At 38.3% G+C, this 130091-nt stretch overlaps 2 protein-coding genes and 1 pseudogene across 8 annotated transcripts; 2 read left to right on the top strand and 1 right to left on the bottom strand.

Moving 5' to 3' along the window:
- Positions 1 to 18363: 18363 nt before the first annotated feature.
- Positions 18364 to 18447, top strand: LOC129780995 (U4 spliceosomal RNA; annotated as a pseudogene).
- A 20834-nt stretch (positions 18448 to 39281) lies between these two features.
- LOC129778619 (protein Wnt-1-like) lies at positions 39282 to 129005 on the top strand. Of its 7 annotated transcripts, none has more exons than XM_055785640.1 (8): positions 39282 to 39552; positions 40764 to 41123; positions 114047 to 114425; positions 126668 to 126788; positions 126852 to 127114; positions 127210 to 127356; positions 127427 to 127548; positions 127874 to 129005. In XM_055785640.1, the coding sequence occupies exons 3-8, from the start codon at positions 114108 to 114110 to the stop codon at positions 128073 to 128075; spliced, it is 1173 nt and encodes a 390-aa protein (XP_055641615.1). In that variant the 5' UTR covers positions 39282 to 39552; positions 40764 to 41123; positions 114047 to 114107; the 3' UTR covers positions 128076 to 129005. The 7 variants fall into 7 exon arrangements, with proteins under 7 accessions (XP_055641615.1, XP_055641610.1, XP_055641613.1 ...); XM_055785635.1 differs by having other exon boundaries at positions 39282 to 39557; XM_055785638.1 differs by having other exon boundaries at positions 39282 to 39557; positions 40720 to 41123.
- LOC129773712 (uncharacterized) lies at positions 64897 to 70343 on the bottom strand. Its single transcript, XM_055777356.1, has 2 exons — positions 68499 to 70343; positions 64897 to 68367 (listed from the first exon to the last, which is right to left on the bottom strand). The coding sequence occupies exons 1-2, from the start codon at positions 70341 to 70343 to the stop codon at positions 64897 to 64899; spliced, it is 5316 nt and encodes a 1771-aa protein (XP_055633331.1).
- Positions 129006 to 130091: the final 1086 nt, after the last annotated feature.

The raw sequence follows: 130091 nt of genomic DNA, 5'->3' as shown, positions 1-130091 counted from the left end.
ATTTATGGACGCGGAAAGAAAAACACACGATACGAATAACACGAAAAACGAACTGAAAAAACCACACGACGATATCCAAGTTGGATTACCACTGGTGGGGTCCTATCTTAGATCGAAGCGCAGCGAAAGCAAAGTGATCTGGATTGCTCAACAGTCCGATGCCGAATGAAAGTTTGCCTCAGCGATATCCACTGTTTATACTCTAGGCAAGTATTCCCTTCATGCTTCTTCTTTTCCTTTGTTCACAGAGATTTTGAATCCTACGATTTCCCCTTCGTTGCTCGTTATTGACAGCTCTGTTCGGGAAAGCACACAAATGGACAGAACAAATGTATGGGAAAATGGAAACGCTTAAAGTTTTCATGAATTTTAACCATTTACGAACCAGGGGATTCGAATGTATAGCACATTAAACAAATCTTAGGGAGTTTCCGGTTCGTTTAGTATGTAAATCGCCAAAATCCGTTCACGGCAAAAATAGTTATTAACGTTAACTTTATTTCATAAAAACGTGACCTGTTTTCTGATTTGGCACCCTTAATGAAAGACGTAGTTCTACGTCAAAAACATACAGAGAAACGGGTTTATATCAACAAAATTCATAATTTGCTTGTTCTGAACACAACACTGCAGGCTATTTTATACGTGTGAGTAATTTCCGTGTACGATACTAAAAAATCTAGCTCACCTGTAGTATATGTCTAACCACGATGAACTCAAACATCGATACATGCATACATGAAAGAAATAAACGAACTCAGTCTTGAAGGAGTAACTTCAAAATGCAATGAAGTCCATTTGATGGGGAGGAATGAAATGAGTTAGTCGAGTCGTAGAGGGAGATAGCGACTAAACGGCCGACAGACTATTGAGTCATGTTGACGGAGAAACTGCTGGAAGAAGCCAAAACTCAATTCCAATTGAACACGTCCAATTTCATAGTCCCCTGACTATCCTCAGTCGAATATGACTATGCCGACTATGTTGAACATGACTATAAAATCGACTGTCGACTGGAAATATCGTAAAAAAGTAAAATAGGAAACTTTTCCGTCCACACACTTTTTATCGAATTGGTATAGGTTAGTGTGAGTAGATTTGAGCAGAAAGAAAATTCCTACATTTCAAGACAGCGTGGTTATGTCTGACGTGTTAATTAAAGCAGCACAAGTCCCAGTATTTTTGACATGGGATCATTGCGTCCTGCTCTCACGTTAAGGATAAACTCAATCAACCAATAAGGCTGAATGAGGTCGTTTTGTTTGCCTATCCTTCCTACGGAATTTAAATAAAGGTCGTATTGAATTGCCATTGTCCCTTCCATCGCTTCACGTTGCCCCCCTTCAACTCGGCACACCGTAATTGAGTGGTGAAACAATACTCATAAAATTTATTATGCGAAAAATCTTCTCTCGTTATGTGTAGCATATCGTCTTTCCTCATTATGGCTTTCGACGATGTTTTAAGAGGTCTGCCATGCTTTGGTTGGGTGGATCCAAAAGGGCGGAACCCAGGGCTATTAGAGGTTGGCCAGAAGAAGGGGTTATTGCGAGGACTGAAACCTTTTTTATTTCCTCTGTATAGTGGTTCTGCATTCAAATAGCTGACTTCAATACAATCCCGTTTTGTGTGAGCCGCATTGAGCATATGATGAGGATGTTGAATGTTGGATTTTCGCAACATGACTTCGGGGGAGTTGCACAAACTAAAATGTGTGGGAATGAGCAATTATTATGCTTATGAAGAGGTTTTTTGTCTCATTCGCTCAAATCTCTTCCTTCTGAACCACATCCGTTGCCATTCAGAGAGCCTGAGGAAGCGAATGGTAGCGATGCTTGAAATGTATGCTTCTGCTCCCACTTTATTCATTTCCTGTTCTGCAAACGACTGGCGCTGCACTCTCCTGCATGCTTTTGGCTTATATTCCATCCTTCAGGTTCCATAGCGGCAAACGTTGCTTCTGTGTTTCAACAAGCCATTGTTAACAAGATAGAGAAGAGAGCAGAGTGAAAAAAAACAGGATGGCTATATTAGCTAGATTAAAACAGACTTTTTCTTACCATTTCCCCGCATTACAAACCGAGGAGAATGCACACCAGAATATTTCGACGAATGAACTAATTAGACGGAACGAACATGACAGTAATTACCTTAACAGGAGGGAAACTTTTTTTTAATGATTAGTAACATTTAAAACCAGCTTCAGTATCTGTGGTATTGTGTGTGGAATGTGTTTCAACTTTCCAGAGAGATTAGAAGACACAATGACTTGTTGAATGAAGTTCAGGTATGGGGGTTCCACCGAATTTCGACCATAAATATATTTGTGCGAGATTTGAAAGTTAGATAAAAGAATCCCACAACCTTATCGATTCATTCAGACTACTGATTCGATTAATCTGCAGAATTTGAAGAAAAGTCAAACGTGTGTATATCAATCGTTATCGCAACTCTTGCTAATCATCACATTGCGGATGATTTATTTGGATTTGGATTTATTTGGAAATGGATACGCTTGCGCTTGCAAGATAAATGGTATACGGAGTTTGACTAATAAGTAGTGTGTTGAAAAAAAAACGTTCGTATATGCATCCTCTATCCAAATCTCTAACAACAATGTGTGAGTAGATGGATGAAAAAGATTTTCAACATCCCCGAGCGTAAATTTTCCCTGAAACTGTTGAATAATTACACATCGCTTGTTCGAACTTATTGATATGAGACGCTTTTTGAATGATGATAATAGTATGATCACGGTAACAACCACTATTTAGATGCCATAAAGTGATACTCAAAGAGGGCATGAATGTTCATTTAGGAATTTATTGTTTTTTTTTTAATTATATCCGTTCCTATTGATGGCGGTGATGATGAACACATAGGTGATGGAGATTCCACCTATTCGACTTGATGCATGCTACAAGCCAATACTTCTTGCTCATTGGAGTGTATCATTTTACGACATAATTTGTCTTGTTGAGCGATGTTGGCCTTATCCAATGGATTGCGAATCGGTGCGGCGTGTGTAGCACAACATGTTCTACAAAATTGGGGCAACTACATCATTTATTGACGATTATCATAATCCACCAGAATAATGGAATAACAAAATTATTGATTATAAAAACAATAACATCAAGACATATGTTGCAACAGTGCGCGATCGCACACTACTGTGCAGTGGCTGAGGTGGGAACAAAAATTAAAAAAAAGGAAAAAAACTTTTTAAGTTAAACGGTTTCATTGTGATAACACATAATAATAATACTAATAGTGTACTAAAAACTAAAAAATAATGAGGCAAGTAGCAGTTATCACACCCCATCCTTTATTCTAGAGCATTGATGAGACAAAAATAAAATCGTGGGGCATATGATGGAACTAATAACTATGAATAACGGAAATCCAACGTGCCCCACGATTTTATTTTTGTCTTATCAATGCTCTAGATTAAAGGATGGGGTGTGATAACTACTAACTGCTACTTGCCTAATTATTTTTTAGCTTTTAGTACATTTTTTTTTTTATCCAAAATATATATTTATTATGGCGTCAGCCTAACGGGGCCGGGAGTTCAATATTTCGACAATGTTTGCTTACAACTATGTTAGTAATATGTAACCGATTACTCGCGGTTGGCTCGAGGTTAGTATTACAAGTGTTCTCATAATTGGTATGTTGCAGTCTTCGATGCTCTGTACGTGTGCCCGACACGGGATACTTCCTATTGGGATGCAGCTGACCATTAATCAGCAACGCCCCCCTAGTATGTACCCCATATCTAGCGTGGTGCGTCTTTCTCGACTCGAGGAATCCAGGATAGAATGGTCACTAGCCGGCGCAATCATCAGCTCGTGTAGAGTTGTCATAAGCGGTACAACCTTTGGCTCTTGTTGAATGATCAGTGGACTGCACAACCTTTGGCCCGTGTATCTGTAAAGAGTGTGTGTATGTATTGCCGCGACTAAGTAAAAGTTTATCGAACGGATAGGAGGGATATGAAACGGGGACACAACGAAGGAAACATCATTAAACGTTGACGTCGGCGTTTCTGAGGAACAGGTATAGATGAAGCAGAAGATCAGGATCACGGCTAGCTAAGATATCCCGGATTGTCTGCCTTGTGCTCTCAGTGCTCTAGAGAGCTAGCCATCGCCACAATCACAAAGATTGTTTGCTGCGAGCCCAATGCGATAGAGATGCGCGTTTAGGTTGTAGTGATTGGACATAAGCCGAGATATCACGCGAATGAAATCACGACCTACATTCAATCCCTTGAACCATGCACTCGTCGAGACCTTAGGGATAATCGTGTGTAACCAACGACCGAACTCATCTTCACTCCACATGCGCTGCCAACTTACGAGCGTATACTGACGAGGAATGTGGAAAAATTCATTATAAGCAATTTGCCTTTCAAAAAGTGTGCCTTCTAAAGCGCCCACCTTAGCTAGCGAGTCCGCTTTCTCATTCCCCGGAATCGAGCAATGAGAGGGAACCCATGCTAAGGTAATCTTGAATAATTTTTCGACCAAAACACTCAATAGTTGTCTTATTCTTGTTAGGAAATAAGATGAGCATTTATCAACTACCGTTTTAGTACATTATCAGTATTATTATTATTATGTTTTATCACAATGAAACCGTTTAACTTAAAAAGTTTTGACGTAGGACTACGTCTTTCATTTCTATACCGGGGGCTAAAATCAAAGTTTCGAAAACGAAAGCGTTACGCCGGAGACCGAGATTTTGAGCGTTAATAGCTCCTAAACAACTGAACGAAATGGTATGATAAACACTTCATTCGAAAGATAAAATGTCTACGCGTTATATACTTGTTACTTTTTCATCCAAAAACTTGTTTCAATAGCCTTAAAATTGCTTTCAAAACAGGCTATTGAAATCATCAATCGGTATATAAGCGAGCGCTGCTCGTAAACCCACTCAGTTATAATTAAACAGCGACTGGAGCATGTTGTCGCTGTTGTGATGAAGCTAACTTCGTTTATCATGAAAGCGCTGATGAACGGTGTTACCAAGAGCCTGTTTGTACACCTTAGGCCAGAAGGGAATCCATCAGGAGGAGAGTGATGCCACGGTTCCGCTTGAAACATCGGAGCAGCCGCCACACACACATACACGCGCGGAACCCTCGTTGCTATCATCGTTGCTGAAAAATAATCTACCAGTTCCCCTGGGAATTGAAAAATACATTCATGCGAAAGAGTTTATTTTAATGTTTTCTATCCATACAACACTGCAATCAAATACATTTGGTTTTGTGATTTTTCAATCAATCGCAATTGACAGGAAAGCTTCTATCATTTTTCCCCATCAGTAGATAATTTTCGTATCCAATATTGGATGCATAACATGAAAAACGGAAAAATTTTCACATCGCCAAAATCATGTAATTTTCGAGTAATTATTGCTTCCTACTCATATAATGCTGCGACCAAATACATTTCGTTTTGGATTTTCCAATCAAGTGCAATCAAAGTAAGACCACGTCTTTCGGCAATTTATTAGAGGTGCAATTTCTCAAATGAGAAATGTGTGTTGTGAGAAAGGATTAGCGAACGCAAAAACGACAAACGGGAGAAAGAAATGTTTGGAGGTTGAAGAAAATTAGCAGAAAACATCTTCATTTTATCTTTCGAATAATGTGATTCATACCACTTCGTTTTGCCAGAAAGAGATTATCATTGCTCAAAGGAGGAATCGAGTCCTCCGAGGAAATTACCCAGCGCAAATTAGAGTCGACTATCGATTACGGCATTCGTACACAAATAATTTTATAATGCAGTTTCATCAAAGTGATTTCTTCGATATGGGGAAATATTCACTATATAATGTCATGTATTTCATAGGGCCTGATTCTCGAATACACTTCACGGTGGAAACGAAATAAACGGCACGCCATTGAACTACGTTTTACGAGTTAGTGAAGTGTCGAAGATAATGATGAGTTTTCAGGCAGAATGAGCACTTCAAATAAAAAATCATTAATGAAAATTATCTTCTTCGTATCAAACTGGTATTCAATGTGAGTGGAAAACTTTGTTTTCTTCATGTGATATAATAATCTCATACAAAAATTTAATCTGAAGATAATTTGATATTATAATGATAAATTTAGTGGGAAACTAATCTCGCATCCAGATGTCGACACCGTACCGTTGTAATCGCGAATGCGTTTCATACCGTTTCCACCGTGAAGTGTATTCGTTATGTATTCGAGAATCAGGCCCATATTCTTTATCCATATCCATGGATATTTATCAAATCCATATCCATGGCTCCTATCGGTATCGAATTATCATTGACACCACGATTTTCGCTAAATGCTCATTTCAGTTCGGCATGCAAAAAACTTTTCTGAACTCTTATCCATCAAATTTGGAGCCCTGAAAAGGGCCGTTGATTTTATGCTAATAGCACGCTCTCCTCGGATACGATGGGCCAGCTGGATTTCCTTGGGCATGATGTGACGCGTTTTGCATGGATAGCACACAAATTGGTATCTTCGAATAAGCCTCCTGCAGCATCATAACCGCGGAACTTTGGAAGCGCAAGTCGGTTTTGAAGTCCTGAGCAATTCCACGAACCAAATGCTGCAAAGGTATATTGCGGATCAGCAATTCGGTCGACTTCTGATAGCGACGAATTTCACGCAAAGTTCCCGGTCGATAGCGATGTGGTCACACTCCCCGCGGCTGGTGCACTTATGCGAGCTGCTTTCGTGGTGCCTTACCACCGAAAGACTAACGAGCTGTGTGCTTGGTCCCACACAAACGAGTCCTCACGGTGCGAGAGTAGAGTAAGAAATGAACGAAAGCAAAGGAGGCATCTTATTATAAGCCATAAAAGTCCAGAATGTAATAGTTGCTGAAAAATAATCTGCCAGTTCCCCTGGGAATCGAAAAATACATTCATGTGAAAGAGTTTATTTTAATGTTTTCTATCCATGTAACACTGCGACCAAATATTTTTCAATCAATCGCTACTAACAGGTGGTTATCGAGTTAGTATTAACCACTGGTGGGCTTCGAGTATCGAGGAAAATCTGAAAAGAATTAATCGTTGTTGAAAAATACTCTGCCAGTTCCCCTGGGAATTGAAAAATACATTGATGCGAAATAGTTTATTCTAATGTTTTCTATCCATATAACACTGCAATCAAATACATTTGGTTTTGTGATTTTTCAATCAATCGCAATTAACAGGAAAGCTTCTGAAAATTATTCTTCCCCATCAGTAGGATATTTCCGTATCCAATATTGGATGCATAAAACCTTGTGCCTCCAACGTAACGCTCTCGTTTTCGAAGTCCCCCAAATATTCATTCATTCAGAATGAATTCAGATTCAACTTAAAACAAATGATCTCTAAATCAACGATAGTCCTACGTCACCCTTGCGGTTATACCATAGATATAACCCACTTCCTGTTTTTTTTACTTTTTTTTAATTTTCCAGTTTTCAGTACATTATCTGTATCATTAGTATATTTCTCTACAATAAAAACATTCAAAATTAGCCAAATCATTTCATTTGATACCGATAATGATGAGAAAATATGTGATCCGCCATTTTGTGGTGGTGTCCATTATGGTTTTGCATTTTTCATGAATAACTGTGTTATACTGGTCAAGCCCTTTCATTTGATATTCACATTGATGAGGATTTCGAAAAAAAATGTATATACAGCACGGACTTGATTGTATACAGTCTCGGATTTCTTTTCACTGTATATAATCCAATCCTGTGTATAATCGAGTCAAAAAACAAAATTTTTTTATTCGTTTTTTATGCATATATTTTTTGTTATTTGAATATGAAGGAAGAATTTAATTTTTGATTCATCCTCTTAAAGTTTGAAAACATCTTTCTCGCATAAAAAATAAATTTATCTAGAATCTCTCAGGAGGTGATCGGCGATCATAATTGATGAAAAAAAATCCTTCTACGTTTAAGTGACCAGACGTCCCGCGTTACGCGGGACAGTCCCGCATTTCAACAAAATGTCCCGCGTAAGATTACGTCCCGCGTTTGGCAAAAGAAACGAAAATGTCCTGCGATATCAGTATATTTCAATATCACAATCTAATCATGTTGATTTTCTTAAATGGATGAACCTCAAAAAAAAACTTTTATTTGGCAGACTGTTCAAGAGCGCTTCTAATACATCCTAAGACTAATACGTTGAGCTGGTTTCATCGCACCGACAGTGGGCTTTTTGTTTAGAGAGTGTCAACTGGAAGCGACAGCAACAAAAATGGAAAATGATTTTTATAAAAGTCCCCTATTGATCCGTAGGGACCAACGCGAGTCAAACGAAAAGATCATCTTTGGTCCTCTAGCTCGGTCAGGGCTTAACGTTTTAAATAAGCCGGAAAAACTAGTGTATACTCGACAGGAAGAGGGAGGGTTGTTTGATAAGTATCGTGAATGAAGCGCTGGGCGGTCTTACGGAAGTTGGTCGGAACCTCAACCATGGTCGATAAAAAGATGTATGTCGGCGTATTTTTTTACATTTTCGTGGCTTTGGTGGTCGACTGTCTCTCCATTTTGGCAATTCACCCAAAAGTTTTTAACGGTCACAGCTGGGGAGTGTTGAGAAGGTTGGCGGTCTTCGCGACAATGATTATCTCCAGCCGATCCATCCTCCAGTGATCTTTTGGCATAATGGGCTGATCCCAGGTTCGGCATAAAGACCACATCACCTTCGCAACTTTCGGCAATCACTTCGTACTATATATCTCTCCGTTCACAATATGATTAGAAAGAAGAGCGGCTTGGACATTCGCTTCACATCTGTCAGAGAAGGACCTTCTTCGAGAACTTGGTGTGGATGATATATTCGAAGTCATCGCTTACCTGGGGAACGTAAAGTACCCGATCCCCTGCCATTCGTTAAATTCTAGCATCAAGTACGTCTCGTCTTTCATTATAAGCACGGAAAGAAGTTTTTCACCAGTGAAAAAGAAGTTTTTCAGTTCTTTGGCCGGAAAGAGGATTTTCACCAGCACCTCAAGCTACTCCTTCTGGGTGATTGCTTGCTGCTCAGATACGGCCGGTCTCATCTGACGCTTCCACATAAAAATGTCCAGTTTGACCAGATTCTCCTTCACGGTTTGGCCGGTTGCTTCGATGTCCCGGCTTAAGGAGCAGCAGGGATATGATGTTGTAAATACCAGATCGGCTATATCTGGCGGACACAAAGTGCCTCAGGATGTCCAACTCCTTCGCTGTGGGGTGGAGCTTGCAGTATGAAAAAATCATCAAGATGCTTGACAGTGCTGCTGCTGCGAATCAACAGCCTTGAATAATTTTTGTTTTAGGCTTAATAAACGAAAGATTTAAGAAAAAATTCGAGCATTCCATTCGGTAATATTCGTAATTTCTTTTTCAAAGAAAATTGTAGAATTCGAATCGTGCTTGCCAAGCGTAAATGCTCTGATTGAGCGAGTGATTTTCAGGCGCAAACAAAATCTAAACCACCGAAAAATCACAACTGAGTGCCGATACTTAGAAAAAAATAATACATATCAGTTCAGACTCGCTAAACTATGGTATATGTTCCCATAACGTATATACATAACGTTTTGTTATTTGTGTCCCGCGTTAGACCTCTGACCATCTGGTCACTTTATTCTACGTATATGTTCGAATTTCAACAATGACAGAGTTATAGAACTTTTTTTTGTTTCGAACTCTGTTGCCTCAAACTGGCTCTACTTTTAAAACAACGCTGCGGAAGATGATTCTGTTGCTTCCATTTGAAAGATGAAAAAAATAGTACAGGATATAATAGTGGAACATCTAAATTAGTGCATTTAAATAACATTTTGGAAGTGAATACTTGAAAGTTAGGAATTTTTAATGTATTATTATTGATTTTATCCTTAAAATTCACGTGAAACTTGATTGTTTCTATCAATCAAATGAAAGTTTTCTATTCGCTCTACAATTTCTTATTTGACACCCAGCTTCTATCTCTCTCAATTTCGCTACAATATAGACATAAACAATTGCTGTTGAAAATTCAAGCAAAATCTTCAAAAATCACGATTTTTACCCGATTGTACTTATAATAGCAACTTAAATTCACTTCAACGCTGAAAGGTTGCACCTTTTCTTAAAATAAATCATATTTGAAATGTAAAAAAAAAATTTCAAACTGTATATAATCGAGTCCAAAATTGTATATAATCGAATCACATATAATCGAGTCCGATCTGTATCGCCATTTTGTTATGGCGGCCATTTTAGATTTGTATTTTTCATAAATAGCGGTGTTCTACTGGTCAATCTCTTTCATTTGATTCCCCGTATTGATGGGGTTTTGAGAAAATATGTAATCCGCCATTTTTTAGTGGCGGCCATTTTGGTTTTGCATTTTTCATGAACAACTGTGTTCTACTAGTCAAGCCCTTTCATTTGATACCCATATTGATAACGGGTTGAGAAAATATGTGATCCGCCATTTTGTAGCGGCCGCCATCTTGGATTTTTTAGATCATGAAATACGCAGATTTATAATGACTGCAGAGATAAAGGTTTGTTCCAAATTTCAGATCAATCGGTCAACAGGAAGGGGGTCAAATTTCCTACAAACATACAAACATGTTACAGTTATGCTTCCTTTACAATGCAGGCTTTTAATCGCATTCGATAGACTCACGCGCGTTATTTTTCAGAGCAGCTCTTCACAATGGTGCGCGATATTACGCGATAATCTGTCATAATCTGTCTGTCAAACCTGCATCCCTCTTATCATACTGCCATTATTTGTTATGGACAAGGTCGTACTAGATTGGTGGAACAAAATTATATCGTTAGATGTGTGAATGCAAGTATTCCAGATAATTAATAATTGAAAAACTAGCTAATTCAATAGGATATTAACAAAAATGTGTAAAAATAATTATGATTATGCAGCAATATGTTTGCAATAGGTGATCGACTTAGCTCTCACTTATTGAAGCGGTTCATATGAATAAAGCTGAATTTTTTTTTCGATATATCATTCCTCCCATCTAGCATATCTTGTTCCACCTGTCTGATGTATGTAGCGTCTCCTGTCAAAGCAACGCGATTTTCGCAACAAAAGCTTGGAGAGTTCTATCTTTTTTCGCACTGTCACGGGTAATTTCGCGCTTTGCTCTGATTGGTTGACGAATAAAAATCGTTATTGAAGAAAAAAAATCGCGCTCAATGTGAACGATTGTAAATCCGGCATTACCGTTTAATCGCGCAAGTATCATTTTTTTTATCCCATCCGTTTATTAGGCTCATTTAGCAATTCAGCTGTCACAGAGCCGAATTTATTCGTATACATTTTTATGTTAAGATAACTATTGTTGTATATTATTTAGGCTTAAGATTCCTATCCATCGATAAACATTTGTTTTTTTTATGTATAACACAGTATCTGTTTAGGCCTAAGAATATTCCAATTCTATCGATACACAACACATGCCGAGTATTCCATTTCTATCGATACACAACACATGCCGCCTTTTTCGGCGTTAGAATATTCCTATTGTTCGAATGTTCACAGTTGGACTGTTCACAACGGGACTGCTGATATGAGGCTTCCATTGCTGTGTTAGAATTAGCACCAATTACCGATGCAGCAGATCGTAATGTGAGCGGTAAGGGACTGGGATTACCGACACATGATGATTGTTGCGTGGACGTAGTAGCTAGAATAACACACAAAGATGGTCAGTTGAGGGGCCCTGAGTTATTAGCTCATGATCGTTCGCTTAGTAGCGGACACGCAACCAATTAGGCTACGAAGACCCCACGCAAGTATCATATCGATTGTTGTATACATTTAACTTGTAGCATGAAGGGGAGCCGCGGGTAAGACGGACAGTGGAGGTATGATGGGCAGGTGGTTGATTTGTATAGTTGCATTATGAATTTCAAATTTCTGTTGATGGGAAACCCTTCTACATGCTGTTCTATAATATTTAAACCATCCTATGACAATGAATACTGATCTAAAGTGGAAGAGAGAAACAAAAACCGAAAATCGAACATGATTCCGCGTGTGGATGTAACTTTTGCGGCTTCGATATTAAGCATTTTGAGTGGTTTAATTCCAAAATTGAATTCGCTGATGGTTATATTTCGGTTTGTGAGTTGACAGAGAAGTGATATTGAGTGTCTACGGAAAAGTAAATTCATTCGTAAGTAATTGTAAAGTAATTGCACTGGGGAGTGAAATGGACAGTCATATCCATAATCACATCCAATGCATGATGGAAAGTGAAGGGAAGAAGGGATTAAACTCTTTTTTATATTGTTTTCTCTTTTTGTATTTCAGTTACTGGACGCACAAACACTGGGAGAGAGTGAAAATATTCCTCTCGCGAGCAATAAACCTCTACGCTTCGTATATTATGAACCTGTCCATATCCCCCCCCCACTACATGTCCATTACACCCGCACCGATAAAAATGTTGTACTTTTCGGCTTGTTTTAATTTCAGTAAAAAACATGGAAAAACACATTTTTATAAAACTTTTGGCCAGTTATTTCGAAAACCAGTATATTGAACTGTAAGAAACTGCTGAAAACATGAGTTTCCAAAGATACAATTGAAGTTTTCTTTAACATGTCCGTCTTACCCCCATCTCACCTATCGTGTTGAATAGGTCGAATTCCGCCTTTAGATTCTAGGAATTAGCTAGAAGTCTTTCAGCAGGGCACCATGTATGGATGGGATTTTTCGGAGATATTGGGCAAGGTAACTTAGGATACTGCGGAGATTAAGGGATGTTGAAAAAAAACCCGGTAAAATGGTCAAGTTGATATTGTTTCTTGATGTCCTGATCAGTGTCACAAATTATCAAAATTTATTCAAAAATAAAGGAATTAACTTTTTCCCAATGTCAGATGAATTCTCTTCTGTTGGAACTCAACACCACATCTGTCATAATGAGTATAACAGAGCCGAGACGCGTGAACTTTGTTTAGTATATTGAACGAAAACAGCACGAATGAATTTCGGAAAGCCTGCATTCAGGCTAGGATTGGGCAATCTTGGATCGATTTTCAGAAGATCGAACTTTTCCATGTCGATTTCCGATTTTTTGGATCGATTCATTGTACCCGAAAAAATCGTGAAGATCGATCTTTTTCCTTTAATTTTTCCGATCTCATAGTTTTTTTTTCTAGTGTACATCAATTTTAACCTCACAACCTGACAAATTTTATAAACATAATGTCAACATTTGGATAGCTTTCGAGGTTGTCAAATTAGTGATAGTGAATAGGATTGGGCGATCTGGGGTCGATATTTAGAAGATCGACCTTTTCCTTTCCGATTTCCGATTTTTCGGATCGATTCTTCATCATCATCGCGAAAATCGATCTTTCCAAACTTTTTGTTTTGTCATTCGCGAGGTGATTAACAATAAAGCAACTAGATGTTGTAGCATAAAATAATATAATAATTAACTTTATTCAGTTTATTAAAACGTGTATCTATTGTACGATCGAATGACAATGATGAAGTGACACACATAGCGTGCTTCATCTACCCGGAAACGACAACTCTCCGCTCTATTATTTCACTCGTGACGTCGATACCAGTGACAAACGAATCTGTCACTGGCGAGCCCAAGTGGTAGATCCTCTCTGGTATTACCAGTTGTCTCCAACAAAACTGAAATACCTTTGATGTTTGAATAGAAATGTGAAATGTTTATTTCATGTTTAAATAAAAGACAATACTTATATAGAACAAGTAAATAAAAAAAAGGCATTCGATTTTTCAAAGATCGATTCAGCAAAGATCGATTCTTCGGTACCGATTTAATCAGTGAATCGATCCCTGCACCGTTTAGAAAATCAATCCATCAAGATCGATCTTTTTCTAAAGATCAGGCACCTTTCTTACTCAATAATTTCAGGAGAGTCAAGTTGATTATTATCGCTTGCAGTGAATTTTTATTGAAATCGTGTTTTGTTTCCATATTTAGAATAAAAAGAAAGGACCAGGGATCCGGAAAAGGCAACCTTATGGTTTTCGTTGAGTGATGAACAGAGCTGATCGTTCCGTTGCCGTTTTCGATTCCGTTTCCGTTTCCGCTTTCTATGCTCTTTTACGGCCATTTCGCTGTAACGCTGTCTTTGTTTCTAATACTTTCGTTGTCTAAATCCACTCCACAAGCTACCATCTTCTTTTTCGAAATGGCATCGGAATACGATATTTGACTTCTGCTGTTAAAGCTCTTTCACCCAATACCCATTTCGTAGTGGTTTTCTATCATTGCTGGTCATTTTGAGCCAGTATCATTAAATCGGAAGTCAGAATAAGATTATGTTCGTTTTCCGCTCGTCTATTAATTTCACCCATTGGGAGTGTTTGTCATTTCCGGCCAATCGGCATATTTTATATTATCGCCAAAAACAAGAATTGTATGTGATGAATAGCCTTCCCTTATCATTGATCGATTTCACTCTCAATTGGTTGACGTTGAATTTTTATGCTTTGATTTTCACTAACACGCAATGATCTTCAATTTTGACGTTTCGAACACCATGACGAAAATGAAGATGCAATTAAAAATGACCTTCATGACATGTTGATGCTGATGTTCATTTCACCGGGTTCATCGATAGTGTTGTTTTATATTTATAGACTTGTTAGCCTATCATATTGGACCTGCGCACTCACCTCGTAGCTTCAATAGTATTGTAATCAACAACAACGTGTCTTTGTTGTCAGCCATGCACTGTGGAGTGACCGCTTCAGCGTATTGTCATATTGCGTGAGTAAAACCCAAATGTGCAATGCAAAACTGAACAAAAAGAAAACAAAAGTCCAAAGTCAAATAGCAAAGAGTTTTTGTCGTAGGACTACGTCTTACAGAAACATAATTTCAGAAAACAGGTCACGTTTTCATGAAATAAAGTTAACGTTAATAACAAATTTTGCTGCGAACGGATTTTAACGATTTACCAATAGAATCGGAAATATTCCAAGATTTGTTTGATATGCTATACATTACAATCCCAAAGTATGTATATGGTTGACATTGAAAAAAAAAATGAGTGGGTTATATCTATGATATAACCGCAAGGTTGACGTGGAACTATCTTAGCTTAGCAATCATTCGTTTGTATTGATTAAATTCTTGATTGAATGAAACAGTTTCCAAATTCAATTGAGTTCAATATATTTGCTCTGTGAGTGAAAAAAATGAACAAATGCCGTGTAAAGTCAATTCATTTATTGTGATTGATTGTTCTTCGTTACAAGTAAATTTAATGACGGACCTTTTACGTTTGGTATGATGACTAGAACAAAATATATGTACGGAAGAATTATCAAACGTTTGATGAACCAGCCTAAGGCTGAAAATCTTTCCAATAAAGACAAAAAAAATATCAAACGATTATTTTATTTTACATTTCCCTCTGAAGTTTACATCCCAAAAGTGTACATACTTCTCGAATCTCGAATTTGCTTGAAACTGGGAAGTTCATTCGCTTCTAGTGGCTGCACGATTTTCCCAGGTTCCTAAGTTTAGAAGATCATGTTAGGACAGACATATTCCACTCTGCACAAAGGCAAGCGAGGACAAAAGTACTCGCAGTTTGCATTTATTTGCAGAGCCGATTTCCCCAGAAACCTCGGTTTTGAAGTCTGCGTTAGGGAAACACATTTCAATCGGAACAAAAATACCCCCGATTTGTATGAATTCGCAATGCCGATTTCCCCACGCTTCATGGATTTGAAGTCTGTGTTAGGGAAACACATTCCAGTCGGAACAAAAATACCCCCGACTTGCATGAATTTGAAATACCGATTTCTCCAGGCACCTTGGTTTAGAAATCTCTATTAGGGAACACATTTCGGTGGGAACAAAAGCTCCCCTTACTTTCGTGTGTTCTTCTTCTTCTTTTTGGCTTTAAGAGGGTTTAAACTTTTCAGTTCACTCGCCTCTAGGCTCTTTCGTGTGTTTGCAATGCCGATTTCGCTGCTTGGTTTTAAAGTCTGCGTTAGGGAACATTTTTCGATGAGAACAAAAGTCCCCCTACTTTCATGTATTTGCAATGCCGATTTCCCCAAGGCGCTGCTTGGTTTTGATGGCTGTGTTAGGGAAACCGTAAATCGGACCAATCAAAGCGATGCAGTTAGGGCGTTTAGATAACGTCTAATATTTTACAGTTATTCAATTGTTTATCTAATGAAAAACAACATTTTGTTAGTTGCGATAGATGCGTAGAAATATTCCCTATCAAGTGATGCAAACTTCTCTCCTATCCAGTACGAAATGTTCGAGCTATAAGCATTCGAAATCTTTCATTTTTTTCCTGCATGTTCTGTGTTTAGGTTTTCATTTTACCCTCCATATATTCCGGTTAGACGTAGTCCCACGTCAAAAATTGCAAGCATTCCGGTTTCCCCACAGATTTGTTCTGTTCATTTGTATGCTTTCCTGAACAGAGCTGTCAATGACGGGCAAGTTATGCAGCCGCTAGAAAAGAAACAACGAAGGGGAATAGCGAAAAGAGAATATTTGCGAAGTAAACTCCACACTTACATAGTAAGTAAGCTGTCGCTTGCGTATAAGTTTTGCATCTCCTCTGAGCTAAATTCTCAAAATCATTCTGTGCCCAAAACAACAAAGGTCGCTTATTCTGCTCGTTTCGTGTTTTATGTTTCCCCTCGAGCTGTGAACGCTAGCGAATATTTCACTTGAAGTGCATCTGGCATTACAATTAACATAACCATCCGAGCCATGGCAAAGCAGGCTAAAAAAGAGAAGAGTGCAAATGATTTGAGTAGTGCGGGCAAAGGTGCGCTAGGGGCAAAAGTGCGCATTGGTTTTTTTGAAGCAATAAAAATTCTAAACATAAAAATTCGACAACAGAGTATTCGTTTGGTACATTATTACACCAGCAGCTCACACATATAAACAAGATACATTTCATGAATGTGGCAAAAGTTATGAGGTTAAAATAGTTTTACGATGTTTTGATCTAATTTTTTTAAATTTTGGGGAAAATCCTAAAATAACTGGAAAGTTTGAAACTACATTGTCAAGGAAACCTTCATTCTATAGTAGATGATAGTGCGTATTCGTTTTTGTGAAAAGGTTCAAGAGCTTTTTTTTAAAATTCGATTAGTTCAAAAATTGATTTTGGGGCAAAAGTTCGCACCAGCGTTTTGCTCTCAAAAAAAGTTATAAAATGTTTTCAACCAAATTTTTAACGGGACCCACAAGAAGAAAACTGATTTGAAGAAATGCACTCCAGAAATGTTCAAATAGCCCGACAGAGGCTTCGGGAGGGATTTCTGAATCAGCTCTGAGGAAGAAGCTCATGTCAGTAAGTGATATATGATTTGAATCTTCTTTTATTGACATTTCTACTTCTGCTGAGATGTGCCAAAGCTTCTGGCGTCTGGCGTTTGATTTTGTGGAAGCCAACAACCTCCAGCACGAATTCAACCAAGTTTGAAAACTGGCAGAAAGAGATTGGGCTTCTAGCTTCATGAGGAACTATCGTCTGTCTCTTCGATCCCCACAACAATTCAACGAAGCAAAAGCGCTCCAAGGCAAAGCGTCGGAATCCTCAAAACCGAAATCCAAGATGAGGAAGAAAAATAAACAGTTGCTTAAAAATTATTCAAAATGAATTTCAAATGAAAAATGTTTTTATCTTCACCATGCATTCAATTGAATAACGGTTATGTTTCGTTTATGTTTATGTTTTCACAATGAACTTCATATAAGTATTGTTTTATTTTTCAACAATGAGTTTCAAATAAATCAAGTGAAGGTAACTATGTATTTATAAACTTGATCTATATGAACAAAATTGATTTGGTGTCCGTTCCTTATGATTTAACTCAAGAACGGAGCAACGTATCTAAGCAGCCAGAAAGATGAGAAAGATGAAAACTACGGGTACTTTTGTACTCGTTTGCATTTTTGCAAACCGGAATGTGTTTTCCCAATACAGATTCCGAAACCAAGAAGTTGGGAGAATCGGCATTGCAGATACATTCAAGTCGGCAATACTTTTATACCCCCAAACATTTTTACACTCCAGAATTCGTTTTGCTATCACGGTCTACAGAAGCGGGTACAAATGCAACGCTTTGGCCCGATTATTCAAGACTGCATTGGAAGATATCCCTTCATGTCGCCAGCTCACTGAACTTCTACGTATACCGTTTGATGATTAGGCAAAATGTTGATAACTATTTGCTGTGATAACTACTACCATAATGCATGAATTGACTTAAATTGAGGTTTGTTTGCAATTGAATTCGTAAATAGTTTCATTCATTCACTATTTTAATCAATAATTTAATCAATACACAAAATATAGCACTGCGCAGAGGTGATATCGTACCCAATGAGGATCATCCGAGGTGGGATTATTGCTAATTGAAGAAATACAATTGATTACTAAGCCAACGGCAGTCCTACGTCAACTTGCGGTTATATCAGAGGTATAACCCATCCATAGTTTTTTTTTGTTACAAGTTACCTCAGAAGCACAATTTAATAAGTGCGCACTTCTGCCCCGTATGGTGCACACTTTGGCCCCCACTATAGGGTGAAACATAGAACTTGTTCGATTCTTGTATGTACTTCGATACTTTTAGTTACCATTCATATTTGTTCTCGTGCGCATTTGCTCTTTTCTGATGTAACAAGCTCCTAGCTTTGTTGGCGGTTTTGACCGAGAGTCAAGAAACGATTTTTCATAAACGGTCATTCTCGCGATGTTTCATATTTATCGCCGCAACTGTGTGCATCTGTTAAACGCGTGTTCGATGCTTGTTGAATGGCAATGCGCTGAAGATGCCTCTCGTTAAATACTCAGTGCAATACGTGCATTGATATAAAGAAACAAATTGCGACATATGACCAATTAGTGTATTGTTCTCGCAAAGGCAAGAAAGAATCGTTGCTTCTCGAAATGATTCCACAAAAACACGCAAGCCATTAAATTTTTTCAGGGTTCCCAGGGTCCCCGTACACGCTCATCGCGCGGATGTCGTCTATAGACGACGCTCGTGGCGAAATGTTTAATGTTTTTCCTAAATTTTATTTAGCGGTAAATTATACTTAATCTAATGTCCTATGAATAACTGATCCGAAAATTACTTACAACTACAGAATTCACGTATGATTAGTTCTGCTCTCTAGTGCACCTGTGGCCGAGTGGTTAGCGTCATGCCGGGGATTCCCGTTCTGGCCGAGGGATTTTTCGTCAAAGAAATTTCCTTCGACTTGCACTGTGGTCACGTATATTCAAGAGCTTGCCCCGTCGGAATACATTCAAGGCGTGTTAGTTAGCTTAAGAAATCTCAACTATGTATTAATTAATGACGCTAGTTAATGCATACGTTGAGACGGCAAAAGATCCACAGGGAACGCCAATCCACAGTGAACGCCATTCAAGAAGTAGTTTTGCTATCTCCGAGTACAATACTATTGGTGGCCGGTGAGCAATACAATATGGCTTACAAAGAAGCTTATGTATACTTAACATAAACTTATTACTAGATCTTATTTCAATCTCTTATCACTAGAACACTGATATCCTCGAATTGAAATTTGGAATTATTAAAGGGAAAAAACGTGAGTAATCTAATTGTAAACCAGACGATTATGAAATTATGGAAAATTATAAATTCCCAATAAGTCCAATAGTTCAAAAAATTTATATTCTCAAATAAATTTAATGAACTATTGGTAGATTGAAATTATACCTGTGTAAACGTAATCCTGGAATGGAAGTTACTATGAACTAGTGTATTTATATTTGGCTACAATTATATCTTTCGACAGGAAAATTAAATTCTCTCTTTTATTAATACAATTATTAAAATAATAAATTCAAAATGTCGTGAACGCCGTATTTGAATGTCTGGAATTTGCCGTATTTGAATGTCGTGAACGGGATTATTTTCGGAACTGATCCTGACGAGTTGAAGGATTTCGAGGATTTCGACACGAAACGAAAGGAATATATTCTTTTGAGCTCAGAGAATCAATCAGTAGAAAAGAAGAAGAGAACACAAATTACAATTTGTGGTATTTTCACTGATGCTTTTGTAAAAAAAATGTGTCTTTATAAAGATTGACGTCTCAGGAACTGGATAAAAGTTCAAATAACCTAACAGGGTGTCGACTCAAAACCCGAAAAATAATTCCCTGACATTCCCTGATTTTCCAGTATTTTTCAGATGTAGACTAGTAATCAAATTTTCTACAAGTACTTTAGCTGTAGCTCCTAAGACATTTAGTTAGCTTAAACAACGAAATTTAAGGACGTCTGTCAATATTTTGCAATAAATGAATTGTTTGTAATTGTTTAACTCAGTTACGACCGACTGAGAAGTTTCGTAAAAAATAAAAAAATGGATTTATTAATACAGTTCAAAATTATCTTGAAAGAGGCCTTAAATAATAGTAGAAAATAAATCATTTTCATTTCCATTCGGATCAATTTCATGAACTGTTACGATTTTAACGAAATACTTTTTCTTGCAATCTTTTGACTCCCTTCTGTGCTTTTTATAAAATTTTCTTTGTTTCAACTCCAGAGATTTGGCTTCTGCCGTTTCATTAACTGAATCATTTGTCGTAAAAGCTTCTTTCTCCCGGCTTTCTTCATCTTCTAGATATACAGCTCAACATTTGAGGCTATTCTTGTCGAATCGTTTCCTCATTCATGTTTTCATAAAAACATTCGGTATTAATGGAAAAGCTTTCTCAACGTTGGGATTTCCACGCGAGATACAAAAGGCCATTGCTGGTAAAAAGTACTGTAAACCTATCCTTTCCAAAAATGTTCCAGTCGTTCATTTCTTGGATCATAGTGAACAAACCTGTTGCTTTTTTTATCCCATTTGTTTATTTTAGGCTCATTAGCATTTTAGCTGTAACAGAGCCGAATTTTAATCGTGTACATGTCACACTCCATCGCTGATGATTGTTGCGTGGACGTAGTTATTCTGTAACAACACAAAGATGGTCAATGAGGGCCCTGAGTTTTCAACTCACGATCGATTGCTTACTAAGCGAATACGCAACCAATGTGGCTACGGAGACCCCCCTAAACCTGTTGCTTTTGTTGCTAGTAATATTGTTTCAGTGCTAAGTCGGCTGGAGCCCTATACGTCACGAAATCCTTCAAATATCAAAATAATCAGTAGTCAGGCTTCTCGAATCGTTTTCCAGCCATTTTTTTATCGACTTCAATGACGGAAAGATAAGGATACATCAACGCTTCATAAGCTTTAAAACCAGTACTTTGCTTGACAACTTAACCAGCTTAACTACTAGTACTGATTGCATAAATAAATGATCGATAGCAATACAACCTGGATGTGACTGACTCTCGATGTGAATGCGGAACAGTGCCCGCATCCTAGCTATTGTAGATCAACTATAACGAAATATCCGGATTTTGCAGCCAAATTGGCCTTGGAGGGTAGTTTTCCCTGGAATTTCGTATTTAGTATTGTTATGCTTCCTATGTTGCAGTAAAAATAGTATAATAGTAATATTTTATGTAACATAGAAATCATTTTTAAAAATAGTTTTGAATTGCCAAAAGTCCATACTCTTGCTTCAGCTGACAGTCGGGGAAGAAAGTCAGACAACTTTATGATTTTATCGTACATCTCTTTCTGCTTACGCGAAAATATCTGCCAAAAAACAGCGCAAATATAAAAGCCGTCTACTTTTGCGCTGTTTACTCTTTGGAAGTATTAAGTTCACCTTCAGGAAAAAGCAAATAACATATATTGAAAAACCTACAGGGATTCAAGCTAGTCAAATACAATTTTTTGGTATCATTAGTTTTTATAATTATTGCAATAAACAAATTCTAATTGGTGGAATTTCATTTTTTCCAGATTTGTGACAAAATTCCTTGATATTCCCTGATTTTCCCTGACATTGTTTGAATTCCCTGATATTCCCTGATTTTCAAGGGTTTTCATGTTTATAAGAGAAACACGCTATCACCTCAAAGACTACGCAAACAAACGGAATAATTAATCAGGATTTGCTAAATATGTTTGAATTCGCTCGTAAAGGATAAATTATGTGAAAAAAACCCCTTTGCTATACTCATGTATTGATGAATCGCATAGAGCATCGACCTTGCATCTCAATCTCTCGAGATGTCACAAATCCTTATTACATATTTTATTATGTTGACACGACCGTAGCAAATGGTTAAATGTAATCCCCAGCCACAAACTATACGCATCCTTTGGATACAAATCGACTGAATCGGGTGAGGCAACCACTGGCAGTGGTTTATGACACACGAAAAGCATAGAGGATTGGCATTCCCAAGAAAATGCTTCCATCTGGTCTCATGCTCATTTTATGAGATGTTAGCTTTACGGTTTTCCTGTTTCCTATTTTATCAAGCTAAATGTCAAACAGTACGATTGTCCTTGGCCGATTACACAGTTGTATTTGCTGATTGTCCCTCTTTTCGTCAGGAAGAGGAATGAAAACTGTTTACTTAGCATAGCGCTTGGTACCATGTGGCCGCCTCCCCTTTCTGCTATGGCCCATAATCATAACTGGAAATCATCTCTCCGTCGCGACTCACCCTCGCTCGTTGTGAGTGTGTACCTTCGCAAACGTCCGGCTGCTAAATTATTCATGAAGTGGTGGTATGACTTTGAAAAAGTGCTCTAAATATGGTAAATTTGTTTGTTTATACGCTTTGAGGATTAGCCGTGTTTTCAGTCCGTGCATCACCCCATCATCTCCAAATGAGTTTATTCACGCCTGTAAGCAAAGATTCAGTCCTTGATTCCTGCCAAATAATGCGTTCCGAGGCATTTTTTTAAAATTAATTCCATGTCTGTTATTCAGTTTGTTATTAATTTTATAAATACGGACTATAGCAGCCGTGATCGGATACTTGATATGTATTATGTATTACAGGGTCATTTCGATATAACGTACACATTTGTAAAAATTCACTGCAGAATCGATACCTAAAGTTTCATGAACAATTAATTTAATAATCCTGTCAATCTTAAGTTTCACAGAGGTTATTGAGTGGCCTTAGGGCATTGGAATTTTCATAAAAATAATTTCGTTTTTTGCATGTTTCAAAATATGTGTACACTTGTGTTAATGAAAAAAAGTACAAATCGTTATTTCAAAATTCAACGTCAATATTATGTTTCATTGTTAGATGTTGGTAGCACTGCATTGTTTATGATATATTGATTTAAGTTTAATATTAATATTAAATGTATTTAATGAAAATGGCTTCGAAAGTTCGAAAAGTCTTTTCTGGGGATTAAAGCGATCTGTTGTTCTTTGGACCGCTTTCTAAGAAATTTTGAGAATGCGGTTCAAGAAGTGTTAATTAAGTCAATTATGCGGAAGTACTACATCAGATAGTGTTCAAAAGTCAGCAACATTAATCGCGCCAGGAAAGACAAGTTTTTATTCGTCAACTGTTTTGCAACGAAGAGAAAGCGTTTCAAAGAGACCTATCTTTTGAACGTGGAAGAGTTCTCTGTGGAAATGTGGAGCCAGAATTTCTAACCATGTCAAATATTCAACGCATACGAGAGTGGCTTATGCTATAAAATCATTCCATCGACAGAGACTCGTTAAATGCTCCTTAGACAAAAGTGAATAAGAATAGAGGCGAATGAACTGGAAAGTTTAAAATCTCTTTAAAACAAAAAAAAAGAAGTGAATAAGAAGCGCTTTACGTTTCCGTTTGCAAACATGGATGGAAGTCATAACCTTCCACACTTGTTAATTGGAAAGTTGAACAATCATTGAATTTTTAATAACCTTAACGATCTGCATGTTTACAACAAAGCATCGATAACTTCACGGATTATGCGAGATTTGTTCAGAGGCTGGTTTCTCGAACAACTTGTCTCTCGGACGATACATTTTTTGAAGCCTGATTAAGCCATCCTTAAAGCCGTTCATGTTCTCGATAATCTCTCGGATCTTTACAGTGCAGAGAAACTACAAACGAGTGATGGAGCGAACGAGTGATTCATTAGTTTTGCCTCCGAACATCACCAACCGATCCGTATACACCAATTGGATGTAAATGGCAAAGAAGACGCCGAGTTTGAGATCCTAAAAGACAAAGAAATCGTTAAGAAAGTGCTCAACCCATCAGCTGATATTCCATCTTGCACATGGAACAAGACGATAAGGAAATCCTTCGAATTTCGGCATCAGTTGGTCCGGAAGACGAAAATCACAATGAAAATGTTGTGGTTGAGGACGATGAAGAGCAGATTGATCTATAAATGCGCAGGGTGCTTTGCCAATCATCAACCAGGATAACATTACATGTAGAAGAACTCGAGAAGTGGCCTGATAACATCATCACGGAAGGTTATGTTTCCTTTTATCATTTCTATGAATTGGTTTGCTTAAAGTCAAAAATTCTCAAAAAAAAGTGTTTTACTTTTTTTCTGCATTTGATAAATGTAACAGATTTTGGTTTCAATGTGCTTTTTAATTTTTTGGTTATTTAACTATTTACGCTTAAAGAAGAAAAATATGAAGGAAAAAATGGCGAGAAATGTTGACTTTACCTACTAGTTAAATTTATCATCTTTATTTACTAACCATACTCAAACGACAACAAAATAAAGTAATCTGAAAGGAGGCGATCTGGCGTAGTGGTAACATCCATACCTCTCACGCATGAGATCACGAGCTCCATTCTCACACCCGACATTCTTCCAAAAATGGAAGTAAAAGTGACGAACCAGCCGAAATGTGTTGAAAATCACTATAATAGAAAAAAAATCTGAGCTCTATTTCTGATTCTTTTTATGCTTCGGTATAACGTACAATAATCAAAGTGAAATGTACGTTATATCGAAGTTTCCCTGTATACGTTTTATATAGAACGAATTTACGCACTCTTCTCTGTCGAAAATTTGGAATGAAGGTTGGAATTCTAAGCGTAATCTTATTTATCCTAATCTGATGTGGTATCATATTAACAGTAAAACTTGAGCTTTAGAGAAGAGATTTCCTTGATATTTTAGACATGAGACATGAGATCTTCTAATCGACCCTTTAAAATTACCTTTTACTATAAAATTCCTAGTTCTTCTACCAAAACTCGTCATTATAATATCAGTTTTTTTTTCAGACACAATTCTCGTTCGAGATTTTTCAACCACTTGCAAATAACATGTTTCTCCGTTACATGGAATAAATGTTTGATACAGAAAATAGAATAAACACAGCCCTAAATCGGACAATTCCTTCCTCGAGTTTTGGTCTTATCAACATATTCGGCGATCCATTTTTATTCAATAGATAGAAGAAGATTAGGAGTGTGTTTTATATCATTAAAATCCATTTCCACTTTCTAACAAAGATCAACACACTTGCCACTATGTAATTGTAGAACATATGGGAATTGAATTTTTCAAAATTTCACATGTCATGTTTGGTTGAAATATGTGTGATATTTTTATGGGACACCCTCCAATCTAGAGGAGGGTCAAATTCCGGTTCCGTTTGCTTGATTAGTTCTTGAGCTATTTAATTTTTTTTCTCATTTGTACGGCAGCCCCCCTTAGAAAGGAGGGGAGGGATGTCTAACCACCATAGAAACATTTGTTGCGCTCTAAGACCTCAACATGCCAAATTTGGCTCAATTTGTTTGATTAGTTCTCGAGTTAGGCAGAAATTTGTGTTTCATTTGTATGTCAAACTTTAAGTTAAACAGTTTCATTGTGATTAAACGTAATAATAAAACAGATAATCGTATTATGTCGGTGAAAATTGGAGACACTATATCTTCTTCTTTCCGTGTAACGTCTGGTGTTCCGCAAGGGAGCCACCTCGGCTCATATTAATTCTGCTATACCTTAATGACGTCAATTTTCGTCTGAAGTGCCTGAAGCTCTCCTACGCCGATGACTTCAAGTTGTTTTTCCGCGTGAATTCCACTGGAGATGCGGAGTTTCTGCAAGAACAGCTGAATATTTTTGCTGAATGGTGCGCAACGAATAGAATGATCTTAAATCCATCCAAATGTTCGGTTATTTCGTTTTCTCGAAATCGCACATTGATAAGCTTTGAATATAGACTGCACGGTGAAATTTTGAGACGTGTGGACATTGTGACGTGTGCGTATTGAGTCGATTCAGCGAAAATTTGTTCGATTTTCCTTGCGTAATCTGCCATGGAATAACCCATTGAATCTGCCCAGCTACGAGGATCGCTGTAGTCTCATAGGATTGGATTCATTGGGCTCTCGTAGGAATGTTGCCAAAGCGCTTTTTGTATCTGATATTATTTTATCAAATACCGATTGCCCCGAATTGCTATACTTAATTCATTTTAACATTAGTCATCGCAATTTGCGTACCCGTAACTACTTGTACTTTCCACCATCTCGTACAAATTACGGCTACAATGAACCCATAACCAGTATGTGTCGTGTGGTCAATCTTTGTAGTTCTTGTTTTGATTATCACATTTCCCGTTCGTCCCTCAAAGCACTCTATTCTGCTGTTCTTAAGTAGTTATAATTGTTAAAGGTTTAATATTTAGTTATATAGTTTTATTATTTAATAATTAATTCTCTGTCATTAGGGCAAACATGATAAGCCTGTTGATGTTTGTAAAATAAATAAATAAAAAAAAAAGGTACTAAAAGCTTAAAAATAGTTAGGCAAGTAACAGTTAGAAGTTACCACATCCATTCCTTCATCAATCTAGGGCTCATGAGACTAAAATAAAATCGTGGGGAATATGATGAAACCACTAACGATTTCATTTCAGTCTCATTAGTATCCTAGATTGATGAAGGAATGGGTGTAATAACTGCTAACTGCTACTTGCCTTATTATTTTTAACCTTTTAGTACATTATCTGTATTATTATTTCGTTTAATCACAATGGAACCGTTTAACTTAATTTTTTTTTACTTTTTCATTTTCTAGTTTTAGTACACTTTTATCATTGATATGTTTCTGAGCAATAAAACCATCAAAAAATATGTTTTGTAATTTTAATTCATTCGTTTTTTTGGAAAGATTTCATAATGTACTATATTCTATTAGTCAAATAATTTCATTCGATACTGATATTGATGGCATATTGAGAAAATATATAATCTGCCATTTTGTAGCGGCTGCCATTTGGATTTTCAAAAACAGGAAATACGCAGTTTTATAATGACTGCAGAGATAAAAGTGTGTTCCAAATTTAAGATCAATCGGTCAACAGGAAGAGGACCAAATTTCTATTGATGTAGGACAGACAAACATGTTACAAAAAAAAATTTGTTGTGGCAAGCTAAATAAAAATGTTTAAAAACATAATAATTGGTGGAACTTCCGTTGCGTGGTTCATGGAACCGCACATATTTATAGTGTGTTCTGCTCCCTGATAAGCAAATGCATCCAGATTTGCTGCAAATCTTCTTCGCACAGCCTAACTCCTCGCCCCTTTAGACGCGAGCGGGAGTGGCTCGCAGTATCCGGAAAGTATTGTTTATTTATGCACGCTCTTAACACGTTCGTCGCCTAACGCGACCTTTTTGAGTTTCTTGCGAGGCCAAACTTGCGAATAAATTATTGAATGAAGATCAAACTTTGTTTGTAGACAACTTTTAAATGGTCTAGCAATATTTTGTTCAATTTGAAGGCGAATTGCCAACAATAACTCTTGCCGAAGTCAGTATATTGGTTTCGCTAAAACTGCAGTACACTATAAATTAATATAAAGTATAGAATAAACATAATAATCATATGGTTATGATTTTATTATTTTGCTGCATATCCTATAGTTACATTTAAGTACCTATTCTATAAAATTCCTGCTAAAAAATTATTCAATTTGAACGAGGAAAGTGTCACCCATATCTGGGTGACAGCGAGACGAACGTGTTAAAGCAGCGCGTCGCAAATCGCAATACACTAGTAATGAACCAGTAATAATTGTGTACAAAAGATGCCCGAACACTGTGTGCAGTGGTAAGCAAAACGAAAAATGAAACTCGCAATGCAAATCATATGTATAACCCCTATTATCTTCTTCACGTGGGAAGTCGATTATCATTACAGTGTTGATGTTGATTATCGTGCTGCTGATCAGCAGTGGTGATGTAATATTGGCCAGACATCATAAGCATAATCGTTTAAAGTGAGTGAATTGGTAAGGGCGAAAATGCACCTAACATAAAACATATAACATGCACCAATCTTTATCATAGAATTTTATATGGGAAGTTTTAATGAGAGGGGGTTGATAATCCTTACCTAATCCAGGATGAATTATTTGAAAATGTAATGTTTTCATTTAGACTGTTCATGTACAAACATGGAAGAGAAAATGTACACGATGTTGGTGAAAATTTGACAACGCATATGCATTCTTTAACTTTCAAGGATAAATGGTCCCAATGATTAGTAGATGTGGGATGTATTTTTGTTTCTTTCAATTACCACTAACAGAGTATAGAATTTCGAAACGTATATTGCAATCCCCATTCACCAAACCCATAAAATTTGATTACCTTCGGGATGAGGAACAGGCGTTTTGTACACACTTCTAGCTCTGATTCAAACTGCCTTCACTTTGTACCAATTGACTTTACGCGGGTATCGTCCAGGAATAGCAACGTAGACGTGAACTATATGGAGAAAAATACAGTGTAAGAAAACGCAATTTTTTAATGGCAGCGAAGTTGAGTCGATTTGTTTATAAAATGGAGAAAAAGATACCCACGTACTTTCGAGCAAAACATAAACCTCCTGACTGAGGAATTATTGCATTACGAACAACAGCAAGATTGGCACGCAACGAACCATCTGTCGAAGGTCAACCTTTCACCACACGTTGGAGTTTTGAGTTGCAGTTAAGTTTCAGTCATTCATAAATGATTACAATTTATGTGTTTATAGTAATATTTGCTATCGGTTCATTAATCTATTACGCAACGTAATTGTAGCAACAGCAACATAAAATTATAAGACTGAACGTCACGTAACATTTTTCCTTTTTATGAACTCTTTATTTTTGGTATGAGCTAAAAAGTTCCTGGAATTTTAGACAATTGGGCGTTATAAATTTTACTCATTGTTCTTAGCTTAACTTTTTATAAATTTAGAATTCCTGATCAAAAAATCTACTCACGTTTAGTGTTTTATCTAGCTGATTGAATTTTAACTGGAACTATCTGAAATTCATAGATTCAATATCGAGTTTATAGAACAAAGTATTTCCGCTCATTTATCATTACCTGTATCAATCATTGTAACGTTCTTGAACTTTTCGTATAAATTGTTCAAATAAATCTTTAAAAAAATCAAAGGAGGTTGTGTTCAAGACACGACCGCATTGTTGACATAGAACTACGCTGTAGTTGAATTCAAGTCGCAAATAATTTTTCGGGGCACAACCTTAACACCTGCTTCACCATAACGTCAGTTCAATGTATTGATGCAATGTCAAAGGCACCAACGAAGCCATTATGATGACAGAAAACAAACAGTCTCGTTCTCGTTCAGGTATTCGTAGAATGCAGTCGTTGTTTTTATTCGCTAAGATAATTTTTTTTTCTCAGGGCATTGGTGTTTTATTAGGAAAAATTATATTTCTTAACCAGTCCGAACAATTTTTTCCCAGTTAGTACTAATATTTGGATGTGTTTTTGTGATAGGAAAATTAAATATAATTGTTCAAAAGTGTTATTCTTAAATAAGCGAAAAATGCATACCGCTGAGACGTAAGCTTCCAAGTTCATGTTGTTCCTTGTTACGGGCGCGTGTAAAGTTGTGTAGTGTATTTGTGTAGTGCAATTCTCTGAACGAGCGTCGAAGTGCATCGAAGAAGTGTGCGTTTACACGGACACAGCCAGGATGAAGAGCTAAGTTGTCTTTCTTTCTCTCTTTCTTTTGATATTTTCTCAGAGCAATGTGCCGTTCTGAATCGTATTTCGGACGGCTTTATGTTTCGGACACTCTGTAGTAGTGCCTTGAAAAGCTCGATGCCCTGATTAATTATTATCACAATTGATTATTTAGAGTAACCCTTTAGTTATATCATCGGGGCATTGGGCATCTCTGGTTGTTGTTGCGAAGGGTCCGAGGCGTGGGGCTGTCCGGGGTGTGATTCAGAACGGTATTTCGTGTTATGGTGTTATGGTGCTGTTATGATTTCATTTCTGCTCGCAGATTGATATGTCTGAAAACTGGAGGAGAGCAAGTTCGTGTTTTCACCGAGTTCGTGAAGTCGGATATCTCAACAGCACGAGCAAACATGATGACGATGGACATTTTGATGTTCTGCCATTTTAGTTGTTTGCAATTGATTGGTTCCTGACTTTAGATTCCTGATTTTTATGAACCAGAACCAGGTTCGGTCTTCAAATTCACGCTCTTTCTAGATATCAGGTTCGGCTCATACTGCGGAGGTTTGCTACAGTTAGAGATGTCTATAATTTTTGTTTAATCGATTATGGATTAATAGTTGGGTTATTTTACAATAGTCCTCTCATTCGTAAAATGGTCTTTCGATTTTGGAATGAACAAACGGATATTTGTTGGGCGAGCATAAACAAAATGCCATAATTTTTAAAAGTTACAATAAATTATTTTCAACATTAACATCGAAGTGTATAATAATATTTTTTTGAGTAAATTGTATTGTATTTGTTGTTAAATTTACCATTTTATTATTTTTGCGGACGCTTTGAGCACGTTTTAAAGATGATGCAGATTGTGTTTATTGTAAAGACGTACGATTTTTTTCCCGTTCAAAATTATCTGTTCATCGAAAGTTTTTTGGATAACATATTTGTTTGGCGTTGTCTGCCGCTTGTGTCGCGGATCGGTTGTTTAGACTAAAATTTTCGTAGCGACAGTGTGCAGAATATGCTCGATGGTTCACGGAGCATATCACAGGTCCGACTGATTTCTGATTTCTCTCGGTGACCTTCTCAGGTTTCCTAAGGATGACTCTTTTCCGTCACGAATTCTACAAAGCGTACGAGCGATGAATAACGGAAGAAATTGCCGGATCGATTGGTTATAGAGGAGTTCTCTTGGCTACCTTCTCAGGTTCCCCAAAGAAAATTTTACTCCGTCACGATTGGAGTTCTTTAAACCGTTTGCGTGATAAATGAAAGAATATATCACCGGGCCGATCAATTTTAGAGGAGTTCTCTCGGTTACCTTCTCAGGTTTCTTAACTTTAACCCTCTATCGCTACGAATGGGATTGAATGAAGAAACGCGTGTGGAATAACGGAATATTTCGCCAAACCAATAGTTTTTAGAGGTTTCTTATGACCATCTCAGGCCAGGAAAATATCTATGTACTACGTACGATGAATAACGAAATGCATAACTGGTTCGATAAGAATGTATATTTTCTTCAAATCTATTTTCGCCGAATAGTTGAGAGTTCACGTTTTTAGAATCACATCACTTACCCCAGTGAATCTTGATTTTTCTTAACCATTCCCACTAACAACTATCCCTTCCATGATAAACGCTACGGAACCACGCTATGGAGGCGACCCTTCTGGCCTTCGGACGGCGAATATCATACTAACATTCCTTCCCTTCCTCTGGTGACAGTAAGGACGTGGCCGGCGTCGTTATTGACCATTTAAAGCTCGAATCATCGAAAATTGCACAGTCCCAATTGTCATTATGTGTGTTCTTTGTGCAATTTGGTTGGTTCAGGTCAGTCACGTAGAGCAACTACGAAACAGTCTAGATTAGCTTCGCTGTCATCATTTGTGGAGAGAGTCTCCTACCGTCATGCGAAACCAAATCACTGACAGAATTCTAGAACATTTATATTCTTGGTGAGCTGACGATAGCCTAGCTTGATGATTCCCCACACAATTGTGTAGCTCAAAACATAAATGCAATGGCGTCAGTTTGATGCAATGATGCAATGGCATTGCACAGAGACATCAGCGAGTGAGTAATTTGGTCGCGTCCACAGCTCAGTCCGAAACGAAGACATGTGATGGCGCAAAACAAGGAAGAACAAGCGATGTTCATTATTTCGTATCTAACACGATACTGAAAGTTTGCTTTTCCTTCCTTTCCTTGTTGAATTAAAGAGACTTGAAACTTCTTCAGTTCATTCGTTTTAGCCTTCAAAAAGGCCCTTGGAAAACTCTACTCTTTCCTCATATTACTCCTCCACCCCCATTGCCTTGAGAAAACCATTCGATCCCTCGCCGTCCAGCTCGCCCAGCAACGGTATTGTCCAGTTGGTGTCCTCACGAAGAATGAAGTTTGCCTCAGCAAGATCCACTGTTTATACTCTAGGCAAATATTCCCCTTCGTTATTTTTATTTTCTTTTGTTCACGGAGATTTTACATCTTGCGATTTCCCCTCCGTTGCTCCTCGATAAGTTGCTCGTTATTGACAGCTCTGTTCGGAAAAGCACACAAATGGACAGAACAAATGTATGAGAAAATGGGAATGCTTCCAATTTTCATCAATTTAAACCAAATACATACTATGGGATTGTAATGTATAGCATATCAAACAAATCTTAGGGAATTTCCGATTCGTTTGGTATGTAAATCGCCAGAATCCGTTTATTAACGTTAACTTCATTGCATAAAAACGTGACACGTTAGTTTTCTGATTTGGCACTCTTATAAAGACGTAGTTCTACGTCAAAAAAAACTTCTCAATTAACTTTTTATAACTATTTATCTTTCCTTCTTCAAATTCTCTACACAATTCTATACCTTCTTTCCTTTAGTCCATTTCCATCTATTTATTCGCCATCTTCAATTGTATTCAACTGTCAGCAATTCGCTGTTTGATTCGAGAGGGATGCGTTCCCTTTCGTGATACACTGAGCATTTTAGTGGAGGTTTGTCGCAACTATTGCGACAGTACTCTTTCATGATTACCCATCGCTCTATATTATTTATGGATAAGCCAGTTCACGTTAATGGATATTGAGTACAAGCGATGGAAGCCCTTCTATCTCTAACAAAATGGTTTGATTTTTTTACAATACTTTCAAACATATAGTAACTTGATTTAATTATTTATTACTGAATTTCGATCGTGCGTCAATGTTTGACTCGAGATCATGTCTGCATCCAAAATTTTGCACCATGTGAGTTTTCTCTTATCCTAAATATCGAGACAACATTTTTATGACATTTTGGTATTGTCCTTTCGAACGACTCCAACCGAAACGCCAAACACCATTTCTCAAAATGAGCTAAAGTACGAATTTGAATCGGTATTAAATCGATGTGAAAAGTATATTGAAGCTAGAGGAAACTACTTTGAGGAATAAAATCAATAATTATTAAAATAATTTGTTCAAAAGTCATTTTACTACCAGTCCCGAAACATAACATATTTCGTATATATCGACATCAGTGATTCATGTATGTGCAATCCATTGAATTATTCACACATAAATAAATATCAAAACTAAGCTCAAATACGCTTAAAAACTAAGAAACTAAGCTTACACAGACACTATTTATCGGATAGATAGATAAATAGTGTGCTGTATTCGTGTGTTCGTTCGCAATCTTCGATTACATTATACAGGTTGTTTCCTCAAAAATTAAATTATTATAAACTACATCCAAACTAGCGTTGCCTCGTAGCGTCGTGCCTTGAAACGTCAAATAGGTAAATAATGTCATATGTCCCCCAACCAGCGTTGCCAATGTTCCAGTTTAAACTGGATTCTTCCAGTTTTTTTTTCTCTCGATCCAGTCAAACAGTTAAATCCTGAAATCTTAGAGTTTTTTGAAATATCACCCAGTTTTATCCAGTTTTTTATATGTGTGCTTCAGTTTTACCCATTTTATGTAAGATAAATTCACAATGTATAGATAATATCCCTCACTCACTCTTCCTATCCCTTGACCAATTTGTTTTTTGACATTCATCGTTCGACCGATCTAATGTGTATTTAGCTTGGATCGACCTTTTCTTCAACTCAGTGCTTTTTTTCTCTCACTTTTACTTTCGAATTCAATACGGTTAGCGCACAGTGCGTGCTACACTATCCTTGAATTTATATAAATATCAGATGTTCTATGTTCTCCAAAATATTCTGAAGTTCAGACTTGTTTCTAAGACTTATTTCAATCACGACTGGCAATGTTCATAGCAAAATATCTCACCCAAATAAGTTCATAGAACCCGTTTGCTATGCTGCCTTTGAGTTTATATAATCATCAAATTTTATTGGCATTCCAAATCATTCTAAATTTTAGAAGAGCATAGGGTCAATGTGTACCATTGACTTTGATTGATATGAACATAAAACCCAAGTAATCTTGTTTCCGTTTACATCAATGGGATATTAGTTTCTCGTGGTCTCCCAAAGGATCTTGTAAACTCTCCTATTTGATGCATGAAACCAACCACGCAAAAGCGACAAACCGAAGATCGATTTTTCTTGCTCTGCATTATTTCTTGAGATAGCAACGAATATGGTCAAAAGGAAATCGAAATTCGCGTTAGAAGAAAAAGAACAGAAGGTTGAAGTTAGATTCCGTGACCCCATGCACCTCAATGATGGACTCGAAGCAATAACAACAATATTTTTGGAGTTTTACAAAAAAAAAACGTATTTACTAGATGTTCTAGAAGAAAAGATCAAATTTTGTTTCACAGTAATGTTCGAGTAGCGGGAACGGCATTTTGATCTACTCGAATGATATGATTAATTAATTGTTCATTTCGCCGTTTAATGAACTACATATAAAGACTACACGACGCTTCGAAGGAAATTCTATTTCTAAATCATTGGAATGGGTAAAAAATCATTTTAAACCCGATCTTTTTAAAATAAAACGGTTCTACATGATCCAGTTTTCTTCCAATTTTTCAAAGAGCAATCTTCCAGTTTTTTGAAAAAATATTATTAGCAACCCTGCCCCCAACGCTTTAAAATGTTTGTATGTATGGAAACAAACAGTAGACATCTCTTTCTTTTTTCTTTTATCATCTTTTTTGGGATTGCACCCAAAAAAAAGCCCAACGACGTCAACGGGAATCGAACCAAGGCCGACTGGAATGCAAGACCGTTTTACACGATCACGCTATCCACATAGCTAATTATGCTGTTGGGGAGGAGCGTGATAATATTGCATTGAAGTTGGAAAGTGTTTTCCAATTTTACTCATAGAAAACACTCTCCAGCATAAAAGAGATCTATATCCATCTCGGTCTGGGCCGTGGCCAAGTAATGCGTGCTTATTTGAAACGTGTCTCTTATTTCGCTCACTCGTATTAATCTTATATTGCCGTACCATATATATTATACAGATGCTTACCAGTATTTGTGAGTTATGGCATTTTGTATTATTTTTACACTCATTTAATGTAATAAATCGGAATGACAAAACATGAGCTAAAAATCAATTTTGGGTGTACTTAGTCTACATTGAACGCATTTTTTCTGGAAAGTAATAGAGACGAATGCGTGCCCCGTGGCCGAGTGGTTAGCGTCACACCTAACATGCCGGGGTTCGGGTTCGATTCCCGTTCTGGTCCAGGGAATTTTTCGTCGAAGACATTTCCTCCGATTTGCACTGTGATAACGCGTATTCTAGAGCTTCCCACTCAGAATGCATCCAAGACGTGTTATTTGGCATCTCAACTAAGTACTTATAAAAATGACGCAAGTAATACTACGTGAGACGGCGAAGTTACAAGAAAGCGTTACATAGCCGTTTATTATCACAGTTTTCGATTTTTATGTATTGGGTTGGGGAAAAAGAAATGTCGTAATATATGGCAACACTTAAACATATCTTGTGTTGTACTTATCGCATCGGGTCATACTATACGGCTATTTAAAGACGACAATCTGTGCTACAAGTGTCGTTTTGACAGTGTTGTGATTGTCCTTTTCAGTCTCAAGTTATAGCGCGTCAAAGATGGAGTCCACCAAGCAAGAAATTCGCCATATTTTACATTTTTACTACCTGCGAGGTAAAACTGCAACGAAGGCGGCCGAATAAATTCGTGTAGTTTATGGACCCGATACTGTAACGATTCGCACAGTACAGCGTTGGTTTGATCGATTTCGTTCTGGTGTAGTGGCTGTCGAAGATACACCCCTTACTGGTAGGCCAATCGTCGTGGAAACCGATAAAATCGTTGAAATCATCCAAGTAGACCGGCATGTGAGCACTCACTCGATTGGCCAGATACTGGGTATAGACCATAAAACCGTTTGGAACCATTTGCAGAAGATTGGATTCCAAGAAAAGCTGGATGTATGGGTGCCACACGAGTTCACGCAAAAAAATCTTTTAGACCGAATCAACGCCTGCGATGCACTGCTAGAACGGAACGAACTCGACCCATTTTTAAAGAAGATGTTGACTGGTGATGAAAACTGGATCACGTACGACAACCTAAAGCGAAAAACGTCGTGATCGAAGCGCGATGAGCCGGCCCAAACCATCGCCAAGCCCGGATTGACGGCCAGGAAGGTTTTGCTGTGTGTTTGGTGGGATTGGAAGGGAATCATCCACTATGAGCTGCTCAACTATGGCCAGACCCTCAACTCGGTTCTCTACTGTGAGCAGCTTGACCGTTTGAAGCAGGCGATTGACCAGAATCGGCCAGAAATGATCAATAGGAATGGTGTTGTTTTCCACCAGGACAACGCTCGGCCTCACACATCTTTGATGACCCGCCAGAAGCTACGGGAGCTCGGATGAGACGTCCTATTGCACCCACCGTATAGTCCGGACCTGGCTCCAAGTGATTATCATCTCTTCCGGTCCATGCAAAACGCTCTTGGTGATACTAAGTTGGCCTCAAAAGAGGCTTGTGAAATCTGGCTGTCTGAGTTTTTTACAAATAGGGAGGGGGGTTTTATAAGGAGGGATAATGAAGTTGTCTTCTAAATGGAAACAAGTTTGCGAACAAAACGGCGCATATTTGACATAAATTGGATAATTTTAAGTATGTTAAATAAAGCGTCAAATTTCGATCAGAAATGCGACATTTCTTTTTCCCCAACCCTATATTTTCATGAAAAAAATGGCCGTCATTTTGGCAATTTTTCGAATTTTCAATAACCCATATGTGACGGTTTAGGTATTGTCCTAAAGTTTCGAAATATTCACTGGAAATCGTTCTGCGACACCGTTCAAAACCGATACAGACAGCATCAACCGCTCTACAATTTGTTCTTAGACACCCAACTTCTATCTCTTGTTAATTTCGCTATAATGTCTGTCCAAACAATTCCTGGCGAATTCTAGTGAAGAAAAATTAACCTTTAATTTGAAGCATCTAAAAACAAACAAAGAAGAAAAAAAATTGTAAGGGGTTGTATCTAGGACACGACCGCATATTTTCGACGTAGAACTACGCAATTATATTATTCAACAAGTGGACTTCGAATATTATTTTAGAATGCATCGAATTTGTAATAGATTACGTTCTTCGTTACAAATAAATTTGATGAACGTCCTCTTACGTTTGACGTTTGGACTACCAGAATATGTGAACGGAAAAATTGACAAACGATCATTGTATTTGGCATTTTACGATTATTCTCATGAAAAATAACATCCTATTAATTGTGATAGACGCGTAGAAATATTTCCTATCAATTGATGCAAACATCTTTCCGATCTATTAAGAAATGTTCGAGTTATAAGCATTCGAAATACGGGTAGGGTTAGCACACAAATCGGCAGAACAAATGTATGGGAAAAAAGGATGTTCTTCCAGTTTTCATGAATTTAAACCGTTTAGAGATTAGCGAATTAATATGTATAGCATATCAAACAAATCTTAGAGAATTTCCGATTCGATTGGTATGCAAATCATGAGAATTCGTTCACAGTAAAAATAGTTATTAATGTTAACTTCATTTCATAAAAACGTGACCTGTTTTCTGATTTGGCACCCTTTTTGAAAGACGTAGTTCTACGTCAAAAAATAAAATGACGATTGTTTTGGAGGGAAAATATTATACAAAATGTATTAAAGTATGAATGTCCACTGTGCCATGGCACGCCATTCCTGTGCCATTTTTGTTTTGCACGTCAGGGCCCCTCTACCAAATTACACGCACTTTACCTGAGTGGCAAGCTCTAGAATACGACGTTTGGCCAGCCTAGTCTTTTTGATTTGAAAATTTGCGCAAAAGAATAATATTTCCGTCTCCTACGAGAGCGGAATACTTGCTAAATTTAGCTCATATTCTGCATAAATATCACCAAAAATGAATCTAAAAATATGGTTCATGGGCGCCCGCACGACGGTACTTCTCAAGCCATGGAATGAGCATGCCAAAGAAACAGAATAGTCAACTGTCAAGCTCTTGAACACTTTTCATTTACCCGGGTGGGTCAACAAATGGAGCGTATATTCAGGTATAAATTCTGGATTCAATCTAATGAGCCACCCGTCTGTAGTCCAACAATTAGCTACTTTTATGGTTTTTCCGGATCTCCCAGAAATCCACTTCAAGGGCTCAACACACTTATTTTGAAATTGTCAGTATTGGAAAAATAATTTCAGTGTAACTTATTGAAAAGATTAAAAATTTAGGAACTTACGAAAAATCGCTCCAAAAACGAACAGGTAAACAAATTTAAGTAGAAAAATCCCTTAAGAATGAATTGGTATTTTCTCTAAAAACATAAAATTGCAACATTGCTACCTGGCATTGGCCGAAAACTTTTCTCTGTTGCTCTTCATTGTCTACTTCATATTATCATATTTTAAGATATTCATTTGATTATGATGTCAACGCATTGTCAACCAAACATTTGTTTTACTGAACCAGATTGATATAATCAACCAACATGTTGCAGAGGGGTAACTTATCCGCAAAGTTCATGCTTACGTTTATGAATGATTGGTTGATCTTGCCGACTTCTCTGCCTGCTTCGCCATCGTTCCACTTATGTTGTGGGAAAGGAAATGAAATCAAACATAGTGTAAGCATTTCTCTCCAAGGTAAGCAACCAATAAAATCCACTCTCTTGGCTCTCCCGTTTTCTCAATGCATTCCCAAAGCGGTAGGATGCACGCGTCCAAACCCATATCAATTCGTTCGTGAGCCTGTGCATAGATTCTCTCCCTCTCTGGGACGGAATCACTCCTCGTTGGGAACCATGCCTATTACAAATCTCTGCTGCACCATTGCCACCCATCCCATGATTCGATATGCCAACCACCCAGCGAATACAAACCGACCACCGCTTTGAGAGCTCCGATCTGGAGAGTGTGACATAGGCAACGAATCAGTTCATTCCTAACTTCCGAGCGGTTTGGGCGCTTTCTCGAGTCTGTGTGTGCTTCCCCACGACGACGATGCAGAATTCAATTGATCTTCAGATCTCCTGATGTTGAAGTCATTTGTTTTGGAAGCAATTTCATAAATGCCCAATTGTTTGTACCAGTTCTTTATTGGGGATGCAGCTCTTCCACAATTAATGACGTTGTGTGCTGTGTTTAAATAAAAAAAATCTTTGTAAACAGTGACGAAAAATTTCGCGTGGTATTATAGCGAGTGTAAAGTGAGTTCAGTGACAAGCGTTTGTAGCCTAAACCATTCGGCTGGTTTTGTGGTATCTAAAAGAGTAATTGTCTGCCCAGAATCAGAGAGTGAACAAATTGAATGCTTCACACCGATCATCGCTTAAGTTAACGATCTGTTGGAAGCAGTGAACGTAAAGCATCAGCAAGAGAGAAGCAGCGGCGTGCAGAAACAGAATAAAACAATATAAAAGATTTGTGTAGAAACAGAGAAGCAAAAAAAAACAAGAATCGAAGAAACCGGCAACAACAAGAAAATCAAAGTGTATGCGAAATTCAGTAGCCATCAGAAGAGATGTTTGCCAGACGTTTTGGCTGAAAGGAAGATTAGCAATGTGCCGAATTGTGCAATTCATCAAAATCAGTTCGAGCTGCGATCGAATAAACAAACAGTACCGCTAGCCGGCTAATAAATACTGCCACGCGGTTGCAGCTTCCAAAGCTGAAATATACCGATCGAAGATCGGACGCATGCCTCGTAGACATTGCAAATAAATATCAGATTGGGGAATGACACTTGATTCGATGTTGGTTTATCTGAAAAAGGGACATAAAACATGAACTGCAGAACGGCTTAATTTGGGTTAGGATTGTGAATGGTTTATTTACAGACGGATCAATGGTGAACGCGTGTATCTGACTGTTGAGCTGCTAATCCTGTTTGTTTTCAGACATAGTCTTGCTTGTGTTCCGTTTGTGAATCGAAGCAACAATCGGCCCGCCAATCTGTTACTATTGGCCGTTTTCCATGTGGTGATCCTTGACGGGTACTCTGTCATCCTCCTAATCGAGATGATCTTATTGCTTGCGATCGTCTTTTTATAGATCTGATCAAGTTTCACACACTCGCTTAGACATTAGAGTTATTCACTCATTTGTTTGATTCATTGCCAGTGTGATCCTGCGTTCCATATTTCGCTTACATAGTAGATAAAAATAATAATACAGTTTATTTCCATTTAGATCTCTGGAAGGGTTTTCGAACTCTAAACTGTTTACGTTTTTTTTTAATGAAATATTCTTTGTGTAGTTGAATGATTCTCAATTTTCATTACATAGCATCCTTCCAAATCCTCAATATAATAGTCATTGAATGTGGAAGATGAATATTGAAAACAATATTTTCATGGATACATTTATCAGATTCGTGATAACGGACAGAACCTTTAATCTCTCTATCTGACCAGGGACAAAAGGAACCCCGTAGTGCATAATCCCTAGCTGACAAATTGGAATCAAGTACTTTGTCGTTCGTGAAAGGTTAAAAAAGTGAACAGCATCCATCCATGGGAAGAAAGAGTGCGTGACAACAGTATGTGAAATCAAAACCATTTCAAGCGAGCAAACGAGTGTTTATGGACCCACCGAGCACCAAACATCTAGGTGTATTACTTCGACGATTTTCAAACATTGAAAAGAAAACTCCATTCGGACTTGAAGTTCCGATCCGACGATTAACTGTGAATCCGTTTTGTACAGCAAGCTGCCGGCAGCAACGCGGGAAAGGAACAAAAAGTTCGTTAAACAACACCGGTATCTCCAAAAAGGTTTGTGTTAATTAATAGTATTTAAATTTTCTCAATTTCCTCTGACGCCTGGCTTCTGTGGGAAAGGAGAACAAGCGTGTGTGTGTGTGTGTGTGTGCATGTATGTATGTATAGGCAACCAGCCCGAAGCATTTCTTCTCAGCATAATCCCATCGGCTAAGCGACAAAAGGAGGCCGCTGCTCAATGCTCGAGAGCTAGGCTTTTACCTAGCCTATCTCGGGCCAAGTGGCGGCGGCGGCGACGTTCGTCCATCCATCGGTACATTTCAAACCCAACAAACAATTATTTACATTGACATTATTCCTAACGTAATGCACAATTCGTGTATTTCTCCAAATGTGTTGTTTATTTTTCTGGATTCGATCCGACGGTGACTTTAATGATTGTGGTAAAACACATTAAAATGTTTATGTTGATGATCTACTCTGAGTTGTGTGGCATTCATATTCGAAATATACAGAAGTGGAGGGATATTGGCTTTCCAATTTGTTTAGTCTGAACCAATCATAGGAGAACTTTCACTAATTATTTCGAGAATATATAGAGTGCGGTTTATCCGTGATCATGAGGACTTGTTTATTTATTGGGAGACATAATATGTTCTCTTTTGTTTTTGTTAAAAATTGATGCTTAATTAAGAAAAAAAAAAAAGACGGTGGGAGAGACGAAGACCTACACAGTGTATTATGTTGTTTCTTATTCATATTTCAGTGTAGATGTAATGTAATTAATGTATATGTACACAGCGGCGCAAACAATTCACAAAGCAGTGAAGCTCTAAAATTTGTAAATCAACTCTCATCCTCAGCATTAACATGGACTGTTGATTGCTCGCTGTCTAGAGCAGGGGTTCTCAGGCTCTTTTGGGCAAGAGACCCCTTTTCCAGAATTAAGTCATACCTTAGACCCCCATAGCCAAATTTCTTTGGAAATCCTATCTTTAGTTTTTTTCTTACTGAATAACTATCAATTTGAAAAAATTGCATTGCATTGGTTAAATGAATAAAGTCGACATTATTTTTTCACGCGAAAGCTCACGAGTTCAATTCACACTTCCGACATTCTTCCAAAAAATGTAAGTAATGTGACAAATCAGCTAAAAATGCTGAAAGTTTTCTCTACTGCTCAAATTTTGTTTTGAACGTTTTGTCAGAAGAACCGACATTATTGATATTGTTTCAGCTGAAACCCAAATTAAAAAAAGCTGATCTTGTTATGCAAGAGACTCTTGGTAGTCAGCGAACTCCAGCGTGTAGAAGTAACCGAGTAAATACTTCGTCGTTTTTCTCACATAGCTGAGCGAGCCTGTCTGCGAATCGAGTGTTCCAAGAATAGCGTCGAAGGTTTTCGATAGCACTCATAACATATAGTAAAGATTGATGCGATCTAGGGCTCAGATTTTTTGCCACTAAATGCTGTCTATGAATCACACAGTGAATGGCCAGTACCTTACGCGGTTGTAACTTTGAGTGAGCTGTAAAACCCCTATGACGACCAACCATTGATAGAGAGAGCACCATCAGTATGAATGTTCTTCCATGGAATAGGTTTTTCGGTAAAAAATCGATCGATTCTCCTCTGGTATCAGTCTTCATCAGGGCTTGGAAATATTGAACTTGTTAAGAAATATTGAATATATATGTTTATCAGCGTAACGCGTTTATTTCGTTTTTCGACACTGCTGTCATTCATTCGACGTCAAACAAATCTACATATGCGTTCATTCAGATTCATTCTGTTCTATCTGAGCTTTCTTAAAAGTTTGAATCATGAGACTTCATTCACATTTATTCATTGCTATTGAATTGTCATGTTGTGACTGTTCATTTTCAATATCACGATAAATGTGTGATTTTCTCATTGAGACAGTGACTTGCTTATTTAGTTATTTCTGAAATTACTCCGGAATGGCATCGCAAATCGGTGGTTCAAGCCGAAATGTCAACAAAAGAGCAAGATCTGCACGCACATTCAAAAAAATTGCTAAGGATTACCTAGGAAGCATTCTGCAAAATCGAACCGACTAGCGAACTTCGTTAATTTCATCCGCCATTCTAATAGCACAGTTTCACCTGTCTGCGAGAAAAAACTCGAATTATTCCCAATGCGGTCGTGTCTCGAACAACATTTTTTATTTATTTTTTTATTTTTTTACTACCCGATCTTGCATCTCTGGTTTTTTTAACCTGATTTTTGAAACTGTTTAGTTTTCATCATAGAACTAAATAAACCTATACAGTTTTGATTCATATTCCGAACAGACTCAAATTCCGAACACTTCATTTTAAATACTAAATTTACTGATCATCAATGTTATAAATAATTGAATAATGAAAACCTCGACATTGTTAGGATATACACTTCCATATAACAACATTTATAAGTATCAAAACAACATTGATGCTCGGTAAATTTAGTTTTTAAAATTAAGTGTTCGGAATTTGAGTCAAAACGGTACTTTTTTACTTCGGAATTGGAGTCTTTCGAAGCATTTCCGACAATTGAAATTCATAGTCATATTCCTATTCACTATGTAAAATGACACCATTTTAATTGAGAAGGAAAACTTGCTTGCTTGAACAATTTAAAAACGCATCTTCCTCGGCCTACACTGTCGATGCCTTCACACTCCTCAGCGCTTTCCTCATTTGTTGTCACTATTAAGATAATGTATTTCTGTACTTCCTTATCTTTCTCGATGAATTTTACCGTTTCGTCAGTGTCCGAGAACGATGTTGACATTGAATGAACCGGTATATTAATATCAATGAATGACAAAACTAGGGATATTTCCTTTTGTTCACATTCCGTGAACGCAGAGCAGAACGGAAAAGAGAATGAACGAAACTTAATGTATCAACTGTGAGTGGCTTGCTGGGGTTGTGAGGTTTGGAGTTGGTTCATTTCCAAGTATTCCGATTGCAAAGATATAATGATCGAATGCGGTCTGCTGATTTCAGCTGAAATGATTGATGTGAAAAAGATACTTCCAAGCACTGGTCTTCATATATGTAGCAAAAATCATTTCTTGGCACATATTTTCATCTTTAATATATCGAACATACCCTAACAACAGACCTTCATTGCTGGGTAATGCAGACTCGTCCAGATGGAGAGAAAATCTGTTGGTCTATAATAAATTGAATAACATTTTTCCCTTTTTTTTCCAACGTATTTCAGAACGCATATGAAATTGTAACCTAAGGGTAACAAGCTTCAGTAAAATATTAGGAGCATGTTTGGACATGAATTTGATGATGGATTCCTTCGTGTTAAATCGCGTATATGTTTAGTTTTTGAAATGTACAGCAATAATATTTTCTACTAAAATATTAGTCATTCTCAGGGTTGCCACATATACAGAATATTCTGTATTCTACACATTTTTTGCCAAATTTCAGATACAGAATCTGTATATACAGAATTACAGATTTCCCGCAAAGATACAGAATTTAAAGATATTTTTTTCAAATTCAAATTTAAATGTTAAATTAATTACAGTTCATTTTCACTGTCTATCTTCTTACTAATAATGTTTTTTTTATCGTTCAGTCATGAAGCTATGTATCTTGATTTATAAAAATGTTGAGCCATATTAAAGGTTACCTCACTTCTCCATTCCTGCTGAAGATGTTTTTGGGGCACTTTTTGTTAGTTCCACATTCATCAGCGTGTGTGGAGTAAATATTCTCGCTTCACAATGCCAACAAAACCAAATTCTGAAATCGGTTGGCTTCCACAATGATGGACTCTGTTTTGAAATCAAAGAACTATGTATCGGCTCAAGGAGGGGCGTCAAAGATGAAATTGAAGGAAAATTTAAGAAACGCGCAAAGTTCAACAAAACCATGTATAAATATCATACAATTTATTATGAGAAAACTTTTTTTATGTTTTATTTTGTTGTATTGACACGACATAAGCAAACCATGAATAAAAACAATAAATTCAAAATTTAAGCAAACCTTCCTTTCCATTTTTTCCGTTAGTTTTTCGATTATTTTCTAAATAATAAAAATATACAGTTTTTTTCAGAAAATTTTACAGGATAAAATGTGGCAATCCTGGTCATTCTAATAATAGAGTGGTTCACGTAACACAACTTATGAAGCATCTCAAATATATCAAATAAGGACTTGTGTTATTTTATAAGGGTCGATATTCAGACCTAGAGCAACACGGAAACGCTGAACTTATTGAATTTCCAAGAAGTTTTTTTAAACTTTTTAAAGCTAGCGGTGAAGTTTTGCACGATTTTTTTTATGCGATCCCTATCCCCCGCACAAAAAAGGTTTGCCTGTACTGTACAGTTTTCTATGTGTATATTCTGAAGCCAACAACTTTGCATGCCCGTTCAGCCCGATAGCAACCCCTAAGCTGAAGAATTGCCGCAACGGGGGAATATTTAATATATATTATAAAGTATTTTTTTTACCGTTTTGTCTCAAATTCCGAACACCTAAGCTCTGTTGACCATTAAATAGTATCTCATCACTCAAAATGGTACTGTTTCGCGAGAGTAATTTGATTTTTGAATGTAATTCGATTCAAATTCCGAAAACAACAAATGTGCACAGGATCTGCGCGAATCAACGAATGATTTTTATTCTGCAGTTTATTATTGGGAATTGAACATGGATCTGGAAAAGTTTCATAATCAATGGCTTCGGCGATTCATGGGAGCAGGCTGCACTTTAGAAATCCATTGATCAGTATTTGGTCTATATTTTCCATTACTCTAAAGCTTTGTTTCTGAAATCGTTGCATCTCCATTTTCAAAACACCGCTTAACGAGTGTGGCATCAGACGCAGCTTTCATTGGTTTGAAAAATGAAACTTCTAGTAGTTGAATGAAATAAGAAATAAGTGGAGTCACATACTATCATGCCGGAGGTTAGCATTCGATTCTCGTTCTGGGCGGGAGATTCTTCGTCAAAGAAATATCTTCTGACTTGCACTGTGGTCACGCTTGCACTGTGTTCTAAAGCTTGTCGCTCAGAATACATTCAAGGTGTGTTATTTAGCATAGAAATCTCAACTAAGTATCTATAAAAAGTACGCAAGAAATACTACGTTGAAACGACGAAAGTTCCACTGGAAACGTTAAGAGCCATTCAAGGTCATGTCTTTTAGCCAGGTCACAATCTCTTGATTTTCAGTGGATGACAAAACAGTGGATTTTCCATTTTCGTAGAGGTGCCTCTACGATTAACGGAGTTTTCCTATTGCTCAACATAGTTGCCACATTTAAATCTGTACCAGAGGGGTTAAAAATCTTTCTCATCTGTACTTTTTCTTCCAAGAATCTGTACCAAAAATTTGTACCATCGAAAATATTCGTTGTAAATAAATATAATTGTTTGAGTGTCACACAAGCATATAACTGGTATAATTCGGTGATGTAAACAGAGTGCAATTGTCGGATATAATACAGGAAGATTGAAGATTACTTTTACACACCTATTTTGCAGCGTTTTTACTTTTTTAAGTTTTGATTTTGTAGCATGACCCCAGACAATAATTAAATATTGAAGGATGGAATGAATACTTCTTCTTGAATGGCGTTAACGTTCCCTGTGGAACTTTTGCCGTCTCAATGTATGCATTAACTAGCGTCATTTATTAATACTTAGTTGAGATTTCTTAAGCCAAATAACACGCTTTGAATGTATTCTGGGGGGCAAGCTCTTGAATATGCGTGACCACAGTGCAAATCGAAGGAAATTTCTTTGACGAAAAATCCCTCGGCCAGAACGGGAATCGAGCCCGAACACCCGGCATGATAATGTGAGACGCTAACCACTCGGCCACTGGTGCACTAAAATGGAATGAATACACGCATAACAGATTTTTTTTCTTTCTTTGTTAAAGGCTGGTTCATCTCTAATCATAATAGAATTGCAACAATGCTTTTTTCGGTACGAAACAACGCACTCTTTTTATTAGTCCTCTAGCAAACCCGGCGAACTTCGTCTCGCCCAAAATTTGTTTTTTGTTATCAATACCTTCAAACATTCACGTTTTCTCATTAAGCGCATGTTCATGAGTCCAATCGCAGAACTGTTCATTGATTGATCTTCTAATCTACCCCGTTCCATTTACCTTTTACTATAAAATTTCTAGTACTTCTACCAAAACTCATCATTATGATATCAGATTATTTTCGGACACAATTCTCGTCCAAGATTTTTCAACCACTTGCAAATACGCATGTTTCTCCGATACATGGAATAAATGTTTGCTACAGAAAATATGATAGAACCCTCCCCTCTTCTCCCCCTAGAGAGGGGGGAGGAGTCGTAGTGTACAGCAGCAGTATGCATTTTCGAATATTTCACGGCATAATTTTAATTATATCAAATTGGTTATATCTCGAGAACGGTTAGCTCTAGGATAAAACGGTATACGGGTAACTTCGATATCTATACAGGGTAACTTCGATATAACGTACATTTCTCTTTCAAAATTGTACGTTCTATCGAAGCATAATAAAGAACTCAGAAATCTAGTTTATATTACTTTATTGCGTTTCTGTTTGGGTAAGGTTGATAAGCAAATTCAACTAGAAGACGAAAATAGCGTTTCTCATGATGTTTCCCTTCGTGCTGTTGATTGAAGTTTGATTCATTTAGAATCCGGAATCACAAAACCAGTTGTATTTCGGGATTGATTAAAGGTACAAAACATGTTTTAGTATCATGCCTATACACTTTGAAAATGTGTACGTTATGGTTCGACACTCCTCACCCTTCTCTAATGGGAGGCTACCATACAAATGGAACACAAATTTCTGCATAATTAAATTTGAAAAATCATATCTTAAAAACGAAATAAAAAATAGCATCTCTGATATAAAGATATTTCGTGTAAAAATCCTCAGCACTCAAGAAAAATATAAAAAAATACAACGCCTTCTAGTCCAAACCCATGAAAAAAACAACAAAAAACGACTACAATTAATAATTACGGAAACAAAATCCATTTTTGTTGCTGGTTCAATATTTTTCAATAAAAGGCTAGGCTCATTTGCTTCAATTTGATATGTGGATAATCTAAAACGGTTTAGTGGTTCAAAAGTTATGAATTAAAAAAAATCATTTTTGGGAAAAAGTGGAAATAATTGATTTATCGGACCACCCTAAAATGGAAATGGTCACCCTAACGAAAAAAAAATACGGATGTGACATTCGGGTATCTGTCGCATTCGGGTATGTGTTACGTTCGGGTGAGTGGGGAGTTTCCATGTTCGAGTGATTAGCACACATATCATGTTGGAAGCTCCAGGTCCAATTATCAATCGGGTCGAAGCAATAATGAAGGGTTTCAGTTTGTGATAAATGGTATACACGTATCGAAATTGAATTCTGTCATGTACAGAGACCAATGACTATGAGTTAAAGATTCTCCAAGCAATACAAATAAACAATTGTGTTATGATCGCTGTGTTAAGAGTGCTGGAGTAAGAGTTCAACATGCGGCCTGTTTCTAATAAGTAACGAAAATATCAGATAAAAAACACTATAGACATATAGGTTTTAGAGAAGGATATTAGAAGAACAATGTCCTATTTTTGCTTCTTATTCCGTGGTGCGTTTACCACTAAATCTATAACTTCATATACAGGGGATAGACATGAAAGAGACTAGCAAAATTTTGCCAATTAGTCGTATCACGTCCTCCATATTCTCCAGACATGGCTCCCTCGGACTACTATTTATTCTTCAATTTGAAGAAAAGACTCGCGGAAAAAAATGTTCAAACGAGGAGGTGATTGCAGAAACGAATGGCGATTTAAACAATTAAATAGTGTTTATTTTTTTCACGAAACCACCCTCGTATTTCGGTTGTTTGTTAACCTTAAGCTAAATAAATTTCCAGTCAGATGTAACCAACTACATTTAAATAAGTATTTTGTTCGAAATATTATGACTATTTGATCATCAACAATATTTAGCTAGTCTCATATTAACCACGATATAAAAGATCGTTTACTTTGTTACATCCATACAAAATCTTAGTTTTTTCTAACACACTCTGCAGCACTGCCTCCATCTGGTCGTTAGCATAGAATATGATTCATTCAGCACAGGTAAGCATGTTCTTTTGGAATAGACAATGAGTCATCGTATCAGAACTGTTGTAGGAGTAACAGCATAACAATAATCAATAAACATTGTTGCTTGGGTTGCCCAAACACTGTCTTGAGTGAAGTTGTGCTTCAAGAGCGCAAATATCCTTCACAATGACTTTTGTGCTATAGTTGAAACACGGTGAGCCTCTTCTGATAATTATGGTAGTGCTCAGACAGCACCTCATGTTATCTCGTTACGAGGGAACCAAGCTAAAACTCATGAATGTAATATCTTCTCCCACGTTTACGATGCATTATTTTTCACGCTCCGTCGCACGTTTAATTATGATATGCAATTGTATTACCTCGAATCTCCACGCCCTGGAAATGGTTTGAATTCTTGCGTACATCCCATTTGCCAGCCGGTTCTTAAACGGCGCGTTTCGATATAGGGTTGAAGTGGTCATCAGCACATTTATGTTTGGAAAATATTTATTGCTCCATTTGTTCACAGTAAATTAAACTACGTATCATGTATTCCCGATGCAGTTTTGTTAATGCTGTTAGAACAGGCTGCTATCTTATTAATGAAGGGTGATGAGGTGAACTGTGTGCAGACAGTGATATTCACGAACAATGCCGTGTAACTAGGAAACTGTTTATACAATTTTGCTGTCAATTGAATCTTATTTGTTCCTGTTATCGAATTTTTCAAAATCATTAGGCAGAGTTTTTGATACATTGGTTTTACCTTAACCAACTTCTGTTACCTAAATTTAGCACTTAGTTTATATGATTTGACACCACTAGACCACTTTTTGCGTGGTTACTTGAAGCCTTTCGTCTTTACGGATAAACCGGCAATGATTGAAAATTTACACACTTATGAGACACCAGCTGAAATACTCGAAAAAGTAGGTGCAAAATTTGACTTTTTGCATGGGTCATCTCAAGCGCGGTCACGACCAATATTTGTATGAAATTATATATAAAAAAAAAAGAATAGCAGACACTAATGTTTTTGTTCAAATAAAACGTTCATACACTTTTACTGTGTTTTATTCAAAAATGAACAACGAACTTTTTAAGAAATCACCCCCTTATTAACAGTGCATACTTCCCTCAATTTCAGTAATGCAACCCAATACCTGAACCAACAATACACATCGAACCCGTCGAACGTCGTCAATTGACGTAACAACATTCTTCTAACAGTTGTCAGAAAAATGTGTTGAAATTTATACCCAAACTTTTCCACCAGAAGCAAAATTATTACCCAACTTTTGTTTGTTTCGAGTTTTATTTTTACGACGTCTGGCTTGTTCGAAAAAGTTCCTGTTTGAAGATTATGATGCTGCTTCTCAGAAATAAACAGATCGGGACGGTGTTCGGTAGCCGAACCTGAGGGCAACACATAACATATCGAATGCCACTGGAAGGGGAGGGGAAAAAAGCGCAGAACAAATGCAATTAGGTAATTTTCACGCTCTGCGCGTGGCGCAGATTTTTGGATAACCCATCGCAAAAAGAAATTCTTTCAATGCGATTGTATTTTTTTTATAAATCTTGCATAATTTATAGGCTTTTGTACCAATTGGTGCGGGTTTTTAGATGATTTAGTTGAGTTAATGGACTAAGTGCATACTTCTTGTATGGAGTAATTAAAATGAAAATAGCTTTGTTACGTTTCGCCGATACAAATCCGCGATCATAATTTGAAAACTCCAGTCATTTTTCTTCTGCTCGGTGCACAGTTAATTCTACTAATCATTCTCGGTCTCGGTCATGGTTGTAAGGATTAGAAGTAGGCATACATTCGCACAGTGGGAAGCAGGTAGCTGAAAATTGTTAAGAATCGAAGGAAGAAGTAATTGAAATGCGAAATGTGTAATGGAAAAATTGTAAAAAAAAATACAGAGTTGACCTGTCGGGAAAAAGTTGCAGGTGGGGTGGCATCCGAGACACGACCGCTTAGTTGACGTAGGACTACGGCTATTTGTTTCACATTGATATTGGATATATCTTAAAAATTACATTATTTAAACTTTTCATAATAAGATGATCTTGAAGAGGGTTATCTAGTTTGATTGTTGGGTACTGATTGTTCACTCCATCAATGGTGCAATACAGTCATTATGGCAGAAGCATGGTGAATGGTCGTTGGCTGGTGCATATCACGATAAAAGATGCCGAAGTGGAATAGTAAAAATGAAGGTCCCGCCTCATTCCCCTACATAGGTTTGAGTTGGTCGATTATCTAGTTGATAATTAATTAATACATAACCAGTTTTACAAATAAACACGAACTGATTTAATTTGCAGATATGAAATCACCTCTCTGTAATATCGGTATTTCACCTAGGTTCGTCTACTCAAAAGTTTCTTCGGACATGTTTGTAAGAAGTCACAGCAAATCTTTCAGATCAGTCAAATCTCAAGAAGAAACGCTTGCTGTCCCGTCAAGCTATCCCATAGCATCTTCTGAGTTCACTGTAACCTGACTGCCAAAATTGTCAGACTATTAACTCTTCAGATTAATCGAACATTTGACCCGTTGGATGAATTTCAGGTTTTTTTTTCCAAAATATATATTTTTATCAAGGCTCATATGGCGTTAGCCTCACGGAGCCGGGAGTTCAATACTTTGACAATTTTTCTTATTACCTATGTTAGTAATATGTAACCGTTTACTCGCGGTTGGCTCGAGGTTAGTATTACAAGTGTTTTCGTAATTTCAGGTTGTAGCCTATCCCTTCATTCTGACGGTTGTCTGCTTGATCCTTCAGAAATCGCTATTGAGCCTTCTTTACTCGATAACATTCGTTCCCTCGATCTCAAACGAACCCCAATCATAGCTGTGCTCCTTTTTAACGAAACTAACATATCAAATTTCACAATAAGAACAAACTCTGCCAAGGTCCAATCGCTATCACAATTTAGATTTCTCATGGCCACATTATCGCGCGCGTGCTCAAACTTAAAGGGTGTGTCACATCAAATTGCATCACGGAAAAAACGCTGTAGAAATTCGCCCAGTAGACCGATCCTTTTGAAAATTTTAGACAGTAAAATAAAAACTATTAAACAACTTTTGGCATTTTCTTTTTATTCATACTTCGAGCCCAAGCCCGTATGCTCTTACCTTCCTCTTTACCCCGTCCATAAGGTTCTGTACAACGTCAGGTTGTAGTTTTTTTTTGAACAGAAATCCATTTTCTCTTGAAGTCCGCTTCCGATTTGACAAATTTTGGGTTCTTCCGGAGGGCCTGCTTCATAATCGCCCAATATTTCCCTATTGGGCGAAGCTCCGGCGCGTTGGGCGGGTTCATTTCCTTTGGCACGAAGGTGACCCCGTTGGCTTCGTACCACTCCAACACGTCCTTTGAATAGTGGCACGAAGTGAGATCCGGCCAGAAGATGGTCGGACCCTCGTGCTGCTTCAATAGTGGTAGTAAGCGCTTCTGTAGGCACTCCTTAAGGTAAACCTGCCCGTTTACCGTGCCGGTCATCACGAAGGGGGCGCTCCGCTTTCCTCAAGAGCAGATCGCTTGCCACACTATGTACTTTTTGGCAAACTTGGATAGTTTCTGCTTGTGAATCTCCTCCGGAACGCTGAATTTGTCTTCTGCGGAGAAGAACAACAGGCCCGGCAGCTGACGAAAGTCCGCTTTGACGTAGGTTTCGTCGTCCATTACCAGGCAATGCGGCTTCGTCAGCATTTCGGTGTACAGCTTCCGGGCTCGCGTCTTCCCCACCATGTTTTGCCTTTCGTCGCGGTTAGGAGCCTTCTGAACCTTGTATGTACGCAGGCCCTCCCGCTGCTTGGTCTGAAATTGACAAATTCAGCTTATTGGCGACATCCCGGACCGAACTTCTCGGATCACGTCTAAACTGCTTAACTACGCGCTTGTGATCTTTTTCACTGACGGAGCACCCATTTTTGCCGTTCTTCACCTTCCGGTCGATGGTTAGGTTCTCGAAGTATCGTTTTAGTACTCTGCTCACCGTGGATTGGACGATTCCCAGCATCTTACCGATGTCCCGATGTGACAACTCCGGATTCACGAAATGAGTGCACAGTATTAATTCACGACGCTCTTTTTCGTTCGACGACATTTTTCCAAATTTACGAAAAATTGACAGTGAAGCATGGCCAACGTGATCTATACACTCTTATCTGATTATAAGCGAAAGCTGAAGATATAATTCCTAAAAATTAAATTTCTACAGCGTTTTTTCCGTGATGCAATTTGATGTGACACACCCTTTATGTAGACTACTTTCTATTTTTTTTTCTCTTTTTTTTTCTTTAAACATACAAAAAATCCTTCATTATCATTGAGACGAAGATGGCAGTTCATTCTTTCATACACATACACAAACACAATTCGTTAAAAAACAACTTAGTTAATTACAATTTAACCATTTAAATTACATTTTTGATATGTGAAATACACTGTCGTTTAAAATCCACTAATATGGTTGTTCTTTTAATGTGCCTAGGCATCGAATTGAAATAAGTTACACTTTTAAAAAATAGGGAGTTCTGTGACGCTCGACTTAAGAAGTTAGGTGTTCGTGCTTCGTCTGCATTTCTGGTATTATATCTATGAATATCACTTCCTCTTTCAATTCGATCACACAAATATCGAGGCAGCAATCCATTTATAATTTTGAAAACGAACACCATGGTTAAATATACAATCCTTTGCTTCACAGATAGCCATTGAAGCGTGTTCAGCATGAGAGCTGAGGAAGTGAATCTATTGCAATGCAAGATTAAGCGCATTACTTTATTTTGTAAACGTTGTAACCTCAACATTTATGTTTCGTTAGCAAGAAAAAGAATGGATGAACAGAAGTCTATGTGAGGCGATTGATTTATATAATTTAATTTTACTCGAAATTGTCAGCTCTTTTCTTAAACGGCACATGATACCGTATTTTTTTGCAATTTTTTGATGACATTATCTATGTGAGACTTAACAAGCAGTTTGTCATCTATAGTAACACCAAGATACTTTATCTCTCTAACGCGATCAAGTGTCTCACCATTTATCTTTACCGAACACTCGGTTTTATAATATCTCGAAGAAAATATCATGTACTTGGTTTTTCCAACATTTAATTTTAACTGCTTATAATTCAACCAAATACTAAGACAATGCAAATCTCCATTTAACTGCAATGCTGCGGATTCCAATTTTCTAGCTGCTATGAACAGAACTGTATCGAGAGCAAATAAATTTATTTCGCAAAAACGTAAGACTCGTTTCATGTCATTTATGTACATTATTATGAATAAAATAGGCCCCAACACGCTTCCTTGTGGAACACCGAACGTACCAGCCATTGGTTCAGAAATAGAATTAGCAAAAACAGTTCTCTGTATTCGATTACTCAAATAACTTTCAAACCATTTGAATGCCGAACCTTCCAGCACTTTGTCAAAACTATATCGTTTGTCTCACAGTTAGTATCATGGAAATTAATAAATATAGTTTCGTGATCAGTTATTTTCAGTTCATCAACGGTAAATGATTGAACTGTGTCGAAATTTGTATTAACATGATCAATCAGTGTTTTGCTGTACTGGGTAATTCGTGTAGCTTCAAAAACCGTTTGTTTTAATCCGAAATAATTCATTAGGCACTTCAATTGGGAAGAGCTTAGGTCATCAAACAAATTAATATTGAAATCACCAGCGATAATATTATGCTGTCAAAAAAGTCCTGCGGTATTTTTTTTGAATTTTCATTTGTTCATAAAATTGGTTACAATCATCTGTTTTAAGTCAAATTTTCGTCGTTTTGTTCGATTACTTGTTCCCAACGAGATGCCAACTTCATAATACTCCTGTTATAGAAGCTCGCTTCCTTATTGGCAAAAAAACTCGGATAGCCAATTTTCACAGGCCTCTTTTGTGGCTAACTTCTGACTACCTAGCTCATTCGCCATGGACAAAAACAGGTGGTAGGTGCAAGGTCCGGACTATACGGCGGATGCAAAAAACCTCCCATCCGAGCTCCCGGAGCTTCTGGCGCGTCACCAAAGAAGTGTGTGGCCTAGCGTTGTCCTGATGGAAGACAATGCGGCCTCTGTTTATCAAAGATGGCCTCTTCTTCATGAGTGCTACCTTCAAGCGGTCCAGTTGTTGGCAGTACAGGTCCGAATTGAGCGTTTGGCCATAGGGAAGCAGCTCATAATAGATTATTCCTTGACAATCCCACCAAACACACAGCAGAACCTTCCTGGCCGTTAATGAGGGCTTGGCCACCGTCTGAGCGGGCTTCGACCACGACCGTTTGCGCTTCACGTTGTCGAAAGTGACCCACTTTTCATCGCCAGTCACCATCCGCTTCAGAAACGGGTCGATTTTGTTGCGATTCAGCAGCGATTCACATGCGTCGATACGGTCAAAGATGTTTTTTTGCGTCAACGTGTGTGGCACCCATACATCGAGCTTCTTTGTGAATCCAAGCTTCTTCAAATGGTTAGTAACGGTTTGATGACTTATCCCCAGCTCTTGGCCGATGCTACGGCTGCTACTATGCCGGTCTTTCTCGGCTAATTCAGCGATTTTGTCGCAATTTTCGACGACAGGCCTTCCGGAGCGTGGCGTATCTTCCACGACCTCTACACCAGAACGAAAACGTTGAAACCATCGTTGTGCGGTGGAAATGGAAACTGTATCGGGTCCATAAACTGCACAAATTTTATTGGCAGCTTGAGATGCATTTTTGCCTTTGTCATAGTAGTACTGTAAAATATGTCTCTTTATTTTGCTCCATATTTGCGACACTATATTATAGAGCCTTTCCAATATTATAGAGCCTTTCCAACAAGCCTATATTATAGAGCCTTTCCAACAAGCTATAGTATGACTCGATACAATGAATACAACTAGAACTACGCGCTTACAACGACACCTCGCGGAAATACCGCAGGACTTTTTTGACAGCCTAATATTAATTCCACTAAAATTTAAAAAATGCTCTAACCAGTTATCTAAAATTTCAATAAAACGCTGGTCACTAGAACTGGGAGAGTGGTATAATAGTCCGTAATTTCCAATCTGAATGCCTCTCTCGATAACAATACCCAAAAACCAATTGTTATCAATCGCTTCGTTGAACCGAATGTTCAAATATATTGATTCCTGGATATACATAGCAACCCCTCCAGTATGTTTGGAGTTCGACAAGCAAAAAGCAACTCTTTAACCCAAAATATAGTATTGGTCGAAAGCTTCCGCCTCTACTATATGAGTTTCTGTGAGAAATACCAACGATGGACGTTCGTTACCTACAATTACTTTCAATTCACTGAAGTGTGTAGGCAACCCAGCAACATTGAAATACAGAATATTCGAGTTTTTACTTCGAGCACTTGTCGTTGTTTGCTATTGTTCGTAGTAGAACCCAGATTATCCGCGGAATAGTCTGAAAAGCTCACCGCAGACTACAAAAATCGCGGATAACGCAATCAATGACTAAAAATGAGTTGAAAACACAAAAAAAAAGATATTTCAGCATGAAAACTATGTTTCATCAATACATGAATTATTCATCTATCCATCCATATGGTCGTGTATACCAATGGTCAAATAATGTGAAAGTCATGACCAAAACAAAAATCTACTACTTATTGACAAATTCAGGGAAGGTTCATAGAATTACTATGAAACTCGCTTTCGTTGATAAACCGCACTGCGGATCATCCACTCGCGGATAATCGGAGGTCTACTGTATACTGAAAACTGCCCTCTGTGTCCTGTGTTCTGTATAGATAAAATAATGAAAGCAGTATATGGAGGGTGAATGAATAGTTTCTCGGTTGGAATTTTCGCTTCAAACCAATTGAACATGAAAATAAATGAGTCAACGTGAATTTTTGTCGTATAAAACATCCTTGGCTGTAGACAAACACAGAGAAACATAGACAGATGATGATCAATGCGCAAACAAATAATTAATAATATATAAATATCGAAATGAATTGTCTTCATAACTGAAACCATTTCCAGCAATATTCTACCAGCTAGTGTTACATTCACACATATACTATACTATTTATATATTACACTAGCTGACCCGGCAAACTTCGTCCCGCCAAAAATTTGTTTTTTGTTATCAATACCTACAAACATTCACGTTTTCTTACTATGAGCAAGTTCATGGGTCCAATCGCAGAATTGTTCATTGATTTATCTTCTATTCGTTTCCGTTGAATTTATTTTTTACTATAAAATTCCTGGTATTTCTAACAAAACTCATCATTATAATATCAGATTATTTTCAGACACAATTCTCGTTCAGGATTTTTCAACCACTTGTAAATAACATGTTTCTCCTTTACATGGAATAAATGTTTTATACAGAAAATATGATAGAATAAAGACAGCCCTAAATCGGACAATTCCTTCCTCAAGTTCTGCTCTTATCAACACATCTGGCGATCCTTTTTTTGTATAGATAGAAAAAGATATAGGAGTGCGTTTCATCACATTAAAATACATTTCCAGTTTCGAACAAAGATCAATTTCGCTAGCGCAAACATCAAATGGACTAACAACACTTGTCACTATGTAATTGTAGAACATATGGGAATTTGATTTTCCAAATTTTCCCTTTTTCCTTCAGAGTTTTTCGAAAATTTTCAATTGTCATATTTGATTGGAATATTTTTGGTTGAAATATGTGTAATATTTTAATTGGACCCCCTCTCCATTCCAGAGGAGGGAGGGGTGTCATACCATTATAGAAACATTTCTCATACCCAAAAACCCTCACATCCCAAATTGTGCTTGATTAGCTTTAGAGTTATGCAGAAATTTGTGTTTCATTTGTATGGCAGCCCCCCTCCCCCTTAGAGAGGGGGGTGGAGAGACTAACTACCATAGAAACATTTATTGCACCCTAAAACCTCAGTATGCCTAATTTGGTTGCATTTGCTTGAATAATTCTCGAGTAATGCAGAAACTTGTGTTTCATTTGTATGGCGAGCAGTATTCATGGGAATTTAATGACTCGTTGCTTGGTTGTATCAGATGCTCATAATACAGAATTCGTTCCGAATCTCACGAGACTCAGAGTATGACTTTCTTCGAGTGACGACCGATTCTGTGGTTAACTAGTAATGGTTCATTTAGCTTATCTAAAGTTTTTTGCCAATCAACATTGTTATAAATGATCAATTTTCATCACCCTTCACGATTTACTTCAAAACAGGATTTTAATTGCGTTGATGAAGCGAGTCGCAGATGAAGATGCAATCAATTGAAGGTTTTTCGGTCATATTGTGTGGAACCCACACATCGTAATTATTTAAGTAACCATACTTCTCCAGATGCTCATGAACGACGGTTTTAGATATCTGTAGCGAACCTTTTTATTAATTTGTTATGTACCAAGGATCATTCGGCGCCTCGATTTGGTCATCACGAACATTCCGATAAACCTCATATATTTTCTTCAATGAAATTTTCAATAAAAAATACATTTTATTTAAAAAGGGTGTTCTGAAAGTCTTATACATCGATTTGTTTCATTTGCATGTAATTTTCTACGAGAATATAACGGAACCTGTGTCTTCTTTATTAGGCTTTACATAATTCTTCGTGGCTAATATTCTTTTTTATGGTTTCCGTTCCTAGAAAAAAAATAACCGTGGGAATCGAGTGTTCCAAAAACAGGAAGTGGGTTATATCTATGGTATAACCGCAAGGGTGACGTAGGACTATCGTTGATTTATAGATCATTTGTTTGAAGTTGAATCTAAATCCATCCTGAATGAATGAATAAATAAAAATTTGGGTGACTTCAAAAACGAGAGTGTTACGTTGGAGCATCAAGGTTTGATGCATCCAATATTGGATACAAAAAATCTTGTTCTGAAGAATTAGCTTTTCTGCTAACTGCACTTGATTGACAAATCACAAAACCAAATGTATGTGGTCGCAGTATTATATGGATAGAAAACATTAAAATAAACTCGCTTGAATGTAATTTTCAATTCCAAGGGGAACTGGCAGATTATTTTTCAGCAACGATCATTTCTTTCCAGGTTTCCTCTCGATAACCAGCAAACGAAAAGAGTTGCGCACGTGTATGTGTGTGCGTGTGTGGCGGCTGCTTCTATGTCTTCCCGAGGAACCGTATTTCGATGCTGATACTCTCTTGGTCACGAGAGTATCAGCATCGGCATTTCTGCGCTCCCTCACAGTTAAAACAAACTATTTGCATTTCAGGTCAGGTCAGGCCAGGTAATGAATCCCTCGATCCGTCGCCGTTCAGCTCGTTCAGTAACGATGTTGTCTTGTCGATGTCCTCAGGCGTCGTGCACAAATTACGTAACGCTAAAAATCCGAATTCTGAACCACCTCTCCCCCCCCCCTTTCGTAACGCAATTTCCTATCTCTAATAAACAGAAAGTAACGCAACATCTACCCCCTCCCCCCTTATCACGTTACGTAATTTGTGCACGACGCCTCACGAAAAATGAATCGGTTTCACCACCACAATATCATTTCAGTATGCTTTTCGTGCGTGATTGAATCGAGAGAAGGTGTGGTTAACGATGGCAATTTGGAAGGCAAACTAGAGGAGAATGAACTCTCTGAGTATGAAAATTTCGGCGACTGAGCAATAATCGATTGAAAATTATATAATTTTCGCGATACGAAACATTTTCCGTTTTTCATGTTATGCATCCAATATTGGATACGAAAATATCCTACTGATGGGAAAGAATAATCTTCAGAAGCTTTCCAGCTAATTACACTTGATTGAAAAATTACGAAATCAAATGTATTTGGTCGCTGTGTTCGCCATATAATTAGAAAACATTAAAATAAACTCTTTCGCATGGATGTATTCTTCAATTCCCAGGGAACTGGCAGATTATTTTTCAGCAACGATTAGATCTTTCCGGAATTTTCTCGATGCTGTATGGCATCCACACGAAAATTCTCGTTTCAGTTTGGCCTGTAAAAACTTTTCTAAACTCTAATCCATCAAATTTGGAGCCCTGAAAAGGGCCGTTGATTATATGCTAAGCTAATATAGCACCCTCTCCTTGGATTCGATGGGCCAGCTGAATGTCCTTGGGCATGATGTCGTCACATCACGTTTCACGTTTTGCGTGGATAGCACACAAATTTGTATCTTCGAATAAGCCTCCTGCAGCGTCATAACAGCGGAACTTTGGAAGCGCAAGTCGGTTTTGAAGTCCTGAGCAATTCCACGATCCAAAAGCTGCAAAGGTAGCTTGCGGATTAGCAATTCGGTCGACTTCCGATAGCGATGAATTTCACGCAAAGTTCCCAGTCGATAGCGATGTGGTTTCTTCACTTATCCTGCGGCTGGTGCGCTTATCCGAGCTGCTTTCGTGTGCCTTACCACTGAAAGACTAACTTGCTATCTGCTTGGTCCCAAACAAACGAGTCGTCACGGTGCGAGAGTAGAGTAAGAAATGAACGAAAGCAAAGGAAGCGTCATTTTATAAACCATAAAAGTATAGAATCTAAACCCCACCCTTATTATATTCGTTGCTTGCCCTGAGAGAGAAACGAATAACATCGAAGTAAGTATACAGTAATGTATTTGAATCCGGACACTTTGCGTTACATTTAATACCATACCGCAGCCACAACATTTTCTGCATGTTGAATTAATGCGATTGAATAGTAACTATCAAGAAACTATCAGTAACTATATTAGCAACTATTAATCGCATAAATTCAACATGAAAAAAATGTTATGGCTGTGGTATGATATTGAATGTAATGCAAAGTGTCCGGATTCAAAAGCATTACTGTAAAAAAGAGTTAACTCGACTGAAATTTTTTCGGTTCGGCCTGCAAAAACGAAATTAAGAGCCCCCGCCGACTGCAGACTGACTTGTCGACCGATAGTTCGGTCGGCTTCTTAATCAGTACGGAGAAAAAAAGTCTGTAGTGTACAGCATAATGCATAGACGTAAGTATGAGCTTCCCCATCTCACATTCCAATAAGATTAATGGGTGTCCAAGTGGACGCGCTACATACGGATACGAATGATTTCAATAACCTGTTTTCGAAGCTATCATTAAGCTATTGAAACAATTTTTCGACTCAATAAATAGCAATCATATAACTCTTGGACATTTTATCTTTTGTATGAAATGATTATCATACTGTTCCGTTGATCCGAGGCAGAATGAATCACGCTTAAAGAAGGAATGGATTTTTTCTTGGAATTTAGTCAGCAGAAATAATGCCCTTTCCCAACAATTAAAAACGACAAACGGTAAACAGTTTCATCAAAGTGATTTCTTCGATATGGGGATATATTCACTACAACATGTCATATATTTCATATTCTTCATTATCAAATCCATATCCATGGCACCTACCGGTAACGAATTATTATCGAAACCACGATTTTCGCTAAATGCTCCTTTCAGTTCGGCCTGTAAAAAACTTTTCTGTACTCTAATCCATCAAATTTGGAGCCCTGAAAAGGGCCGTTGATTATATGCTAAGCTAATATAGCACGCTCTCCTCGGATACGATGGGCCAGCTGGATGTCCTTGGGCATGATGTGACGCGTTTTGCATGGATAGCACACAAATTGGTATCTTCGAATAAGCCTCCTGCAGCGTCATAACCGCGGAACTTTGGAAGCGCAAGTCGGTTTTGCAGTCCTGAGCAATTCCACGAACCAAATGCTGCAAAGGTAGCTTGCGGATGAGCAATTCCACGAACCAAATGCTGCAAAGGTAGCTTGCGGATCAGCAATTCGGTCGACTTCTGATAGCGACGAATTTCATGCGAAGTTCCCGGTCGATAGCGATGTGGCTTCTTCACGCTTCCTGCGGCTGATGCGCTTATCCGAGCTGCTTTCGTGGTGCCTTGCCACCGAAAGACTAACGAGCTGTCTGCTTAGTCCCGATGAAACGAGTCCTCACGGTGCGAGAGTAGAGTAAGAAATGAACGAAAGCAAGGGTAGTGTCATTTTATAAAGCATAAAAGAATCGAATGTAAACCCCACCCTCTTTATTGTATAAGCTTACTGTATACTCACGAATATAATAAGGGTGGGATTTAGATTCTATACTTTTATGGTTTATAAAATGACGCTTCCTTTGCTTTCGTTCATTTCTTACTCTACTCTCGCACCGTGAGGACTCGAGCTCGTTAGTCATTCGGTGGTAAGGCACACGAAGTCAGCTCGGAAAAGCGCACCAGTAGCAGGATAGGTGGAGAAGCCTATCGACCGGGAACTTTGCGTGAAATTCGCTATCGGAAGTCGACCGAATTGCTGATCCGCAAGCTACCTTTGCAGCATTTGGTTCGTGGAATTGCTCAGGACTTCAAAACCGACTTGCGCTTCCAAAGTTCCGCGGCTATGACGCTGCAGGAGGCTTATTCGAAGATACCAATTTGTGTGCTATCCATGCAAAACGCGTCACATCATGCCCAAGGACATCCAGCTGGCCCATCGTATCCGAGGAGAGCGTGCTATATTAGCTTAGCATATAATCAACGGCCCTTTTCAGGGCTCCAAATTTGATGGATTAGAGTACAGAAAAGTTTTTTACAGGCCGAAATGAAAGGAGCATTTAGCGAAAATCGTGGTTTCGATAATAATTCGTTACCGGTAGGTGCCATGGATATGGATTTCTTAATGAAGAATATGAAATACATGACATGATGTAGTGAATATATCCGAAGAAATCACTTTGGTGAAACTGCATTATAAAATTATTTGTGTACGAATGCCGCAATTGATAGTCGACTCTAATTTGCGCTGGGTAATTTCCTCGGAGGACTCGATTCCTCCTTTGAGCATTAATAATCTCTTTCTGGCAAAACGATGTGGTATTAATCACATTATTTGAATGATAGAATGAAGAAGTTTTCTGCCAATTTCCTTCAACCTCCAAACGTATCTTTCTCCCGTTTGTCGTTTTCGCGTTCGCTAATCCTTCCTCACAACACCCATTTCTAGTTTGAGAAATTGTTGAGTAAACATTGTTTGTCAGTGCGCGTAGAGCGGGAATTCCTAAAGATTCATTGCACCTCTAATAAATTGACGAAAGACGTGGTCTTACGTTGATCGCACTTGATTGAAAAAATCAAAAACGAAATTGGTCGCAGCATTATATGAGTAGAAAGCAAATAATCGCTTGAAAATGACTTGATTTTCGCGATGTGAAACATTTTCCGTTTTTCATGTTATGCATCCAATATTGGATATGAAAATTTCCACTGATGGGGAAAAAATATTCAGAAGCTTTCCTGTTAATTGCGATTGATTGAAAAATAACAAAACCAAATGTATTTGGTTGTAGTGTTATATGGATAGAAAACATTAAAATAAACTATTTCGCATGAATGTATTTTTCAATTCCCAGGGGAACTGGCAGATTATTTTTCAGCAACGATGATAGCAACGAGAATTCCGCGCGTGTATGTGTGTGTGTGTGGTGGCTGCTCCGATGTTTCAAGCGGAACCGTGGCATCACTCTCCTCCTGATGGATTCCCTTTTGGCCTTAGGTGCACAAACAGGCTCTTGGTGACACCGTTCATCAGCGCTTTCATGATAAACGAAATTAGCTTCACAACAACAGCGACAACATGATCCAATCGCTGTTCAATCATAACTGAGTGGGTTTACGAGCGGCGCTCGCTTATATACCGATTTTTGATTTCAATAGCCTGTTTTGAAAGCAATTTTAAGACTATTGAAACAAGTTTTTGGATGAAAAAGTAACAAGTATATGACGCGTAGACATTTTATCTTTCAAATGAAGTGTTTATCATACCATTTCGTTCAGTTGTTTAAGAGCTATTAACGCTCAAAATCTCGGTCTCCGGCGTAACGCTTTCGTTCTCAAAAGTTTGGTTTTACACCCCGGTATAGAAATGAAAGACGTAGTCCTACGTCAAAATCGAACGTTGGCCACAACGAACATTTTTTTTCTGCTGAATCAATACCAACATATTTAACCTCCGCAGTGTATTCTGGTTTCAGAATGTTTTTTCATTCATTTTTTTTTACATTTTCAATAGTGAATGTTTGCAGGTATCGATTAATATTGTCGGAAATCTGTATGATTTCTTGTTCTAATTTGCCTCAGGTGATGGCGGTCTGTAGAATTTCGTGTGTTGTGAAGCTGGAGGACATCATCAGTACGTATGACGAGGATTCTAATGAGATTGCTGGCGTGGATATTCTTCCGCCAGATCCGTCGGAAGAAACCCTAATCATCGATGAAGAAAACCTAAATGAAGATTCTATTCAACTGAATAATAACTGTTGCGAGCGAAGACCTTCCAAACGACGAGGGACTGGTATTCCTGTCCCAACTCCACGGCCGACTGCCAACTAGTACTAACTGAATAATTCGATCGACTCATTTCGGATAGACTTTAAAATACTGTTGCTTCTTCAACGTTTGTATTTCGACTGACTGATATCGGACACATAGAGGATAGATCGTACGACTTTCTACAATAGTGTGAATGGCGAACAAAGAAACGCAGAAGGCGATCTATTTCCTGTTGACTGTCACTCTGACTGTCATTCAATTGCGTTTTCATAATGGTAATTTTTATAGCAAAGGTTTGAGTTCATTTAATTCAACTTTATATTCAATATAATTAAACCTAATCGACGACACACCGGGCCCCGTTGAAACCGTCCGTTTCAACGTTTATTGTGGTGGTTGGGATACTCCATTATCCTCTCCCAACACCCGATGCTCATGGTTTCCTTCGTTCTCCAGCGGTAGGACTCGAACTTCGGTGATGGCTCGCTTGTACGTTCCTTGACCAGTTCGTACAAGTACCACCCTTACCAACCCATCGGAACCGACGTACGTCTCTACCACCCGGCCAAGATTCCACATGAACGGTGGTAGTCCATCCTGCTTAAGCAAGACTAGCGCTCCCTTTCGGACGTTGGTAACAGCTGTCTTCCATTTCGATCGCTGGTGAAGTTGGCTGACATAATCCCTGGACCATTTGTTCCAGAAATCTTGCTTCAATCTCTGCATTTCCTGTAATCGAGAGAGACGCGTCAAATTTACGTCTGAAACATCGGGCTGAGGTATCGAGAACATTGGCTCCCCGATCAGAAAGTGGCCGGGAGTCAATACGTCAAGGTCATCTGGATGGTCTGTTAAGGGAGTGAGAGGCCGAGAGTTTAAGATACATTCGATGTGGGCAGCAGCAGTAGAGAACTCGTCCAGTGTATAGGACCTGTTTCCGAATATCCGGCGGAAGTGATATTTGAAGGATTTCACTCCGGCCTCCCACAACCCCCCGAAGTGTGGTGAGCGAGCCGGGATGAAGTGGAACTCAATTCCTGAATCCAGGCAGTAGTTCTCCCATTCGTTCGTTTGGAACTGCTGCAGATAACGCGCGCGTGCTGCTCTCAACTCGCGATCAGCCCCGACGAAAGCTGTCGCATTATCACAATGGAGCTCAAGTAATCGGCCGTATCGCGAGACGAATCGTGTAATTGCGTTTATACAGGCAGCGGACGTAAGGTCGGGAACGATTTCAAAATGCACCGCCTTTACCGCCAGGCAAACGAAAACCGCGATATACATTTTCACGTTTGCCCCCCTCCCATATAACGGACGAATTAGAAATGGCCCGCAGTAATCGAGGCCAGCCTTTGAAAACACTCGGGACGGAACAACTCTAACCGCAGGTAACGGTGCCATTTGTTGGTGCATATTAGGTGGGCGACACTTGAAGCAGGTAATACAATAGCGCACGATCTTACGCACCAGCTGCCGACCACGCAAAGGCCAAAACCGTTGGCGCATGGTTGCTAACAGCAATGAAGGTCCAGAGTGAGCTGTTTGCAAATGCAGTGATCGAGCTAGGAGGAGGCTCAAGCGATGGTCTGCTGGGAGAATCATCGGATATTTCGAATCGTAGGGGATTGACGCATTCCGCAAACGTCCATCGAGGCGTAGTAAACTATTGATGTCGAGGAAGACATTCAGATGTTTCAGGGGGGATTTATTATCAAGTTCGACCGTGTAGTTGGAATCACGTCTTTGTAATTCGAGCTGTATAATCTCACGATGAAAAACTGTTACCTGTGCCTTACGAACGAGGATCTTCAACGCGCTATCTATCTCGTGTGGTGTAATCCTTTCAAAGTTACGTTCATCCTTCTGGCGACGACAGTTTGCGGCAAACCGGATGCACCATGCAGATATTCTCAGCAAGCGTCCCAGCTCGGCGTAACGATAAAAAATGGAATTATCCACGACGATGGAAGTCAAAGCGATGATTTGGCGCCGTTCCTGGATAACATCGATGTCTGATGAGTTTGGCAAGATTTCAGGCCAGTCCTCCTTCGGTCCAGCGAGAAAGTTTGGACCGTGCCACCACAATGTGTCTTCCTGTATTTGTGTTGGGCGGACGCCACGTGAAATACGATCCGCTGGATTTAGATGTGTAGGAACGTGTCTCCATTGAGAGCCTCTGGTGAGACCCTGAACCTCAGCTATTCTGTTGGAGACGAACACCTTCCATTTTGTAGACACCGAACGAATCCAGTGTAGTACCACAGTTGAGTCTGTCCAAAATGTAGCACTAGCGACGACGAATTCGGTGGTCCGTAATTTCTGTACCAGCTGACTTCCGAGAACCGCAGCACATAACTCTAGGCGCGGTATTGATAAGCCACGTAACGGAGCGACACGTGACTTGGCGATCAAAAGGTGTCTTTCAATTTCTCCACTTGCGTTTTGTCCCACAACATAGACACAGGAACCATACCCTCGCTGAGACGCATCACTGAAACAATGGAGTTGATATTCGCGTTGTTGATTGGGAAGCACACACCGGGGCACTGTGAGCTTCGCGAGAATGGGTAATTCCACACGAAAATTCTGCCACCAATTGCTGTCTTCGTCAGATAACTCTTCGTCCCAAGATAGACACTTCGTCCATAGCTCCTGAATGAACATTTTGACGTTAATCACTACCGGTCCAAGGAATCCGAGTGGGTCGAAAAGCTGAGACATCTCCGACACCACGACGCGCTTGGTTACTCCATTCAATTCCGTCAGCGAAGGAATTTTTATTCTGAAGCAATCTGAGCTGGCATCCCATAGCAGTCCGAGAGTTTTTGTAAGATGGGACTGACCGATTTCGATTTGCGAAGCATTTTCCCACAGCTCGCTAGGGATGTGTTGCAACACTCTTGAATCGTTTGTGCACCACTTCCGCAATGTGAATCCTCCCTTTGCTAACAGAGCCTGCAACTGTCGACAAGTTTCCGCTACCTCCCCTGGATCGTCTCCTCCGGCCAAAACATCGTCAACGTAGAAACGTTCTTTTACGACGGGTGCCGCAAGAGGATATTTCTGTCCTTCGTCCTCTGCCAGTTTGTTGAGCACAGCAGCTGCATGGTACGGAGAACTAGTGAGCCCGTACGTGACCGTTTTGAGCTGATATGTTTGTACTGGTTGCGAAGGATCTCGGCGCCAGAGGATCTGCTGAAACTTCCGATCTTCCGGGTGTATCCAGACTTGGCGGAACATTTTCTCCGCGTCAGCCGTGAAAACAAACTTGGGCATCCGGAAATTGATCACTGTCGAGATCAGTGGGGGCTGTACGATGGGGCCAGTCTGCAACACTTCGTTTAGTGATAGATGACCAGTTGCTTTGCTGCTGGCGTCGAAAACGATACGGGTTTTAGTGGTGCTGCTTTCCGGACGATGGATGGCGTGGTGTGGCAAGAAGAACTGCGGGCCCGCGACGCGTATGACCACTTCCATATGTCCCAAATTGACGTATTCATCCATAAACCTGATGTACTCTTCTCGAAGGCTTGAGTTTTTAGCGAAACGTCTCTCGATCATCAAAAGGCGGTGAAGAGCAGAGCTGTAAGAGTCACCAAGCAGCGGCAGCATGGATTGTCGCAGGGGGAGACGAACAGTGTAGCGACCATCTCCGCTCCTTGTGACGTTTCTTGTGAAGTGGTGTTCCACTTCCCTTTCCTCCTGGGTCAGAGCCTTCCCAACATCGAAGTCATCAACTTCCCACATTCGAGCTAGCTGGTCATTTAGATCTTGGTCAGTTACTAAGTGGCACGACACCAAACCAGGTGTGGGAGTGTGAGCCTTCCCAGAGACAACGTAGCCTAAGAGTGTTTTCTGTAATAGAGGGTAATTATCAGCGATTGTGATTTGATGAGATTCGAGAAGAGTGTAGAATAATTCCGCTCCGATAATTAGATCGACTCTTTGACTTATGTTAAATTTTGGATCGGCTAGCTGCAGATTACGAAATGTTCCGCCAAGTCAATATCCACATGGCGACTAGGCAAGCAAACCGTTAGTCTTGGCAGCACCAAACAGTCGAGTAGATGCTCGAAGTTTCCAAACCGAGAAGCGATCATAACATCGACTTTAAAATGAACGCTTACTGTTGCTTGGCCTATTCCGCTGATGGGAAGATTGATTCGCGAACGTTTTAGACCCAATTTTTGCGCAAGGGATTCGGAAACGAAATTCGATTGTGAGCCACTATCAAGTAGTGCCCTGGCATAATGATAGGCACCGTTGATATCTCGAACTCGTACCACGGCTGTTGAGAGGAATATGGTTGCTTGATGAGGCTCATTTGATTGTGTTAACGATGCGGCTGGAACATGGGAACTATATGGAAGCGGCTCTGATTCGAAAGGACCGTACGAAACCACCGGCGACGAAGAAGGGGGACTTTCGACCGAAGTGCTTATCGACAGCGGTCTACGCGAAACCGACTTAATTGCCTGGGGTAATGTATGTGTTGGTACCACCGATGGTACCATCGCGCCCGAATACGAAACTTCTGATTTAGAAGTGGTGGCTGGTGTGGCGCAGACTGCTATGCGTGTATGTGATGTGCCTTCTTCGTCGCTCGTGCTAACAGCTGCGGGGATCGACGTTACTGTTGGTAGATGAAGCAGGCTGTGGTGCTTCTTGCCGCAGATTCTACAAAGACCACTACGGCATTCCTTGGCCATGTGGCCACCCCTTAAGCAATTGATGCACAGGCGATGACTTTTCGCGAAATCGAAACGGTTATTCGGAGTCAGCTTCTGGAACATTTCACACTGTGTTAGAGGATGAGAGTTTTTACATCCCGGACACTTCGACACACTTTCGGAAGCAACATGGGAAGAGGAAGCTTTGCCTTTCACTGGTTTAGAAATGTTTTCAACGGGAGTATTGACAAATGCAGAGCACTTCTGTAAAGTACGGGACCTTTTGTGCATAAAGTCGAGTAAGTCGTCGTATTTCGGAGTTTCTTCCTCCTTGCACTGAGTCTCCCATTCCAGCAGGGATTTTCCATCAAGCAAGCTACTTAAACGTTCCACTAGGAATGAATTCCAGTGGTCGTTTACGTCTTCAAGTTTGTCGAGGATTCTAACGTGTCGGTTGAATTCATCTGCCAGCTCGTCCAAGGCAGCAGCGGACCCCTTCTTGGCGGGAGGGGTTTTGAAAAGAGCTGTCATATGTTGCTTGACTAGGTAATTTTTATTCTCATATCGGTCGGTGATGATCTTCCAGGCTATAGGATAGTTATCCGCTGTAAGAGCGGTAGACGAGATTAAACGTGACGCATCACCCGCTAGCGAGCTTCGAAGGTAATGTAGTTTTTGAACCGCTGACAGCTGGGTGTTCGAATGGATAACCGCTTTAAAGAGATCCCGAAATTCTATCCATTGCTCCGGTTTTCCGCTGAACTCCGGAATTCGCAGTTCCGGAAGCTTGACGGACATAGTAGGGTTCACATGCACGGGCGGAGTCTGAACTAGAGGCGCAGACTGAAGAACGGGGGCTGTTTGCGGAAGTTTACCCATTAGAGACGCCTTCAACTCAAAATATTTATCTTGGAACTGCTCACGGTCATCAAGAAACTTTTCTTCCCTATCCTCGATCAATTCTATTTCATCCTGCACACTCTCAAATTTCCTGAATAGCTCATCGAGCCGTTCGATCCGTAGCGCTACCTGATTTATTTGCGAAACCTCGAAATTTTCATCGAACGTTTTTATCAGTTCAGCCGAAGCAATAACCGATTCTCTCCGACGCAAAAGTGTTTTCAGGTTGAGAGCACCCTTTCGCAGAGCCGATTTCCTCATCTTGCGGTTAAATAGTAATTTTACCCACCTTCAGATACGGCTTAGCTAAACTTACTCCTCCTCGACCACGTGTTCTTTATAACCTCACTCCCAAGTACTGGAAAGCTATTTGGCAGCCTCGAGTATCGGGACTGTCGGAACGGTCCTCTTGATCACTGCTTCGATACGCCGGAAGTCTCCTTCGTGATTCCCTCGACAGATAGTAGTGATGTGGCTACTGGAGCCACCGACGACAGGATGGTGTAGCGGGATACCACTTATAAATCTTCCGGAGCACGTGGTATCAAGATCCTTTGATCCACGAGACGTCGACAGAACGGGATTTCCTCCCGGGTTTCGGCACCAGAATGTTGCGAGCGAAGACCTTCCAAACGACGAGGGACTGGTATTCCTGTCCCAACTCCACGGCCGACTGCCAACTAGTACTAACTGAATAATTCGATCGACTTATTTCGGATAGACTTTAAAATACTGTTGCTTCTTCAACGTCGGAAATAAATTGTTCTTAAACATTCTTAAGGCCGATAATAAAAACAACGGCAATAGATTACGTTCGACAGAAAAAGCCTGCCGGCAGTCTTCCGAAACCCCTTACACATGTGTACGCGATGTTCAAAATCCATGTTTTCGTTCTACACGAACATGCTTCTCGCTAGTGTTCGATGTTCATCCCAAACACGCCCGATGATACACAAACATAAACATGCGTTTCTCACATCATGAACAAACACGATGTTTATAATGTGCTTCATCATGTACAAAACATACCAGCCATTGTCGCAGTAGTTATTGATCTTCGTTTCCTTTCATGCACCGGGAAAAATTATTCCTCCTAAAACATTTCTTTGTGAAGTACCTTTTTTCACAGAAACTAACTAAAAATCTAGTTCGTATTGCAAAAATTGCATGAACTATGAAATATGAAATGTCACATCTCACCATACGTGGATTTATTCAGGTTTATACTTAGAGACCTTCATCCTGTCCTGTGCTTGTCCATCTCGGAATGTCAAATTAATGCATTATTCTTGAACATTGGGAGCATTGGGGTAAACTCAGAGATCCTTGTTCTGTGTTTGTCGCTGAACTGGGTGCGATATACTACGCACTAGGGATCATTGAAACATTGCCCATCGACCATTATTTTATTTTTTCAGACAGTCTCAGCTCAATAGAGGCAATCCGCTCAATTTCCCAACAAGAATAAGACAACTATGGAGTGTTTTGCTAGCTAAGGTGGGCGCTTCAGAAGGCACACTGTTTGAAAGGAAAATTGCTTATCATTAATGTTTCCATATTTCTCGTTAGCACACGCTCGTAAGTAGGCAGCGCATGTGGAGAGAAGATGAGTTCGGTCGTTGGTTACACACGATTATCCCTAAGGTCTCGACGAGTGCATGGTTCAAGGGAGTTAATGTAGGTCGTGATTTCATTCGCTTGATATCTCGCCATATGTCCAATCACTACAACCTAAACGCGCATCTTTAGCGCATTGAGCTCGCAGCAAACAATCTTTGTGATTGTGGCGATGGCTACCATGACATCGATCATATTGTCTGGTCGTGTATCGGGTTCCATGCTACCCGCTCTCAGCTTTCCAGAGCATTGAGGGCACATCGGATATCCCCGATATCTTAGGTAGCCATGATCCTGGTATTCTGCTTCATCTAAAGGGTGTGTCACATCAAATTGCATCACGGAAAAAACGCTGTAGAAATTCGCCCAGTAGACCGATCCTTTTGAAAATTTTAGACAGTAAAATAAAAACTATTAAACAACTTTTGGCATTTTCTTTTTATTCATACTTCGAGCCCAAGCCCGTATGCTCGCACCTTCCTCTTTACCCCGTCCATAAGGTTCTGTACAACGTCAGGTTGTAGTTTTTTTTGAACAGAAATCCATTTTCTCTTGAAGTCCGCCTCCGATTTGACAACTTTTGGGTTCTTCCGGAGGGCCTGCTTCATAATCGCCCAATATTTCTCTATTGGGCGAAGCTCCGGCGCGTTGGGCGGGTTCATTTCCTTTGGCACGAAGGTGACCTCGTTGGCTTCGTACCACTCCAACACGTCCTTTGAATAGTGGCACGAAGTGAGATCCGGCCAGAAGATGGTCGGGCCCTCGTGCTGCTTCAATAGTGGTAGTAAGCGCTTCTGTAGGCACTCATTAAGGTAAACCTGCCCGTTTACCGTGCCGGTCATCACGAAGGGGGCGCTCCGCTTTCCGCAAGAGCAGATTGCTTGCCACACCAAGTACTTTTTGGCAAACTTGGATAGTTTCTGCTTGCGAATCTCCTCCGGAACGCTGAATTTGTCCTCTGCGGAGAAGAACAACAGGCCCGGCAGCTGACGAAAGTCCGCTTTGACGTAGGTTTCGTCGTCCATTACCAGGCAATGCGGCTTCGTCAGCATTTCGGTGTACAGCTTCCGGGCTCGCGTCTTCCCCACCATGTTTTGCCTTTCGTCGCGGTTAGGAGCCTTCTGAACCTTGTATGTACGCAGGCCCTCCCTCTGCTTGGTCCGCTGGACGAATGAACTTGACAAATTCAGCTTATTGGCGACATCCTGGACCGAACTTCTCGGATCACGTCTAAACCGCTTAACTACGCGCTTGTGATCTTTTTCACTGACGGAGCATCCATTTGTGCCGTTTTTCACCTTCCGGTCGATGGTTAGGTTCTCGAAGTATCGTTTTAGTACTCTGCTGACCGTGGATTGGACGATTCCCAGCATCTTACCGATGTCCCGATGTGACAACTCCGGATTCTCGAAATGTGTGCGCAGGATTAATTCACGACGCTCTTTTTCTTTCGACGACATTTTTCCAAATTTACGAAAAATTGACAGTGAAGCATGGCCAACGTGATCTATACACTCTTATCTGATTATAAGCGAAAGCTGAAGATATAATTCCTAAAAATTAAATTTCTACAGCGTTTTTTCCGTGATGCAATTTGATGTGACACACCCTTCATACCTGTTCCTCAGAAACGTCGATGTCAATGTTTAATGATGTTTCCTTCGTAGTATCCATGTATCATATCCCTTCCATCCGATCGATAAACTTTTACTTAGTCGCGACACATACTCTTTACAGCTACAAACGACACGGGTCGAAGGTTGTGCTGGCCACTGATCTTTCACCAAGAGCTGAAAATTGTACCGCTCATGACAACTCTACACGTGCTGAAGATTGTGCTGGCCAGTAACCATTCTATCCTGGATTCCTCGAGTCGAGAGAGACACACCACGCTAAATATGGGGTACAGACTAGGGGGCGTTGCTGATTAATGGTCAGCTGCAGCCCAATAGGAAGTATCCCGTGTCGGGCACACGTACAGAGCATTGGAGACTGCAACATCCCAATTATGAGGACACTTTGTGATACTAACCTCGAGCCAACCGCGAGTAATCGGTTACATATTACTAATATAGCTGATGAAAATTGTCAAAACATTGAACTCCAGGCCATATGATCCTGAATGAAAATATGTATGTTTTGAGGTTTCTAGCAAATTCAGGTTTCTTTAGCGCCAATAATCAAACAATTCAAATAATTTTCACGGATTGGTCGTTAATGGGTTAACAAGCATAAACTCTTGCAGAAATGGAAAAGCCAGTGTTTTGCCAGTTATTTGAATCGTTTATATTAGTTCCAAAAAAACTACAGCATCACGATTTCAGAAAAACCAATATTCAAAATCATTCATCGTCTATACTTTGGAAAGAATCTTTGCTTACCAAACGAGGAAAGTATATCAGCAGATGAATTGAATTAATTGTGTTCTTATTTTGATGCTATTTGATTCGATTATAGATAATAACATTGATTCTACTTTGAAACTGACTAGCAACAATATATGTTATACAAAATCTCGCTATATTGACTTTGAATTAATAAAAATACCTTCATCAATAACTCTGTTGGCATCTCTGGCTATAACAGTTCACGTTCAAACAATTCATCGAGCAGTTTCTGATCTCGGATGATGAAGAACATAACAACAGATGCGTGGCACCTTTTTTGGCCAAATTATGCGTATCCTTTTCACTGTGCAGCGGCGGCATTCTGTGCTTTGAAATCGAATGATGAGGAAAACGTTATGTTGTTTTTATTGGATTTCTCTTTTGTGCATTTGTTTTTCAAATGCAACCCGACCGGCGGTATGTGCTCATTGGAAAAAATACTTTTTCCTGGGATTGCGGTACATGAAAGATTTAATCTGAGTATATTCTCATAAAATGTGCGTTCAAATAATTTGAAACATATATGTATTATGAAAGTTGATTTAATGGTTTCCTCATTTCATGCGTATGGAGTATTGCCTTCGGCACTAATTAAGGCAAAGATTACTTCCGAATGGTTAGTATCAACTATCTGCTGCTCATCGCACACGGTTGTATTGTTTCAGCTATATACAAAGTTATATTCCTGTGACGAATCGGCTCAACGATAGAGAGCATAGGGCATATTACGCGTATGTTGAACACCTCGGGGCACGGAACGCATACATACCGTCGTCGCGATGGTGATGTGAATATGTGCGCCAAAAACATCGCAATCCCAAAGGGGGTAATGAAGAGTCGCTCATGGTGAAATGAAAACAGATGAAAGACAACAAAGAGCCGAAGCCGAAAACAGGAAAAATTAGGGGAATTATACGAAGAAATGTTTCTTGACGCTGAAACTCCATACATTCAGCAGAGAGGGTGGATCAACGTTGGAAAGAGAAACAAACAAGCTCCGAAAGACGGTTTTACGATTATTTTTTTTGCAACATCGATAGTTTCCCGACTTTCGTATTACACGGCTCATTAAACGGTTTATTTTATTTATTTTGTCAATTTCTCAAACATTTTTCCTGCCAAAGACGTGAATAAATGTTTTATTTCCTTCCCAGAAGTGAGCTATACTGAGATTACAGAACGAAACTTACTCGCTTGGAATAAATCACTGCGTCTAATTAGGACTGATGGAGAAGTCGTTTTTGAAACAACCGCTCAAAGAATAAACTTGACTGATGCGCTGATACTCAGGCATTGAAGTGTCATCATTTTAGTGTGTAATGCCACTTGTCTAGAATGTTAATTGAGCTGACGAGGCATATGCACTTTTTTTGAGTTTGCTTTCGAGCGGTCGTAGTTTTGTTCCGGTTACAATGGATCTTGAGAAACTAATTTATGCACTCGCGAAGACGCGCCATCATCCATGAAACTTCGCTTAATGCACCAGCGTTGTTGAAATTGCCACACCGTATCATACTGCTGTGGCTATGCATATTCATCAAGCAGTACCGCGCGTCGATTTGTGGATAAAGCTAAAAAATGTCAATCCATAAGGAAGCCTGGTTTTTGGTATGATAGTCTCTAGCTTGTTGTCTGTACCCTTCCGTAAATTTTTATGCACCGGTTCCAAGATGAACTTTCTATTCATTTGTGTCAGATGTACAAAGCTATATTGAAGTCATGAAATTGTCCTTAGTGTGTATAAGGCGAAAGTTTTTGAAATATTCAAAGTATAAGCAAACTTATTTTCGTTACGACTCGGCTACACAGTCGTACACCTAAACAATACAAGAAGAAGACACTTGCGTCAACTAATAATCGGGGAAGCGATTAGGTAGGCGTTTAATACTGATAAATTCTCCGTCAAGCTGGGCACCGGTTCCAACGACAAAATCCATTACTCTTCTTATGGATAATAGTAGTCATGATACGGATAGTTGTTTGGCCAGATACCGGACATCCGGCTAGCTTCGAGGCCGGATGGCCGAATATCCGGCAGCCGGATATTTGGCTCTTTATTTGCGAATACAAAACAAGGATAAACTGCATGTGAGTATGGAGCAAAAAAAGGATTACAGGTAGTTACGTATTAGCGTTACCGGAGCCGAAATTTAATAGATAGCAATTTTCTTTTTCGCACTGGCACTCAGCTATCTTTTGTATTGTTGTTTGCACTGTGTTGTGATTTTTTATTGCTGCGAATATGCGTATTTGGGATTTGTGGTATTCACGTATGAATGCCACTGAAGCGTCACTCATATTTCAAAGTAAAAATTAACCGAGCAAACGTAATGTACCAGACAAACGTATGCCTTCGCTCACTAACGGTCTGGCGGACCAAACTGAGGGATCGTCTCCTATGTTTCAAACCAGGGCCCGAAATCTTCGAAGGTGAAAAATGAAGACCGAATCTACACTCAGTAGCTTCGCTTGGACTAGAACTGCTTCGGCAGTCGCCCACAACAAAAGCTGACTTGACTAGAAAATGAATTGACTAGCGTTGACTAGCGAGGATGACTGGTTAACTAGTCCAGTCAGTGGTTATTTTAACTGACTCGACTAATGAATTCAAATCTGCCTCTTCATTCAACTGACTTCAATCCACATTCATACTCCCCTAGGAACGAAATTTATACCCGCGCATGTAATCTTATTTTTACGTCCATATAAAGAACGAAAACTAGATTTCTGATGCAAAAAAAGGTTACCCCATCAATGGACGGTTTATTGTCTACCCATCGTGAACTCAAATCAACGAACTTAGACATTTATCAAATATGCTATAAAGGTCCTCGCGTTAGTATTAGGCTGTCAAAAAAGTCCTGCGGTATTTCCGCGAGGTGTCGTTGTAAGCGCGTAGTTCTAGTTGTATTCATTGTATCGAGTCATACTATAGCTTGTTGGAAAGGTATTTTTGCGCGCTATAATATAGCCCTTGACTTGTTTTGTTTGGTTAAGTCGTTCGTCAGTTATAGTGTCGCAAATATGGAGCAAAATTAAGAGAAAATCCGACATATTTTACAGTACTACTATTTTTTTTTTATATAAATCGTTTATTTTTACAGGCTCAGTTACATTAGTTTAAAGGAGCCGAATTGTTAAGTATATGTTTTAAAACTATACATAAATAATTTTCCTAACACTATGGTTAGTAAGGTGGAAAACCGATTACTCGCGGTTTACTCGAGTTTAGAGGGTGACATCTCTCAGGAAAGGGATGGGATATAAGGGAATTGTTACAATGTTGATGGTTTATACCAAGGGAGCCAATCGCTCGCAATGGATGAAACGGAGGGTATAAGGACATAGGTACAATCACACACGAAGATCGATAGCTTTAAGGAAAACATGTATTTGGGTCATGTAATCAAGGTCTAACCGAGCCAACACATCTCTCACCGGCACATTGGGCTGTCTTCCTCGGGCCCGAAGGGAGTTTTCTAAATTCGATCTGGCGACAAGATACACCTCGCACGACCAAACAACATGCTCGATGTCGTGATAACCTTGACCACAGACGCAGAGATTGTTGCTGGTATGATTGAAACGAAAGAGAAGCGCATCTAACGAACAGTTATTGGACATGAGTCAGGAGAAGGTGCGAATAAAGTCCAGACTTTTGAACCACGGTTTAAGGCTAACCTTAGGGATAATCAAGTGAAACCACCGGCCCAATTCATCTTCGTTCCATTTGCGTTGCCAGTTAGCGATGGTATTTTTACGGACTAAAGAAAAAAATTCATTGAAGGCGATTTGACGCTGGTAAATGTCGCCTTCAATCGCACCTACCTTTGCTAATGAGTCAGCCCTCTCATTACCCGGAATTGAGCAATGTGAAGGGACCCAGACAAAGGTAATGACATAACAGCGTCTGGATAAAGCACTCAAAATTTCTCGTATTCTCTCAAGGAAGTACGGCGAGTGCTTTTCCGGCCTCACTGAACGGATAGCTTCGACAGAGCTAAGACTATCCGTTACAATGTAATAGTGTTCAACAGGTCGTGAGGCGACGCTTACGCCCAGTATATCGCTGCCAATTCAGCAATATACACTGAGCAAGGATTCTGAAGACTGTGGGAGGTGCTAAAAATTTCGTTGAAGACTCCAAATCCTGTGGACTCATTCATAGAAAACCCATCAGTAAAGTACATATTATCACAATTGATACCCCCATACTTTGAATCGAAGATCGTTGGAGCGATCCTCGATCGTTGATAATCTGAATATCCATGGATATCCTGTTTCATGGACAGATCAAAATGCACAGAGGAATTGATGTAGTCAGGAAAACAAACACGGTTGGGAATATACGAAGAAGGATCAACCTGCATGGAGATGAATTCATGATATGAACTCATGAATCCGGAGCGAAAATTTAGCTCGATCAGCTGCTCAAAATTCCCGATCACCAATGGGTTCATAACCTTACACCGGATGAGGAACCGAAGAGATAATAAATTGAAGCGATCTTTTAGTGGGAGTACGCCTGCTAAAACCTCGAGGCTCATGGTATGCGTTGAGGGCATACATCCCAACGCAATACGGAGACAAAGATACTGAATTCGCTCGAGTTTAATGAGGTGTGTTTTGGCAGCTGATTGAAAACAGAAACTGCCATACTCCATCACTGAGAGAATAGTTGTTCGATACAACATTATAAGATCTTCGGGATGGGCTCCCCACCAGGTGCCGGTAATTGTACGGAGAAAGTATATTCTTTGTTGACATTTTTTACTCAGATACCTAATATGGACCCCCCCCCCCAAGTACATTTGGAGTCGAACCAGACCCCAAGATACTTGAATGACATAGCATGAGTGATCGGTTTACCCAAAAGTTGAAACTTTGGTTTTGCTGGTCTATGCTTCCTAGAAAAAACCACCATCTCTGTTTTCTCTGTGGAGAATTCGATCCCTAGCTCAATGGCCCAGGTTGAAAAATTGTTCAAAGTATCTTGTAAGGGTCCTTGCAGGTCGGATTCGTTTGATCCTACGACAGACACCACTCCATCATCTGCAAGTTGTCTTAGGCTGCAATTTTGTGTAAGGCAATTGTCGATGTCGCTTACATAGAAGTTGTACAAAAGGGGGCTTAAACATGAGCCCTGGGGGAGGCCCATGTAAGAGAACCGACTTGCTGCCGAATCTCCGTGAGAAAAGTTCAAATGTTTCTCACAAAGCAAAGTTGTATAACATATTATTCAATAGAGGCGGCAGACCCCGAGAGTGTAATTTGTCTGACAAAACCTCTATTGAACAGAATCAAAGGCCCCCTTTATGTCCAAGAATACTGAAGCCATTTGTTTTTTTTCGGCGTAAGCCATTTGAATTTCTGAAGAAAGCAACGCAAGACAATCATTCGTCCCCTTGCCCCTGCGGAACCCATATTGTGTATCTGAGAGTAAGGCATTCGTTTCAACCCAACGATCAAGGCGAAACAAGATCATTTTCTCCAACAATTTCCGTATACAAGACAGCATTGCTATTGGGTGGTACGAATTGAAGTCGGACGCGGGTTTTCCGGGTTTTTGAATAGCTATAACTCGTACTTGTCTCCAATCATCCAGATAGTACTACTATGACAAAGGCAAAAATGCATCTCAAGCTGCCAATAAAATTTGTGCAGTTTATGGACCCGATACAGTTTCCATTTCCACCGCACAACGATGGTTTCAACGTTTTCGTTCTGGTGTAGAGGTCGTCGAAGATTCGCCACGCTCCGGAAGGCCTGTCGTCGAAAATTGCGACAAAATCGCTGAATTAGCCGAGAAAGACCGGCATAGTAGCAGCCGTAGCATCGGCCAAGAGCTGGGGATAAGTCATCAAACCGTTATTTTCCATTTGAAGAAGCTTGGATTCACAAAGAAGCTCGATGTATGAGTACCACACACGTTGACGCAAAAAAACATCTTTGACCGTATCGACGCATGTGAATCGCTGCTGAATCGCAACAAAATCGACCCGTTTCTGAAGCGGATGGTGACTGGCGATGAAAAGTGGGTCACTTACGACAACGTGAAGCGCAAACGGTCGTGGTCGAAGCCCGCTGAAGCGGCCAGGAAGGTTCTGCTGTGTGTTTGGTGGGATTGTCAAGGAATAATCTATCATGAGCTGCTTCCCTATGGCCAAACGCTCAATTCGGACCTGTACTGCCAACAACTGGACCGCTTGAAGGTAGCACTCATGAGGAAGATGCCATCTTTGATAAACAGAGGCCGCATTGTCTTCCATCAGGACAACGCCAGGCCACACACTTCTTTGGTGACGCGCCAGAAGCTCCGGGAGCTCGGATGGGAGGTTCTTTTGCATCCGCCGTATAGTCCGGACCTTGCACCAAGTGACTACCACCTGTTTTTGTCCATGGCGAACGAGCTAGGTAGTCAGAGTTTTTTGCCAATAAGGAAGCGAGCTTCTATAACAGGGGTATTATGAAGTTGGCATCTCGTTGGGAACAAGTCATCGAACAAAACGGCACATATTTGACTTAAAACAGATGATTGTAACCAATTTTATGAACAAATGAAAATTTAAAAAAAATACCACAGGACTTTTTTGACAGCCTAATATTAGTAAATAAAGAGTAAAATAGCGCACAAACACACTGCATGCTATTTTATACGTGTGAGTAATTTTCGTGTACAATACAAAAGAATTTAGCTCACCTGTAGCGTATGTCAAACCACGTTGAACTCAAACATCGATGCATGTAATATAGTCGAGACGATAGAGGGAGATAGCAACTAAACGCACGACTGACTGTTTAGTCGTTTTGGCGAAGAAACTGCGTGAAGATGCCAAAAGTCATTCCTAACTAAATACGGGTATAGTCATTCAGATAGACTGACTATCCTCAGTTGACTATGACTAAGCAGAGCCCTGTTTCAAACTAACCGGGCAATGGAACGCAGGTTTGCTTGCGAGAGACCTCCGCGTCCAAAGGCGAGTCGGCGATCGACAAGGATTGCGTTCATACGCGAATACCGCAAATCCTAGATACGCATTTTCATAGCACTAAAAATAACAAAACAGTGCAAACAACAAGGTAACAACAATACAAAAGATAACTGAGTGGCCGTGCGAACACTATATTTGCTATCTATTGAATTTCGGCTCCGGTGACTCTAATACGTAAACAAAAGTGATAAACACATTTTTACATAAAAATAATAAACTAGTATGATTAAATTGAAATAGTTTTAATACTAGTCGAGTAAGAGGAAGCACTACGAATTCAAATTCAATCGATTATCTTCATTCAAGATCAAAAATTGTAAGTGGTTGTATCTAGGACACGACCGCATATTTTCGACGTAGAACAACGCAATTATATTATACAATCCACTTGTTTATAACTTCGAATATTCACCCCAATTCTGTATTTCGATCGATTCGAAATATTTCGACTTGATAAAGTTCCATCCTGCATTCCGTTCGAGCTGTTTTTGCATTTCATTTCAATCAAAGAACGAAATGAAAATCCGTCGGAACACAGAATAGGGCTGATTATTTTAGAATGCATCGAAATTTGTGTAATAGATTATGATCTGCGTTACAAGTAAATTTGATGAACGTCCTTTTACGTTGTTTGATATGATGTCTAGGACTATAAAAATATGTGAACGGAAGAATTGTCAAACGATCATTGTTTTTTACATTTTCCTCAGAAATTATTGCACATCTCACGTTTACGTAGTTCTCAACCCGCGAAAGTTTATTCACTTCTAGTATCTGAAATGACAATTTCCCAGGCTACTTAGTTTAAAAGTAAGTTTAAGGGAACATATTCCGGTTTGCACAACGACAAGCGAGTACAAAAGTACTCTACACCAAAAAAATATCCCCGACTTGCATGTATTAGCAAAGCGGATTCCCCCAGGCACATTAATTTTGAAGTCCGTGTTAAGGAAACACAGCTCGCTGGGAACAAAAATAACCCCGACTAGCATGTATATTTGCAAAGCAGATTTCCATAGGTACATCGATTTTGAAGTCTGTGTTGGGGAAACCGTAAATCGGGCCAATTAAAACTTGGCAGTTAGGATGTTTAGATAATGCTTGACATTTTACAGTTATTCAATTGTTTATCTCATGAAAAATAACATTTTATTAATTGTGATAGACGCGTAGAAATATTTCCTAACAATTGATGCAAACATCTTTCCGATCTATTAAGAAATTTTCGAGTTATAAGCATTCGAAATACGGGTAGGGTTAGCATACAAATCGGCAGAACAATTGTATGGGAAAAGAAATTCTTCCAGTTTAGAGTTTCCGTTTAGAGATATCGAACAAATCTTTCGTTCACAGTGAAAATAATTATTAACGTTAACTTTATTTCATAAAAACGTGACCTGTTTTCTGATTTGGCACCCTTCCTGAGAGACGTACTTCTACGTCAAAAACTTGGAACTGTCTTCAGGGATGATAATCTGAGAGAGAGTACACTTACTTTAACACAAATCAAATTAAACGAAGCAAAAGAGACGAAACTGATTCAAATCGCGCGAAGCTCACGACACCTTTTGTGACAGTTTCAATGAAGTGGCAAATGAAAATGATCATGAACGTCGCGTTCAGGAAAAAAATTCCATTACTAACGAAATCGACTGTTATGCAAAAACATTTCGAATCGACCGCAATCACGTTCCTTACGTTCGGTGGTCATCAGGCAGTACCCCCAATTGGCAAAGTTTGTTAGAGTTCATCTTTCAGCTCCACTACTGCAAGCTTTACAGTGAAAGCGCAATCGCTCGGTAAAAAAATGTAACAAAAGTAATACAGGTCGGACTCGATTATATTATACTGACTCGATTACACACAGTTGGGAAAAAATATATTTCAAGTATAAAAAATTATATGTTTAATTGTTAAAGTGAAATTTAATAGGCTATTATAAGAACAGAGCAATTCCCGCCAAATCCGCCAAAAAACAGCAAACTTTGATCCGTCCCTCTCCATTTTTTTTTAAACTTGGTACTGAAAGCCCAAAATAACAATTTTCATTTTAATTTTACCAATTTAAATTACGACTGAGTTTTTTTTTTAATTTTTTGGCAAAACGTATTCAAAATCATTGATCTTTCCGATTTATTCAAGGTGATACCTGCTCGGACAGTGTCCGGTCAATAGACCAGTTAGTGTACTCAAATCTGTCTTATTCAAGCTGAGTAGGTTGCGTGTTATTCTGTTACAAGGTTTAATGAATGATTTGGATTGTCTTGGTGTTGATAGAGCCCCCCAGGCACCCAGTATAGATTAACTTCGTTAGTAGCAGCTAGTTGTTTTAAGAATAGAATACATTCCCAAACTAGCTTTGACTGACATGTGTATGCTTTTACTGCATTAAGAGCTGCTTGGCTATCTGCGAAGATACAGATATTGACATACCTGTATTTTCTAGCCAAACAAATATTTGTACATGTTAGAATAGCTTGTATTTCTGCTTGAAAAACTGTAGGCCACTGTCCCAATGGAATTGACATGTCGTCCAGTAATCCCAGCTCCCGTAGATTTACCAATTTTTGATCCATCAGTATGAACACAAGTGATCCTGGACGAGTTTTGGGACCACCTTCTTCCCATTCATTGCGATTGAATTCAATCACTTTGAAGGGAACACTGAAGTTAGCCTTTGTTTCCATCCAGTCTTCATTCATGCTTACTATAGTGTTCAGTTGAAAATCTTCCAGGGTTTGTAAATGCCCTATGTGATCTCCTTCTAGAAAATGTTTTATACGTTTAAGCCTAAGAGCCCCTTTTTCCGCTTCAAGTTGCACATACTGGTGCAAGGGTAGAAGGTATAAAAGAGCATCTAGGGCTTTGGAGGATGCGCTGTACATTGCTCCAGTTATTGATAATCATGCCAGACGTTGTAGTTTATTGAGCTTTTTCTGAGCTGATATTTGTGTAGTTTTAGGCCGCCACACTAGCGAAGCATATGTTAGTCTGGGTCTCACAATTGCCGAGTAAATGCAGTGAATCATTCTCGGTTTTGGTCCCCACTTTTTCCCGAATATACTACTACAACTCCAGAGCGCAGTCTGGGCTTTAGATATTGCATACCTCAGTTGGTCGTTCCAATTTAGGTTTTGGTCAAGCACCTGAATATTTGGTTCGTTTTGAAAGTTCCAATAGTACACCTCCCAATCTATGAGGTGGAATCTTACAATTTTTTTTTCTGGGAAATGGAATTATGACTGTTTTTGAAGGATAAACACTGAGTCCTTCCAAGTTGCACCATTTGAGTGTGTAGTTAAGGGCTGTTTGCATTGTATTGGAAATAGTATACTCACATTTACCTCTCACTAAGATGATTATGTCATCAGCAAAGCCAATAACTTCGTATCCCACATTTTTATTTATTTATTTATTTAATTCACAAATACAACAGGCTACACATGCCCTAATGTATGATATAAAAAACTAAAACTAAAACTATTTTTCACTAAGCCTACTAAAACTAATACATAAGAAATTTCAAATTATGTAAGAGCAATAACATACAATTTTTTGAGGGACGAACGTGAAAGATGACAGTCAAAACAGGAGCTACAACGGTTAAACAAAGGGCACATACTAGTCACAGGTTCATGGTATCCGTAATTTGTTCGTGTTGAGGAGATGTAGAGAAAATGACGAGAACGCAAGTTACGACGATTAACATTAAAGTTGATTAACCGGAGAAGCTCAGGACAGTCGATTCTAGCGGTAATTAAGTCCGAAGTAAATAGGGCCTTGGCAACGTTTCTCCGTGAAACTAATGAGTTAATCCCTATTAGTTTGCATCGATCCTCGTAGCTAGGAAGATTTATTGGGTCATTCCATGGTAAATTGCGTAGTGCGAATCGGATGAATTTCCGCTGGATCGACTCAATTCGATGAACACTATTCTGGTAGTACGGCGACCACACCACACAAGCATACTCTAGAATCGAGCGAACCAACGAGCAATAGAGAGTCTTGATACAGTTCACGTCCTTGAATCGCTTTGTGACGCGGAAGATAAATCCAAGTGTTCTGGACGCTTTAGCGATGATATAGGATACGTGGTCGCGAAAAGTGAGTTTCGAATCCAGCCTAACGCCGAGGTCCTTAATGGTACTGACACGATCCAATTGAACACCATGCAGCTTATATTCGAAGATTATCGACGAACGCTTGCATGAGAACGATATTACCGAACACTTTGATGGATTCAAAAGCATCCTGTTGTTTGCACACCATTCGGCGAAGATGTTGAGTTGCTGTTGTAAAATCTCAGCATCTCCGATGCAGTTTACTGGGAGGAACAATTTGAAGTCATCTGCAAACGAGAGTTTGAGACACTTCAAACTGAAATTTATATCGTTGAGATACAGTAAAAACAGGTAAGGACCAAGGTGACTGCCCTGAGGAACACCAGATGTTACCCGAAAAGGAGTGGATATTGTGTCGCCTATTTTCACTGACATAACGCGATCAGTGAGGTAGGAGTGGAGCCATTTCAAAAGTGGACCGTTGAAACCAAGACGATGAAGCTTGGCTACTGCGATGTCGTGGTTGATAATATCAAACGCAGCAGAGAAATCTGTATATACCGCATCAATTTGTTTTCTCGATTCAAAAGAGCGGATAATGTACGATGTATATAGAACGAGATTAGTGACAGTTGATCTTTTGGGCATGAAACCATGTTGTTCTTCTGCGATGTAGTTGTTGCACGCATGCGATATGAAGTCCAGAATTATTATCTCGAATAGCTTGGAGATAGCGCATAGGGAAGCAATTCCTCTGTAGTTTCTGACGTCTTTTTGCAACCCTTTTTAAATACTGGGAAGACAAATGATTTTTTCCATAGATTCGGAAATCTTCCGCAGAGAATGGAGCGGCGGAATAAGTTACTCAACGGTATCGAGAGGCTGCTAGAACACATCTTCAAGACGACAGACGGGATACTATCGGGTCCGTAATTTGAAGATTTTTTCAATTTTTTACAGGCATCGTGTACAATAGCTGCATTGATCACGGGATAATATCTGACAGATGACAGGCTGGGTACGTTGTTCATAGCTGCAGATACTTGATCGCAAGTAAGTTTTTCGTCGACAAAGACTCCGCTAAATTGTTTCCGGAACAACTCGCAGATACCTTCTCTGGTGGTAGCCACATCATTATCGCGCATCATCGTAGTAGGCAAACCAATCTCTTTCCTCTGGCTGTCAACATAACTCCAGAAACCTCTTGGGTTGACACGCAAATTCATTTGTGTACGATTTTGATAAGCATCATACAACGCATTGTTCAATCGTTTGTAATTTTTGTTCGAAACTGAATACCGGTTTTTCCAATAGTCACAGCGATATTGAGAAAAAATTTTCAGGTTGGATTTTTTAATTGACTTTAGTCGTTTCAAATTACGATTTGTCCACGGTGTTTTACCACATTAGCTAGGTTATTAAAAAGATCGTCGACAACTAGGGACCACAACAGAGTAGACAGAACTCCTCTTTGACGGCAACCTCTAGTTGGTTTCGTTGTTAGAGTAGATCCTCCTAATTTAGCTGTTATTAGTCAGTCGGTTAGCATGACATGTATCCAGTTACAGATGCACATGTCAAAACTACATTTTTTCATAGCTTTATTTATAGAGTTGTAGGTTGCATTGTCAAATGATCCCTCAATATCAAGAAAAGTTGTGAGTGAGATTTCTTTAGCATCAAAAGACTTCTCTATTTTTGAAATTAACGTGTGAAGCGTTTCAGTTTCAGTTGATTTATTTGCTTGGTAGGCAAATTAAAATTTATTCAATGGTCTCCTGTTCAAATACGATGATTTGATATGGAGATCAATTACCTTTCCCATCATTTTTAAGGTGACAGATGTTAGACTAATTGGTCTATATGCTTTGTTAGTCGCCCTGTCTCGTTTACCAGCATTGGGAATAAATATAACCCGAACTTCTCACCATTCACTAGGAATGTAGCTTAGTACCATACTAGCTCTAAACATCTCCGTCAGAAGAGGGATAGTGATATCTTTGATTTTTTGTAACAGCATCGGAAAAATCCCGTCTGGTTCTGGAGATTTAAAGGACTTCAAAGAATCCACTGCTCACTCAACCCTTGACCTCGGTAAGACCGCTTTACCAAATTCATTAGCCCTATCCTCGTCTCTGATTGGACCAGATTGAGCTGTATTGAAGACTTGTGCGTGTCCGGAAGTCAATTGGATTGAGCCTGGGAAGTGTGTTTCCATCATGATATTGAGTGTTTCCTGGGAGTCGGTTGCATATCGACCGTTTTCTTTTTTCAGACTACCAAGTCCGTTGGTGTGATCCTTAGAAAGTGCTTTATGAAGTCTTGCTACAACAGGTAAACTCTCTACCTGTTCACAGGTGAGCTTCCAATCCCTTTTGTTAGATTTGCGGATTTCTTTGTTTTATTCTGTTAAACAGTTTTTGTAATCTATCCAATCAGAGGTAATTTTTGCTTTGTTGAAGAGTTTTTCTAGACAATTTTCTAAACCGTTCAAGTGTTTTGTTCCACAAAGATGCATCCATACTTGAAGTTTTTTGCTTCAGTGAACAGTTATCTTCGAAGGTGGATTTAATATTGGTTTCAAATTCTGATGAAACTATTTGAAGCTGTGGAAGAAATACTTTCCACTAATATCAAAATTTTCTCTTGAAGTTTGGAATGATAACTATTCCAATTTGTTTTTCTCGGATCTCTGAATTGCTCGATCAAAAGATCACCAGAATTATAATTAAACATTATATGTTTATGAACAGATAGAGATTATTCATTTGACACATGCCAATTTTTTATCTTATCTGATAGTTTAGAACTGCAGAGTGCTAGACCAAGAACTTCTTGTCTAACAGAGTTAACAAATGTTGGATCGTTTCCTTGATTACAAATGTTAATATAATTTGACATTAAATATTCAAGCAAACATTCACCTCTAACATTGATGTCGCTACTGCCCCAGACTGTATGGTGGGTATTGGCGTGACATTCTATGATGAATTGTTTGTTGTTTGTAGAAAAGTTATAATTTGTTCCCAGCTTTCGAAAAAACAACATCAAGATCAATTGTCCCATGTTGATATTCTTTTCATAACTGTCCAGCCATGTATGTTTTGTAGATCCGTATCAAATAAATCGGTTCAAGTGCAAGCATTTTATGTCACGCTTTCAGCAAGGCTAATGCACTCATTTCTGGTTTGGAAGAACCAACTAATTCTCAAACAAATAAAAAAAGTCTAACAGAACAGGTTTGCACTTTGTTAGCGAATGACTAATAACAATGAGATTTACATTCTGCAAAGGTGTTTCTGATCACCCTCCATCATAAAACTTTGTTTTTATGCATAATCTTTCGGAAAAACACAAAAAAAACTTATTGTTTATTTCCAGTATTTCAAAAAACAACATCAAGTTCAATTGTCCCATGTTGATATTCAAGGCATAACTGTCCCACAAGGAATTTTTAAGACCGTAACCAAGATTGATTGATTTAAATGGGAGGATCTTTTCACATTTCATTAAACAATAGTTTTCTGCTTATAAAAAAACAGTATATTGCTAAGCCGAAATGCTTAAAGCTTCTGGTAGACAAATATGCTACAAAACTTTGAATGCGTTTTTCTCAGTTGCTGATTTTGGAACATGGGACAACTATGCGTAGAACGGCAATACAATAGAGTTAAAAATAGTGATTTTTGAGGATTTTGATTGAATTTTCACCAGGAATTATCCATAACGATATTGCAGCGCATCACGAGTGAGACACGATATTGTACGTTTTGGCACAATCATTTCATATCGAGTTAGACTCGATGTTGTACGTGAAAGGGTTAACTGCCGTTCTACGCATAGTTGTCCCATGTTACTTTTTGACAACTTTAACTTTTCTTCGTAAAATGATGTTTTATGCCCAATCTTCCGAAGAACACAAAAAAAAAACTCATTATTTGTTCCCAGCCTTTAAAAAACAACATCAAGCTCAATCCTACACCCAAACCAGCGTTGTCAGGAAGCATTTCATTTTCGACATAGAACATGTCATTTCATGCTTTGAAGCGTCAAATAGGCAAATAATATCATCTATCCCTCAACGCTTTAAAATGTTTGTATGGAAGCCAAAAAAAAAGTCCAAACGACGTCAACGGGAATCGAACCAAGGCCAGCTGGAATGCAAGACCGTTTTACACGATCACGCTGTCCACATAGCTAATGATGCTGTTGGGGAGGAGGCGTGATGATATTACATCTCATTACAAATTGAAGTTGGAGAGTGTTTTCTAATTTTACTCCTAGAAAACACTTCCCAGCATAAAGGAGATCTATATCTATCTCGGTCTGGGCCGTGGCCAAGTAATACGTGCTTATTTGTAACGTGTCTCTTGTTTCGCTCACTCGTATTAATCTTATATTGCCGTACCATATATATTATACAAATTCTTACCAGTATTTGTGAGTCCTGGTATTTTCTGTCATTTTTACGCTCATTACATAAGTAATAAATCGGGATGACAAAACATGAGCTTAAAATCAATTTTGGGTGTATGATGATATTCTAAGCATAACTGTCCCACTATATATTTTTTTGTAGATCCATGATAAATGAATCCGTTCAAGTACAAGAATCTAATGTGCATTATTGATATGATAATATTTAATTCTAGGACTGCTTTTGAAAGAAAAAAGGTCACCCATAAATCACGTACACTTTCAGGAAAAGAAAGTATGTACACGATTTCTAAAACAATCCAGAAAATTTAAGTATCAAAAGAGAAGAAGCGAAGGAATGAATTGACTGAAAATGTACTTAGGTGGTTTATGGATAGACCCAACTGGTATAATCTGACGGAAGTGTAATGTGTAATTTGAATAATGTGACGATAGCGTAATGAACATTGAAATATTTTAGTCTTATTTTTTTCAATTTTCATTTTTAAGAGTAGTATCATTTTAAGTTCCATCACAAAGTAAAATAAATAAATAGTAATTAGCAAGGATTGAAGGATTGTTGGCATGTCCAACAGTCTTTTTAAAGTCTTCGAAATCCACTACTCGATCGCATCGCATGGCAGCTGCCATGAACGTATGACAGGATCCGAAGAATCTCAGAACAATTTTCTTAACGTCAACTCTGTCGCCATTCAATAGGGGAACAAGATGAAAAAATTCCAGTTTTTATTCTGCGCCGCGTTTTGTCCAGACAAAACGTGATTCGTTCGAGATGCCCGTATTTCATAATAACCGCATGGATGCAGCTGGTAATATCACTGCTAGTAAGGTAAGTGGGCGTGATTCGGAAAAAAATACGGCTCAACTTGAATTTTTATGTCATCTCCCTTTATTGTTGAATCGTATGTACCTAACGTAAAAAAATCCTGCTGAAATTTGACAAGTGAATGGAAACGGTAGCATAATCAAAGCAAGTACTTTGATTGTAAGAAATTGTAAGTGTTTTGAATGTGGTTTTAAGGTTTTTTTTTCCGCTGATCAAACAAACTTTTCGTCTATTGCGCAGTAATGTATTGTACGCCTACAAAAGAGGGACTATTTTATGTAGAGAAACTGTAAGTGACAATAAATGAAATAAATAGCATTTAAAATTTTCCATGCTGTGTGGAGTGGTATGGACACGTCTCAAAGTAATAAATTTTTTTTCAAAATTTCGAAGTACCTGAAAATATATATAATTTTTTTTTTGTACCGCGAAAAACACTTTTTCGAAATAAAAATAAAAATTAGTTAATTTTTTTAGTATTTGATTTTTTGATGAAAAAATTGTTTGAAAATATTGATCGATACACCTTCGCAAGATGTACTTTCAGTATTTTTTTCCATATTTTTGTCTCAAAGTTATTAAGAATGGCGTGAAAAAAACGAAAAGGTGCATTTTTCACCATAGATCCTATGTTGTACCATATAAGAACTCAAATATATGGTACTACTGTCAAAATTTCATATTTAGTACCCTATACAATATTTGCCATACAGCTAGTGATTTAGTTTGGGGGCACTTTTTACTCCCTTACCCGGGCAGGCCCCTTAGACAAAATGAACAACATATCCAGCTGCTATGGCGAAAACATACCACTGTTCATGAGTCTGTTATTGTCAAATGAGTAAACTAATGGAAACAATGCAACGAAACGTAAACCAATTGACCAGAACAAGCAAGTAAACGAGTAAGTCTTGTTTGGTGAACGAGGATTGTTCTATTTAAGGCAAATTATGTTATTTTTATTATTAATGCGAAGGAAGATGTTTTCCCACAGTCTCCGAACTGTCAGTCCGATATGACTCCTCACAGTGCGGGTGTATGATTCTTCTCTATTCCAACGCACGCACACAACGTCTGATATGATTCCTTTGATAAAACCGGTCTCTTCCGATGCCGGTGGTTTCATGTGACAAACCCTAGAAACCAAAGCGGAAAATGCCACTGCAAACAGTTCTTGTCTTCGTCAATAAAAAAGGGGCCGAGGGAAACAGGCAATAAATAAAATATCAGATCACGTTCACGATATCGTTCGGAAAAGGGACATTTCGAGTCGAGATCTCTGGGGTCGGTGTGTTAAACGACAACACGTGCTCATGACGTTGCCGTCGCTGTTTACCACCCACCCTCGTAGTTTTTATATCCATAGTCGTGTCTCATAGCTAGGAAACATTCGACACATCCTGTGCGGTATGACTCAAGGCGCGTAAACAACAGATGTTGACAAAACATTGTCGCATAGAATTGAATGAAGACACACACTGAGAGTTCCCTTGCTTTCGCCGGGTCGGATGATGCCATGCAGGATCAAACGAGAATGTTATTCGATAACAATCGTATTTATTTATTAAGAGACAAACTGACGACGGGTTCGGTCGGAGAAGTCAATCAATGAATGATTTATTAGGCATCTGTAACCGAGCAGTTAATAAAGTATTTATAGTCTCTCTCTTGGGAGCGTATGTTTTGTTGTTGCCTTCGAGGCCAACCAGGGGAGAGAAGTCAATTGCAGGGATTTTAAATGTAAGATTGTAGTCACATAAGAACAGACGTTAGGTAGCTTGTATGGTACGAATATTTTAACTGAATACAATCTAGACTATGAACGTACACAAATGAACACTCGAGAAGCTAATAAGCCGCTCTACAATAATGAAACTGAAATAATCAGAATGTCTGATGCATGATTATTTGAATATTTAAATATGTTGTCTTATCATAAAAAAATAATCAACAAGGAAGAGTTCAATTGTTCGATTTGGTAAGATCCATTGGTTCACTTGTAGGAGAAATCCACCGAACAACGCAAGACAAACATCTCCCCACCCTCAATGTATGGTAATAAAAACCGCAAAAACAAACAGCCTCATACGGGACTGCAGGATACGACTTACCATTGCGTATGATTCTCCAGACAAGATTTGCTTATTATACCCGATGGCTGGCTGTCGATAAAGATCGTTAATATTTGCACAAACACGAGTCACAGGTACTAATTACCAGCTGACCGTAATATGACCAGACAACTTATGAACGCATCATCCCTAGAGATTTCGCTCCGTGTGTGGTCTGCAGGCTCACCTGGTTCGCATGAGATGCTCAGCTCCTCCAAGCAAACAGATAATGAGCAATTATAGAATTATTTATTTACTATATTTCATAAATTAATGGTAATAAACCAAGAAGAAAATTGTCTTGCTCGGTTTATATTTTACCAATCAGCGTTCGTCCGTTCATCAGGCTGTCCACAGGACTAGTCGCAAGATATATTTTCGACTCTTGGTGGAAGAAGAAATAACATTTTGTTTTTACATTTTGCTTCACCGAATGAACCCAAACCGATGCGAATGACGAGCGTTCATTCCAGGTAAAATGTATGCTTAATTAATTTTAATCGAGTCCAAAAGCATTAAATTTGCGGTGCTTTACATTGGTTGTTTGCAAGCGTCCCATCAGTTACGATTTCTTGTTAAAGTATTTAAAATGCTACAATGTTTTAAAATGTAGACATTCGTTCCTTTTTCTGTACTAAATCTACGCTGCAAAGCGTTGCAAAGTGTAGTGGTTCCACTGTCGATTTGTAATTAATACAAATAATAAGTGTCAATTAATTTGAAATTGTGAAATTGTCTAAACCACAAACCAATTAAATGATCACGTCGAGTATTTGAATACGCATAGGTGTTACTGGCGGCATCCGCTATTGATATCAAGAAACCAGAGAAAAATATTCCAACTTAATTACGCTAGCCTTCCAGTGACTGCACCACTTTCTTTCGCAGAATGGCCTAAGCTTTTTGAATTGCGGTCACTGATGGGCTAATAGATGATCCAGGAGGTAGTTTCCGATTCGTTGAACAAATATTCCACCGCCACACACACATTAGGTTGTCGGGTAATTGACCATCAGTGGTGTAACCATTCTGGAGCTGCCTAACGCTAGCTTAGCTGCGGTGTTTATTTTGCCATCAAAGGGGCGTACCTGCTGGTAGAGAACTACTTGCAAATCTCATAAAAAATAATGATTATTTTACCGATCGACCAGAGGATGGAATGGCACTTCAGTGTAGATAATGGTTCAACCAGATAGCAGAAACACACACGGTAGTCACAAATGGGTGTAGCTTGTTTTACACAGGAGGTTACCAGCTAGCGTAGTCGTGTTATTTGATTGGATATGAATGTGAATGGTTTGTCTCTCCGGCGATTGGCTTACTGTAATTGCGGATTCGAAACTACTGTACACTGTATTGAGTCTTCTGATAAGTGACAAGCGGCACAGTGTATATACAACATTAAGCAGATGACTTTATGTCGAACAAAGGTTATTGGAAGCATAGGCAGTTAGATACAATGTTTACAATTCCACCGAAATCGAGATTTCAACGTTGAATTTGGTCGTATATGTAGGCTGACGAAATAGCTAGGAATAGAAAAGGGACACGTAAACAAAACAAACTACACAAAACATTTTTTGAATAATTTTAGGGATTGAATAAAACCGAGAATAAAACAAATCAATCAAACATTCTTAGCTGTCCCTGCTTTGTTCTCTACAAAGAAGAAAAATTTCGATGCTGAAGTGACTTTACGAAGCAGATTAAGATTTTTGGATATTTTATCATAAAAATTGGCAAACACAAAATATAATATTTCCTAAATTTCAGAAATTTGTTCTCTTCTTCCGAAGATACACGACGATTTGCAACTGAAACGAATTAAATGTTCCTTCTTTTTATTACATTATTTCCGTTGTAATTTACCACTAAAAATCGTCAAAACGTCGGATTGTGGTTGTGGCATCGTTATTGCTGTGGATTGATCTCGGTGATCAGGTCGGTGTTTTCGCTGAAAATCAACATTTGTTTGAGTGGATTTTCTACAATACACCTGTGGAAGAATAGCCATATTTCGAGCAGATCGGAGAAACAAGAGAAGGTTGATCGCCGCCCGTTAGTATACAATCGAAGAAATATCTGACGAAGAAGTGGGAGCGAAACGCCTTCGTAGTAACTCTCTTCCAAAATCAAGTGAAAGCAAAGATATGACGGTTTCTGAGCTCGCGAACTTGATGAAATCCCAGTTCTACGCATACCAGCGTAGCACGAAAGATGACATTAAAAAATTGGGAGATAAACTCACCACTCAGATGCAGAATTTAAAATCGGATGTCACAGCTGATATCGAGAAACTGAGAGAGGAAACCAAACACATCGTGGGTGAGTTGACCGAATCTGTGCAGAACAACAAAGTTGAGGCATCACAAGCTTTGGAGAGAACGACCAGAAGAAACGATCTCGTCATCAGTGGTGTGCATTACGTCAAAGGGGAGAATCTGCTGCAATATGTGCATGGATGGTGTCGCAAGCTCGGATATACAGAGGAAGGTTTTCCTCTACTAGATATCCGCCGCCTTTCCAAAGGGAGATTGAGCGATGGTTCCATATACGTTATTCTGCTGCAATTCGCCTTCAACACGCAACGAAACGAATTCTTCTCTCGGTATCTTCAGTCTCGCTCATTATCGTTATCGGACATTGGGTTCTCAGTCAACAAACGAGTCTATGTGAATGAAAATCTCACTCAGGCATCCAGGAATATTCGGAAGAAAGCGCTTCAACTGAAAAAGGATGGAAAACTGCAGACGGTGTATACAAGAGATGGAACTGTTTACATTCGGCAGAAGTTAGGTGATCGTGAGATGAGGATATCATCGGAAAACGAATTAGATCGACTGTAGTATTGTACCATAATGTACCAGATGATGATGGAGATGGATACTGTTGTACCTAATGCTGCTGTTATTGTGGTTGCTGCCTGTTGTTGCTATCATTGATAATGCTAACGTTGATTTTTTTTTTCTGAAGTTGAATGATGAATTTTGGCGATTTTTTTTTATTTAGATTTCTATGTTTTTTTGCATCTTGTGTTTGAGATTTTTAGAATAGTTATGGAAATAGACATTGTATCGGTTACTGCCAATGAATTGCTCAAAACATATCTCTTTCTAATGCTCTACGTTCATAACTGCGATCATGGATGACACGATAAGGAACGATACCTCCACGACCCTGTGTATTCCAGGGATAGTCATGAAATCTGCGTTAGTCGCGGGGAAGTTGTCTGTGTGCTCCATCAATTGCCAAAGCGTGTGTGCTCGACGTTTGGTAAAACTCGATGAATTGAAGCAAATTGTGCACACTTCAAGTGTCGACATTATATGTATAAGTGAGTCCTGGTTGAATGAGTCTGTCGATGATGAAGTTATAAATTTGAATGGTTACAGTGCAGTCCGCAACGATAGAGTTGGTCGGCTGGGAGGGGGCGTATTAGTGTACGTGAAGACTGGAATAAAATTCAAAGAACTAAAAAAATCAGTGGTTGAGAGTAATATAATTAAAACTGAATATTTACTAATGGAATTAGAGCTTGATAACAGCAAAATTTTACTGGGAGCATTCTATAACCCTCCTGAAACTGACTGCTCTAGCGAAATAAGCTCACTGCTTACTGAGCTCGGCCCTTACTACAATTATCTTTTTTTTTTCTCGGAGATTTTAACACAAACATGCTAGATCCACAGAGAAGCTTAAGACTTAAAGACGCTCTTCTGACTTACGATATGCACAATGTAGGAACCGAGCCAACTTTTTTCTACAGAAACGGTTGTTCACAATTAGATCTAATGCTGACAAATAGTGTATCTAGCGTTCTTAAATTTAACCAGATTGAAGCCCCCGTTTTTTCTAATCACGACATTATATTTGCATCGTTGAACTTCAATACAGTAAACAATGTGAGAGTCGTTAGATTCCGCGACTACAATCACATGGATGTTGATGGCTTAAGAGAAGCATGTAATGCTATTGATTGGGATAGTTTTTATGGTATAACTGATTGTGACGCTATGACGGATTTTCTCAATGAAAGAATCAAATATCTCTTCGAGAAATACGTTCCTATCAAAACATATGTTCCCAAACAAAAAACGAACCCCTGGTTCAATGTAACGATTAGCAGAGCCATGATTGGCCGTGATTTGGCATTCAAGCAATGGAAAGCTACCCGTTTAGAAAAGCATCATGATTTGTTTAAACAACTTCGTAATAGAGTGATTCGTACTACAATAGCTCAATACTTCAATGAAAGGATAAATCCTCTGCTGCCACCCAAAGAACTGTGGAAAAGGCTTCGAAATCATGGGATTATCAAAACATCCACTGATGTTTCCAACTGCTTTGATGCCGATGAGATCAATCAATCATTTGCGAATAATTTTTCTACAAACATCGTCAGTGATTCTTCAGTGGTAGCACGACATCTAAGGAGTTTTTTTTCACTTCAATGTAATTAATGAAGTTGAGGTTGTCAATGCGATATATGAAGTAAAATCAGATGCAATAGGACTAGATGAAATACCATTGAAATTTATCAAAATTATTTTGCCTCTAGTTCTCGACCAAATTGGTTACCTTTTCAATGCAATTATTCGCTCAAGCAGATTTCCTTTAGTGTGGAAATGTGCGAAAGTTATACCTATCAAGAAAAAAGCATCAGGAAATTCGCTTGACAACCTTCGCCCTATAAGTATCCTGTGTGCCTTATCAAAAGTACTTGAGCGTATCTTAAAATCCCAAATTTGTCGTTATATTCACAATCATGAACTTCTCACTAAGTTTCAGTCGGGATATCGTTCAAAACATAGCACCAAAACTACTATGCTAAAAGTTTTTGATGATATAGGTATTATTTTGGATAAGGGAGAGTCAGTAGTCCTGATTTTACTAGATTTTTCAAAAGCTTTTGACACAATATCTCACGAAGTACTATGTGCAAAGCTTCTTAATAACTTTGGGTTTTCTGCAGATTCTGTTCGTTTGATTGAGTCCTACGTGACTGGACGCTATCAGAAAGTTTTCAATAATAATAGTTTTTCGAATCTATTGCCAATTAGGTCTGGAGTTCCTCAAGGATCGATTTTGGGACCTATCTTATTTACGCTTTATAAAAACGATCTTCCTACCATTCTCCAGTATTGCAGTATACATATATACGCTGATGATGTTCAACTTTACTTCGATTGTTCTGACTGCAAACTGGAGGATATTACTCGGAAAATAAATGAAGATCTCAGACACATGTACAATTGGTCAGAAAAAAATAATCTCAGATTAAACATCGCAAAATCGTATGCTATGCTTTTGAATGGAAACAATTCAAATGTTCAAAAACTTTGTCTACTTTTGAATACTACCCCACTAGTATTCGTTGAAACCGCCAGCTGTCTTGGGTTTAAAATCACATCCAATTTCAAGTGGGATAGTTTGGTGCTTCACCAATGTGGAAACATATATGCAAAACTTAGATTTCTTCAAATGAAAGCATCGCTTGTGAGTAGGGGTACCAAATTAAAATTGTTTAAGAGTCTAATTTTCCCACATTTCATTGCATGTGACCTATGGTTGATGCAAGCATCAGTCAATGCTTGTGAACGACTACGCGTTGCACTAAATGCTTGCGTACGATATGTGTTCAATTTGAACAGATATTCACATGTTTCGCACCTACAAAGCCACTTAATTGGATGTCCGTTTGAAAATTTCAGTAAATTACGTTGTAGTCTGTTTTTGTTCAAACTAATAAAATGTGGAACGCCTGAATATTTGTTTTCCAAGCTAAACCCTTTGAGAGGGACACGATCAAAAAAGTTTATGTTGCCTCGTCATCGAACCGCACACTATGGAAACTCGTTTTTCTTTAGAGGTATCGCTTTTTGGAATTCTTCTCCAAATGAGCTGACAACGATCAGATCTGAGAGTTTGTTTAGGAAGAGATGTTTTGAGCACTTAAATTAGAAATCAAAATGTTTGTATTGTAATTATGTTTGTTATTCAAATTTCAAATTTACTTTAGGTTGTTGTAGTATTTGTCACAGTTGATATCATTGTAACAGTTTAAAAGATGTAGATCTTAAGTTACTAATTAATAAAGGAATAATAATAATAATATTTATAATTCATGTAATGCTGTAATTCCTGGATTTCGCAATAAGGCAAAATAATGCACTTCTACCAATCATCCCCCCTCCCCCCTATATCAGCAGGATAACGTATAAAAACATGTTCTAACATGCAACATCCAACAACCTCGCGTAAGGCCAAATGAGAATAACGAAACGAGCGAGTGACAGCCAACACAACTACAAGAGCGATGCTGATTGGTGGGCGCAAATATTGCCCATTTCAAATACGAGCGCACAGATTGCGATGCAGCATTCAGCATTCAGGCTTAAGTTAAATTTTTCAACTGTAGCAAGAGGATAAAATCCTTAGTTTAGAAGAGCTAATTTTTATGTTGTTTAATTTCCCAATGAACACAAACCTTTCAGAGACTATTCACCAAAGTGAAAATTATTCCGTTGGCACAACACCAACACTAATACCATTTCGAATCTCTGACAATTCCGGAATGGACTTCAATATAATATTATTATGTTTCTCCTAGACTAGATTTCCATTTTTCGATGTACTCCAATACTGTATCATAAAGATTTTCTACAGTTTTGATAAATTTAGCCTTCTATATTTCACCTGAATCAACTAGTCCTACGTCAAAATAATGTCCTTCTATAATAGAGCCAATTAGAAAACATGTCACGTTTTTATGAAATAGTTTTAACGTTAATAACTACTTTTGCTGCCAACGGGAGTTGGCATGACTTGCATACCAAACGAATAGGGAATTCTCTGAGAATTGTTTGATATGTTAAACATTACACATCCTTAATCCATAAACTGTTTACGTTAGTAAAAATTGGGATCGTGTCCATTTTACCATACCTTTGTTCCGTGCATTTCTGTGCTCATCTATCTGTGCTTTCGATACCGAGTAACGAGTGAAGTCGTGAGGTTTATTTTTCTTTATATCACTGCGAAATTCAAATGCAGCGCTCGTTCGCATGGACACCGTGGAGTGAGGAGGGATTCCAAAATAGCCCCGCCCGTTTATAAATTATTGGGTATAAATAAACAATTCACGATTACTCATACTCAACAAATTTCTGTATAAATAGTTAGAGGTGAATGAACTGAAAAGTTTAAAACCTCTATAATTCATCACGTTCGTTCGTTCTCATACTCAGTCCCGCTCCAACTAGCAAGCTGATGTCACACAAAACGTTTTTGCTCGATACAAAGTTCAAGAGCAAAATCACTTCGGAGGAAACATTTGAAAAAAACATCTTTTTTTGAAAACAATCGCTCAGTGAAATGAAACAAAGACTGTAAACGTTCCATGCGCTGAATCGGAATCAGATGCTGAAACGGTTAACAAATTGTGTACTGTAACCTTTGGAAAGTGTAAATATAGTACATTGGGTTTCCTTGGATTGGCAGCCACCCAATATCGAAAGTTCTGCTTGTGTGTAACCCCACTCCGGTGGAAGCGATCCTCTTCATTACTCGCGAAAAACCCATGTAGAGGGATTGTCTGAAGCAATGCCTTTTGCGACAGATATGATTACGTACATTTAATTCCTGAGTTGATATGATTTTATAGAGATGGAACTTTAATGTATTGTTGTAACAATGCTACCTTAATCAAAAAAGTTTCCGACAACACCTCTGTGTGGCGCTCTCAGTCACCCAATTTTTTTTGTAAGTTGACACATCTGTGATTGACATTCTATAAAAAAGTTTTTTAAATTTTTTTATTTATTTATTCATTTAAGGCTCATTAGCATTTTAGCAGTAAAGGAGCCGAATTTTAATCGTGTACATGTCACATGGTTATCATATCTATAATTAGCACATTACACAGTTGCCATTCGCCAGTATTCCTTCTATGGTACATTCACACAGTAGCCATTTAGGCGTAAGAGTATTCCTTCTGTTCTTCCATTATCCAGTGAGACCACCGGACAGCGGAGACAGTTGATTGATCATTGTTGAGTTATTTATAGAACAGCAGCCCGATGTGTCTTGCAGAGCAGAGTAGTTGTATGGATGAATCGATCTTATTTCGACCGTGGATCGATCTCCATCGCTGATGATTGTTGCGTGGACGTAGCTATTCTGTAACAACACAAAGATGGTCAATGAGGGCCCTGAGTTTTGAACTCACGATCGATCGCTTACTAAGCGAACGCGCAACCAATGTGGCTACGGAGACCCCCTTCTATAAAATTTGTAGTGTGATAGTTTTACATTTCTGAAAGTTACGCTGTATTGAGTACATCTACTATTGTGTGCGTCTCGATTTTGTACAATTTGCAAATGCACACAATGCCATCGTTAATCGTGAACATTTGGCTAAAAACGAAACGAATACCATTCAGCAACCACCGAGTTCACCTGGTTTGGCTCCCTGCGACTTTTTCCTATTCGAACGACTCAATAAACACGTTTCAGCACCCGAGAAAAAAAAATCATTATTTTTGGGTGATATTCAAAATCTTTTTTAATATGCCTCGGATTGTCCGATTTGGGTCAAATATGCACTGTTTTATTGTATAATTTGTAGCCATTCTGAATGTAACTTCATAACACCTCTTTCGTAGATCTCTTGGTCCTTATTGGAGAAAAACCAATTTATTATCACTTAGAAAGTTTTTCAATGCTAGATAAAGGTGGTAATTGATTGGTGCCAGGTTCGGACTAAATGCTGGATACATTAAAACAACCCGATCAAGCTCCCGGAGTGGTGTGGCCTTGCATTGGCCTGATGGAACACAAAATTTCTTCTGTTGGCCAATTCTTGATGTTTCTGGTCAATCGATAACTTCAAAAGGTCCATTTATTGACTGTAAAGATCTAAATTTAGTGTATTGAATTGAAAAAAAATATAAAAATTATAATTAAATATTAAAAAAAATAAAATAAAAACTATGGATGGGTTATACCTATGATATAACCGCAAGGTTGGCGTAGGACTGCCGCTGACTTAGTAATCAATTGTATTTCTTCAATTAGCAATAATCCCACCTCGAATCATCCTCATCGTTTTGATTAAATTATTGATTAAACTAGTGAATGAATAAAACTATTTACGAATTCAATTGCAAACAAATCCCAATTTAAGTCAATTCATGCATTATGGTAGTAGTTATCGCTGCAAATAGTTATCAACATTTTACCTAATCATCAAACGATATGCGTAGAAGTTCAGTAAACTGGCGACATGAAGAGATATCTTCCAATGCAATCTTGAATAATCGAGCCAAACCGTTGCATTTGTACCCGCTTTTGTAGACTGTGTTAACAAAACGAATTCCGGAGTGTAAAAATGCATTGGGAGTACAAAAGTATTGCCAACTTGAATGTATCTGCAATGCCGATTTTCCCACTTCTTGGTTTCGGGATCTGTATTGGGAAAACACATTCCGGTTTGCAAAAACGCAGACGAGTACAAAAGTATCCGCTGCTTGCATCTAATTTTATATGCCAATTTCCCCGGCTCCATGGTTTTGAAATCTGTGTTAGGGAAACATTACGATTTGCAGAAACGCAAGCGAGTACAAAAGTACCCGCTGCTTGCATCTGATTTGCTATGCCGATTTCCACAGGCTCAATGGTTTTGAAGTCTGTGTTAGGGAAACATTCCCATTTCCAGTAACGCAAGCGAGTACAAAAGTACCCGCAGCTTGCATCTAATTTGCTATGTTGATTTCCACAGGCTCCATGGCTTTGAAGTCTGTGTTAGGGAAACATTCCAGCTTCCAAAAATGGAAGCCAGTACAAAAGTTAGGGGAACATTCCAATTTGCAAAAACGCAAACGAGTACAAAAGTACCCGTTGCTTGCATCTAATTTTCTATGCCGATTTCCACAGGCTTCATGGTGTTGAAGTCTGTGTTAGGGAAACATCTATCCATTCCTGCGATCGTACCTCAATCGTTGCGCAATCATAACTGAGTGGATTTCCGAGAAGCACTCGCTTATATACCGATTGGTGTGATTTCAATAGCCTGTTTTAAAAGCAATTTTAGGACTATTGGAACAAGTTTTTGGATAAAAAAGTAACAAACATATAAATCGTAGACATTTTATCTTTCGAATGAAGTGTTTATCATACCATTTCGTTCAGTTGTTTAGGAGCTATTAACACTCAAAATCTCGGTCTCCGGCGTAACGCTTTCGTTTTCGAAACTTTGAACTTACACCCCAGTATAGAAATGAAAAATTGCACTTTTTTCTGTTACAGTATCGACCCCATAAACACCATTCACAATTCCAGCTGCCTGGCCTTTATGAAAGGGAAGGTGTAAAAGGTACCGTACTTTCCCTTTGTTGACCTCCATTGTTCACACTCTGTAATTCAAAACTGAATGGAACAGATAAAAATTATTTTTTTGGTGCGAAATGTCACCTTTACAATGAACCTATTATATGATCGATATTACGCGAGATATTGATCAGTAAAGCCAGCTAATGAGAAAATAATGGAAAACTTTCTCCCCAACCTAATATGTGCACAAACCGTCTCGGTGACTACTAAACTAAAACTCTTACTCGTTCCACATTTCCAGGTGTTTTTCAACTCCTATGCCTTCCAATTTTGTCCTTCAGAGCTTCCTGTGGCAGTTATATGGGTCAACCATGTTCGCGTTGCTTTAGGCATAGGGGACCGATTCTGAGCGGGGAGTGTTGAAATGTCTACTGAAGCCTCTTTGTTTCACAATCACGGATCTTCGCTTGTTTTCATAAAAGACGTGTATGACTACTGATGAGTCCCGATATTCACCCGACCAAATTAGCTGCCAGACTTTTTGTTTTTTGCATTTTTGAAAAGTTTATGCCCTCAGAAACGTTGTTCTAAAATAATTATATTTGAATATTTGAATTCGTTGGAAAGTTACAGCCAAAAGTATGGAGTCACCTCAAGGGATATAGTATTGCTGCACCAATTTACATACATGGCATCACTGGTTGCTTTTGGTTGGCACATATCTGTTTTCTGTCCGCGTATTTTTGTTGAATTGTCTATGTTAAACTTAAGTATAAACCTAACAAGTGCATACATTTTATGTGATAACGTTGTTTTTGTGTACTAAGTGTGTTTTTATCGATGAATTATTCGTATATACGTGCTTAAAAAGAAATTGAATTTCACAATCGCCAGAGCATTTGTTTAGTGCTATTGTCAAGCTGTGTATCGCTTTGTGTTTTGTTGCTGTTGCTGATGTGTTTTCTCCTATTCATGAATGAAGGATTCTACAAGGTGAAGTTGGTCCGAATTGAGTAGAAGCTATTCGTAAGTACACCTATAGACACATTTTGCGATACCACCTTTTTCGACAGCTTTTCGTGCTATTGCTATTGACAAACTACTAGACAAACGTTAAGCAACTCGACAAAAGTTCTTCGGTGGAGCTTTATGGTCTGCTCCTGCAACATAAGCGCTACATTTGTGATACCTTCCGAACAGTCATTTGACGAGCAAATTGCTGTGTTAGTGGTTGAGTGGTTTAGTCTGGTAGGTTGGAAAACAGACATCAACGTTCGGTCCATTCAGTAGCCGTGAATGCTTTACTTCATTTGTACTGTTGTTTTCTGTTCGACGTACATGTGTTAACTTCAAATGACTGTTCTTTTTCCAAACTATTAGCGCGAATAGATCCAGTGTTAATGTTTTGCTGATCATTTATATTATTTGTTTACATTCTTGTTGTTACTGTTCAGGCTTACTTTCAAAGCATTCCAATGGAAAAAAATGACGAATTCATCTGTACTGTCTGTAACTGTCTGTAAGAAACTGATGGTTCCAAACTGTTAAGTTGTATGTATTGTTTTTCAAGTGCTCACTTCAGATGCAAAAACTATGTAGGGAATGCAATTCGTCGTATGAGAGAAAAAGAGTTTTTTTGCACGGCTGATTGCGCTGCGATCTACCAACGAATTATTTCGATGCAAGACAATTACAAGTCCCTAATGTCTTCTTTCGCTGCTGAAATGAAAGCAACCATTTCATCGTCGGTTGCTCATGAAATGCAATCTGTCTCGACTGAAATCAAACTGATCACTACCACGATAGAAAGATCTCAGGAGTTCTTGTCTGCTAAGTTCGATGAGATTGTGACTGATTTCAAAGACCTTAAACTAGAAAATGAAAAGTTAAAAAATGAAGTGGAAGGTTTGAAAAAGTCGCAAAACGAGTTAAAAAATATGGTCTACAAATTGGAAGCAAATGTCGACAAGTCTGATAAAGCAGCTGTTGACAATAACATTGTAGTCTGGGCATACGAACAGTTCCTAATGAGAATGTGACCCAGATTATTGAAAAAGTTCTCAACTGTCTAGGACTGGAAGATAAATCTGACTTTGTTACTTCTGCTGAGCGAATATTCGTTAATAATAAAACTAGAATTGCGTTAATTCCAATAAGAATTGTACTATGTGACAGGGAATCTAAACAAATACTGCTGAGTAAGAAGAAGCAATTCGGTAACATGCTGTCAACCTTGATTGATCCGAACTTCGTTAATAATGGGAGAGCAATGAATGTGACTTTGCGGGATGAACTCACCCCATTAGCACTGGAACTGCTCAAAAAGCTCAGAGGATCTCAGGAATTATTAAATATTAAGTACATATGGGTTGGTAAGGGTGGTGTTATTTTGGCTAAGAAGAACGAAAATAGTAAGCAATAATATTCTAGATCATTTCATCTGTCCGATTAGCTTTGCCGCGAATCTACAGAATCATTCCATTTTCAGTGATATCAGCGATCATCTCCCTATTATCTCATCTTTCGTTTTGAATAATGGAAGAAGTAAACAAGAATTGAAAATAACCATAGTAGATCGTATAAGGCTCGAAAATCTTTTTTCAATATTTTTACATGATTTTGAAGTCACTAACGATGTGAATGACACACTGAATACTCTTATCACAACCTATAATAATTTGTTATCTGAGTGTACTAAAACGTTTACCAAAATCGTCAAAATTAAAGGTGAGCATTGTCCATGGATGACTTATAGTCTTTGGAAGCTGATACAGATAAAAAACAACTATCTTAAAAAAGTGAAAAGCTGTCCCAATGATATACACGTTAGAGAAATGCTAATTCATATATCCAAAAAAGTCCAAATTCTAAAGAAGCAGTGCAAAAAAGAACATTATGAAAATATCCTTAGAAGTTCTAATCATTCCAACGTGTGGAAAAAAATTAATGAAATTTTCGGTCGCTCTAAACCTAGTGCCAGAATTAAATTGAAAATTGATGGCAAAATCAAAGATTCAGATCTCGATGTTGCCAAAGTTTTCAATCACTATTTCTCCAGTATTGGTAATAATTTGGCCAGTCAGTTACCTGACAATAATTTTGATTATTTGAAAACAGTAAAGTCTGTTGCTAACTCTATTTTTCTGAGACCTGCTACTGTGAGCGAAGTCAGCATCTTGATAAGCCAACTTCACCCTAAAAAAAGCAAGGGTTATGACAACTTTCCAGCAGACCTGTTGAAAACAAACATGGGCTGGTTCTCTGAGATTATCTCAAAAATTTTCAATAAAATAATCACAACTGGTGTTTATCCCAATGCTATGAAAATCGCCAAGGTTTTACCAGTGTTTAAATCTGGAGATGCGAGCGACCCTTCGAACTACCGACCAATTTCAACGTTGTCTGTCATTAATAAAATCTTCTTAAAATAAAAACTTCTAACCAACCGTCTGGTTAACTTTTTAAATGCCAACAATGTTATGTACAAGTATCAGTACGGTTTCCGGGAAGGTTGTGGAACAATGACTGCTATTACCGAACTAGCTGATCAACTAATCAACGAAATTGACCAGAAAAAGATCGTGGGAGGATTATTTATCGATCTAAAAAAAGCTTTTGATACACTTGACCATGAAATTCTTTTGAAAAAACTCCATCATTATGGCGTAAGGAGAATTGCCAATAATCTAATAAAAAGCTATCTATCTGATCGTAAACAATTTGTTTCAATAAACGGTGTTCGCAGTGACTTACGACAGATTAGTATAGGAGTTCCACAAGGAAGTAATATAGGTCCTCTACTTTTCCTGATTTTCATCAATGACTTTGGTAATCTGAAGCTCCATGGAACATCAAGACTTTCTGCAGATGATTCAGCTTTATTTTACCCTCGTTTTAATATCCAATCAGTCCTCGTAGACATAGAATCAGATTTGGCGATTCTCCTGGAATACTTCAGCGGCAATCGTCTTACCTTGAACCTAACTAAAACGAAATACATGATTTTTCATTCGCCACGCAGAAAAATATCTCAACACCCCGATCCGCGTGTCGGGAACCTATCTATTGAAAAAGTTACAACTTTCGAATACTTAGGGCTACATTTAGATTCCTGTCTTTCATGGGATTCTCATATAGAGCATGTATCGAAAAAAGTTTCGACTCTATGTGGCCTAATGAAAAGAGTGCGTTGTTTCGTACCGAAAGAAGCATTGTTGCAATTTTATTATGCGTGTATCCATTCCATCCTTCAATATTTAATAATTGTCTTGGGTCATGCTGCAAAATCTAAACTTAAAAAAGTACAAACGCTGCAGAATAGGTGTGTAAAAGTAATCTTCAATCTTCCTGTATTATATCCGACAATTGCACTCTATACATGTTTACATCACCGAATTATACCAGTTATAGGTTTGTGCGACACTCAAACAATCGCATTTATTCATAACAGCTTACACAATCCTAGATTTCATCACAACATAAGTTTTTCGACTCGGGTTACCCTCACAAATACGAGAAATGACAATGATTTATTGAGAATCAGAGCATACACAAACTTGGGTCTTAGACGTATCATGAGTATCATCAAGTATAACGCAATTCCTAATGACTTGAAAGCCGTCACAAATATTAGAGTTTTCAAATGCAAGCTGAAACACTATATGATCAGGAATGTGAATGAATATATTCTGTAATTGTGCCAACCGCCTAACCATTTATACAATTTTTCTTGCTTTTATAACAATTTCCTGTCTTCTTTTATTGTTGTTTAGTTCAGTGTAGTCGTTTGAAGCAAAAATGCTTTTACTTTTAAATCTTTTAATTATTCCATTTTTATATATTTTTTTCCTGTAGTGAATCCCTTCAAAGGAACTAAGTTCCACTGGGAATTCACTGTTGCTTACAATAAGATTCTCCATGCTTTCTTTTTTTTTTTGTTGTTTCTGTTAGTAAGTGTCCACGACCAGTGGTCTTCTTGTCTGAGCCTTCTGGTGTGGGGGTCAGTGGAGGGCTAAAAAAAATTTTAAACGCGTTTTCTCGAAACCATGTTATTTCAACTGGTGGTATCGATATCACAGAATCAACTTGACCAATTTGGCTGAAATTTTTTTATCAACACGTAAAAATGAATTATCTAAGGTGTTACATAGTCGTTTTTTGATATCTCATTTTTTCTATTTTTTTTAAAATCGCTATTCAGAGATTTTACATGAAAAATAACTTATTTTGAAGAAAAATAGTCGACATTTTGGCAATTCTTCGAATTTTTAAAAACCCCTAAGTAACGCTTTAGATATTGTCCTGAAGATTCAAAATATTAATTGGAATTGGTTCTACGACACCCCGTTGCTTCAGAACCGATACCACCAGCAAGGTACCGATTTTCAGACAGCATCCACGCATCCAGCTGCCAACAGCGTCATAATCATTATTCGTCCACTCAAAAAATGGAAAATACATCTTCAAATATACCCTAAAAAATAACCAAAATACACGAACACTTCAGATTATTCGTAACATCCGCAAAAATCCACGGAAATTCATTTTTTTTCGACCCTCCAGACAGGTGTATTCGAACGGCAAGAGGTTCATCTTACGGTGGAAGCTTATGACAGAGCATTTTGGTGTGCTTAGTTGCATCCTGTTTACTCGACACCATGCAGCGAATTTATCAAGCTGGTTTTGAAGTTTACGACAATCTTCAATGCTGTTGACGACAATGTAAAGCTTTAGATCATCAGCATATACCAGGCAACAGTCGGCTCCAAGAAACACGATGGTATCGTTGATGAACAGTGAGAATAGCAGCGGTTCCAACTTGCTACCTTGAGGAACTCCGGAGCTGCTTTCAAACCAGGTTGAGGTTCAAGAGCCAATTTTGACTGCTAGTTTTCTAGCAAGGAAATAAGAGCGAAGCCATTTAACGAACCTTACAGAGAAACCAAGTTTTGCTAGTTTGGCCAGAAGTATACTATGGTCAACCTTGTCGAATGCTGCTTTGAAGTCAGTGTAAATGACGTCAATGTGTCGGTCTTCTTCAATTTTGCTAAGACAGAAGGATGTGAGTTCACACAAGTTTGTAGCGACACTTCTGCCAGGAAAGAATCCAATCCATTTCACCTGACGAAGCATGTGTTCCGACCAGGGGTATGACTAAAACGTCAAATCCCTCATGTTGCCAGTGTACCCAATATTGCTGCGGTTCACTGACATTTTGGTTCTGTCAATTACTGTTGTTTACAACTCGGTCCGGTTATATAGTCGAATAGTGGCTAACTTTAAACTCCATGTTAAATGTGAACACCTCCATGTGAAACCGAAATATTGAAATCGCTCATGCAGTTAGAAATAAAGCAGCGCATTTTTCTTTATTTCTACTATATCCGTGATTTCAACGATTTCAATCCTAGCAAATGATATGTTAATAAACAAATGACGCCATATTGATTTTGATTTTGGGTAGCCTATATTCAATTGATGTCTAACTCCTGGTTCCGACATAATTATTTCAAGTAACTTCGAGCACGCACTCAGCGATGTGATGCCCCGATAACACCGGACATCGTTTTGCTGCCTTTTTGATGCACCGGAAACATGAAACTTCAGGAATCAACAAAATAAAAAATAACTTCATACATTTAGCGTTGGATATTCGAAGTGTTATCTGCTTCCATATGGTATATGATTCGCAAAAAGGTAAAAGAAATTTAAACAAAGCAGATCTATATCTTTATCGGTTGAACTTAGTCATTGACTAGTTGAGTCCCGCGTCCAGACTGATACTGAATTTTTACTTGATCACCAAAATTAATTATTGTAGAATTGTAGAATTTTTGGTAGGGGCAGTTGACAAATTCCGAAATAAGGCGGTTTTGGGAACATTTCGCCCGAAGAATCAAAACAAGACCTAGCCACGTGTGGAAAACTTCAAAGAATCTTACACGTTTTATTGTAAAATTTGTATGCACTGTTGTATATTGTGAAATGACAAAATAGGTATATCTCTCAAAATGATCTATGAATCGCTATGGAATGGATTTTTTTTTATCCAAAATATTTTTTTTATATATTTTTACTAGCTGACCAGGCAAACGTTGTTCTGCCAAATAAATTATTTCTAGTGAATATTTTGGGTGTTGAATAAAACACACTAATGTATTGTAAGTATGTTTGAATATTTTAACGATCTTTAAAATAAATCGAATGTGACCGATAAAAAAACGAATTAAATGATTTGAACGAAAGGTTATATGATGTTTCTTGGTGTATTTCATTAACGTAACTGACATGTTTGATCTCTTAAAAGTTAAACGTCAACTGAAAAAAGTAATATAAGTTTGTCGTAAAGTAGAAAAAATGAAATATAGAGAATCAATATTTATTGCTGTCTCCTTGTTAGAAAATACGTGCATGTGATTTTCAACATGGCTTAGTTTAAAACAGCTTGGTCTCGTTCATAAATTGGAAAACATCGATACGCCAACTAACTTCAATGGAGCTGATTAATAGGCCTGTTTGGAATCGCGTTATTTTATCGTTGTCATTCAATCGAGGAGTATTCACATCGGTAATCTAAGTTTGAAACACAGCCATATTGCTTCCTTTATTCATGGATGTTTTTATTACTCTTCACCGATTTGTAGAACTCAATATTCATATATGCATATGAGTGATCGGATTTTACAATTCAATCGAAATCGACTTTTACACTCTTAAATTCGTTCGCCTTGTCGCGAAACAATGGTCAAAATAAGTCATCCGTATTTGTAGTTCAATTTACCCTCTATCTGATCGGCATAATTCCGGAAATAATTCTAAATTGTTGAAATTTGAATGAAAATTATTATTCGATTTCGTTTGGATGATAAATTTGTTTTGAATGTGTTTGAATGCTAAATTTTGCGTGTTTATTCCACCCGAAAAACCATTACTATTTTTGCTTCATAGAAATGGAACATGGAGACCAATGTTGTTTACGTCGAATTGCGTGGCAAGGTTGTCACATTTGCTCAACTCGATTGGACTTGAGCTTGAACAGAATGCTAAATTGCGCTTTTTCCATTCAACAGAATACAACCAACAATATGTGGGGACGAATACGATCGAACTTCATTTTGTGTTTGAACACACGCGCAATGTCATGACAATGCATTGCGCTTTGGCCTGGCTATAACTGAAGCTGTGTCGGCGTTGCTCATGATAGTGTCTCGCAAGTAAATGTATTATTCCTCGCACCGCTTTTGTTGATTATGTAGTAAGAATTGCAGTCGTTCAATCTCTACCTTCGCGTATATGTCGACCATAAATTGTTGGCACAGCTTACGATATCTTGAATTGGCGTTTCTTGGCCATGTCAAATCACCATATGATAAACATAAAAATCCATCGAGCGCGCCCTCTGTTTGTTTCGTCGCATGTTCATAAATATTAAATCAAAGTGAGAAATTATGTTCATAATGAATTAAGTATCTGTGACGGGGTCTCGTTGGTCTAATGTTTATGCAAGAGATTTTTCGTTAAAGAAACCCTTCTGATTTGCACTGTAGTCACGCGTATTCTTGAGCTCGCCACTCCAGAATACATTCAAGGCGTATTGTTCGTCATAGAAATCTCAACTATTTACTAATAAAAATGACGCAAGTAGTACTACGTTGAGAAGGCAAACCTTGGGAACGTTAGTGCCATTGAAGAAGAACATAGCGAGGATCGTATGAACGGTGTGTGTCAACGATGAATTCCAGATTATTGTTTTTTCTTCGCATTAAATTTCTCGTGTCACCGTGCTATCATGATTCCAGCAGCGCTTGTGCTTTGGATCTACACACGTGCTCTCCAGCTGATGTTTTATCAGGGTTGATGGCAATAGCGTGATTGTCATTTTGTAATCCGAGTAAATGTGATTTGAAGAATTTCGATAACTCATTGTGCTCATTCAAAAAGGCTTCCAGCTCGTCGTCGATGCTCCCTGCTTTAGATGAATTGATGTTACTTGTGTATTTGTGGATGTTCAATAAAGCGGGCGTTACGCCATCAGTCATTGAACAACTTAAATGAATTCGTTCTATTGAAAAAACGAACAACGGTTAAATTATTAAATTATATAAATAATAAAATCGCAATTAAAAATAGGAAATTGGGGTCAAAATTTAAGGTTGTATGTATGGTATGAAGTCAAATTTTTGAAAAAAAATATCCAGATCCTATTCGGTATTAAATGTATGGTTATCGGTATCCTACCGGTATCATGTATAGTTTATAACCTATTCTCATACCTACCAAGTATTTTGAGTATAATTTCATCAAAATCGGTCGAGCCGTTTCGGAGGAGTTTGGTAACAAACACCGTGACACGAGATTTTTATATATATAGATTGAGGCTCATATGGATTCAGCCTAACGGGACCGGGAGCTCAATATTTTGACAATGTTTGCTTACAACTATGTTAGTAATATGTAACCGATTACTCGCGGTTGGCTCGAGGTATGGAATGGATTGAAAAAGTTTATTGAAGCTGAATTATTTTTTTTGAATAATAAAATAAAAAACAAATTTTAAATTAAAATATAACTTGTTAAAAATTTATACTAGTCCGAAACTCTATTTAAACACTGGGTAGAAAGTTTCAAGGAAACTGGGAAATGTAGTCAATGTAGTCCGAACTGATGCATCCTGATGCTAAAGATGTGTGTTCTGAACAGATAACACAAATGGTGGCACAAGATAAAGTAACTGCCGTTCAAAACTCGGCAAAACGAACCATATCACAAGGAACAAAGCATAATATTCCCTTATATCAAATAAAAATAAGCCTCATTTAGGAGCAACAATTTCTCTTTCTCCCCTGCCTGAGGGAACAACGTGTTATGTGGCGTTCAACCGTAATGAGTCTCGAGACTCGAGTCTTCCTCCGGTCCTTGTAAATTCGCTAGTACTCCCCAAAAAATCCACACAAACATATCTGGTTGAAAACAATAAAATCTTTTGTGTGCAATTCCTCCTTCATTCATTCTGCCAGCATATTATGCTGCTTATGCTACATTCATCATAAAATAACCGTCCGCAGAAGCATTCGCTTCCCCATCTCATTTTCTTGTTACAGAATGCCATTGATTTTGCTGAAATCTGATATTTCATTTCTAGTGAAATATATGATATACAACACATATCTGCCCGCCGTTTTTTTGCTCTATGCACATCCAACGGAGAGAGGGGATGTTGTTCGTTCCTTGCCTCGAGGCACAAATCAGCCATCATGCAATGTGGGTTTTGTTCAGAGAAGATACCATACTTGTTAGGTTTACAATCTTTTTGTGCGTGCTTGACATTCTTTGGGATCATAAATTCGGGGAAACAAAATGAAGCCTCCACAATTATAGGTCGGACGTACGGAAAACATACGATAAGATTACGGTTGATTGTAAGTGTTTCAGCACCACATTTAATGGTGATGAATTTTTTTGTGAATGTACAGGGTAATCCATCTCACGGGTTGAGTTGAGGATTTATTGAGTTATACTAATATATGAGAATAAAAACAACTCTTCAATCTCATTGACACGTTTTGAACTGTGAAAAGACATATTGAAATGATGATAGCAAATGAATGAAGTCCAATTTTTCAAACTTAAAATCATGTTTCTTCATATCTTTATTATTTCAATTGAAAACTAACATTGATACTCCGATAATTTTACACGATTTTTGAAGAATAACGTAAATAAAATAATCTTTGCCATGTACGCGTACGTGTTTACACCAGAGACATCATCCAGGAACACAATTTAGTCACTATGCGATTGAAGACATGGTCAATCAACTGTTACGGGTATCATACACGCGAGCGATGTTTCAGGACTAATAACGAGATTTTAACATAACCCTTTAGTTCGGCAATTCTCATTCTCATATAATGCCGAACGGAATTGGTTCCAGCTTATTAAAACAAACCATATTATCAACATGTACACGACAAAACTAAGTGATCTTTCGAGCAGCACAAAGATACTTTACATTAATAACTAGAGTTTCCCCAATAAATGTATCATGTTTCATGTTCATATGAAATCATCCAGTAATTTGGCATTTGTTATAATCATCCTATTTTCGCGTATACAAAAAGTTCCCGATTGAACGAAGCTCATACCACATTTAATGAAGTTCTACTCTCCACCTAATACTCTCCACTTTCTACTTTTTTTTGCAGATTTTTTGGTCCGTTGAAATGGCATATCATTAATATCCGATGAATAGCACACGAGTGGAAAATGGTGAAGCATAAGAGATTCTTTTGCTTCCGACTGTTGAACATTTGCTCTGTGTTCCACGCGTGGCCAGCGGTACGTGAGACCGCCAGCGGTCAATTCAGCGGCAATGCAGTGCAACGAAAGTCGATTCAGCTGCTGCTGATTCTGCTCGTGTACTTCAATGGATTTACGAACGGCAAGTGGTGGCGGGTGGCCGATCTGTCGCTAGATGTTAAGCACTTTCACCGGGATAACCGCAGCTACGATATATGCAACGAGAACACTTATTTCACCCAGCACCAAAGGGAAATCTGCTACAATAATCCGGAACTGTTGAAGGTAGGAAAATGCAGAATCACTTTTTTACGAAAATTGTTTTATAACTTGTACTGTTTCAACTTATTCGATGTCTTAATACATTTGGCCGAAAATTGGATGACATCCATCCGTAAAACATATCGATGGATTTATTTTTCAGATTCTTCGATAAAAGCTCCTTTTCTTATAACTTAATAAATTCATATAACAAAAACAGGAAACTGGTTCTCCTTATTCATGAGCAAATCCAATCAAACTAAATACAAATACAGAATCCAATTTTTATACTGATAATCTCACAAGCTTGCTGAAAATTCGATCTCGTGCTGGTTTGTTCTCTTTTATGTATGTTTTAACGTTTCTGCTAAGAAAAATGGGCGAATCACTTATTAAGGGGTAGTACTTTTGATGTTGGTTGCGCTCGCTACTTTAGTTAGATTGCACCAAGTCAAAAAAAGAGAACATGATCTGGTTGTGGTTGACTTTTTGCTGCAAAGCATTTTATTAGAATTTGTGTGGGATTTAATCCTATGTAACTTACAATTTTGGTGAAGCTTATACAAAGGAAAGATCCTATCAGGACGTCCAATTAGTTTTAATTTTTATATATTATTTTGAAATTCTATGATGAATTCAATTTGACTCACGTAATTCAGGAATTTTTGAATTTATGATTTCACTTTAAATTATATAGATGATAGGGAACTTTTTATACAATTCTTCTTTTGATCAGAATTTTTTATCATTGTAAAAGTCTTTTCTGTTTTTTGTCTTCGATTCGACGTTTTGTTTTCCAATTTAACTTTGGTTTTTGTGGCCTGCCCATAATCCCATGTAATGGCCTGATCTCCTGTAGACTCTTGATTGGGTTTACTAACTAACTAGCTTAACCACCGGTGTCCGTAGAAGGTTCGAATCATTGCCTGCCGAATTCTCCCATCACGCCCTGGGAAAACCTGCTCCATACATTCACGTATCCATTGGTTCCTTCCTGTTCCGTTCACGCCCAGTACCAAATAGCCAACTTCTACATTCTGACCAACTTCTATAAGACTATCCTGATTCTATTTCGTTGCAACACAAACAGTTATAATTTCAACAAGATACATTCATACATTGTTGTATGCTTAGAATAAAGTAGATTTAACGACAATTTCGTTCAAAAGAGTTGTTTGTTTATTTATTGTGCTTAAATATGATAATTTCAGCTGTCCAGACCATTTCAAAATTCATAAGTATCATCAATGAAAAATTCAAAACGATCGACTGATTTACATGTCAATTATTGGCAACCTTGCCATTTCGGCTAATAACCTGTAAAATTCGTGTTGGAATACTTTTTACCAAATCCTGCTAAACGGAATTCTCTATAATTTTTCATGTTTTCGAAAATGCGACCTTGAGCTCCTCAATCGTGGTGTCCGTTTTCCCTCAATGTAGATTCGGCGTACAAGGATTCCCCCAAGATTTTCAACAGGATTCAAGTCGGGAGAGCGAGCCGGCCAGTCCAAAAAAATAAATTTTTGGTCCTTAATACATTGCTTAGTTTCCTTGCTGGTATAAATAGTAGCATTGTTTTGCTGGAATGTGAATTTTTTGTGACGATATCCACGCAAAAACGGTACGGTAGGGGATTCCAGAACATGTATATGTAATCCTTGAATGATATGAAAGCTATCTTAAGCTTTCCGGTTGTGTAGCGTTGCCTAGTGGGCAACTGGATTTTCTTTTTTTCCGTACAAGTAAAACACGACCGATCCTGTTAACGTGTTACTCCCGACTCACTATTTTTATATCAACTCAATATAAAATGGCCCTAACACTATACATACTTAATCCTACTAGCTCATTCTAAATTCAAATTCCTACGGGAGGTGCTTGGAGTCGCTTTCAGAGAAGGGAAAAAAATTAACCAATTGCAATCGAATTGGCTATCTATAATCGTAAACATCAATTTGGTTACGTGGAATTTAAGTCGGATATTGAACTGGCCGGCCACGAGCCACATGGAAACCCGAGCTTATTTTTTTTATTCGCGATACTGAAGTTAGTGTCAGTAAAAATAATTAAACCTGGTCAGCGACACTGGCTGACGAACAAAACTGTAATATGAGATCGACGAGGTGGATGTACTGGAAGGATCAAAATTAGCTCGCGCTTCAGAAAATATAAAAATGTAAAAAAAAGTAACTTCCAAGCACCTTTACAGAATGTTTGATGACTAGGGGCGCTTCAGTTGCACAGAACCCCGGCCAAACCATGCATGAGCCTCCACCAAATTTCCTGATTGAAAAATACTGTTTCTTCTTCTGTAAATCCCGCCAGTACCCGTTGAAACCATCAGGACCATCCAAATTGAACTTTTTTTCGTCAGTGAAGATAACCTATACATTAAAGAACTTTTCCTTATGGTATAGAACAAAATGTATTCTTTTAGAAACATTCTTTGTCACAACATACCATGCCCCACTGTCGGTTCATGTGAGCTTTGGCAAAACTCAAACGTCTTCCGATGTGTGATGGTGTAAGATGAGGAGCTTTAACCTTTTAAGCCCTCTTTATGTGAGGATTTTTAACCAAACCATGACAAGATGTCACCCGAGTAACATTTAAATTGAAATACAGGTCGGACTCGATTATCCGGAGTATTGATTTTATTTTCACTCCGGATAATCGAATTCTCCGGATAATCGAGTCAAAAAAAAATTTTTTTATTCGTTTTTTTGCATGTACTTTTTGTTTTTTGAATATAAAAGAGGAATTTGATTTTTTATTCATCCCCTTAAAGTCAGAAAACACATTTCTCACATGAAAAAAATAAATTTATCCAGATTCTCTCAGGAGGTGATAGGCGATCATATTTGATGAAAAAAATCCTTCTACGCATATGTTCGAATTTCAACAATGACAGAGTGATGACTTTTTTTCTGTTTCGGACTCTGTTGCCTCAAGCTGGCTCTACATTAAAAAGTACGCAACGGAAGACAGTTTTGATAACATTTTGGAAGTGAAATTAATAATTTTTAATGTGTTATTATTACTTCTATCCTAAAAATTGTACTAATTGGATTGTTCCTATCAATTAAATAGAAGCTATCAAACCGCTCTACAATTTGTTCTTTGACACCCAAATTCTATCTTTCTTAATTTGGCTGCAATATCGATTTAAAGAATTCCTGGTAAAAAATCAAGCAAAATCTCCAAAAATCACTATCACTATTTATCCCACTGTACATGTAATAGCCACTCAAATTTCACCTTAACGTTGAAAGGTTACATTTCTTCTTGAAATAAGTCATATTCGAAATATAAAAAAAATATTTTTTCCAAACTGTACATAATCGAGTCCAAAATTGTATATAATCGAATCACATATAATCGAGTCTGTATATTACCGAGTTTATTGTAGAGATACCATTGTAGTATGCTAGTGGTACAGATAATTTACTAGAAACTAGAAAATAAAATAAATAAACCCGCTTTTGAGGTTATACGGATTAATGTACTAAAAGCTAGAAAATAATTAGACAAGTAAAAGTTAGTAATTATCACATCCGTTCCTTCATTCATGTTTGTGTTGTTGATAATGTAGTGTATTCTCCAAGTCAAGCCATTCAGCCATTTTTTAGCGGCGGCCAAATTGAATTTTTCAAGATCATGGAATGCGCAGTTTTATAATGGCAATAGAATTAAAGGTATGTTCCAAATTTCAGTTCAATCAGTGATCAGAAACGGGGTCAAATTTCAATTAATGTGGGGCAATCCTACGAACACTCAAACATACATACAAACAGGGCAAGCTGAATAAAACCATTAAAAAGTAATCAGTTATTTGGGAACTGCGGCCATGTTGGATTTGTATTTTTCATGATCTACTGTGTTCTACTAGTCAAGCCCTTTCATTTGATACCCATATTGAAGGGGTTGGGGAAAAAATATGGCACCATCTTGTGGTGGCGTCCATCTTGGATTTGCATTTGTCATAAATAACTGTGTTTTACTAGTCGAGCTCTTTCATTTGATACCCATATTGATGGGGTTGTGAAAAAATATATATGGCGCCATCTTGTGCTGGCGTCCATCTTGGATTTGCATTTTCCACAAATAAATGTATTCTACTAGTCAAGCCCTTTCATTTGATATTCATATTGATGGGGTTCTGAGAAAATATGTAATCCACCATTTTGTTGTGGCCGCCATCTTAGATTTGAATTTTCTATAAATAACTGTGTTCTACTAGTCAAGCCCTTTCATTTGATACCCATACTGATGGGGTTGTGAAAAAATATATATGGCGCCATCTTGTGGTGGCGGCCATCTTGGATTTGCATTTTTAAGTACTACTAAATGAGATCATCCAATCCGACGAGCAATTTCTCTGATGCTTACATTTTCTTGGTGAAATACATCAATTTGTCTTTCTTCTCTCTCCGTGAGCACTTTTTCTTTCGGAGTTTACCAGATTTTTCAGATCAAAACAACTAAAACAACGGAAAATGTAACTGGTCTTATAGAAACTTGACACTTGAAAAATACAAAAACATTCGTTTAAGCTCAGCGCTTGCACACACACACACACACGCACATGTGAAAATCATGCAGTGTATGGTATTCGCCAATACATACTCACTAGAATATAAATTGAAGCATTGTTCGTATACAATGACACAAAGGAGGGAGCCTGTCCCGACGCCTCTAATGATGTGTTCGCAAATTACGGATACCACGAACCTGTAACTAGCATGTGTGTTTAACCGTTGTAGCTCCTGTTTTGACTGTCATCTCTCTCGTTCGTCTCTCAAAAAATTGTGTGTCGTTGCTCTCACATAATGTGATACTTCTAATGTAATAGTTTCAGTAGGCTTTGTAGAAATAGATTAAGATAATAGTACTTAAGAATCTAACATTAGGGCAAATGTTGTCTGTTGTATTTTTCATATAACCGCAGGAAACTGGACCCTAGGAACCATCGTCAGATTTAATTTCGGATCTGTTCTCCCACTTCGTTGCGGCGTCTGCTGTATTCAGTTTGGAAGGTACCCACTCCCATTCGTTTGGTTTACTGGAACTCAGTATTTCACCAATTCGGAAACTTACAAATTTGTTGTAACGACGCCCTAATTGCCCCGTTTTGATTGGCCCGGTTTACGGTTTCCCCAACACAGCCATCAAACTCAAGATGCCTGCGGAAATTAGCATTGCAAATACACGCAAGTTGAGGAGAACTTTTGCTCCCACCAACATGTGGAGTTAGAGAACATCGGAACCAAGGTGCCTTACATTCAGAGTTGCCAACCTTCCAGTTTTTCCCGTATATTGCCAGTTTTTTTGAGCATGCCAGCGAAACAGCCAACGGCCAAAAATCTCCATCTTTTTAAAAATTTTCACAGTTTTATTCATCTTTTTTTATTTTTTCGACATTTTCAAGTTTTTTACTCCCAATTGTTAAGACTGCTTCCAAGACTTGATTGAGGTTATCGAAACTGACTCAGAAACGTTTTACGAGACTGTGGTTGCCTGTTATAATAGAGACGGAATACCATACAAGCAGGATATTCTTGTAGGATATTCTGCCGAAGGGGCTAATAACATGACCGGTACCGAGAAGTCATAAAGAGCGTATCTAGAAAAGTACTGCCCAAGTTCGTGCACACTAAAATGTGTTTGCCATAGTATGGTTCTGTTTGCAATATATGCATGTAAACACATGCCTGATATAATTGAGCAGCTGTGTAAGGATCAGGGATGGTAAAAAATCACATTCAACGATCAATGAATAAGTATATCCCTCTAGTCGGATGTTTTTAAATCACCCCCAGCAGGCGAGGCTCTTTTATTCTTCATATGTACACAGAGAGAATACTTGGAACGGTGAGCTACCAAGATCTCAAAAAAGAAATATGAGAGCGGAATCCCAACTGCTTGCACTCTCGAAGCATTACTTCTACTACTCAGGTTTTATCGTGAGTGCAAGCCACAAACGATTAATCCCATTCCATAGAGCGGATGATGAGTTCTTGATCGGAAAGTGTAACAAGAGACGATCAACTGAAATCTTACGACACTCATCGAGGGATTTTTAATTCTCTATTGCACTGTCCGCAGTGAGTGGCTGACTCAGTCTCGTGTCGATTTTATTTTGCTGTCGTCTCCCGCCCGATAAACAGCAGACGGGTAATGGATGCAATTGATTAATTTTATTACCAGCAGATTTGGGCGAATCTCATCCCGCCCAAAATCGTTTTTAGATTCCAATAATTCTGAACATTCACATTTCTCTCCAAATAATTTTTCCAACAGTAATTCAATTAGTGACTTCACGAAACACCTTTCGAATTCGATTGAATTTCAGACCCTTTTTTATTTTGCAGATAAAACGGATCACATATTTGATTAATTCAATTCTGTGTGGTTACGTTTTTCGTTGCGAATAAATGTAATGAAATAGTATGGACGTATGATATTCATGTATCGTGGACTTCCGACATATGTGGCAGTAGGTTTGTCGAACGACTAATGTTTTTTTATATCCCTTCAAACTTGTTGCATCTTTCAAGTGTACATACTGCTTTGACCGCAGATTTGCATGGTAGAATCTGGTTAATTTCAGGTATTCAGTCTTCATATTGTCGAATGAATACTGTTGGAACAATAGGTATCGCAGCAAATGATTATCAACATCTTACCTTATCATCAAACGGTATGCGAATAATTTCAGTGAACTGACGGCGTTGGAATATATGCTTAGTGAGGACCACACAATTATTATCAGAGCGAATAAACGTCCGACTGGAAGTCATGAACATCAATTCAATGTGCCCAAGATAAATTTATCCTTTGAAGGTCATTAACCTTTCTAAAGATGATCAGATGGAATATATTCCAATGTCGTCTGGAATAACCTGTCCAACACCTTATGATCGTAATATTGTTTTTGCTATTATTCTGATGTTTCATAACACGGCACTCTATTGATTATTCGCCGAAAATGAATAAAAAATATCCTTGAAGTTAGCCTACGGTTTTAGTAGCAGTGCAATATGGTGAGCCAGTCTCAGGATAAGAAAACATTTAAAAATAAAGCTTTTTTTTTTTTGAATGAATCAATAGTAAAACAAAACGTCAAAAAATATTCAGCTTTGTGATAGCAGATAATCATTATCCATTTGAGTTGTATGAGTATTCCATTCCCCCACAAACTGTGGATAGTCTATCTGCATACAAATTATGTAGAGTGCCACAATCCAAAAAAATTATGAGCAAATATTTACGTGCTTAAACAAAAAAACACATGTTGACATATTTGCGCTAATTTATGTTTTTTTATTAATTCAAGGTAATCAAGGTCTTTTCTAGACACCAGTTTACTCGGCCCCGAAAAAAGTGGTCTGTATTTGGGCAGGCGGAAAAATATATCTCGCAAGACCACGTGTTCGATGTCGTAAAAGCCTTGGCCAATAACGCATTTACATTAACTCATAAAATTAGTGATTTGAGAGGGATTATTGTTTGTAGTCTCTTGATTAATTTAAACACCATCTGAGAAATCCTCCGTGAAACATGAAACATTAAAGTCGTCCTATCTGCTGTAGCGCATTTTTTTTATTTTACCCAGTTTCATCGAAGTAAACGCGCTCGGAAAGGAAAATTGAACGCCCGGATGAGAGAGCGAGAATCGTACGTCATAGAGACACTCATTCCCATGGAGCAAATTCTTGTTAGGAGTTGAAAGCAAAACGAGGAAGGAGAGTAACTCAATTATTCGAACTAGTTTCAGTCTAGCAATGCTTTGGTCAACTCAGAGTTACCAAGAGAAAATCATTTGGTTATGATGGGTGAGGATTAATAGTTAGTCGCAGTTTGCACAGATTACGATCTGTGCAGTTTGCGATTAATCGTAAATCACATCATGCTCCCTTGTTTTCCATCCTTGGTAAGGATAGCTACTCCTATCTTAGCTGTAGTCCTTTACGATGCAGTAAGTTTTCTGAAATTCAAACTCTCTTAGAGTTGAAAACGTTGAAAATGCTGCATCTGTCAGTCACGCGGAGGATTTCGGTTTAAATAATCCTACAACGATCATTTATTCAACCTTCTCATCTCATACTCTAAGCATGGTGAACAATATTACCAGAATATTTCAAAGCGGAAGTTCGGAGCTTTTTTTTTATTTCTGTATTATAGTGACTTTCAACACATTTGGCTGGTTCGTCACTTCTACCTTCCATTTCGGAAGAATGTCGAGAGTGAGAATTGAACTCGTGACCCTTAGCGTGAGAGGTATGAATGTTACCGCCTCGCCAGATCGCCTCCACTGAAGTTCGAAGCTATTTATTTTGCATTCGAGCATTTCAAGATTGTTCAGAACACTTTTGGATAACTTTTTTGAGACAGATATGAAAAATATAATCAATCTGAACAACGTGCAGTTCGATCAGAAAAATTATGTCAGTTTGGATAACGTTTATGTAGGTGCCGCGATTGAATTGTTGATCATTGAATATTTGGTCGCATGTAAAATCTTGCATTTTATTTCAATGATCCTTTGATTCTCAACATGACGAATATAGATCCAACTAATGTCATAAAAAGGAAGCATATGTCAATTGTTCTCCTTCTACAAAGTTTTTTTTTCCGAATATTTGCGATCGAAATCGAAAAATTCAGGATATTGATAACGAGTTTGAGAAGATCCGAAACCTGGATTTTACTGACTTCACTGTAAACGAACGCAATGATGCTTCTTTCTTTTGGGGTAAAATTTTGTCACTAAAAAGGAATGACAATCATTTTGCTTATCCTAGGTTGAAAAATATTATTCCAATATTACTGATTTTGCCGCATTACTCAGCAATCGTTGAACGATTGTTTTCGGAATACAATTTGAACAAAACAAATCTAAGAAATAGAACAGGAACAAAAACTATGCGCGCAATTCTAGCTTCCAAAAATTATGTAGACATGCATAACGAAAGTCAGAGTTAGTAAGAATCACACAGAATGTAAAACAAAAGCGTAATGTTAATAATGATCATAAACAGATTGAGGAAATTTAAAAATGCTACGGTACCTACGTATTAACGCCAACGAAGCGCATGTTTTATGAGTTTATTTTTGCGCTATAAAATTTATTCTGAGGGTAAAGTTATAGGGTGGCGAAGCTCCCATTTAACGAGGATAAGGTCATACAGATGAAACACACATTTCTGCATAACTCGAGAACTGTTTGCTTAGTTCTCGAGTTATGCATGGAACCAAATTTGGCATGTTGAAGTTCTAGGGGACAAAAAATGTTTTCATTGTGGTCAACAACTTTCTGCATAACTCGAAAACTAATCAAACAAAAGTGTAAGGGTGAAACTCGATGAAGGAATCGTCCAATTTAAGATATCATCATTTTATTACATTTCCTGTATCAAACATGTATTCCATGAAAGGGAGAAACATGTTATTTGCAAGTGATTGAAAAATCTTGAACGAGAATTGGGTCTGAAAACAATTTTATATTATAATGACGTGTTCTGGTAGAAGTACCAGGAACTTTATAGTAAAAAGATTTTTTCATGGGTTAATCAATGAATACGTTCGCTTAGTAAGAAAACGTGAATGTTTGAAAGTATTAATAAAAAAAAACTATTTTGGGCGAGAGAAAGTTTCCAGGGTCAGCTAGTAGATAATAAATCAGTACAATATCATAACCATGCACCCAAAATTAATTCTTATTACTGCCATGAAAACAATAAAAAACGAATACAATCAATAATTATGAAAAATAAATTCATTGTTTTTACAAGTTCAATATTTTTAAGGATAGTTCATTGGCTTCAATTTGATATCTAAATCGGTTTTGAATCGGTGGTTCAAAAGTTATGAATTTTTGTGAAAAGTTATTTTTGGGAAAAAGTGGAAAAATTGAATTTTCGGACCACCCTAAAAGGAAATGGGCACCCTAATGGAAAAATGAAAAAAAATACGGGACTAATATTTTGCGATAAAGAACAAAACTACCACTTTTCATGGAAATCTGAGAATCACTATATCGGTTTGACATGGAATGGCTGTATATATGGTATAGTAATATAAGATTAATAAAGGGTGTGTCACATCAAATTGCATCACGGAAAAAACGCTGTAGAAATTCGCCCAGTAGACCAATCCTTTTGAAAATTTTAGACAGTAAAATAAAAACTATTAAACAACTTTTGGCATTTTCCTTTTATTCATACTTCGAGCCCAAGTCCGTATGCTCGCACCTTCCTCTTTACCCCGTCCATAAGGTTCTGTACAACGTCAGGTTGTAGTTTTTTTTTTGAAGAGAAATCCATTTTCTCTTGAAGTCCGCCTCCGATTTGACAACTTTTGGGTTCTTCCGGAGGGCCTGCTTCATAATCGCCCAATATTTCTCTATTGGGCGAAGCTCCGGCGCGTTGCCCGTTTACCGTGCCGGTCATCACGAAGGGGGCGCTCCGCTTTCCGTAAGAGCAGATCGCTTGCCACACCATGTACTTTTTGGCAAACTTGGATAGTTTCTGCTTGCGAATCTCCTCCGGAACGCTGAATTTGTCCTCTGCGGAGAAGAACAACAGGCCCGGCAGCTGACGAAAGTCCGCTTTGGCGTAGGTTTCGTCGTCCATTACCAGGCAATGCGGCTTCGTCAGCATTTCGGTGTAAAGCTTCCGGGCTCGCGTCTTCCCCACCATGTTTTGCCTTTCGTCGCGGTTAGGAGCCTTCTGAACCTTGTATGTACGCAGGCCCTCCCGCTGCTTGGGCCGCTGGACGAGTGAACTTGACAAATTCAGCTTATTGGCGACATCCCGGACCGAACTTCTCGGATCACGTCTAAACTGCTTAACTACTTAACTACGATCTTTTTCACTGACGGAGCATCCATTTTTGCCGTTCTACACCTTCCGGTCGATGGTTAGGTTCTCGAAGTATCGTTTTAGTACTCTGCTGACCGTGGATTGGACGATTCCCAGCATCTAACTGATGTCCCGATGTGACAATTCCGGATTCTCGAAATGAGTGCGCAGGATTAATTCACGACGCTCTTTTTCGTTCGACGACATTTTTCCAAATTTACGAAAAATTGACAGTGAAGCATGGTGATCTATACACTCGTATCTGATTATGAGCGAAAGCTGAAGATATAATTCCTAAAAAATAAATTTCTACAGCGTTTTTTCCGTGATGCAATTTGATGTGACACACCCTTTATGAGCGAGCGAAACAAGAGCATTTTCGTATAATCTGCCAGGTACACGGCCCAGACCGAGATGGATATAGTTCTTCTTTATGATCTCCTTTTTACTTTTAGAAAACACTTCTGAACTTCATTTCATAATGAGGTGTAATATTATCATGCTTTTACGCAACAGCACCAGTAGCTCTGTGGATAGCGTGGTCGTGTAAAACAGCCTTTCATTCAAGCCGGCCTTGGTTCGATCCCCGCTGAAATCGTTTGGACTTTTTCTTTGGTGCAATCCAGAAAATGAAATGAAAAAAAGAAGAAAGAAAGAGATGTCTGTTCCCATACATACAAACATTTTAAAGCGTTTGAGACAGATGATTTTATTTGTCCATTTGACGCAAAGCATTTTTTTTCTACCGAAGATTTAATGTTTTCTGGCGACTATAGGTTGGGTGTGGTAAAAACCAATGTGATAATGCAAGAAGAGTTGATTACCATCAGCACAGATGAAGAGCTTAAGCAGAAAATCAGTCAAAACTATCAGAAGTTTTGGTTCCAACGCAACATTGCAACTCAGTATTCTGCATTGTGGAACATTACTGAAAAATTCCTTATTCCTTATTCCTGATTAACCTCCAAAATTTAGTTATCTACATAAGAATTCGTAAGTAATTTGTTATAATAATTATTTATTACACTCGATATTGGCTGAATTTTATGTCTATTTATTTTGTTGAATTTTGATGAGAAAATGATGTCAAGTTTGCTCACTCAACCAACAGCAATGTTTTAAACTTTGTTAAGAGTTTTGTATGAATGTATTGCAAGAAAACTAGAGATAGAATTTTTAAAGAAATTCAACTTCTGCAATCTGAGGTATCACTCCATTCTGGAAAAGGGGTCTCTTGCTCAAAACAAAAAGAATTTCTGTGTTAGATGATTATTTGTTTCGAACTCAAACAATTTATAAAAAAGAACACGCAGTTATACTCACTATACATAACAAAAATACCACATCAAACGACATCAAGAAAAAATGTAAACTAAAATTTGTTCTCCTACGTGTCTTCAGGTTATTGTGAACGCAGCGAACATTGCCAAATATGAGTGTCAAAGCTATTTTCAAAACAGCAGATGGAATTGTTCCGTCAAGGACGGAACGGAAATATTATACGGCAATCTTGACGATAAAGGTAAGTTCTAGATCTCGGCTTCCGGCTATTTCAGTCTGTTAAAAAAAAATTCGCCCTCTTTAGGGAACCGCGAAACAGCATATTTGAGTGCAATCAACTCGGCTTCCCTCGCTTGGACTATCACCAGGTATTGCACCAAAGGTGAACTAACTATGTGCACATGTGACCACATACAACGCAAAAAGCACAGCAAATGGACCTGGGGCGGATGCTCTGAAGATGTCAATTACGGTATCAAACAATCGCGCCAGTTTATCGACCCGCCGGAGGATCGTACCACAAGCTTAGGTCTGATGAGTCTGCACAATAACGAGGCTGCTCGAAGAGTAAGTAAGTTTACGATGATTTTGTTACCTTTTTTGTTACTTATTCCACGGCTCTCTAGAATGAAGCGTACTTAAATGATTTCTGACTGTTTCAGACCCTACGTGCTAAGATGCAGAAAGTGTGCAAATGTCACGGAATGTCCGGATCGTGCACCACTCGCGTCTGCTGGCGACGCTTACCGCCAATGAAATCGATGGCAGACACATTGGGATCGATGTTTGATGCCGCAGCTCTAGTCAAAGTAAGGGAACCGACTTCATCGCGCACAGATTGTAACCTTTTTTTTTGTATTTATATCTGATGAATTGCAGCCGGTTGAGAACAAAGGTGTCATTAAGAAGCTGAAAAGAAAGGACTCCCAGTACAAGAAAGTGAACAAATCTGATCTGGTATACATATCCGATTCACCCGATTACTGCGAAGAAAACGAAAGGTAAGTGATGCACTGTTCAAAAACTAATAGAATCTTATATACAGAATTATCCATGGTACATTATTAGAATCTGCGGATTTACCCAATTCAAAAACTAATTGTTAATACCGTTTTTGATATGGAGTATTTAAAACTGTGTATGTTTTCTTACTATGTTTGAACAAGAAATCGTCGACTACAAAAGTATCACAGTCACCGGAAGAACTGTTCATACCTAGCATAGGCATGAGCCCTGTCAGTCGTTTGAAAATTCACGACTCGAGAACAAAATGGGATAAAAAAACTAAAATCCTATTTTTTTGACTTGTTTCTTTTCTTATTCCAGCCTCGGAATATTCGGCACTAGAGGACGCTTCTGCAATCGGACCTCCTACGACATTGAAGGTTGCCGGCTGCTGTGCTGTGGCCGTGGATACCAAACCCGAATCCGGAATGTCGAGGAGAAATGCAACTGCAAGTTTGTTTGGTGCTGCTCGGTGAAGTGTGACACTTGTAGTGTTCGGAAAGACGAATACATTTGCAACTGAAGACGAACAACGATAGACAATTATTTGTGCCGCCCATCAAATCACCATCACCATGCTAAAAAATCAACCAACTGCATAAGCGTGAAGCGAAATTGATCGATGTAAGATATGCCATTTGCGATTAGAATAAATATTCACACTCACAGTCATTTTTGCATCATTTGAAAATGCCATTCGTTTGAAGCTTTTGTATATTTTCGAGAAATATTCGACATCTAGTATTTAATGTAAGTCAGTTTATGAAATGTTCTCTTTGAAGGCAATATCCTGAGACGAATTAAATCAGCAACCGTTTCTGCATACATAAAACATGCTATTGCTGCTTGTTAAGGCTCAATATTTTCGAGAAAACGAAAAAGTAATTGCATTGTCTAGATGTTTCCAGTATTTTTATAATAATTAAGCAATAAGAGAACATTTGCACTCTGTGATTTCTTTTTGTTTTGTAGTATTGATTTTATTTAACAATCTAGTGGAAGTTTTAGCCGGTAAGTGTATTGTGTAAGGATAGTAGGTGAGCCAATAAACCGAGTCGGTGAAAGGTGGTTTATCGGTAACACCAAATCAAAGAAAACAGATATCTTCATCTCCTTCGAAATAACAATGCAAATCGTAAACAGTGACAAGATATAACCAAATATGTCTTGCTGAAGGTTTTCTCTCTCGTGAAATGAATCCAAAGTAGTATTTAGCCATGATGTATAAATCAGATTATTGTCTCTGAATCTGACCATTTGTATAAGTATAACAAGAAATCAATGAATAAATGAGAAAATAAAGCTGAACGCACTCTGTAATCATGCTAACTGTTCGAGTTTGCTTTCTATACACGAATCCAAGTCTCTTGTGACTAATTGCCCAATAATTCCCCATTCGTTTTGTTATTTCCCAGCGTAATAAATCATTCAAAGTGATTTCAACGATGCGTAAATTCAGAGTTGGAAAAATAGACAGCACCGATGATAACATATACAACGAAAAATAAAAGATACACCGGGCCAAGTTGAAACGATTTTTTCGAAGTTCAACTTGAAAGGTATCTCAAAATATCACTAAATCACTATATTGAAATCTGTTTGCAGCATATATAAGGTATAGCAGATGATTTTCGATAAAAAAAATATGGATTCACACTGGATGTTTAGAAAAGTATCAATTTTGAAAATGTTCAATTTTCACATAGGGGAAGTGGGGGCATAGTGGTCACCCTAAGGAATATGCCCATTTGATATAGTAGCTACATGTATGATATAAGCTTGGCCTATTCACCTTAAGTCTCAATTTAAATTTTCTCATGCATACAAAAACGTAGTAAGAAACACATAACGTACCGGTGGTTTAGTTGGAGTGGCATATTTTTCCAGGGTCAACGTCACAAAAAGAACCTCTTCAAGAGCAGAATGTGATGAGGTATATCAGCTTTAGTAAATAGAACATTGTATGTCGTTATTCACCTATGACCACTTTGCTCCCAAAAATCAAAGTAATTTCTATGCTAATTTTTTTTCCAAAATATATATTTTTATCAAGACTCATATGACGTTAGCCTGACGGGGCCGGGAGCTTAGAGGCGAATGCACTGCAAAGTTTAAAGCCTCTTAAAAACAAAGAATCGAATCGGGGCCGGGAGTTCAATATTTTGACAGTTTTTCTTATTATCTATGTTAGTAATATGTAACCGATTACTCGCGGTCGGCTCGAGGTTAGTATCACAAGTGTTCTAGTAATTGGGATGTTGCTGTCTCCAATGCTCTGTACGTGTGCCCGACACGGGATATTCCTATTGGGATGCAGCTGACCATTAATCAGCAACGCCCCCCATATTTATATATATATACCCCATATTTAGCGTGGTGCGTCTTCTCGACTCGAGGAATCCAGGATAGAATGGTCACTAGCCGGAGCAATCATCAGCTCGTGTAGAGTTGTCATGAGCGGTACAACCTTTGGCTCTCGTTGAATGATCAGTGGACTGCACAACCTTCGGCCCGTGTATCTGTAAAGAGTGTGTGTATG

Source organism: Toxorhynchites rutilus, chromosome 3, assembly GCF_029784135.1.
Source record: "Toxorhynchites rutilus septentrionalis strain SRP chromosome 3, ASM2978413v1, whole genome shotgun sequence".
Lineage (NCBI taxonomy): Eukaryota > Metazoa > Arthropoda > Insecta > Diptera > Culicidae > Toxorhynchites > Toxorhynchites rutilus.
The sequence above is the reverse complement of the archived record's forward strand: the minus strand, read 5'-3'. Positions and strand labels throughout refer to the sequence as shown.

What these genes read in the sequence shown, in the direction of transcription:
- LOC129773712 (XM_055777356.1), bottom strand. Translation starts at nt 70,343, where the DNA reads ATGAGGAAATCGGCTCTGCGAAAGGGTGCTCTCAACCTGAAAACACTT. An exon ending in TTGACTTGGCGGAACATTTC is followed by an intron (nt 68,368 to 68,498) that starts GTAATCTGCAGC and finishes CCTCTATTACAG; the next exon opens with AAAACACTCTTAGGCTACGT.
- LOC129778619 (XM_055785640.1), top strand. Translation starts at nt 114,108, where the DNA reads ATGGTGAAGCATAAGAGATTCTTTTGCTTCCGACTGTTGAACATTTGC. An exon ending in ATAATCCGGAACTGTTGAAG is followed by an intron (nt 114,426 to 126,667) that starts GTAGGAAAATGC and finishes ACGTGTCTTCAG; the next exon opens with GTTATTGTGAACGCAGCGAA. An exon ending in CGGCAATCTTGACGATAAAG is followed by an intron (nt 126,789 to 126,851) that starts GTAAGTTCTAGA and finishes CGCCCTCTTTAG; the next exon opens with GGAACCGCGAAACAGCATAT.